At 42.4% G+C, this 144,179-nt stretch overlaps 1 protein-coding gene and 1 long non-coding RNA gene across 5 annotated transcripts; one reads left to right on the top strand and one right to left on the bottom strand.

Annotated features, from left to right (window-relative positions):
- Nucleotides 1–44,861: 44,861 nt before the first annotated feature.
- Nucleotides 44,862–105,138, bottom strand: NUDT14 (nudix hydrolase 14). Of its 3 annotated transcripts, none has more exons than XM_065063290.1 (5): nt 104,708–105,138; nt 75,957–76,000; nt 62,726–62,790; nt 57,926–58,163; nt 44,862–46,623 (listed from the first exon to the last, which is right to left on the bottom strand). In XM_065063290.1, the coding sequence occupies exons 1-5, from the start codon at nt 104,786–104,788 to the stop codon at nt 46,383–46,385; spliced, it is 669 nt and encodes a 222-aa protein (XP_064919362.1). In that variant the 5' UTR covers nt 104,789–105,138; the 3' UTR covers nt 44,862–46,382. The 3 variants fall into 3 exon arrangements, with proteins under 3 accessions (XP_064919362.1, XP_064919364.1, XP_064919363.1); XM_065063292.1 differs by lacking the exon at nt 104,708–105,138 and adding an exon at nt 100,244–100,449; XM_065063291.1 differs by lacking the exon at nt 104,708–105,138 and adding an exon at nt 90,194–90,351.
- On the top strand, nt 100,745–133,098 carry LOC135579522 (uncharacterized). Of its 2 annotated transcripts, none has more exons than XR_010472724.1 (3): nt 100,745–101,154; nt 131,150–131,552; nt 132,661–133,098. It is a non-coding gene; the product is annotated as an uncharacterized LOC135579522 (long non-coding RNA). The 2 variants fall into 2 exon arrangements; XR_010472725.1 differs by lacking the exon at nt 100,745–101,154 and adding an exon at nt 116,042–116,161.
- The last annotated feature ends 11,081 nt before the right edge of the window (nt 133,099–144,179 follow it).

Raw genomic sequence — 144,179 nt, 5'->3', positions numbered from 1 at the left:
GATATCTATAGATTATCTAGTTTATTGCATTTCACGAGGAAGGACAAACAGTGCCTGCTTCTTGCATAACAGATGGGTATCTGACCTCTTCTTAAAAGCATTCCCAGATCGAAATTTCTTAGCTGTGATAACCTATTCTAGTGGTTAACCTTCAGAGGATGTATGCTACTGCATTGCTGCACTCTGATTCTGCTTTTTGACCTGTTTGTAATGGATGTGGAGCACAGCACATTCCCTTTCTCTCTGCTGCTACCCTTTACGTATTGGAAGAATACTGTTGTGCCTCCTTCTGATGTCTCTTCTTTACAATGAGGGGGCGGGGAAAGCATTTTTCAGGTGTTGTATGGTCATAGGCCATATTTCATAGACCCTTGATCATTCCTGGGATCCCACTATAGTCTCTCTTTCCTTGGTCCTTAATTTTCTTAAAATCTAATGCCCCAAATTGCACACAGAGTTCCAGTGAGATCTTAGCAGCACTGGATGAAGTGAGAGGAACACATTACAGACCAGGCAGAAGTCACTTCTGGTTATGTGTACAAGCATGATGCTTGCTTTAATACTCTTCCACCTCCACATTCCCTTCTGTTTCCTTTCTTGCAACAGTATGATGTTGTTGACTTCAGTTTGGTTTACTATCCACTGAACAGCTTTTTAGCCTTGGAACTTTAGATCATGTTTTCTAGTTATGAGAACACCATGCAAGTGTCCAAATCCCTAATAAAGGATAGGGTTTATCGAATCTACTAGTTCTTGCATACCCTGCTGCCCCAGTGATCGGAAAAACATCTGGGTGATTTAACAAATTTGTGTTAGCCATTACTCACTTCCTTGTTATTTTCCAGGTGTTTATAGAACATTTCTATAATTGTTCCAGTTCTCTCTGGGAATTCAAATCAGGTTGCCTTTTGCTTTATTCTTCAGCTACTCCCTTTTTCAAAAAGCTGTTGTGTCCCTTCTCCAGTCTTCTGACAACTTACTGGTTCTCTGTGGGGTCCCAGAAAGCTGTTAACAGCTGTAAGATTGCTCAACAAGCAGTCTAAGCACATAACGTTTAATCTAGGTAAGTATTCTTCTCTTATTCTTTCTTCTTTCTAGACTGAGGCCTTTCTCTGTCATCTATGGCACTAATTGTGTTAACTGTTTCGCTGTGAGTGGTCTTTTTACTGAAAGCTGAAGTGAAAAAGCTAAGTACTTCCACTGTGTTCACATCATGCATTGCTAGCTTTCCTTGCATGTCTGGTAGTTCTTTCATGGCCATCATGTCACTGCTGATGTATTTTGTGTTTTCTTGATGCACTGTTGGCCCTATTGGTTGCATTTCTTTTTGCATCTTGATTTTTCTGGTTTGGTCCCTACATTTTCAGCTTATGCATTTACATTCACATGCAAGTGAATCTAACTTCCATTTTCTGAATGCGCCATTTCTTGCATTACAGGACGATGAACTGATCATGATTTAAGCAGATCATCTGTCTTTTACAATAGTTGCTTTCCCTTCTCCTCTGGCATTATTTGAACTGATGCCTCTACCATTGTTTTTTTTAAGGTGCTGTAAACTTTTCCTGAATTCTTTTTTCTCTGAGACTTGTTTCTCATGATTATCAGTTCTATGAGGTTTTTGAAATATGGTTTCTGGAAGTCCATTGTATTTATTTTGCTGTTCTCCTTCCTTCCTTTCCTATGACTCGTGAACTGTGTTGTTCATGGTCATTCTCACCCAAGCTGCATTCCTCTTGCATGTTATAAGCGATTCCTTCTCTTTGGTTAGGGTCAAATTTTGTTCTCATTTTGATTGTGTATCAAGGTTTTAATCTCTTATTTATTCCCTATGCTGTTTGCATTATTTAATTGGATGATCCATTATCCTCTTCAGCACCCCTCCAATTATTTTCTTATGAGTAACGGTATTTCCCCTAGTTTATAACACCTCTGCCCAAGTACTTGATGCTTTTATTTACCTGTTCACTTTTGAAACTAATCCTTGCAGATCCCAGTTGCAATAATTCAGCAGATCAGGGCACAGAGATGCTCTTTCTGCCTTGTGAGTTGAATGCTAGTTTTGATCACCAGTTCTTTTTGTTGGAACATCCATCCAGGCTCAGACAAGTCAAAACCTTCCTGGTGATGCTACCTGCACAGCCATGCATTCATTTCCAGGAAAAGAGTTATAAGCAGCTGATGCCACTCATGACCAAAATAGCTAGTGCTTTATTCCTGGAAGGAATTTTCCCTTCCTCCTTTCATACATGAACTGTTCTGGTCAATGCTAAGGAAACCTGCTCTGGATATGTCGATTCTAGCCAACTGGCAACACATCAGATCTCTAATTCCCATGGAAAATTCATAGAGAAATTATCCAGGATGCAGTTGGAAGTTTATCTAATTGAAACCCAGTCTAGATTCAGACTAAGCCATTGATATCTTGGATAATCTGTCAGAAGAGGGAAGCCTGACATCCTGCTGCTGTGTCTGGACCACTCGGCAGAGCAGGAGTCATTGTTGACCAGGAGGTGCTGTTGTCCTGCTAAGAGGAGGCAGCAGAATTCAGGAAAATGCAATAAAATACTCATGTCTGTGGAAAGGACGTATTCAATGGGTAGGGAGGAAAGCAGACATCTATCTACGCAATGAATTGTTAAGGTGCAACATAGTGAGATAACAGATATATGTATATAGATGTAATGGCACATTTCTCTTCATACAAAGAAATTCTTTTTATGTTAGCCATGTGATTGGCCTTGACCAGCTCACAGCTTGTTAAACTTAAATGTGAGTATGGTGGAGAGTATGGTAGATGACAATGAAAAAATATGAGATATTTAAAGCTATTATTCCATCTTTTTTGTCTGAAAGCATCCTACTCACCATCAGTGGAGCAGGGTTCATGCATTCCTCACTGACATCAGGCTTTGGCACAGCAGCATCCTCAGCCGATACTGCCCAGTATTTCTGGTCACCTGGAAAACCTACCCAACGCTGAAGGAGGAAGAATTGCTTTTTATTAGAGCCCTCTGTCATGTAGGGACTGCTGTTACACAAGGTGCTTGGATGTAAAGCAGTCAGGCCTAAGGAAATGGCACTACTGAACACTGGTGTGAGCTTCATGCCAGTCCAGCCTCAGCATCGGAGATGCACAAGATGCACAAGAGAAGGTCTTCCAGCAAAAAGGTCCAATAGCGCACTTGTACAGTGACACCTTTTTTTTTTTTCCTTTTTCTTAAGGTGGCCAATAACTACAACATTCTTATATATTTTTCCAGTTAGTAATGCATTTATTTGAATTGCTACTTGATGCATAATTTGATCTGATGTGCATATTCATGCAATCTTTCTTCTCCATCACTGGCACCTCCAGCCCCTTGCATTTTGATAATTTTTTAGAAAGAGATTCGATTTTATTTATCTCTTTGAACTTCTGTGTAGCTGAAGTTATCGGAAAAGTGATCATTCACATCAGAACTCTGGAACTGTAATACTTGAGTCCCTGTCTCCTTTAACACTCGGATCTCGGTCAGTCTTTGACTTTTCTTTCAGCCAGTGTCTTCCAGCACTTTCCGTAAGAAGGTGATGTGCAGGAGCAGGGCTCTAGCTTGCAGAAGACAGCTCAATTCATTTGAGATAAGTGAGTCAGAGCCAGGACCATGCCATCCATCGTGCAGGAGCAGAGTCACATTCACAATTCATCTGTTTATGCCCTGATTAACCATTCAAATAAAATTTTTATCACTCCTAGTTAAAAGCAGGCATGAGTGAGAGCTTCCTCTTCTGAACAAGAGAACTTGCTCCGAAACAGAATTCCTTCTTCCTGGAGCCAGGCAAAATAACCAAGAGGGGCAACAGATGATTCATCTGCCAGCATTCTCCATCAAAAACTGTAGCTAAAACAAGATTACTAAGAAGAAGAGTGCTATTAAAGGAGGAAACTGCTGCTGTAATTTTGTTAAGGAACATGAGATTATTTAAAAGCCTTTTTAAAAGTGTGTTTGTTCCGGGAGAGGAGGGGTGAGGGAGGATTTTAGAGGAAGGGAGAAGGGAGACACATTATTAGTCATTCTTGCCTGTAAAGATTCATGCTGTTTCCTTTGCCCTAGCCAGCAAGGGTAGCGATTTCAGGAGCCATTGTAAGTCATTACTCTAGCCCTAATGAATGGGACACAACCTGCACTGTAGCTTTGTGGAGGCTGAAAACACGGAAAAAAAAATCAAAAAAGATTGTGGGGCGTAGAGTATTTTGTGCACTATACTGCACATAATTGCAGGTTAAGATTTTTTTCCAGCCTGTGTTTATGTTCCTGGTGATGATGATCCCCAGCGTATTCACACAGCAGCAGCCTCACGTTGTTCAGTATTGCGTTATAAACCCTCAAAGCCATGAACGAGCAAGACTAAAACCTGTGCCTCGTTTCACTCACCGACAACCAGTTTTGCACCTAAGCACTCAGCAGCAATGAAGCAGGTAGTGAAACAGGCTGCCACCGCTTTCAACAGGCTCCACTGTATCTTGTTCACGGTGAATAACACAGCAAATAGATGTTAGTGCAGTGACCCCGTAGGAAGGAGCGCAGGGACGTACAGGGCAGAATCCCAGAGCTGGGAGGAGTGGGGATTTGGGTGAGTCTGCTGGGATGATCTGGTGCTGGCTATAGACCTTAGCCAGGGTCTGCTCTTGGATTGGGTCAACCCCCAGCGCTCCTGGGCCAGCACACCCGTCCCTTTGGATCAAGGGCAGAGCCCTCGCCTGGAAACCTGGAGATCCCATTCTGCTTCCAAAAGTAGCTTCTTCACATATCAGCTGGGTGAATTGCAGGAATTATTGAGAGAGGTAGAAAGAGGATTTATGCCCTGCAGACACAGATCGCTGGCCAGCAGTTATACGTCGCCACTCCAAATGTGATTCTGCATAGAAAAAGCTGAGGGACCAAAGGGATCCATTAAACCAGATGCTTCAGTTGTACAAAAAGCATTTTGTGTACAGTGTCAACTTGCAGTCAGAGCTGTGCATTTTGATCAGGCCTTTCAAGGTCAGACAGAAACTTTGTGGTGACCTGGTCTGACCTCAACTGGCTTTCAGACTTTTGCTCCATTTGCTGTTATTAACGGAGAGGTTCTGCAGCAGAGCTCCCCACGTTCAGTTTAGGAAGGGCCACTCGCTGGGCAGGATTTGGCACCAGGGGCTGTGTAACAAACTGAGAAAACACCCATGAGCAGCAGAGAAAAAGCTCTGAGACATGCCATAGGTTGTTCTATGCATTTATCCCAAAGAAAGAGTGCTCCGGAGTGGAGCTGATACCCGTTCCTTAACTGTGTGTACAAGTTGCACTGCTATTGTAAATTAATGGTACGCTTTAAATGCAGAGCTCCACTAAGCAGAATGTTATAAATCTTCAGCTTTGTAGTGTGGTGGGATGGGGGGTCTGGGGGAACTGCAGCAGTCAGGACTTCAAAAAAATAAATGTTACACTAAGGAGCTTGGAAGTTGAGAGAGTAATGAACAGTAATGAACAATTTTGAATGAAAAGATTGAATTTGTGATGCAAAAGAAAATGTTCAAGATATGTCTTGTTTTTTGTAGTTAATCCCTTCTAAATACTTAAGGGGGAAAAAAAAAAGAAAAAGAGAAGGAATGGAGATGTTGCTTTGTTTAAAAATAGGATCGGAGGTTCTACTAAACACGTGAAGAAACCCCACAGTTTGTTAGACCCTGGGATCTCTCACCTCAAACAGGCTCACCCTGCATGGTGCAGTCCTGGAAGAGCCAAAAATGAATTTGCAGTTTGACAATGTCCATCTGGGATCTGGTAGCCTCCGAATTTGGTTTTAGCCCTCAAAGTGTGTGTCCAAAGCGTATATCGCACACAAGCCGTGATGTATGTATGCAAGGAAACAGGGAATCAGACCTGCTGTTGCTTTAATGTGCAAACTGACCCCAGTCTGGAGAGGGACCCCACAGCTCCTGTGTCAGACCCACTGTACGGCTGGCACGTCCTCCCCTCACTGCCGTGCCCTGTGAAACCTCCTTCCACAGGCCAGTAACTTGCCCAGGGCCTCTGAAACCCTGGATCCATCCAGCATGGACCAAAACACACGGAGCTGGCTGCACGCCCGAGCGCAGGGTTTTGTGGGTGTATTGTGTCCTTGCATACATTTCCAGGCAAAACATATTACACCTAGCTTCGGATGCCAAACTTTTCCAATTATGAGAGAACAGTAATTCACCAAGGAGTAAGTATTCCTTCAATTTCCTTTGCTTGGAAATGATACTGAGAATCTGTTCTGAATGGAGGCAGATGAAAAATGCTACATGTTAATGCATATTCTGAGTTAGCTGTCTTTGTTAAATTAGAATGAATGCTGCTCATTTCCCATCTGGTCCTCTTTGACATTACTTCCAGAATATATTCACAGCTCTTATTTGTACAGTACAAATGGCTGGCTGTAGTACCAACTTTACCTTTTATAGGCTGCTAAAATGTTGGTGCCAGATCGCAAAATAACATTCTACTTCTAGGAAGCATCTGTGGACATAACTTGCTCCAACAGCTTTCTTTTTTTCTTCCTCTTATTTTCTTTAAATGTAACGGTATATGTGAAGTGAGTTTGTTGTCAAACCAAGTGAAACTTGACGGTTTGACAGCCCTGGAGCCTGCAATCTTCCTTGCGCAGTGGGGACGCAGCAGGCAGATCAAGAAACGTGCTATCAGCCCTCTCATCTCTCCTGCACAGCCTTCCCTGAGGGCTGAAAGAGCAGATATTTCTCCATCTGCAGCTGCTCGTTGGTGCCTTTGCTGGCTGCTGTGCCGGGGGATTTTGTGCTCTGGATCACTTCGTGCTCCGGGTTGCTCTGAAAAATACCAATGCAACAGAAACTGAACAGCTCTCAGCCAGCGCCGAATTCGGTGCTGCCGAACTGAGCTGCTTTTCTGATTATTCCTAAATCTTCCCATCCGTGAGTGTTTGTTACTGATGGTTTCCTTAGCAGGCTCCCATTTGAGCAACCTCCGTCCCTGCCCTCTGATGCGTTTCAGACCTACCTCGGTAAACAGGGTGTTGTGATCCGAAACGCCCACGTTTGTCTGCCCGGAGTGACCAGGAGCTGCAGCGCCGCACTGGGAATTCTCACCATGGCAACTACCAGCATTGACAGAATTTGGTACTTATTAAATAGACTGTTTGTTTACCTCTCGGGCTGCGAGAGTAAACTACAACCTGCGGTGCAACACCGTCAGCTGAACAATGTTAGGCTGCCGCTAGTATCTTCATGTGTAAAATGGATAATTACTGTTCTGTAAAGGAAACAGATACAGAAAGCCTGCATGGGGTAGGAGTGTTGAAGATGTAGGGTGACACGCTATTATTATCAGAAGATCAGCAAACATGCTTGTCAGATGCTGCTTGGTAGACTTGATGGATCCAGCAGAAAGTGAATCCTGCTGGTCACGTCTCCTCAACAGATGATCTAAGTGACCATGCTCATAGAGATCAGTTCACAGGCTTAGCAAGCAGCAAATGCATGAGGGGGGGGGGGGGGGGGAATATATAATTATTGGTACCCCAGCAGAAAACAAACAAGCTTGCAGATAGAAGCTCAGCACTGAGCTTCTCAGGCATCAAATGTAAGGAAGTCATTTTTAAGATGTTTGTAAATGCCCAAAATATAAGATACCATAACACTGCAAAAGTGATTTTTCAAAAAACACCTATCATCATCTGTGCAGCTGTTTCAGTTCAGCAATGTGGCTTCTGGCAGCCTCCATGCAACCCCATGCTTCCAGTGGGCCATCACCTGGGGCAGGGCTGCTGTAAGATACATTCAGCAAAGGATACAGTTGATAAACATAGGATGTATGAGGAAGCACTCAAGGCTGAATTTGTGATGCAGAAATCTCTTCTGCCCACTCCAGAGCTGCACAGCCTCCTTAGTGGTTCCTCCATTGGGTGATGGCTTTCAAGGCCAGCACAGGGGTGCTGCTGGACACCCACTACTGCCTTGGTGGGAGCAAGTCAATGCCAAGCCTTGGCACAAGAACTTTGAGCTGTGGTGTCCAGTGGGTGCTGTGCACTGGGTGAAAACTACCCATGCATGCACCCTGGCAGCAAAGCCCTGGGGCAGCCCTGTGAAATCAGCTAATGAGTCCCCAGAGCAGCCAAATCCCTGGAGAAGGATCATGTGCAGGTATGGCCAGAGCACAAACTGGGAGAACTGTAGAATCATAGAACGTCCTGAGTTGGAAGGGACCCACGAAGATCATTGAGTCGAACTTCTGTCCTGGCATGGGACAACTCCTAAATTCACACCGTGCCTCTGAGGGTGTTGTCCAATTGTGCCTTGAACACTGTCAGGCTTGGGGCCGTGACACCTCCCTGAGGAGCCTGTTCCAGTGTCCAGCAGCCTCTGGGTGAAGAACGTTTTCCTAATGTCCAACCTAAACCTCCCCTGGCACATCTTCTGGCCATTCCCTCGCGTTCTATCGTTGGTCACCAGAGAGAAGAATTTGGCGCCTGCCCTTCCTCCTCTCCTTGTGAGGAAACTGTAACCACGATGAGGTCTCCTCTTAGTCTCCTCTTCTCCAAGCTGAACAAACCAAGTAACTTTAGCCACTCCTCATATGGCTTCTGCTCCAAACCCTTCACCAATTTCGTGGCCATCCTCTGGACATTGAGCATTGAGCATCAAGCACTCCATGGCACACAGCTGCACTTCCTGTTCAGCGCCCGAATGTGTTGCCCACTCCCACATGTCACCTACAAGTGTGCAATCTGGGTGGAAATTCCTGCTCTTCTCTGCCTACCTGCTGCCTGAGCACCACTGAGGTTTAGGATGTTGTAGGTAATGAAAGGCCCAATCCAGGCAGCAAAAACAACACTTGGCTGTAAGAGACTGTAAAAAGGAAAGAGAAGCCATTCTGCATAACCCACATCTGGCATCCCTGTTGAAAGGGGACGGGGCTGGTGCTCAGCTCCCTACCCTGGACAGGGAGAGGAAGGGAGGTGGGCTGGGGTCATTTTTCCTACCCTCACCTAATCAGAGTACTTCTGTAAGACGGGACAGGTTCAGCCCCACTCCCTTCACCTTTTAGGGGAGCACCATAGCTGTCTGGTCACAGATGAGATGCTTAGGACTTCCTGCGGACAGGTACTTGTAGGAAAAGAGGGTGAAGGAGGGAAATAACTCTGTGGCAAAAGTGAGCCTGGAAACCAGACTCCATAGCTTTGCTGACTCAAAAAAAACCCTGGGACTCCGCAGGCTTTTATTAACACTTAACCTCAGATCTTAGCTTGAATTAACCTCTCTCCCTCCCTGAGGCAGTAATTCTTGCTCTTTGTTTCTTTTTTTCTAACCTTATCACTTCGCTAAGAATCTTCTCTTCTATGCAGCTGCTAACCCTTTTCACTTACCTTAAGTAATTAACAAAATGAAACTCAAGAAATTATGCTCAAATATCTCTAGACTGGAACTGCTGCTTCTCTTTCAAACCCAAAGAAGGTCTTTTAGACCTGAAAATCTGCCTATTTTCTCCAACCATGTGAGCTTGTCTGATGAGGGATGTTATATCTCCATACAACCCTGGTCTTGCGTAAAAGCAGGGAGAGGAAAGTCATGTGCTCTTGTCCCTCTTCTCCCAACTCTTTCAGCATCTATTTAATTTTAAATGCAGAGTGCTTTCTTTAGGGGTGCCCTGAGCATGAGGCTGGGGAGCTGTTTCCGCTCCTCATCTCCTGGCTAATGAAAGCCTCGGTTATTTTTGATTCAGCATCAGTGGGAGGAGGGATGGAGAATGTCTCTGTATCCCAGCCAGGCGTGGGTGCCCCCCTGGAGGACATCCAGTAGGTTTGGCTCCTCATCTGAATGTACCTGTGGTGGGAACCAGGGGGTCTGGTCCCCACAGCTGGGGTCCTCCCTGGTCACAGCAGCAAGGAGATACCCCAGAAGGCAATAGGGAATAAATCGCTGCAGCAGCAATGGTTTCAGCCAGTGGGATCTGGGGAGGGCTTATGCAGGCTGGGCCACCGTGGCTTGGCTGCCACCACCCAGGGCACAGCTCTGAGCACGGCTGATGTCACCCAGACCCACACCTTGATGTGGGGGGTAGCATTGTGGTTCACTTGGATATCGCAGTCTCTCATGACTTCAGTATCTTCCAGTTCTGGATGCTTGACTGTATTTAGATGGCCAAGATTTCATTTTCCGAGGTGCTGGACTCTCCTCTGCAGGGCAGAGCACAGCAGAAGTGTGGAATTAGAGCCTCCAGTTTGGTTAGAGAATGGAGACAGCAGCACACCCGGAGGGGAGAGTTTATTGCTTTTCCTTTGAAAGGACAAGGATGGAGTTCAGTGAAGGTATGAGGATTAAGCAAATGCTAATGGGGAGCTCATAAATGGGTGGTCAGATTAGAGAGAGAGCTGCAGGCTGGTACGTGTGGGGACAAGCAGAGTTGTGGGGCAGCTACTGGTCGCAGGGCTCTCGCTTTGGCTGCTCCTGCCTCTCAGAGACATCCTACTGTGCCTTGTTGGTTGTGTTGCTCTTGTTCCAGCCTTACCACTTGCTATGACTAGGCACATTTCACATTTCCAAGTATTTTTCTACTGGCTGTCATATGAGTGGGAGTATGACCTAAAATGTCACCTTGACTATTTCAGGGTGACCATATTAAAGACCTTAAACAGCTAACATTTCTTCAGAGTCAGACATTTGGTGGTGCTTGAAGATACAAAGGTGTTGAAAGATGGTTTCCTGCCATTCAGTTCTGCAAGGAGAGAGACAGTGGCATGTGTCAGGCTCTGATGGGTTGGCAAATTGCCCCCTCGCCCCAAGGACCTTTCCATCAGCCTTATGTGGGACTTCCTCACTACAGGATAAAATCATGGTCCCTTTAAAATCACCATGAGTTCCCATGGACACTTAGAAAGTGTTATCTTTGCTCAAGAAGTAAGCAATATAAAGAATTAATTACATAAAAAGAAAAAATATTTGTATGTGGATTTTGTACATGAATTAGCTAGGTAAGAGGGATTATTTTTTTTTTATCAGATTATTTCTTTCTGCTTTCCTACTTCTATGATTTCTGATAAGCTGTAGTTCCCCAACTGCACTCCAAAACTTTAAGGAGAGTAGTTGTGGACAGTGTGAAGTTGAACACAAGAAGAAAACTGGCCCGTTTTTCTCAGTTAATAAGGAGGTCCCAATGTCTTTTGCTGAGCTCAAACCATCACTGAACACCAGCAGTTTTTCTCTGGTTACTGTGTTAGAATGACACTGGTGGACCTGTTCAAAACAGGGACTTCTGTGCATCTGTACATGCAGGATTTGCCTGTGGGGATGGCAGGACCTGACTCGGTGCACATGAACCCTGCTATGCTCTTCTCCCCAGCCACAGAACTGGGCTGAGAGTGATGTGGGGGTCTCAAGTCCTGAGCCAGGGGACTGCCTGCACATCCTTCTGCTCATTTTATATATGCCCCTTCCCACTGTGAAGCTGCACATCCAGGATTTGGGGCTGAATCAAAACTGGGCTTCAGGGGAAGTTGAACCTGAACCCCCAGATTTACCCTGGTTCAAATACCTGGGAGATAGCTGCTATGAATCAGACAATAAATCCCTTTGTTTCCCATTTCTGACTCGTCCTCTTTTGCTGCCTCATGTTTCCAGCAACGAATGAGTCCAACTGCCAGTTCAGAGAATTATTTTTGTGGCAGAGCATGCCTGATGGAAGAGACGCCCATTGCTATCCATTTCCATTAGCAGCCTGTCAATAGAAATTAAATTACATGAATAAGGCGCTATCAGTGCCAACATCACTGCAGGAAAACATTAATTAATCCTCATTTACATTAGTCAGTGCTACCATCAAATAGGCTCTTCTGTTGCTACAAAAGACATTTCCACGAATGATTGTTGCTGTCTGATAAACAGATTCACAGAACCTCACTGACTCACTTATTGGGCACTTGCCATCGCATTCAGGGTCTGAACGAAGCAAATGCTTTGTGGGATTCTATTCAAAGCCCAGGTTGAATGTTAGACCTCTGAGTCCTATTCAAACCAATCCAGACACTGAGGAGATGGGCTTTGGGCTTTAAAGAAAAGAAATCCCCAATTAACTTACAATGGTCAAAGCAAATGTGCCCATCACCATTATATCTAAACTTCATGAACGGTCTAATAATCTTTCAGAGGGCGCTATACAACAGGAGGAAAACTGAGGGGACTGATCCTTCCCTTCGGGCTCTAGAAGGAAGGTTCAAAAGCTAAACTCTTTCTTGCATGAACATTTAACTAAGACATGCCCTATTTAAATCACAAGGTGTCTTTACTTTGGGATTTTTGAGCCTTGCTGAAATCCAGATTTGCAAACAGGTTCTGTCTTTGCTGCAGACTGAATGAAGCTCCTACATCCAAACACCGCTGCTCTTTGAGGGGCTCCAAGCTCCAGCCTGGCTCACCTCAGGGGCCCGATCCTTGGCTGCCTGCCCTCCCGCTGGGAGAAGGAAAGCAAGGAGCAGTGGAGTGGCCTCAGGAGAGACATCTCTCGTGCTCAGATTGTGAGGAGTAAAGAAAGCACACTGTATGGCCGCATCCACAGCTGGAGCTTGTCCAGTGCAGTGGAGGTGACAATAGTGTCACCATAAAGGGTCCTTATGACCCGAGAGGCTTCCCTGATGCTCCCACACTCTCACCATCCTGTCCATCCATTAAGAACAACTGGCTTCACCTCCAAACACCACAGACGTGGGTCTGTAGCATAAGCAATGCAACCCTGTTCCAGCTGGCCTCAGTTTCCCTCCAGGGCACTTCCTGGGAAGGAAGGGTCTGCAAACTGAGACGGGTCAGAAAGCAGTTTGGAGACGTCAGGTGACTGCTTTGGGGTGGTAAGCCCCATTCCTGGACCTGGATACTGGATGGAGCAACATTTATGCTGTTTCCAAGTCCTCCCATGGATGTGAAGGAAGCACTGTGACCTGACCATCAGTCCCAGATGAGACACATTGTTGCTCCAGGAGCTGCATGGATTTTGGATTGGGCTGAGCAACACACCAGGCAGAGCAGGTCACTGTGGGTGTCTCTGCCTATGGTGGAAGCCAGATACGAAGGCAGCAATCCTGGTGGCAAAAAACAGAAGCGTAAAGAAGGAGGAATGGGGGAAAGGCAAAGAAAACATCTGAATGTCTCTAAATCACGGCAACAATCAACTTTCTAAATAAGGTGCATTTCATGGCTGGGTTTGCTGGCCACTGAGATGTGCGCATGTCCCAGTACCACAAATATTTTATTCTTCTACTTTGCTACAGGAGCCAAATTGGTCTAATGGGAGGTGGGAAGGGGTGGAAATGGAAAATGCGATCACCAGCAGCTTTTGCCAAGAGATACGAAATGCCATTAGTGGTTCTTCTCCGTGGCAGACTGCTGGGTCATGGGCGCTGCTCCTCCTCCCTGGGCGCTCAGGAGGGAGCTTCGTCCAGCCACCGGCACCACTGGGGAGATGTTTGGAGGCACAGAGCTGCAAATTCTTATCTCTGCTGGAGACCTGTGTGCTTGTGCTCTGGTCTTCCTTCTACCCATGTGGAAAAGTAGTACTGGTACGGGTCTGTACACTGAAAAGTGCTATTTTGAGCCAGTAAAGGACGATAGAAATACAGCAGAAAAATCAGCCTAAAATCTCTGGATTTTTGTAGGTTTTGAAATCCTGTTCTATGCTTTGGATTTATAGTGTCTGGCACAAACTGCTGGTTACTGTAATAAGTCTCTAAATCTACTGCAAGTGCCCTTCCACCTCTTTCCTTCTCTTCACAAGGCATGTGTTCAGCTGCCAAATGACTATATGGGGATGTATTAAGCACTCAACGGCAGAGTCTGGATAAAAAAGCTTAGCTGGGATAAAGATAAGGCAGCATCCACACAATCAGTGCGTGCATGGGAGAGAGCAGGAATCATGGCATGCACCTCACGAACACTGTGCACGGAAGCAAAATATACCTCATAACCCTCCTGATGTTTAAAGTGAGGAAGTGTAGATGTAAACAGCATTGATTTATTGGTCCTGCTCCAGCATGAACTGTCCTGGAAGTACAGGGATGGGCAGTGGTTTCCACCCCAGATAGGAGGTGCTGCGATGGGGCTTTGAAGCTCTGCTGGTCCACATAGGTGTGCAGATCATTGATCTCCTGCTCCATCTCTCTCTACATCTATCGATCTATAGGGAGAGAGCATTTCGGTGCACGCTCATCCAAAGCTGATGCCCGGAGATAAGTGGTGAGCAGGCCTCAGTGAGAGCTTGAGCTAAATCTGATTCACAGAAATCGTTTGAAATGTGTTACTCAGTCATCTGCTACCTTGTGCTGCATGCCAACACTAATATAATGAACCGCTGATCGTTCACTTAATAGCTACACTGTGGCTGAAAAGCTGGGGACTCCTACATCATGTAAATTTGCCTAGATTTCATACGCCTACTGGTGACCTCCAATCCCTTTTAAAATGGTTTATTATAGTTTCTCTGAATAGAATGGATTTATTCTGTTTTTTCAGTGAGGTAAATGAAATGGGAGTCAGGTCCCTAATGTTATGTTAAGCTGTGTTGAACTACCCATGGCAGAAAATCTCAATTAAGGTAAAATGATAGGTATTTAAGATTTTAAAATGCTTATCTCTAGCTTTCTTTCCATGTGCTGCTTTTTCTTTTCTGTCCCAGTAAATCTTTACCCGCTTTTCCAGATCTTGAACCTTTCTGCCTCAAAGCCATGGGCGAGGATGCAAGGGCTGTTACTGCAGGGGATTCTCACCAGGCAGGACAAGTAAAATTAGGAGTAATCAGATAAAAATAATGTGTCACCATGAAAGACTGATAGTACTGAAAGTGGAGAAGAAATTGTGGATAGCCTTACCTTGGAGGTTTTAAAAAACAGTGATATAAAAAGCCAGCTGCAGTACATGCTAAGATATCAAAGCCAAAAATCACCTTCAAACTACTCATCGCCTTAGAAAATGCCCATTTAATTGAAAACATTCTCCTTAACTAAACTCAGAGGCTGGTGTCATTCAAGATCTTGTGCCATCTGACCAAAGGCTTTATTTGTTATGCAGCTGGAGTATCTCCCACACAGCCAGTATCCCTGCGCCATGGTAGACAACCTGATGTCCATGTCACTTGTGTTCCCTGATTTCCCCCACAGTCTGGGCCTGGACAGCTGAGCAGGACATGAGGGGCAAACCCTGCCTGGTGGAAATGGCAGATGTGATTTTCCCTTGGCAAATTACTTGCATGCATTGGGTTTTTTTAGTGTATTCCTTATTTTCTAGATGCCCAGCATGGGACACTCATTTATTTTACCATGTTACATTGCCACCACTCTTTATAGCACCTGAGTGTCTACCACATGAAGTGGAGAGCCAAGGTGTCCCTGGGTATCAACGATCTTTGCATTATTTGTTCTCTGCTCGTGACACTCCTGTCCCTCCATGGGTCTGCTGAGGGTATGTATACACATGCACTGGAAGAGGGAGGAGAGGGGACAGGTGGAAGATATCCATTGACTTGGCTGTGCTTCAGAAGAGATGTAAGGGCACAAGGACTGGATTAACAATTGACTTCAGATTTCCGGATTTCTCAGTGTTCACAGCTGGTGCAAAGTCTTTATGTTCAAACCACAAAGTCTGCTTGATGCTCTAAAACATGGAGTATTCAGAAAAATCTCAAGATGAGCTCTCCTAGTAATTGGGAAGTTGGCAATCCTAACCTTAATCTCCTAGTTTTTCCTTTTTCCAGCTTTCAAAATGAGGTAATGCCACTAGGCCTCTCAGGAGGTCATGCTGGTGGACTCCTCAATGCCAGCAAAATCTCAGCTACTGCAAAGAGCAGTTGTTAGCAATGGGGCAAGAAAATTGAGGTGATTATGTAGTTAAATACATCCTTAATCCTGCTCTTTTATCTGTACAGTAGCTGGTTTTCCAGACCTATTTATATTCTCAAAGATGAACAGTTCCTTACCTGTCCATAGTAAAGAAAAGAAAACAAAAAGATCACTCTCAGAGATTGCAGTTTCATGGCTTGATCATAGGATGGATGTTCAATGATTCAGTTAAAGTAACTTGAAGGATTTGGTAGCTTCAATGTGAGTTACACCTCAAATTAGACACAGCAACATGGTGGGGTGAAAAGTTGGTATAGAAAGGAGATGGAGAACTCCTGGGATGGTGAGATATTGAGTTTCTCTGGTTTAGCACACTTCTTATTTGTGTTGCTGTAATCCTTGGAGGCCCAGCTGTGATTTAGCACCCCATTTTGTAAAGTTCTTGTTGGTTCTCCACCTTCATTGTACATTTGATTTGAGATAACAGGTAATTGCATGGGAAATAGAAATTGGGCAAGAGACCAGGATGGGGTTTTTCTCTCAAAGGCTACCCAGAAAAAGTGAGACATTTCTATGGATAAGTGCATGCCAGACATCCCATTAGGATCATGTTTAATCAGTCAACAGCGATGACCCTTCTAAAAATTGCCATTTGCCTTAGATAAGACATATCTCTCTGATAACCTCAGTATTTGCCTTATTCAAGATATTTCTCATAATGGGTACAATGAACTAGAAGCTATTTGTTTAAGCAAAATTATTTGTGTTGGGAAGGCTGGCACTGTGACTCCCATACCTGCAGGTGCTCTCAGGTAGCTGATGGTCACAATGATGTCCTGTTTCAAAGGAGCCAGTGCCTGTAGGACTGTGATGAGCTGTCCTGGTCCCCTGCCCATGGAACAGTAAGCATGGCTCCTCACTGCTTTTCCCACCCTCCGCTCCCACGAAGTTCACCCAGATGTCTTCAACAGCCCAACTTGCCATGGAGAGGCTGAGCAAAGCTGCTGATACTTTTTTTTGTCAATGTTTTTGGTGTCTTTTTTTCAATTTTCATCCAAGGTCTTTCCTGGTTTTCAGGTGCCTTAGTGGCTGTGGCCCAGGAGAAGGTGGTGGGCAGGGAAGGGCAGTGGGCGAGGATGTGGCTGGGTCCATCATTTGGGAGATATGGAGATGGAGCAGAGCAAACATGTCTGGGAAGGACAAGGTCGTGTCCCCAGACCACATCTTTTTTACCTAGTAAAGCCAGATGCTGAATGTAGGAGACATTTCCATGTAAGCCAAGAAATGGTGAAAACACTACAGAAGGGAAATTGAAGAGCAAATCTTCCCAAAGCAAGATAAGCTTTCACTCTCAAGAAAATTTCTGCAAAAGAATCAGGAGAGATTTTAACATTTTCACTGCAGTTTATAAATACATCTATCTGCATATATGTGTGTGTGTCTGTGTCAAATCCCCCAGCCCAGGCATGGCATGCTGACCACTCAATTGAATCTGCAAAGAACATTATACAGACCTACAGACCCAGGAATGACAAAGATTTTACAAGGGGCATATACACATACAGGACCCTGAAGCCTAATAAGGAAACTCTTTACCATTTGTTTAAAGACTACATAATTTATGTTTTTCATCATCTCACAGAGGAGAGAAGGTTGCTTACTTTGATTTGTTGATGCAGCAATTTTAAACATACTGTACGGTATGTGGAGAATATCTGGAAAAAAACATATGTATTGATCGTAGTGTAACCAACCCAAAAAACATGGCACGTAAAGAAGAAATCTATGTGTAAAGGATAGAGAGTGTACCATCACTGCTCATGTTATGCACCAGCACCCTTTATGCAATGTTTGTGATTGAAGCCACCTTGCAGGAATAATTACAGGAAAAGCAAAAAGAAAGGTTAAAAATGCCAGATTTGGGGTCTGCTTTGGAGGGAGAGGTGCCCATGGCGTCACCACAGGCTGCCCTGCTCCCAAAAGCCATGGGTCAAGATTTGAGCTCTCAGGGGCAGGTAGCTGTAAAACCAGAGGAACAACAGTGAGGCGACTCCACGGAAAATCTGCAGTGATAAATTGTTTGCTCTTAATATAAGCAGGTTCATAAACCAGTCTGATCCCTGAAGCTTGAGAGAGACCAGATACCAGAAAGCACATTTTCAGCTGCAGAGCTGGCAGAAATCATACCTGGGATCCTGACCCAGGTATAGCGTTACATCGTGCCTCGAACAGGTTTGATTACTTGCGATGTCCTCACTAGGTTACCCAGTGCCGTCACGTATGGTGAGGCTCTCGGAGCTAAACCGGATTTTGATATTGTCATTGCAGGCAGAGCATTGTGTCTCGGGTGCGCACGGTCTGTCTGGTGGCACTTCAGGAGCATGGGGCACTGTTTGCTGGGCTGAAAATTGAAACATGGCCCATCACTGCTACCTGCAGCATGGAGGTGGGCACCCCAAACAAATCCCTGCGATGTAGCTCTCCTCGGGGATTCTTCTCCTGGGGTCCCCGGCCAAAAAGTCCCCTCTGGGTTGCAGAGCGGGTACAGCAGCAAAGATGACAACCATGGCTTGGCTGAAGGGACCAAGCCAAAATGGGGGTGACCCCGTGATTTCCCTCTGTGCACATCTTGTCACCCCCTCCACCCCTTAGTCCCTACAGCGAGGAGTTTAAAGTCCCTCCTTTTGCTCTGGTCTCCTCGCATCTTCTCGTGTTTTCATTTGCAGTACACAAGCGCGCTGATGATTGTAAGTGGGGACAGCAGACCTTCAATTCTTCAAACTTTTTACAAGAAAAGAGTGCACTTTGCCTAATATGGGCTGCTCCCTGGGCTCTTTGCTTACATCTATAATTTTAAACAGAAGGAGTGGGTTTTGCTGGTGGCTTTTATTCCCTCCTTGCTCTCATTTGTTTTACTGTAAGGAAAATGTGGCCACGTAGTCTTAATTATTTGTGCAAAGGATTCGCCTTTAGGGAACATATGAGAAGCAAAAATCTAAGTTTTATAGCACATTTTCATAGACTTGATATGCAAATGAGAGATATACACTGAAAAAGCCAGATTCTGCTTTCAGTTCCTGAGCCAGATTGAAGTAGGTGGGCTAACCAAAAGAAAGATCTAATTCAAACCTCTTGCTTTGTTTATAGCAACTGCCTTTTCCATTCTGAATGCGCTTAACAGAAATTGTTACTTTTTTTGGGGGGGGTGGGGTGGTGGGTAATGCTTCTCTTTCATGTTTACATCCTCATGCAGCTGGGAATTTATTGGCAATATCTCTTATCAGAGCTTCTTGCATTGTGCCAAACATTTATTGAGGCATTTTTGTAGAGACAGTGAAAATAACTTCATAGTGCAGGGACTCTTCCCTGTATTGTAGCTTAACTTTTTATTAGAGGTCATGAAACCAAGATGTCAAGAAACAAAGTGGCAAACAGCTAGAGTGGACAAGGAAAATCCTCTCCTTATCTCTCCTTCCCCTTTTCCAACTGAGATATCTTTTGACAAAATGGAGTTTTAGTTGCAATGAAGCATTTTGGCTTTCCTAGGGAAAACCTGGATTTCTTTTATGGAATAGATAAAGGTTTTTGTATGTGAAAATTAGTTTCTGCTCACAAAAGTATCTCTTCAGAAAAGTTTCAGCTACATTAACTAATAGCAGTGTGGCCTCTGTTTCTATCTACTAGTAGGATATATGCCAGTCAGTACTTGAAATCAAATAAACAGTTATTTATACAAAGTATTTTCAGCCTCTGAATTCTGAGGTTCAGATGATTCAGCCCGAATTTCCTTTGTGCGTGCACTAATCCTTATTTTCCTGTTTGGGAGCTGCAGTTGGTTTACCTTCAATGTCCATTTTGCACTGAAGATCTAATCGGTTGCCGAGTGTGAGGAACATAAAAATGCAAACACTGCAGCATCTCACCCCTCTGTTCTCTGGGTTTGCACTGTAATACCCAGGCTGTCATTATTAATACATATATGACCTGCTGTTATAATAAACAGCAACAGATAAAGGACAATCAGTGCGAGGGAGGGGAGGCTGTCACTATATTGTCTGTTTCAGAGACTTTGAAGGCCTGAAGGTGATGCCAGCATGGCGGTCCAGGTACCAACGCTGTACGGGGTGGTGTGGCACCCCATCCAGATACACCAGTCCAGGCCAGTGACCCATCTCCAGGCTCATTAGTTCCAGCTGTGCTGAGTTTCAGCCAAACCAACCCTTCATACCCCTTTCTCCCAGCCACTTGCTCCTGCCTGCTCCATCCTCCATCCTCTTGGCCATGCCTGCGGGAGGATACCGGGGTCTGGTGAGGACAGCGGCAGAGATCAGATTTGGCTGTAGGGGAAACATGATCTATTTTTTTTTCTCTTTCTCTATGTTTCTTTCCAGCTAGATCAGTTTCCTGGGCTGGCTGATGGAGACGCCACATGGATGGGTATGTGGTGAGAAGGTTTCTCCAGCGCTGGTGAGGGACAAGGTGGGAAGAGCTGCAGGGATGGCGAGAGCCAACCATGCTCTTGTAGGAGACCCCTCACCCCCACATCTCAGCCCAGGTGGCCGGAGCAGCCTCTGGTGAAACCAACTGCCTTCAACAGGCTCTTGATTAAGCCATTATGTTTGTGACTAATTTCTTAAATATCTGCTTTCCTTCTTGTGTTCTCTCAAGAGCCTGCCGCTCCGCAGTTGACTCACACGCGAGCAGGTGCTGCTGGCACAGACGGCGCGTGCTGGTTCCTCTACCCCTGCCCCGGGGCTGAGCCCCTGCGCCGCCCCCCAGATCCCACATCCCCCACACCATGGACATATTCTGCCCAGACCTGTCCTGCTGCTGGTGGGGTCAGAGAAATGATGCCGTGAAGTAGCTCACAACATCCAAAGACCCAGTTAGGTGAAAAGAAAAAAGGAATTTTATTGTTTGCTTTGCCTCTTGGTGAGGAAGAAAGGGTTTTGCAGTGCACAAGGGAAGGCTGGAATCAGAAAACAAAGCATTTTCAACTGCGAAACCATCTCATCATTTCTGTGATACATCTATATTTCTAAAGAAATCACTGTTTACAGTGCTGAGTAGTGCATGGAGCAGGTTATGGTATTGTGGCCAGGCGATCAGGGTAGGCCTGTGAACAAGCTGGTCAGCTGCCTGGTGGGAATGAGAACTGGATTTAACTGCAGCTGTTACACCACTGACAAATGAACCTGCCCTCCTAACCGAGTCAGGCTTAAGGGAATGACAGGAGGGCCCAAGCTCACACCACGCTGAAATGAAATAATCACCAGAGCACTTGTTTGAAAATCGCAGCCCTTGCATTGCTTGAGACTGAAGTAGCTGGGCAGCCTCAGAGCTGCGTGTATAGCTCCCTGTGCCCTGAGACAAGGCACAGACACCAGAACTGGACCTCACTTTACATGTAGGGAGAGGTCATGGGGGATGTCAAGGGAAGGGGTTGCATTACCTTGAGTCAGGCATGGGCAAGAGGATTCAGGCTGCAGTGTTGCCACAGGGTGTATCCTCTGTCTTCTGGCAAAGCCCTGCCATGATTAAGGCATGATCTGGGGTGCTGTGGGAGAGGGGGGGCAGGCAACCGTGTGTCACACACCCTCTTTGCAGTGAAGTTCCCTTGGTGGCCCACAGGTCGCATCCTGGTGCAGCAACTCCACCTGTCCAGAGAATACAAGGAAGGGTTGTGCAAGCACCGAATGCTGCCCAAACAGCTTCCCAATTGCTCCACATGGATGCTGGTTTTGGCCCACTGGGACCAAAACAGCACAACTCAACTGTTTTGGAGCTACAGCTGCTCCTGAGCTCCTGTGAGCAGTTTGCCAGCCTTGCTGTGCCCCATCCACTGCCAGAGGCCCCTGCACAACATCAGCACGGGCCATGCAAACCAGCCATCCCTGCAGCGGCAAAAAAAACACCTCGTAGAGCTCTGCAGCAGGAGGTGAAAGGGTGGCGCTTACCTATCTGCGAGGACCTCACACCATGTTATTAACATTTGGTGGCAAGAAAAACATCACCGAGAAAGATTTTCCTCCCCAGCGTGGGGGCACGGCTGTGCTCTGCACAGGACTGTGCTGAGCCAGCTGGTGGATCTATACAATTTCCAGACCCCTTCCTTGCTCGTCCTTATCCTGGGAGAGCAAATGCAGCACCACTGAGCTCATTCCTGCTTTTCCTTCCATATTAGGCAGACCCCTAAGTGTCGTGCCCTTCGCAGAGCTAACATGATCTCCATATAGCAGCAGATGGCACTCGACGGCTTGTGTTGTGTCCACAACTCCTTGTGTACGTTTCACCCTCTCTGGACTTCCATTCCCTCCCCCCAACATTGTGTCCCATTGTATCATCTCTTTGGGGTGCAACTGCTGGAAGATGCTCTTTCTCCTGTTTAAAGATATCCAGCTGCTGCCAGTGGATGTGGGTCCCTAATGAACAGGTACCACTTGGATCAAGCTACTGATGCTGCAGAGAAACGTTCCCCCGAGAAGCGACAGAGATGTCTCTGCCTTGGCCAGTGGCCTTCCTGTGGCCTGTGTCAAACCATAAAAAAGACAGCCAAATAACTGAAAAATGACATATATTCTTTGTTCGCCTTGGCCTCTGCTGATGCCTCCTCATCTCCTCCCGCACCATTGGGATGCAGGGGAGTGAGATCATCCGCACTCTCCCTTGCAGTGGGTCAGTGCTCTCTGGCCCACCTGGTGCTTGTGTTGTTAAATATAACTAGAATGAGTGGCACCGACAAACACATCTCATTGTCATGCGGCAGATTTTTGCAGTAGATGTCTCGTGCCGATTTACCACAATAGTCATCTAAAAGTTGTGTGCACAGGATAAAAGCTTTAATGACACCTTACAGACACTTGTCTGTAACAAGTGAAGTTTGTACAGAAACTTGTCCTGGAACCAGTTGGATTTTGAGCCATTACAAGTGTTTGAAATATACACTCAACACATTTATCTTAGCTTATGGCTTCAGCACTGAGTGTGTTCTGCAGTCTGTAACCATGGAGCAAGGGGGTTTTGCCTCTGCCTGGCAGAAGAAATGGCCTAGTGATGGAGTTTGTGTGATTAATGTAACCAAACGTTAAGCGTGCGCATGAAATGGAACAAGTCATTGCTGGTGCAACCCCCTCAGTCTGGCAATCAGTCTGGGTCAAGAGTTGTGAATTTATTTTCTGGTACGCAGATAGATAAAACCCGCTTTAATGCACAGAGAAGTGACTTAAACTCAAGTATGCAAAAACAAGGGCTTGATTTCACGTGGCTGATTCTCACAAATGAATCCATCATTTTGGCACTTGGTATAAACCAGGAGATGGGAAACAATGGGCTTGCTTGATAACAAAGAGTAGATTACATGGTCACCTTCTTGGGCTGAAATATACCCTTTGCCTCTGTGAATTATCTTTATTTCCCAGCTGCTCAGGAGGGATCCTCACGCATGGATCATGGCAAAGACCATCTGGCATAGCTCCCCATTCCTCCTTTGCAGACCCTGACAGCCCCACACCATCCTCTGATTTTGATTTCTCATCTCAGAGGGTATTTGGCCTCATTGCCCATTTCTGCCTGGGCAGATGGTTTCTCTGCTACCTGCCCAAACTCCCTGTCTTCCACAGTTATCAGGGAATGGTGGTGGCACTCTGAGGTCTTTCAGCTTAGTGAGAAGGTCATTTCACATCTCCTCCTCAATGCCTGCAAGGCTAACTTCAATGTGGTTGCTGTGCAAGGAGAAATAAGCTGAGTTTTAAGACAGTGTTCAGACATTTACGCTTTCCCCTCACATCACAGAGTAGCCTTAGCAGCCAACGGGAGAAGGTGTGCACTTAGCTCATAAAAATAAACAGTGTTCTCTGCTGCATTCCTGGACGTAATGTTTGCAGATCTGATACTCACTTGTGCTGCTCCAGCAAGCATTAGTTGGCTCAAATACTAAATATTTACATAGCCTGTGTCACGTGCAGGCTGTGAGGAGGGAAAGCATCATCGCTCCCACTTACAGGGGAGTTAAGTGACTTGTCCATGGCTGCTCTGGAAAGGCCCTAGCAGGACCTAGAAGCCAGCAGAGCCTCAGGGCACAGGGTTGCTCTCTTTTCCTGGGACACTGGAAGCCATCCTTTTGGGGAAAAGTGTCCTTTACCAGTGTGAAAGGAGGAAGAGGGAATTCAGCACTGGGCAAACCTTTGTGTGTCCTGTGGGAGATCAGGCCCTTTTGTACACTGAGGTGGCATCACCAAGACTGGGCGGCTGGACCTGTTGCATGGTTTAATTTCACATGAGAAATTATGCCAGAGGCTTCAAAGAAGCAGCTTCCCCCTAATTCCAGAAAACACCCAAACTTCTGAGAGAACTCATCTCTTCCAGCCTGCACAGCAAACAAATTGTTGCTCTTTCTGTTGACAACAAAGCCATAAATTACCCTGTTATATAAAAGGGAACAGCAGCCAAAGGAGCTGTGCTCTGGCCAGCTAGCAAGCATTTGGTTTTAGCAGGGAAGGGCAAAATCCTTGTGTTTAAGTGAGATGCCCCCTGTTTACCCAGGTTGTTGCCCAGCAGCCTGCTGCATTTCTATATGTTTCCAATGCAAAGGTCACATAGATGGCTTGGGAATAACGTGCTCCCCTTGCTGCATGTCATGCGGATGGAGCTGGAAGTCTCTCAGGACTGGTTGTCTGCTGCATGTTTATTTTATTCAGTGGTATCATGTCAGTGTGTCTGCCTAAATATAGCTTCTGTGAAGAGCATTTCTAAGTTTCCTGTTACAGTTTCACTCACAGTTACCTTACAGTAAATGGAGGAAAATCAATGTAATCTCCATTACGCACTGCAATTAAATGTGCCTTGCTGGAAATTCTGCCTGGATTGATTCTCCTCTCAGGGAAACCTCCCATTCTCTCTGCCTCTCTCCCTCCCTCTGCCTGCTTTTTTTTTGGAATAAACCAGAATTTTATGATTTAAAAACCGCTCTCTCTTCTTTGTCTGATGTGCCCTGCAAATGAGACTCTCATGGGAACTGACAGTGCGGCAACCATGGAGTCCCTGGACAGAGTTGCAACTGCAAAGCCTGGATTAATTGATGGTGTGGCATTTGGACATGGCCATTTCAGCAGCTTCTACAGAGTAAATTGAGCAGAAGACTTAAATTCAAGGCAATCTCTGAATAGCAAACATTAGCCTAGAGCTTGCTTCTTTTGTCTTTTGCAGACTAGATGATCCTACAAGTAGCAAGAAAATGATTGATTTTAAAATGTATTCCCTTTGCTGTGGCATTTAAATACAGCTCTTTTACCTGTCCCTGCTGCCTTTCAGTGACATGTATCTACAGATACACAGAAAAAAAATACTATTACTAAATCCCTGCAGTGTCAGTGTCAGCCGGTCACCAGTAAACAATCACAGTTATAAAATGATCCAGCAGATGTTATGCTAGAGATGAGTAGTCTGAAATAGAAAGTCTAAAAATACATCTGCAGGGTGAAATCACACCCTCTTTTTTATGCTGTGCTCTGCCATTTTTGGCTGACAATTGGCTCCTTGGTTCCAAATGTAGGTAGTCCCACAGCCACCAGTACGCACTGGGATGAGGAGGGATGGGGGGACGTTTTCATGTGGGGCCCTGCCTGCAGTGACCACCCAAGGAACAGTCATCACCCCAAACAGGTTCATTTGAAATTATCATCATCATCATTGTTATTATCATCCCTTCAAATATCTCTGTAATCCAACACCAGGGGCTTTGCCAGTTCCAATAGACTTTCAGAAATGGTGCATATTGAGATATATTTTTAAAGACTTGGACCTGAGGTAGGATTTAATACCCTGAGGGGTTGTGTGGGTATGTGCAAAAACCAAGGCATCAAAGCCTTGGCTGCTGTAGGAAAGTGGAGTGGGTTACGGCAGAGACAGATCAAGTCACAAAAAGGGATGACAGCACCATGCTGCCCATGGCAAGGTGAAGCTGGAGCTGGGGGTCCTGCACTCCTGTCATGGGTTCCCAGTCCATGAGTCCAGCAGAGATGTTTCATCAGGAGATTTTGTTTTTATCTTACTTACTGCCCTAAGATTCTGAGCTGGAATAAGAGCACAAAGCCCTCAGGGGTTAAGCAGCTGCTTTACATAACAATATCTATCAAAGCTTGGAGATAAATGTAGAGTAATTTTGTGCTTTATTAAAGGGAGGGACCTACAAGACGCATCAGCAACATCCTCTCTGCAGAGAAGGGTGATGCAGACAGGAGGACCCCAAAGAAGGACCCTATAGAACTGTCACCATCGGGTCCTTGTGGGCTCATTCCTACAAGTGAGCAGCAGATGACAACAGTCGTTTTGGCCTGTGGTTGTACTATCTTGGGCTGTGATCCTATCAGACCTCATGAGCCAAACAAGATGAGGCCACGGCAGCAGCTGGCTGGGAGATTTCCAGGAAAAAGTAGCAAACAAGCAGCCATTACAAATCTGCCTTTACAAATCTGACCCTCTGCTCAGCACAGGTCCTGTGCAAGAAGATTTGGACATGAGGCAGGATGGGGCATTAAAGCCCCAAATTTGGGGTCAGTTCAGAGACCCCAGTCCCAGCCCGGGTCTGTGACATGGCCTGAACAGGAGGTACCATTTCCCAGCTCTTCTGGGCACGCAACAGAGTTTCTCTGGCTGTTTAAAGGGTGAGAAGTAGAAAAGCTGCTGGGAGAGAGTAATATGTTCCGCTCTCACCTCTGAAGGCAACTGACCATCCGTTTCAATAAGAAACAGCAACATCTGGAGAAGCCCTGGCAGCTTCCATCAGTGCCAGCCTCTGGGGCAGGAGCAATGACCCAGAGGACACAGGCAGCTGGCACAGGAGATGTCCCAGTGCCCAGGGATGGGGCTGGCTGCCCCTCCGGCCTTCTTGGCAGGACTGGTGTGCAATGGGACCAAGCCTCCAGCCATACTGGTGCATGCCAGTGCTGCACATTCATCGGTTGTGTATCCACAGGGCAGCTGCCCTGTGTGCTACATCTTCTCTGGAGCAGACATCTCTGCTGGGGGAGGTGTGGGAGGGAACTGCCTGGTTCCCTGGTCTGCAAACATTTCCTTGTCTCCATGGACAGGAGACATGCAAGAGATGGGACATAAGGGAATGGGATGAAGCTGCGTCAGGGGAAATTCAGATTGGATATGAGGAAAAGGTTCTTCATTCAAGAATCATAGAATGTTCTGAGTTGGAAGGAACCCACAAGGATCATTGAGTCCAACTCCTGTCCCTGCACATGACAACCCCACAATTCACACCATGTGTCTGAGAGCATTGTCCAGTCTCTTCTAGAACACTGTCAGGTTTGAGGCTGTGACACCTCCCTGGGGGACTGTTCCAGTATCCAGCACCCTCTGGGTGAAAAACTTTTTCCTAATATCCAACCTAAACCTCCCCTGGCACATCTTCCTGCCATTCCCTTGGGTTCTACTACTGATCTCTGAAACAGGCTCCCCAGGGAAATTGTCACAGTACCAAGGCTGTCAAAGTTCAAGGAGCATCTGAGCGATGCTCTTACCCATACAGTTTAGTGTTAGGTAGCCCTGTGAGGACCTGGGAGTCAGAATTGATGATCCTTATAGATCCCTTCCAACTCAAGCTATTCTGTGATTCTATATATTTTGACGGCTCTGGGCACATTTGTCCATAGGAGATAGTCACAGTTGTTCCTCCCCATCTGTAGTGGTGCAAAACCAACCCTCATGTCCCCAAGCTTGGGATGAGATGGGGTCAGAGACTTAGCAGCTCCCTGGGGGCATTGCTCCAGCAAGTGCTAATTTCTTGTTTCACAGCTTTAATTTGATCCCATCACAGGTTCCCCCGCTTCTCCACTGCCTTTGCCTCCTTGTGTCAGCTCAGTTTCAGAGACTGAACCATGGAACCAAAGACACACAGGTAGATTTGTAACGGAAATTAAAGGAGATGTCTCCTAAAACACGTTGCCTGAAATGGTCCCAGCGTGGGCCCAGCACAGGTGATGGCCCTTGGATGCTGCCTGGCACAGGCATTACATGAGTTGTCCCCTGCCCGAAGGACAGTGCTACCAGGCACTTGCACTGTCTGCATCCTCCATCCAACACCTTCCCAAGCAGGGGCACACGGTGCTGGCTAGGGTGCTCATATTCCTCAGTGAAAGAAAATAAGAAAACCAGAGCAAGTTTTAAGGGATTCCCAGCCTATGTTTATTTTCTTCTGAGATGGCTCGCACATCTCTAATTTTTAACTGGTTAATTCTTGCTCCCTGTGTTGTTTTTTAAATTTTACAGAGACTTGAAGCAGAACTCATTTACTCTAGAAAGAATGCTTCTTGCTTCAGCTTCCCGACATGGGTTAAAATCAATAACCCTGAAGTTTAAAATAAACACTTTAGTTTATCAAAGCAATTTTCTTGGCATTCCAGCCTGCTGTCAGTTTTTTCAATGTTATTTGCAATGCATTAGGTGTAGTAAAAGGGTGTTTCACAATCCCATCTGCTTTCAAAGACCTTTCTACAAAACTCTCCAATGAGGATATAATTCATTTGACGACCTTGGTCAAAAACAAACACAGGCCCCAAGGTGCAGCATGTGCAAAGGGGCTGATACACTCACAGGTTTTGTTATAAAAAAGGTTTTAGGTGTCACTGTCTTGCTGAAGCTGGCTGGCCTTGTGTACGCCCAGCAGCATTGCTGCTGGCTGGGAAGCAAGCTATTTCTTTGGCTCATTTGGATAACATGAAATACATTTATACTTTTAAATAAACCTCGTAGCCTGGCAAATTTCTGTGCCCATGAGCTGATGATTGCAAATACATTATGCCATTATCTCATCAGCTGAATAAATGAATGTGCAAAGTTGCTCAACTTCAGGACTTGAAAAGGATGATCAGACAGTTTTGTGAGAGAGAAGAGTTTGGAGAAGGCAAGGTGGGTGAATTCATTTTCCATAAAAGAAACATGCTTGCAGGTATGTCCCCCAATGAGAGGCCAATTGGGTTTTATGTGTATGGTTCCCTTCCCTGGTGCAGACCTTCCCAAATGGTGCAAAACAGGGTTTAGGTTGCTGATTCAGAGCTGCTGCAGACTCAGCCACTTACACGGAGTTTCGAGCCATACATGGATCACACTTTGAAATTTCCCCCCACTTCTGAAAACCAGGTCAGCTCCTGGGTGCTGACCGTGGCATTAAAAGTCTAATATTAGGCACTTGGCAGCAGCAAGCACCCCTGTAAATGCTCAGCTCCTCTGCCAAGCTTCTGTAGGCTGGAGTGGAAATTTGCATCAGAGAGGCTTTACTGTCTACACTCTGAGCTGGGAATAAGAAAACAAGCAGCTCAAAGATCATGTGGATAGAGCTACCTCTGAGAGGGCAACACACACAATACAGACAGAATTAGTTATTTTGGTTTTCAGCATAGTTTTAGGGCCAAACCTGTGATGTTCCCCCATCTTTCCGCCCCCCTCACATCAGCTCCTGGCAGCTGCCGGCTGCCACCACACTGACCACCCTTGGGAGCCCATGGAGTGGTCCCTGCTTGGTGCCAGCACCAGAAGTTACACCATGAGATGCTATTGGCCCTGTTGGCTCATTTCACATCTGCTGTATATTGGGAGGGGAGAGGAGTACTGCAGAAAACACAACTTCTTATGGGAAGGAGGTGGGAGCAGGAATGGGTGGCAGAGACTTAGAGGAAGGAGGGGACGGCTACTTGCCACCCCATAGCCAGGGTTTCACATACATAACTGATACTCTGAGAAGACCTCTGGGTTATCTGAGGATGCAGATCAGCTAAGTACTTGTTTGCGAAGGACAGTTCTTTTACAGTGGTGTGAGTTATCTGAGATGCAGGCTATATGCATGAAAATACAATACTTTGAACTTCTCAATTCAAAGCACTGTGATGTGATAGTGAGATACATATTATAGGGTCTTAAATCATGTCTACAGCACTTCTTACTAATTCACATAGTCCTGTCTCAGCATGCACCCAGATCAGGGTCAGACCTGGAAGAGATTCTTTGGGGATGGACTATTCAAGTTCTCCAAATTCCTGCTTGGTCTGTGGGACAGGATATTGCTCAATGCTACCTTAATTTTCCAAGCCTTCCATCTTGGAGCAAGCCTGTGCCACTTGCAGAGAAGATCCTGCAGATGTTTGGGGCACTCCTCCAACCACTCCTCACAAAGGGTTATAGACACAGGGCAGCTGCCAGAGAGTCAAATCCTGGCCCTGCCAATGGATTGATTTGCGCAAGTCAGGGTTTCACCAGGCATGTTCCTGCTCTATTTCATACCCTTTTTCGTTGTTCCTTAGAAGCTAAAGCCCAACTGAACAGACCAGCCAGGTACCACTCAGAGAAATGCAGATGTTTTCCAGTGTGCAGATGTTTGACATGTCTCTTCATCCCAGGTCTTTTCTGCTCATTTGGTGGGCATGACCTCAATAGCCAACTGCAGCACCAACTTCACCACTCTGACAGAGGATCCAGGGACAGCAGGTAAGGAAGGTGCTGTAGGCAATAATAACTATCTATGGAGAGAAGTTAAACAACCGTCCCGACCCCACGTGTATACATCAATACAGACCCATGCACAGGGATTCCTTTCAGCAGCTGCGTTTTCTAGGGTGTATTGCTAACAAAGAGAAAAGCACTCAAATCTCAATATTGTGACTTACAGGTAAAAATCTCTACATCTCTCCAAGCCTCTCAGATAAAACCCTAAATGCATGAAGCTCAATACTGCTAATGAGCTGCTCTTTTTAAAATGAGTCCTACCTAAACAAGACCTATTAGGTGTGCTGAAGATGACTTTAGATAGGGGAGTTAATTAGTTTGCAACCCACAGCTGCGAATATCAAACGCTGTGAAAAGCTTGTTGTTTCGACCAACTGTGCAACTCTGCAGAGGAAATAATGGTCGTGCATTGAAACTGGGAATTACTGGGTAGCCTCAAGCCAGGGCTGCTGATAAGCAGCAGTAGGGTGGTAAGGGAGGCAGACAACAACTCGAGGAGCCGCGGGGCAGGGCCTCACCGGGGGCAGCCACCGACAGATGCTGGAGCCTGCCTTGACCAGAAAAAGGTCCTGCGGGGAGCCTGGAGACATGTATGGCTCTGGAGGGAGGGAAGAGCAATTCCTCTGCACATTTCAATCTCCATGTCCTTTTTTTGGTTGGGTCTGTGTTCATAAGTCATGGAAACTCTGCAACTGCTCCTTTTCCTCAACAGCAGATCTGGAGTTCAGTGTTGACAGTTCTTTGTAAGCCAGACGCGTCGCTTCAGGAGCTGTGCCAAAACAACCAAGGCAAAGAAAAGTGATGCTTGTCTTCCTTTGTAGTGTAAGTCAACATAGACCCTTCTCTGACAACAATGGAGCTGTATTTATTTGCATCCAAACTGGTTTGCGAATAAAACCATATCATTTCCATCAGGACAGCAAGCAGCTGAAAGCTTTGCTCTCAAAGAGCTCCTAAGTGTGGATGCCTCATATTTCCAAGCAAATGTATGAAACCTGAAAGAATTAAGCCACAGTTCTTCATTATTACAGTGCAGGACGCCCACATTTCTTGTGGGAGTGGCAGGAAAGGGATATACCTGGAGATGGTCAGAAATGCAACCTAATGATGATGGTTGCTAAGGTTGCCGCAGCTGAAGGTGTGTTGACCAGCCTGCACCAAGCTCAAGGTCCCCAGGCTGATGCCACTGACCCCACAGGCATCTCTGTGCTGGGCTTGGTGGAGCCACCAGTCCCACGGTTGCCCCAGCCTGGGCACCTCCATCTTACAGGAGCCACACTTCCACATGAAGATGCAGGAAAGGATTTTTTTATGGATATTTATGGAGTTATGAGCCTTTCTGTGGCTCTCCATGGTGTTGGGGTGCTTCATCTTGCTGTGGTACAAGTCCATCTGCTCCTGAGCACTGCAGGATGATGATAACAGGGAGCTGTGCGCCACTGAGTGCTTTCCTTCCACCCCAGCCTGAGCAGACCTGATCCTTTAGGATCCAGTGTCTTCTTTTATGATGATTTTCATCAATGCTGAAAAGTGGCTATACAATAAATTTAGTGTAAATACATCCCTTCAGAAAGGTATCGGCAGGCAACTTACTGGGGAAAACACCTTCCCAGAAAAGAGCCCTTTAAACACAGCTTGGTTTAACTTTGCCTGCTCTCAGTGTGGCAGCAAAGCTCCCACTGATGGTGGTGAGCAAAATTAAGAGCTTTTGGCTCATGCATCTATAATTAGACTGAGCAGAAGGCAAAATATTCCATTATGACAACTTCAGAGTAGAAAGAAATAGATCTGAGCAGATGTTGATTTGCAGGATAAACAAATTAATTCCATTCAATTTAGTCCCCTTTGCTGTTTGAGTAATTTGTTGCTCGATTTGAAGTGTCAAATACAGCGCCCATGTTGCATGCATGACAGAAAAATACATGCCAGAATAGACACATAAATCTGTAGGTAGAAAATATATCCAGTATCCTTGTAGGTCTACTGTATTTCCATATCATTCTGCAGCCTTCAGGACCTTGGCTTTCACCCAGGGCTGGTGTTCTGCAAAGAAAAACTCCATTTTCAAAGCTTTAGCAGCTTGCAAGTGAAATGATTGCCTTTGATGCCAAAATCTCTCAGGATTACAGTGCTGTGTTAGATTGTACTAAATAAGCAGATTGAGCTTCCTGATCTCCAAATTTTTGGGTGAAAACAGCATGCCTTATAAAAAGCTATTTGGTGGTATGATGTTGGGCTGGAGTTGGACTGACCTGCACACACAGGGCTGGGCGCTGAGCACGTCCCTGCACATCCATCTGTTAGCACAGTCCCTGGGGCTGGGATTTTCCTTCAAGGACTGGAAAGTCCAAACCCGTGAAGTGTGTTAATGCAAATTGCTTGGAAATAAGTTCAGTTGAAAACAAACAACCAAAGAAGCAAATAAATATGGGGTCCCTCCTGAAGTTGCATGCTCTTTCTGTAAAAGTTGAGTTTGGGTTTAAAGGACTTTACTTCCTTTAGAGCTCTCTGGGAAGTCTGTGGCTCCTATGACTTCCAAGTTTAGACTGAAACATAATTCAGCCTTTTTAATGACTGAATGGCATTTGAGTCTTCTTAGTCCAAAGGAACAGATAAGCAGCTTTCTGAGTGCTAAAACTCAGGCTGGTTTTATAGGTGCATTAGTGCAATAGTCCTGTACTTAATAGTGTGTTTTGTAGCCTGATAGGAATCCTAGTGTACATGCAGACTTACAGGAATCATTTAATATTTTTATTGTTTGGCATTTACATTTCTTTAAATTGTAAGCTAAGACTTTATTAGAAGCTGAGATGCATGATCTTTGTTGTGAATATGCTGGTAGACTAAACAGCAGCAGCTAAATGTTTTTTGGCAAAGAGGAGGTGAGCACATTCAAGAAGTCAGTGCACAAACACAGATCCCACGGCAGAGTGTAGATGGCTGGATCAAAGAAATGGGTAGAGAGAAACACAGATCCTTGCCTTCCTACTGCAACATGGTTCCTGAAGTCCCAGTTCTTTGCTGACCATTTTTTACTTTTTGGATTTAACACATGCAAATGATGAAAATTACAGAAATTTTAGAAGAACTAATTTGATCTGGACCAACCACGATCTGCATGCAAATGGTTGGCAGGTGGGTTGAGCGTTGCATCAGTTTAATGACCTGGAATACCCTTGATCGGCTTCCAGGGACTCAGGCCTAGGTCTCTACATTTCTTTAAAAAGTCCCCCAAGCCCCCAAAATTTTTATTCCACAAAAAAGGTCTAAATATATTAGCTGAGCGAAATTTTTTTCATCATTTTCCCTCATTTTTATATCAAGGGTAAGCACTCCATGTTAATTCTGCACTACAATATGCACATTAGGGGTGTGCTTTATGAAGCCAGTGAGGCAAAACCAGCTCTGCAAGCGTCAGTCCTGCAAAGCCAAAGCTCCACGCTCAGCTCCAACCTGCGAGACCATCTCTGGTCTTTTCCAGAAATGGGACCTTTGCAAGGGAACAGCTTTGCTACATGAAAACGAGTCACTTCATTTAACATTAAACTAATTGCATTGCAAATTTAGGTCTCCTCTCTCTCCACGCCGGGCAGCCCTGGGTGAGTGCCTGGGTGTGGATGGCAGAGGAGACGCTGGCAGAAATGTGTCACCCCACGAGGGGCAGAGCTGGGGACTTGGTCCGTGGGATGCTCATGTCTCAGCCCTGTGGGCTCGTCCTCTCCAACAGCATCGGTAAACCATCCTGGAGCAGCTACCCCAGCCAAGAGGTGGAGGTGTCGGGAGGAGTGCAGTGGCCAGAGCCCCCCCACTCAGAGGCAGGCTGCATAAGCACAGTTTCTCTGGAAAAGCAGCTAAAAATAGCCATGGGAGATGTGCCACTGGCTGCACGCTGCCACTGCCAGGCTTGATTTATATCGCAGCAGTGCTGGGACTTGGGCCTGGTCCATGTCCAGTGTTTGCCCAGGGACAAGGGCTGGGGACTGGGGGGTGCAGGGCAGGGCACCCCGAGCCAGACACTGCCACTGGGCTGGGGCCAAACGTAGTGCCCTGCGCTCTGCACCCCTTCCCTCCAAGCCCCGGTCCTCACTGGGTCTCAGCCCCACTCCATGGGACCCCCAACCCCTGACCCACGGCCAGAGCTGCTCAGGACACTCATTAGGTCTGAGGAGGTGACGACGAGGATCGAGGTGGTCTCAGTTTCTTTATCCCTTGTAAGAGGGTTTGCACTATAAGATGATACCTTACTCCAGAGCAGCCTGGTCAAGTGGAAATCAACACTAGCTAAGTAAACGCTGATCATCCTGCTTAGAGACTTGAATTAAAAAGCTTTGCCAATCAGCCTTGATTGACAGAAAAAGGACAGGGCATTACTATCAGTCATGCAGCTTTAGAAGGCAAGACCTTCATCTCCTTTTTTTTTTTTTTGCTTCTTTTCATGTTTGCTGACACCTCCCCTATTAATTGAACCAGGAACAGACCTTTTTAATTACCTGCAGAATATCTACATATTCCTTTTGCCAATGAGAAAAAACAAATCTACACATTGGTCTCCATCTAGGAGGTAAGTCCTGTGCCAGAGAGAGCTGTCGCTCTGCTGTGATCAATAAACCCATTAGCCTTCACTCAGTGCCTTGGCTCTGTGAGAGCCCCTGGAATCAGATCTTATTATTTTGATGTATTGGTGATATTTTGACTGTGCTCATCTGAGAGACTGGGATCAGATCATATGGGATGAGCAATAGAAGAAAGAAAATAGAAGAGAAAAAAATATAAAAACAAACAAAGGCGTTAGAGGTACAAGAAAGACATTTGAAAAGATGAAGCTGGCAGCGTGGCTGGAAAGGTACAGCAGAAGAGAACATCGGGTATGGAGCTGGTACCCGGCTTGGCTGTCTCCCATGCATTGCTTCAGCTTTCTGCAGCCCAGAAGCTGCTCGGTGTGACACTGCAAACCAGAGCTGCTGCAGATGGAACAGCATGCACCCCGACAGCATCAGCCGGTTGGGCATGCAAAGGGTTGTGGCTGCTTTGGAGGGCAAACATTAGGGTGTGCAATTTTCATACACACCCAGCATTGGCCTAACTCTGCTCCCTTTTTGCACTGGGGCCTGTTACAAGCCCCCTGCCCTGCTCTTTAAAGATATTTCATAAATATCAAACAGGGTCGGATGCTGCTCACCACAGGAAATGAAGTTTTCTGAGGCACTTCCATGACTATGCACAAATCCCGAATGTGACCTCAGCCGCTCTGCCTGGTCCTGAGGTGCCCTGATGCTGGTCCCCTGACTTCCCTGAGCATGACAGGAAGAGACAGGACAGATCCTGACACCAGTCTCAAAGCCCGGGGAGACATGTTGGTCTCTTCTTCCAAGTAGCAAGTGACAGGACAAGAGGAAATTATCTCAAGTTGCACCAGGGGAGGCTTAGATTGGATATTAGGAAAAAATTCTTCACAAAAATAGTTTGGCATTGAAACAGGCTGCCCAGGGATGTGGTGGAGTCACCATCCCTGGAGGTCTTTAAGATGAGGTTCTTAGGGACATGGTGTAGTGCTACGGTTAGGTTAGGTTGTGGTTGGACTTGATGATCCTGACAGTCTCTTTGAACTGAAATGATTCTATGATTCTATGTCCCCCTCCATCTCCTGTTGCCTCTGGAAGGTCCCAGCTCTGGGGACTTCCTATAGCCCTCACATGCTTGGGGCTCCCCTGCGCTGCCACAAACCTGCAGACCTGCTGGAGCGGGAGCAAAGGTGCTGTGAACCTGCCCTGAAACCAGCACGGAGCGGCGGGGCTGGCAGGGAGGACCAGCAGCTGACGGATCGCTGTAACTCGGCTGGTGTATCGATTGTGATGATTGCTGTAACTCAGGCCCTCGCATCCCTCCTGCACTGGCAGCTCCAGGGTCAGCAGCGCTCGGGCTGTGGTACGAACCCTGCCAGGACAGTGAGCTTTGCCTTAACGTCTGCTGAAAGCTGGAGGCCTTGGAGGGGCAAAACCTAAGTTAAATCTCTGTGGGGATACGTGGGGAGTGAAATCCCGCAATTTCATATTGAATAGGAAAGAGGAGCTGGAGAGAGTGTGGCACAGGTTTGCAACACCCTGGTTTTGTTTTCCCGATTGTATTGCTAAAGTAGCACCCCAAAACCTCAGGGTGGGTGTGGGGGGAACCTGAAGGACGAAGCGAAGGAGGTTACGAAAGGAGCGGGGCAGGTTATCAGTGCAAGTGCATTCCTGCGGGGCCGGGCAGCCGGGGGCCCTTTCACAAACCCTGGGGACCTGTTTGCACAGCACCCGCTGTTTGTCCCAAGAACATTTCTTAAATTGTTTCTAGCACTCTCAAGTGCGTGATTGTGCCATGTCCAGTTATTTTAGCAAGTGCTGCACGAGCAAACGCGTTACCTGAACACTGCATCCCCACAAACACACAGTAGGGCTGCTGGAGGGATCTACATAGTGGGCAGGAGCTGGAGGTATGCTTTATCCACCACCACCTCTGTTGGCCAGGCTCATCAGAAACCTGATCATAGAATCAGAGAAGTATGGAATGGTTTGGGTTGGAAGGGACCTTTAAGCTCATCCAGTCCAACCCCTGCCATGAGCAGGGACATCTTCACCCAGATCAGGTTGCTCAGAGCCCCGTCCAGCTTGGCTTTGAATATCTCCAGGGATGGGGCATCCACCACCTCTCTGGGCAACCTGGGCCAGTGTTTTACCATACTCATCGTAAAAAAATTCTTTGTCATGTCTGGCCTGGTTAGTGACTCTGGCCCTGAAACCCATCCCCATCACCTGGCTTGTAGGAGCAGCTGGAGCAGCTTCAGCCCTGGAGGGGACCGGCTGGCTGGAGGACACCATTTCCCCCATGGCCCCAGCTCTTGCCCGCAGCTCCCTGGGAGGCTTTGGAGGTGGCGGTTGGGCTGTGTCACAAAGAGAACCAAGGTATGCCCACCAGCCCCCACCGGAGGCTTTGGAAAGGGCTGGGGACAGGTGCTGTGCCAGGCACCCTGATGCAGTGGGGTGAGGCCCATCACCTGTGTTTCCACTGCACCTGTAGCCAGGTGGGGTGTTGTCCTCCTATGCCTATTTTCAGGAGTATTAATTAACAGTTTGCTGTTTTGTTTTTTTTTTCCAAGCCCCTCTCCACAGCTCCAGGGAAACAGGGTTAAAACCAGGCTGTGCTCACATTGTGATGGACACACACTCAGCTGGCATCGTTTGGAGTGGTCACGCTCTCGAACAGGTGGCCTCGACCCCAGGAGGTCCCCTCGGGGCTCATGTGGTTCCTCATCCATCCCCGGCTGGTCCAATGTGACTGAGTCAGGGCTGGCTCCTGCCTGCCACAAGCACATCTGTAGCGATCACAGCAACATTATGCTGTTGTAAAATGATAAAATCATGTTAATTTTACTACTGAATGTCCTATGCATCACACCAATACCCTGAACACTGAACCACAGCTGGGTACAAGAAGAGCCCAGGGATTTTTCTGTAAAAGAGGTTTTGGGGCATGGGGGTGGCCATTAACTGGCAATAGTTGACAGCTGTTCCCACATCGCTCATTTCCAGCCCATTTTCACAGTAACCAAGTGTCCAAAATGGGTTTCTCAGAGTACCACTGCTTTTGAATGTTTTATTAGAGACAAAAGCCAGCACAGGATATTGAGTACTCCAGCAGCAAAACAATACAGTGCGTGGCTGGCAGGGTTTAACATGCATCTGATTGTATTTCCAATTACGAGAAAAGCACTGAAGCCAGTCCTAAGGCAGGCCAGAGAGCTCCAAGCACCACAAATCTGGGCCATTTAGCTATGTCATGACTTCTCCTCCCTTGTGATTCATGCAGAGAGCAATTAAAGCTCTTGTAAAAATGTGTTCCTAATGAAAGAGCGAGACTGGCTCTGAAGGATTAGACAAATTGAGGAGTAACTTGGGGAGTAGTGCAGGATTTGTATGACCACCCCTTTTTTTGTTCATATCAAGTAGAATCCTGTGTGAACGAGTGGGAATGAAAACTGCTGTTGGAAACCTGCTCTAAAGTCCATGGCATCCTTTTTCAAATTAAATTTGGTTCCAAATTGCGGCTGGGGCTTTTGGAGCTCCACCTTACTGCTGCACTGGTAAGGATGTAGCATCCCACAAAGCAGAGTGAGCAAAATCCTTTTTGGGGAGGCTGATCCCACACAGGGGCTGGATTGCAAGTCACCAGTACCTGCCAGCAGGGCCACTCGCGGCATCCCTGGGACTGCAGACATGGGGACCGTGCTGCACCGTGTCCCCACGCAGCCAGCAGCCTTGCCCCGCATGTTACCTCCACCCCAGCGCAGTCACCGAGACCAAAGCTGCAAATCCCTCCTGTGTGCACAGGCCTTATTCTGATCCCTCTGAAGCTGCTACATGCTTCAGGCGGTGGCTCCCAACAGCTTCAAACAACCGCATTAATCTGCGACAGCCTCCCCTGCCAAAGCGCGCAGGGCGGCGAGGGCACGGGGAGCACAGCGGGAGCCGCGCAGCCAGACTTTTATGGCCACAAAGGCCAAGTCGCACCTGCTAACGGTTGTGAATAGACTTGCAGACAGCACCAGGTGTGCCATTTCAACAGATTTCACAACTGGGTGTGCCTTTCATCTATGTATAGAGCCCCGGCGAGGGGGTGAAGTGTGCTCGGCAATTGCCCTAATTTAGCAAAAATCCTATTTGTCCAGTGGGTCGCCCTGCGAGGTCGTCACGTGTATTTCAGGAGCAATTATATCAGTTGCCCTTGGCCTGGCCCTGGCCGTGGCCCTGCGGGGAGTCGGGGAACATGGCTTTTATGGTTGGAGGGGAGGGATGGTAATGAGGGAGTGGGCAAAAAGGCAAGCGGCCGCCTGCCAGGGGACAGGGCTGCCAGTGGCGTGAGGAGCATCCCCACCAGCCCGGGGACCCTGCACCCCATCCCTGCACCTGCCCCAACCTACCCCACAGCGTAATTCAGCTCATCTATTTAGTGTCAGCCTTTTAGAGAAGGCGTTTTAATCATATCACCACTCAGTGCTTTAATTTCATGAGATCTGGGAGTAGCTTGTAGATACTTTACAAATAGGGCAATAGAAAACAAAAATAAGCAAGATCCATGTACTCACAAGGTGCTGGTGACATTTCTTCTGCCACCTAATAGTGATCCTGACAGCGACGTTACATTCAAGATCTTATAATTTCAGGCTTTGCTAGAAGCCTGAGTCATAATTTCAGGTTCATTAGATTATCTCTGTATCCCAAATCCACATCATAAAGATGAGACGTCCTAAGATTTGATTTTTAAATGTGGGTCACTCGATTGTACTTATTAAAAGAAAGATGCTGATCTCATGGGGGTGGTTGGATGAGATCAGATAAGAGTTTTGCTGTCTGGAGTCAGTATTCATCAGCAGCAAATAGGGACCCTGTACTATTATGAACTGTCTGCTTTCTCTGGACATAGGCACGTCTCAGGGATGCAACTAAAACAGATGTGATTTCAAGCTTCCATTAGAAGCACTCTTTTTCTGCCTGGGCTTGGCTGATATATATCAGATTTGCTCTAATTGTGATCTTTAAAATGAGCCCTAATGAGAGAAGTGGCATCTGAATTGCTCCAGTGTTATTTTCATAAATATAAATTATCTACTGTTTTGGAAAAGAAAAAAAAAAAAGTTCAAGCCCTTTCTTCCACATTTTCAAACCTTCCAGACCTCAGACACATCTAACTTGCAAGCCCTCCACCCTGCTGAGTGATGGGGAACAGCCTTCTGCTGACCAACAGCAGTGCTTTGGGCCAGATTTTGGCAAGTCTGGCACTGCCCTTGGCACTCCCCCAAGCCACACGCTCTCAGCGAGGGACAGTACGTTAGAGAGACGGCCACAGTGCCTTGGAATGGGCAAAATATGCGTGAGTTTCAAACTGTCCAGCTCCAAGATTTGCAGACAAGGCACGACTGGCTGGCACCAGCTGTGCGATGCTCACAGAGATTTTAGCACCTTCCTTCTCACCCTGTCCTGGGTACAGCTGTGTGCTCTCCCTGGCAGACTGTAGTTGGTGACACACACAGAATCACAGAATGTCAGGGATTGGAAGGGACCTCGAAAGCTCATCCAGTCCAATTCCACTGCCGGAGCAGGAACACCCAGATGAGGTTACACATGAAGGTGTCCAGGCGGGTTTTGAATGTCTGCAGAGAAGGAGACTCCACAACCTCCCTGGGCAGCCTGTTCCAGTGTTCTGGCAAGGTTTTGGTTGTGAAGGAGTTACAGGGATGTCTTCTGTAGAGAAACTGCACCCTACACCTGTGTTAGCTGACAAAGTGATGCATAGACAGAGATGCAGCATTTTTTCAAAAAGAACATTTTTTGGCAACTTTGCACTTTAAAAGCTCCCAGAAGGAATGTGTGGTCACTGTCCAGGTGGCAATGCCATCTCTGTCACAAGCCTCCTTGCAATGGCCTCATCAGCTGCATCGGATCCCACTTCCGAGCATGTGCTTTTGCTCTGGAGAACATGTGAAGGAGCAATTCCCACTGGCAACAGAGCCGCGTCTTGTCCACGTCCAGCGTGCTCTGTTCTTCATCACCAGCTCCCCGGGGAGTGTCTGGGGCGGTCACATCCCGTACCACAGCCACAGTGAACACATGGAGGCACATCAGTGGTGCTTCTCATTTGGGAATGTCTAGGCCCTGGTGAAATCACTACCTGAAATGCAAGAGTGACAGGAAAGCTTGGTAAAAGTCATCCTTGCAACCACTGGAGTCACCACCAGCTGCTTTGCTGAGGAGACTGTCTGGGGCATGAAGTTGCTACTACTAGCCCAGGGGACACAGCTCTGCACTCTGGAAAGCTGTGGACCCCTGTGGTCCAAGGCAGTTGGACTCCAGCTGCCACTACACGGCAAGGGATTGTGTACCCAGCTCCAGGCACAAAGAAGGGAGTGCTGTTCAGGGGAAGCTGCTTTCCCACCCGAGCCTGTCACACCACAGAGCAACAAGCAATGTGCAGAGTTGTGGAGGGGATGAGTTATTCTCCTTGCCCCAACGGAGGAGCGCGGACAGGTGAGGGAGCCTTGGTTACGGAGTCAATGAAAGCCGAGTCCACCGCATCAGGCCTTCCGCACAATGCTCCCCAACTCTGGGGCTGCTGAGCTGCCAGCACCCTGTGCCCACGTTCCTCTACAAACCGTTTCACGGACACTCACTGGCAATGAAACGTTTATTGGAACTGTTGCACGGGGTCTGGGGGATGATGTTGCTGCTCTTGCTTTCCCTTTCCTTTCTGTCTCCTGCAGCAGCCTCTTCAGCCTCCTCACAGGTGCCGACACTGACCTCTGCCTACTCCATGGTCACAAATGTGTCTGCGTTGCCTTGCTGCACTGCCAAGACCAGCTCAATGGAGAGGGAGGTCTCAATGGCAGTGGTCATCCTGAGCTTGCAGAAGCGTGGGGATGGCAGCACCGTGAGCTTGTACGTGGCTGACTGAAGCACGGCAACGCAGGCTGCTGTCATCAGCTCCTGGAGCCAGAAGGTGGTTTTCTCAATGTCAAGGTATGGGCCGGTGCAGAGGGTCTGCAGGAGGCTGGCTTCCTGATGGCCCATCAGCTCGTCCTCAGGGTGGTGGATGAAGCAGAGCATGTCTCCCAGCTTCCGCTCCCTTATGCACATGCACTCCAGTTCCACACGCAGGCGGGAGTATTTCAGCAGAATCTCGGCTTCGGGGACCAGCTCGAGATGGAAAGAGTGTCCGGGGGGCGGCTTCAGGGGCACAACCAGGCGATAGACAAATTCTTCTCCAAGAGCACTCTGGCTTTCCAGGAAGCCACCCAGTCCAAAAGCGGGCTGCAGGCGCGGCATGAAGTCATTGCCAGAGAAGACTCGGCAGACACAGAGAAGGTCATTCACCAGGTCTTCCACCACGCTGCATGTTTCTTTCCTGTTTGGCAGTGGCCACAAGGGGTACTCCTCTGGAAATCTGTCCATATAGAAGGGGTCTTCTTTCTCTTCCACTTCCTCTTCCAGGCTCCCACAGCTGCCACGCTTGCTGCTGCTGGCTGGCTGATGGCTCCTTTTCCTGAGCCACCAGCAGAGCCCAAAGAGCAGCACCAGGCCTCCAGCAACAGCCCAGAACTGCCAGTGCTGCAAGGCAGCGAGGAAGAGGGATGCCCAGGCAGAGACGCTCTTCTCCTGCTTCCTCAGCTCCTGGTCCCTCAGCTCCTGGTCCCTCTGCTCTATCTCCTGCCACAGCCGAGCCATGTCCCGGTTCAACATTTCTTCACGCTGCTTCATGCGCTCGCGCGTCTCCTCATCCAGTTCATAGCCAACCAACTGCACATTCTGGATTAGAATTTGCAAAAGGTTGATGATAATGTCCTTGAAAGCCATGGCCTGCAGGAGAAGAGAGAGAAGGGGCTCAGCGGGGCTGGATGGGAGGCAGGGAGCTGGCAGCAGGGGGAACGGAGCCGGGGGCCGCAGGGAGCTGCGGGCAGGCAGGAGCGGGGCCGAGGCGGCTGGGAGGCAGCAAGGGCTGCGCCAGCCCCGGCGGTGGCAGCTCCGTGCCCTGCCTGAGGTGCTCCCGCGAGCGGCCGGGCCCTCCATGCAGGGCGAGAACCCACCCCCGGGGGCCGCATTTCTGGCCCGGCCCCGTCCAGCCCGGCCTCCCCCCGCCTGCGCACTCACCGCTGGCCCAGGCCGGACTGGGGCAGCGCTGCTGCTGGCGCCCCTGATAACCGCCCCGTGGGGACTCGTCCCCTGTGATGTCACAGGCGCCAGAGCGTGTCACAGGCATGTCAGCCCAACACCCGGCCCTTCGGCCCACGGCACAGCTGCCCTGGTGTCCTGGCGAAGGCTGGGCCAGGGTTAACGTTATTCAGAGCACCTTGTGTGGTGCTTTACGTTGGGTTGTTATCCTCTGCCTGCCAATGGCTATCTCATAATAACAGGATATCTCTGGTTTGAAGGGGCCCACGAGGACTATGTAGGCCAAACCCTGATGCACCAGGCCGGTGCAATCAAGTGAAATCACAGATTCACAGAATCTTTTAAGTTGGGAAAGAACCTAAAGATCATTGTCTCCAACTGCAAATCTCACACTGGCAACTCCACCAATAAACTGTGCCTCTAACAGCAACATCTACACACTTTTTTACATAGCTCCAGTCATGGTGTCTCAAGCATTTCCCTGGGTAGCTTGTTCCAATAGTTGAGAACCCTTTCAATGGAGAAAGTTTTCCTAATATCCAAGCTAATCCTGCCCTGATGCAACCTAAGGCCATTTCCTCTTGTCCTGTCTTTTGTTACCTGGGCAAAGAGACCAACAACCATCTCTCCACAACATCCTTTCAGGTAGATGTAGATAACAATATGGTCTCTATTCTGCAGGGGCAACAAACACAGTTCACAGTTCATGGAATCACAGGATGTCAGGGATTGGAAGGAACCTTGAAAGCTCATCCAGTCCAATCCCCCCACCGGAGCAGGAACAGGGGAAGGTGTCCAAGCAGGTTTTGAATGTCTGCAGAGAAGGAGACTCCACAACCTCCCTGGGCAGCCTGGGCCAGGCTCTGTCACCCTCACTGAGAAGTTTCTTCTCATATTTAAGTGGAACCTCTTGTGTTCCAGTTTGAACCCATTGCCCCTTGTCCTACCACTGGTTGTCACCGAGAAGAGACTGGCTCCATCCTCGTGACACTCATCCTTTATATATTTATAAACATTAATGAGGTCACCCCTCAGTCTCCTCCAAGCTAAAGAGACCCAGCTCCCTCAGCCTTTCCTCATACGGGAGATGCTTCACTCCCTTCATCATCTTTGTGTCACGTTTCATGGTGGCACAACAGACACAACGGTGGCTAACCTGCCTCCTCCAGGTGTGTTCTGATGAGTCCAAACCAAACACAGGTGCTGAGATTTGAAGGCATTTCTGGATGTACCAATGTGTGAAATGTGTATTAAGTCTGACAAATCACCTCCAGAACGCTTGCCATCCACATGTGTGGGTCAAAGCCTCGGGCTCTCATCAAGGGCGTTAACGCCATGTCAGTGCCTTGGGAAGCACCAACTCCAGGTCCTGGATGCGAAAGTGGAGGGAATGTCTGACAGGGTAAAGCTGTCAGCATCGCATGATGGGCCTCATTACAAGTGGAGTTTTGTCCATTTGTAATTCTGGGGCTAACAGTATAAATACATAAATGCTGCTTTGAAAAGTTTCAAACTCTGACCCCCCTCCCTCCACTAGGCCAATTTATTTTTCCAAATTACTGCATTATGCAGCAAAACCAGCTTTTGACATGAATACACACATGCTTATTAGCTTGACACTAAATAAGTCAACAAGCTTCTGTGTAAGAATTTTGATGGAATCAAATAGATACTTTGGTAACTACAGCCTGTATTATACACGTTGCCACAGTTCGTAAAGGCCTCAGCAGCAATCAGGACACATTGTACGAGACACCGTAAAGACACAGAGCAGCAGATACCCTGCCCTGAAACACCTTCCAGTGTAAATACATCAGACAGACAGAATTTATTTGCTTTTCACGATAACTCAGTTCAGGCACAGATCAAAACAAAGGTGTCTGCACTTTCACAAAAGGTGTCTGACTCGCACAGATGAAGGCTGCTTTTTTGACAGTGGTTTTCCAAGGATCTTTCCTCCCTGCCAGTAGGTGAACCAGCAAGTATTAATTTTTCAAGCATTTAAAAAAAATATTTATTTATACACCTATTTTAAATCAGCCACTGGATACCATCATGCATCTATACTGCATTTATTCCAGTTGTTATATGAAAGTTTGCATATTCGCAGCACTCATCTTCTAAACACATTTAGTACCTCAGTAATCCTAGAAGCACATATAATGTAGACATGTTAATTAACTTGGTGAATAACATAAACCACTGCAAAATTAAATTGCTAGACTTGATTCTCCTTCATTCATGCTCTTAACAGTGTCACAGGACAAACAGCCCACGTCTAAACTATGCAGATCAAACAAATAATATACATTTGAATTAGACCACCTTATTAAATCAAATTACGTTGCTTAGTATGCCTGTGCAGGTTGTACGAGGTTCAATGTAAACTGCACAAATGATGATAAAACCTCTCCATAAAGCACTTCTGGTCATTAGATTTGCAGGAGTGTTATCTGAGGGGTAAGTCCCATTCTTCCCGTTTGGGCAATAAGGAAACTGAAACCTCAGAACATCTCAGAGACACCACTTGTATTAGTCACCTCAGATTCAAATTAAGAGAATTTGTCCTCTCAAGTCTCATTCTAGAGGACAAAGTTTGATCTAATTAATCAAGTATTACTCATAAAACAAACAAAGAAGCATATGTTCCAGTAGCAGCACCTATCATTCATCCCTCTAACACCATCACTGCTGCTCAGCATTGTGGTGGGAACAAACAGAAGCATAATCTTACAGCTGGTCTATTGTCAAAATGACACATCAGTAGGAGGATTTACAGACATGTTTGCTGATGAAATAAAGGTCTGCATGTTCAGAAATGCAAACGTTTCCTCTGTACAGGAGTTACACACCACAGAGAAAGCTGCTCCCTGAGAGCTGTGCAGAACTCAGAAACCTCATTAGGATATCTGTGACTATTAAGGTTTGCTGCCTCCCCCTCAAAAAAATACCAGAAACTGCAGTGAATACACAGCTGCCAGTACATACAGACCACAGTGACAGGCTGGTACAGCAGCTGCACTGAGGTCCTGAGCAACTCTTCAGAGCAGTGGAAGAGCAGTGCCATGAAACAGGAGAACTGGACACATTTACTTAGCCTTGGTGCAAAAATCAACGTTCGCCTCTCAGAGGCAAATCCTGGCCTCAGTGGAGCCAGTAAGTATATGCTAGTGATGGAAATCAGGTCAGGATTTTAATTCAGATTTTACTTCCACATTTATTTCAAGAAAGATTTGGTCAGCAAATAGTTGAGTTGACCAATACAGGCAGGTTTGCAGTTTTCTGTATCCACAGAACCATTGGGAAAGCTTTTCTTAAAATCATGGTGCTTTATTTTTTTGGTAGCTTGGGCGCTATGTTGTTTTGGAACCACATGAAGCTGAAGATGACACCCATCGTCTTCGGGAGAGTCTCGTCATAAGCAAACTTCATGGAGTCTTCTAAAGGTACTTCTACAACTTCAATCAGCTCTCCTTCTCCAGGCTGGCCACCTCCTTCACCAGTTCTCATCTGGTCTGTTACTTCTGCATAAAATAATGTCTGCCTAGAACCTGTCACACCAACTCCAGACCTGGAAAAAAGCAGAGATTAAACTTTGTTTTAGATAAAATAAAGTAGCTAGGAATTATGAATGGAAATCGGGGTCCTTCACTGGTGTCACTAAGCAACATCAAAATGCATGTCCTTGCTCTCTGCTAATGTCATTTAGAACCAATAAATGCAATTTCATTAATACAGAAATTGATAAATATATTCTGCAGCTTTGGAAAAATGTGAATTCGGGAGAAAATAAAAAGTGAATTGGTGAACTGTTGTTCTACATGTACTGAAGTCAACAGAAGTATTTTCAACTGCCATTAGTGAGAGCTGGACTGCACCATGACTCACAGAGATTTACAAACAGAGTGAAGCTGCACAGTGTATCTTTATGCTATCATGCTGCATTTGTTGGCCTGTTTTTACACAAATATTTAGATTTTTTTGCTATTAAGAAGATTATGTCCATTCACAGCTGGAGTCCTCTAGTCATGGACAGGAACAGAAAGGCAGCCTGAGGGTTTTCCTCTATCCTTCCTGAACTTTAGCCTTGACCCAAATGGACCACTGCAAGCACAAATGTATCTGAAGTAATTCAGCCTCACAGTGTATTATACTTCTTATTTGTTAATCCTCTGTTTCCTTAGAACTATTTAATTTAGGTATTATTAAATAAGGGATAAGTACATAATCCACTCATGTTGTCCTTCCAAGAAAATATTCACATCCTAATCGCAACTTCTTTATTTTACATGATTACAAGCAACTTTTCACAATTAATCTGCATCTGAAGTTCGCTGGAACTATGAATGAGGCATTAGAGCAAGCTAAAAAATTAGCTTCTTTTTTATTATACATGCAGAGGATTCTAAGATTCGTAGCAGTGTTATGATCTTAGAGCGTATATCCATACTTACCAAACCATTAGTCAACTAAGTCTTTCAGTTAATCCACAATAAATCACACCCCACAGCAGGAATTAATCATTTGTGTCTCAGTTTCCTAAGAACACTGGCAATTATTTTGTTTGGAGAATTAATAGTGATTATTGAAGTTGGTTTCTTACATCAATCGACATTCTTTTTTAAAACACAGAATAGGAACGAACTAGTGAATTATTTTCCTAAAATTACCACTGACCTATTTTGTGACTTTGGATGAGAGGTTTCACCCCTCCAGAATAAGTCCTGTATATCTAAGAGAAACGTAACCATCTTCAGGACTTCCAGGAACTTGGAAGGCTCCTATGGAATTTCTTTTATTCTGGACTCACAACTTTATCTCAGTGTCAGCAGCGGGTTTTTTGATACACACTTTAACCAACAAAATGTGACCTACTAAGATGTAGCAAGAGGCCAGACTGACAGTTTTCCCTCTCTCTTCCACTTCCACCAAGGTCCATGATCTCCTTCCCCAGTCAATCTGACCTGGTATTTACTTTCTCCGAGGACCTCTTTTCTGCAGCCACCGTCCTTGGTATTTGTATACCATCAGGGAATCACAGAATGCTTGGGATTGGAAGGGACCTCTGGAGATCATCTAGTCCAACCCACTTGCTAAAGCAGGTACACCTAGAGTAGATGACCATCTATTCTGATGACCATCAGAAACGGTTTGTCTATGACAGAGCCACCCAGGGCTGACAATCATCCACAACCTCTATGTGCCACTGGCACTAGAGCAAGTGTCTTCTCAGGACTCCCTGTACCACCGTCTCTTGTCCCTTCCCCAATGGGAAGGTGCCCAGCAGAGTGATGCCGTTCTCCAGCCGTGCTGCTGTCCGTCTCTTCCCAACTGCAGGTCTGGCCAGCAGACAGCACAACACAAATGTGGACTTGGAAAGCAGCAGGAGTTGCAGACTTGGCCCACCATACTGGCTTAATCATTCTGATCTCATTATAAAGGTAAGGTAGATTCATTGTTCATCAAGTTGCTATCAGCAACCATCTCACCCCTGTTGGAACAACATTTTTTTATGCTCATGTGCTACCCTTTCTGCCATGAGGATGATGCACACTTTACTAGATTCCCTTTGTGTTAAAATACAATATATTTTTCTTGGTATTATCAAGCAATAATATACAATGTTAAAAAGCAACATTGGAAATGCAATACTATGAGCAACCAGATCTATTTCAGAGCCCATCACCGCTGGCTACTTAAGCTCTGGCCACTGAGTGACTCGTCTCCCTCAGCTTAGTCCCCTGGGTGTCACCCACCCTCACCATCAGAGCTCCAGGAGCCTCACTGAGAGAACGTATTTGTGATGGAATAGTAGGTGGTTTGTGCATTTTTTGTTCCCTCTTTTCCTTCTTCTTTTCTTGCGTGAGGAGGTAGTAAGGATTTTTTTTAAAAAACAACTAGAGATCGAGCTCTGTTTTTCTCTTTATACAGTGATTACTTGTTCTTCAATAGTTTCTGCAAGAATTGCAATTTTAATAATTAAATAAACATAGGAAGCCTGGGGTTCAGATATAGGTTTTTTTTGGTAACTGATAGTAAAAATAAAAAATGCATGTTAATTTATACTGTAAAGTTTGCAAGACAAAGAATACGGTTTGCAAGTCTCCACAGGTACTATAAAAAAAAATCAAAACAGCACTATGCATAATATATTTAATGTTATGTTATTTCTGATGAGGGTCAAGTCCAAGCTTCACCTGTGGTACCCCACCTGGAGAATGAAAATGCCCTTAAACTGAGTATACCCATGTTGACCTGAAATTATGTAAACGTTATATATAAACCAGAGAAACTTTATTTAAGATGTCCTTCTGTAAGAACACTCTGGCTTGAATATTTCCAGCGTAATCTCCTCCTATACCACTTGTGACCATAAATCGGTGTTTCTTTCCTTGTGAACTAAATACTTCAAGAGTGGCTACTACACTGAATATACTTTAAAAGAGGAAAGCACCACACATCAATGTCTTTCCTCCGTTACATGTCCAAAGTTATGGCACTTATTCACATACACTGGCCTATCATCATTTGCCACAGAAACCAATGAAAAAATTGCAACAATATGTAGTCAAGGGAGGACATACCCACATGTTCATTCTTTCTAATTTGATTGCCTAACTTGTATTGCTCTGGTGCAACTTTGCAATGAGTTGTTAATTAAAAACTAATAAAAACTTTCAAATGAGTGATAAATAAAATTGAAGAGTGCTGGTATTAATACTTATGTTATTATATTCTACCCTTCCTCCCCAAAACCAGCAAACTTAATGTTTCTAAGACTACTTAGAATCCCCTCACTATTTAGACAGGTGACTTTGGAGACTATTGCTTGACATTGTTTTTGTACATATTCATGGCTTTTATTGTCTACTACATATCTGTTTCAATAGTTCCAGAAAGAGGTTGAAAGATACAGGACTATACTTTAATTAATTTACCTTTTTTTAGTTGATATTGCTTTCTCTAAATGCTCTGGCATACTGTGCAGGTTAATCATTTTTCCATGGAACCACATGGAATGCCCTTTACTAAATTTTCTCCAATATTGCCTACTGCTGTCTTCCACAATGTTTCCAGACTCTTAGATATTAGACTCCCTGTCCTTAGAACACTGTCAAAAAATCAATGCTATTGACATCTCATATGTCTTAGTACCTTTGACTTTTGTAAAAATCAAAAGTTAGTCGGTTTGTTGCTTTGAAGCCGTTCTCAGTTTCCATCTGGTTGAAGTAATGAAGTATCTTAACACATATTCTTGGAAAATATGTGTGCATTTCAGTGATTTTGGGTATTGGGGCTGGAGGAGAAAGAGATGAGAGAGTGAGGTGGGTCTGTTACAGAGGCAACAGGCTGCAATTATATTTTCAGGTCTATTTGTCACTAGGAACCACCTACGCTTTTGCACACTTATTTGCATTTTCTGAGTATGTTTAAGGAATTTTGATGTGCCTTTATTCACAGTTATATTCCTTTTTCTGCCACCTTTTTCCTCTATTCCAAGTCTGTGACATACACTTTTCCTTGCCCTAGTATTTCACATTATGAATAAAACGCTTTTGGCATAGTCTGAAATGAGTCACCTATTAACAGATTACAGCTCTATTCATTAGCTTTGCATCTGTGGAAATCACAGGGGTCAGCACACCCGAACTGCCAGTGATGAGTTTCACCCTGGGAAAACCACCTTCCTGATAAAGGTGTCTCCCCAGTGCAAGAGAGGTTTGGTTTGGGGGAGGGCGAGCAGGGTCTGAACTCGCAGCACCAGCCCTGGTGAGACTTCGGGCTTCACTCCCGCTCCGCAGGTTCTGCACCATGTTGTCCAGACCAGGCACGTCATGGCTCATACTGACCCAGACCTACTAAGCCTGGCTTGACCTAGCTGATTGTTCCAGATGTATTTCGATGTGTCTGTGTGGTGCTTGACTCTTATTTACCACTGTGGGGCAAATGCAAATGATCTATACAAAACACAGCTCTGTTTTTCTCCTCTCGTTATCATGAGCATCAGTTTCTCATAACCAGTTTATAGTTGTTCCAATTAACAGATACTTGGCAGACAAATAGTCTTTGTCAAATCATTAGGGCTTAAGCTCACAAACCCTGTAACTTCAACAGAGACAGATTTTTAAAACCAAAAGTCAATCAGCGCTAAACTTTTAGCTTCAGAGACAATTAGAAACCTCCATTACCTCTGACAACAGCAAGTCTAAGCATGTAAGCATGCAAAGCAAGGATACCGAAGTGGTATGGTTTTCATCACAATAGTAACTTAAAGTTTAACACATCAAGACAAGATCGTACGCTGCATTCCCATATTTCATTTAAAAAAGAAACCCACTCAAACGCTGTGATTAAATCATGCTGTGGCTTTCAAAGCTGTGGGCAACACACTTGTAGGCGACAGCCCGGCAGAGCAGCCGTTTCTGCAGAACGGCTGCAAAGTGCTTCTCCTCACCCCTGCCCAGGCTGGAAATAGAGGATTTTCCACCTACTTCCTCCTCAGACCAGGGAAAACAAAAGAGACAGATTGTCACTCCAATCTGGTTTTAAAACACAGCAATAGTAGCTGTCACAAAACCTCTGTCTAGCTCTTCCCTTTTAATAAATGCATGAGGAAGTACGTGGCATATGCAGCAGCACTTACAAAATGGGACCTCTCACTTGTCATATCTAATTTCGTAAGAATAAAGTCATATTACGTATGTATTTTTATCATAAGTGGGTAACAGCACCTTATTGCTTGAAAGAAAAAAAGCTGCTTAGTGCCTAAAAGCCACAAGTGAGGTTGAGTCCATCCCCCACGCTTGCCCATGCCCAGTAACAGTGAGTTTCCTCTTCAAGTGCAGTGTGCACACACATGTGCAGGTACACACGTGCACACCTGTAAGCAGGGCCGAAATTCAAAGCATGTACTCAAGATCAGCTTTCCTTCCTTCTCAAGTCTGAGTGCTCATCTGTGCCAACCAATTATTACATTCACAATTATTACATTCATCAATACTGCATTTTTAATTTGAAGGAACAAACATGTACAAGAAAATAAACAATATCTTATATTCCACGCCTCTGTTGCAAAGTGAGGAACAAATAAATTGACTTATCATTGTGAAGAATTATTAGTTTAACTCAGATTTCTAACAGACAGAAGTTAAAAGCTAAATGTCTCATAATTTCTTAATATTTAACAACTATGAAATCTATAAACAATCAACATTTACCTGTTCCTATTAACAGAGAAATATATTTTTTAGTTTTAGTCTGACACAGTTTACGTGAGATTTCCTAAATGCAATCTATCCTTTTCTGAGATGTAAACCATATGGGTGCAGAATTTGAGTGTAGAGTGAATACATAATTCATGTTTACAAATAAATGCAACACAAATCTCTTATTTATGCTGAAATCAGGATCTATTTAGGCATGCGACATGTAAACTGATGAACAGTGGCATGCAGCTCCTATTGTCACTCCTTAGGACCTTTGTACACTTCGGACATTATAAGCAGCAGGTGCAGGAGAAAAGCAGAGAAGTAATTAACATAAAATTATTTTACATTATGCCATCACCCAACAGGTGTACTAGCAGGTGATCTTTCTAATTATAATGCACTCCAACATTTCCAAGGCTATTATTCTTTCTACATAATAACCTGGGAATACAAACCATTTTTACCTCATTGCATGGGGGCTAATAGCCATAGCACAGTAATTGGAACATCCAATATTAATTCTATGAATACTCTTCTTTGTTGTATACTTTTGGAGAAAAATCAAATGTAGGAAGATTAAAGTAAGTACCTATGTTAATACAGTTAGGCCCTTAAACTAATCCATCTGATCTTTTTGTAGCAGGGCTGAGAATCTGCAGCTCCTATTGTATCCAATTCATAGCCCAGAGTTTATTACAACCTCTGGGAGAAAATAAAGAGGGAATGAAGGGAAAAGAAAGCATAATCAGAAGCTCTGCTTCAACTTTATCCTGATGCTCTAAAGTGTTCTTTAAGTCTAAAAAACTTTATAAATATTCCTCAAGAAGACCAAACATTTCAAGAACTAAAAGAAAATACTGTCAGCTGCAATGGCAATAATAACATATTTAACAGCAACATATTTTCCTGCCCCTGTACTGTAAAGAAACAAGTCTCATGAAAGATAGCTGGAAGTACTTCATCCTAAGAAGCTAACTCACAGCTGAATTTCACATGGGATCCAAACTGAAAACTGCTCGGATATTGTGACAGAGAGAAAATTCGTTATATCTGATATATGAGTGAGTCTAAAGTTGCTCATTTACAAAATTTTGCATTTACAGAAAAAAAAAATCCCTGGAGAGAAGCTCACAGATTTGTTTTAGAGCTTTCGAAAAAGAACGATTTAACCGACGATCATTTTCATGAAGCTTCAGTTTACAGTTATGCTACTATAGTATTAACTTCATTTTATTATTGATCTAAATGGTTCCTATCCACCCATTCCATCTACCATCTATGTCATTTTTTACTGAAGTCATACATGTAGCTGATGAGAGCTCAATTCACCAGTAGGCAGCAAATCTTTTAGGAAACCTCCAAAAATGGGTTATTTGCTGCCAGAATAGAAACCAAACTTTTGGTAATACCAGAACAAGGTTACGTATTGTGTGCTAAGAACAAAAGCAGCAATTTGTGTAGCCACGAGGAGAAGAGGAAAAACACCACAGAGATTACAGAGATTTTTTTCAGGATGATTCCTGCCTCCATCTACAAAGCAAAATGAACCATTTGCATTGAAAATCACCTTCTGGCTGGCATTTTTCTGTAATAGGAACAGATATTTCTAATTCTTCAATGTGTGATTCCTCTGACCTCCTCCAATCAAGTCCCTCTTAATATGTTTGTATATCTCATTATCCGTCCCCAGTCCAGTCTCCTTCATTCACCCACGCTGCACTGGCCTCCTGTTGCTGGAACAACTCGTTCCTAAGACTCTTGCTCAACCAGTGCAAATTCCCTGACTCCTGGCTTCTTTCCTGGTTTCTCATTGACTCCACAGCTACTCTGTGGATCATTCAGGTTAATTAAGCCTGAGATCTGATAATTCAGTGCCTGACTTCTCTCTGGTGAGTATCATGTCACAGGAGATGTGACAAAACTTAAAAATGGGGCTCCACAACTTATACATATGTGATTTTGAAATATCTGTAGTAGTATTGTAGTTATCTGGTTAACTGAGAAACATTAAAAAAGAAGAAAATCCCCCAAACAACTGCTGCAAGGCCTAATAATGAGGAAGAAAAAAGGCAAAAATACTGTCTTCAGATTACCTCCAATCTTTACTACATCCACTGCTTAAGAATGACGTTCTGTTTGAACACATCAGTACTTTCCTCATTTTGTTAAAGAGATTTCTTCATAACCACCATGAATGCACTTTCCCTAAGGCCATTTAGTCCCCAGTCCATGTTTTTTCTCTGCATTGTTCCTCCATCGCTTCTTCCCCCTTTTCTACTTGAGGATCTTCTATTCCATTTCTCTCCCTGCTCTAAGTTCTCCCTACACGTTGGCCATGATGTCCCCTTCTCGACCCATTAGCCACAGAACTGCACTGACCTCCCCAGCCAAATCTGTTTCTCCCTTTATATTTGATGTGTCTTCTGCTTTCCATGTCCTTCTGTCAGGTCTAGCTCAAGTCCTGCTTTTATTCCAGTCAAGCAATTTCCTTCTCATGACCAAGATTCCAGAAAGTGGTGTCATTAGGAACACAAGACAACTCCCTTCCTTTCAGACCAAAAGGTAATGACCCACAAACCCTTGTTTGTTCAACTGCCTTTTCACTGTGCACACAACTCTGAGTTCTTATCTACAAAAAAATAGTAGACTTAACTCTTATTAGTTATCTGAATATGTTAATGTGATTTTATTTAGATCAAGAAAGGAACAACAGCTAACAGATTTGTCAGGAATATATCAAGTGCAGTCAAACTATAATAGGATAACAGGTCTTGTGGATAGGGGCAGCAACACAACCAATATAACTTCACTTTATCAGGGCTTTGAACGCTATTTAATGTGACAGTTTCATTAAGAAGATAGAAGATCACGATATAGTTATAAATTGAAGCAACTGTGAAATAGGTGCAAAACAAGTATCAAAATGGTACTCATGGAATGGATATCACTGTCAAATTGGAAACACAAACTAAACTGGGGACTATCCTCCATTCAATACAATTCAATGTTTTGTTTTACAACTTACATGTTGAAATATAGACTGCAGGTAGCACAGCTGAGGTAGATTATTTATAAGAAGCTACAGATGAATATTAGAATTCAAAATCATCCCAACAACTTGGAGAAATGATCTGAAAAAACAGAGTGCAATTCAGTAAAGCCAGGTTCAAGGCTCTGTGTTCAGGTAGGAAAATGAACAGCACAAATACAGACAGAAGGTGAATGACAGTGCAGTATTGCTGCAGAAAAGAGTTTTGAGATAGGGAAGGCATTGCGGACCACAAATCATCAATGTAGTGCCGCTGCAAAAAAGGTGAACATCCAACTGCAGCATATAAACAAAATCACCTGTGCGAGCAGGGAAGGAATGATCAGACAGCTAGAAATCTAAAGAGAAAGCTTAAATCAACTAAGTTTTGCAGAGGCAAAAATAAAATAAAGGGGAGACGTGGTCAAACAAATATGTGAAATGTGCAGAAGTACTTCACGTCCACTGGGAACAGGGGAGTAAGTCCCAGACTAGAAAAGAAAAAGGAAAGTTGAGGTACAACATGAGGAAAAAACTTGCTAATGGTACAGATCGTTAGACACTTCTGACAGAATGCCCGGAGGGGCTATGGAATGATCAGATTTTAGAGAAAGGACAGATGCACATTTTTCAGAAGTGATTTAAACCTGTCTGAGTGTGATCTTTGAAAATGGAGCAGTCTAGGTGAGATCCTCCCCAAACTTCATCCAATTCTGTTTTCTAAGGCTTCTCTCTGATCTGATGCACTGGATCAATTAATAATGTGGAACAACTATTACATGGATCACTGCGATGACAGATAATAATAGAAGCGTGTGATGTATTGTAATTATTAATGGGATGCATCTGCACTAATGTAATGCTTTATGTCAATGCTTTGTATTGACAGTCACAGCATGAAATCGCGTAAACCATTTAGAAAAACCTGTCAAACTTAGAAAAAGCCCAACAATTCTTATATGTAACATAACCATTACAGAAAAAAATGTCCTTAGCAGACCATAGGGGAACAAGTTACCTCCTGCCTGCATCAGATCCTCTAGGATCAGACTATGCCAGTCTTTGGCTAAAGGAAGAACAGGACACTCCTAGCAGGAAGATCATAACATTTGGAACAAAATTCTAACACAGAGCACAGGAGGTCCAACAAAAGAAACTGTGAAATACCATCTTGGAGGCTTCAGCCTCTCACATTAATCTAAAAACGTAAATACTATACAGGCCCTTCTGACTTCAGCATGTATCTCCATGGGTAGAAAGCTGTGCCCACATAGACAAAGCAGGATTGGGGGATTAACATATTAAGTGCCCTATGCATGGGTCTCAACAGAGAGAACTCCAATTGTAAACTCTCTTTGCAAGTCAGTGCAATTAAAAAAAAAAGGCAACTGAAAGAACAACCACCTGTAAGACACAAAGACATTTATTAACCAAAAAATAGACGGTGTTTTAGCCAGATATAAATCCTTAACGTTGAGTCAAGTTTCTACACTGAAGTTACAAACTTCTACAGCTACAGAAATTATATTCCACTTTTCCTATTTTGTGTTTATATGCACATACATACGTACATCTACATATGTATACATCTGCATGCTGTGGCCTGTCAAGTGTCACCCAGCCTATGAAATTCTATAGACCTTTTTTTGCTCATAAATCCAGCAGGCACTTTTTCTTTCAGTAGAACAATCCAGTTTGAAGGAGTTGTAAGAGACAGCTCCTGTGATTCACCCCTCCCCTCCACAGAAGCACTGCTTGTTAATCCAGCAGGAAATAACATTTGCCAGGATTGACAGCTGTGGATTTGTATTCAATTCCCAAATTAAAAACCAATGACAGGGCCTAGTTCAATGGAGATGTCAAGCAAAATAAAGAAAGTAAAAAACCCGCTTTCTCTGTAAAATACAAACATACATACATTTTGGATAACAATAGTAAAAGCTGGGGAGGAGATACAATGGGATTAAAACTCTGTGCAGTTTCTCCTGAGGGATTGTATTTTCCCTCCAACAACTATTTTTCCCCTTACGTATTGTTTTTCTCTTATTCCTAGCATATGTATTAAAATATACCAAAATCTTCTCCAATAACTAATTAGAACCCTATAAAAATATAACGTAAAATTTTTCACAGTCAAATCAGCAAAATCTTCATATATAATATTATTCCAAGTCAAAGAAGCCTTAATTATGGCCCAAATATTATCTAATATCTAGATCAAATGGTGCAAGTTCTCATGCTTCTACAAAGTTATGTTAATGGTAAATCAGAGTTGATCTTGGGTAGCTTCTGTTGTTAATCAGAATAATAAAGATTGGAGTTGGGAAACATCTGATAAAGACCGGCAACAAATGATGCAACAAACTGTTAAGAGCCCAATGCAACTTTTCACAGTTGTAATAGTTTCTGGAACAAATCACAACAGTATCATTCTTACTTGGAATTCAATCCCATAATTCTGAATTTATAATTCCTTAAGTCTCTGTAAATACTCCCCTCACTTGCAGAAAATTACACCTTTCACAGGTTTTCAGATGTCCGTGTTCCTCCAACACGCAACTTAAACAAGGGAACATTAATGTACATTCAAGCCACTTCAGAAATGTGCGAAACAACAAAAAGCAGTTGCTGTTTACCTGTAAGAAGTGATCCTCCGTAGCTCTGTAACGGGAACACGGTAGCCACACTCCTCCAAGATTTCTTCGCATGCGATTTCTTCTAAAGAAAGGTCTGGTTTGTCTACGATGCCAGCGCAGAGTTCGTAGGTCACTCCTACCGCTGCAGGTAAGGGATCCTCCAGGCGAGAGAAGCTCTCCTTGTCCTGATCCCGAAAGACTTCGGGATGATGCCTTTCTACTTCACACATGTAAACAGCTTAAAAATCAAAAACAAAACCAGGAGAGTTTCATTGTGGTTTTTGTTTAATTTCATTTTAATTAATTTTATTCATATCAAATAGAAAAAGAAAAGACAGTACAAATTTTGCCTGGGAATTTATAACCATCAGAGCACTTGAGAGTAGCAACGCATTCAGTTGTGTTTTCTGTTAAAATTATGACACACCGAAATAGGAATTTTAGAGAACAAATGTTCTCTTGCCATGTCTGTGAAATTCTTCTTCAAACTCTATTTGTGCTTCCCTCATTTGGAATGAGTTCATACACACCTTAAAAATATATATATATATAAATATATATATATATGTGGAAGCCAGTTCATCCAAGAAATCTAAGTCCCAGAAGGTCCAAACAGCTTTCATTTGCTGGGCAATGTGGATATCAGGATTTAATTTAAACTATGAAATCTGGGTTGCACATTATGTACCATGTGCACAATGATGAGTCTTTCAGCCTGTCAACTCAGCTGTTACTCAGAAAGGGTATGAAAAGCATGTATGTTGGTTTGGGAAAAAAAAAAATCTCCTCTTTTGAACATGTAGTTCCTTGTGCAGATTCCTGTATGGAGTCTGAAAAAGACTTCTTGAATTAATCTACAAACAGCTGCCACTGTAATGCACTCCTAAAGAAAGCGCAAATGCCAGATTTTAGTCCTTATTTAAGCAAAACCTCTCACTGATGTCAACAGAAATTTTGCCTGAGTGAGAACCACAGGACTGGACATTAACACACAGAGAATCGCTACTGACAATTCCAATCATTCTAACTTTAGTTTAAAGGTATAATCCCACGTTTCTTCTTTGAAATTCCCTTACATCTATCACTTTGCTTTTTATTAAAGGTTGACACGAGGGCATTATAAAACATCCTGAATAAAAGTATTTATAAATTTGAAATTACATTTATTTCATAAAAATCTTTTACATACAGATTTAATACACACACAAAATAGTTTTAAAATGAGCTTATCTTTTGTTTGCCATTCCAAATCTTAAAGACTGGTATATAAAAGAGCTCAAGTTTAATGGACTTTTTGTTCTTCCAGTTATTTGATTAAGCTTACTCTTCCTTAAAACTGTGATACACAACAAGGTCCCTAAAGAAATGTTGTCTCATAAAAGTACCACAGTGACTTCTCAAGCACTTGGTCTCTGGAGAAGAGTCTATTCCCCAGAAGTTTGTGCCTAGACTCCTTCTCTAACACATCTTACCTCAGAAGTGCAGAACAGTAAGATCAGTACCTGAAAGGGAGATGTTGAGATCACTCTAAAAAGAAAGACGAAATGCAGAAGTTTGCCCCCAAATTTATTTTTCTCCAGAATTTAGAACTTTCAAAGCTGCTTGCAGTAGGTACACCTAAGCCTTTGAGACTCAAATATTTAAGGAAAGAAGCTTTCATTTCTTAGTTGAAAAGCACGAGCAGAGCTCAGTTTTCTTTCTAAAACGCAGAAAGAAGGCAGCAAAAAAATATTCCACGCAGAGTCTGAAGGACAGATCCTTGAAGGGTGTCTCTTGTCATTATTCCAAGAACTTCTAAAAGCTATGACAATTATCATAAATGACATCTACCCCCAAATCTCTCTGAGATGAGCCAAATGCTCTTAAGATTTTGCTTTTTCTGTATTGATTTACCCATACTGCTAAATACAAAAAGAACACAACACGCATCCTAGTAAAGGATTTGGGCACCAAAACAGGGCGCAGGTAAGAGTGTGGATACAGAGATATGAAACTGTGATTAAAATATAATAACTCTCTCTGTTACAAGCCTGCTGAATCCCTGAAACCCATCCTGTCATTGCGGCAGGCACCTGCTCTTCTCCTTCTCCCTCGGCACAACTGGGCTCCGCGTAGCTCAAAACCTACATTCCCAAGAGGACTCAATCCAGTGGTCTTCATCAGCGCAAAGCCAACACTCCAGGCACACTAACAGCTTTGCTCTGCAGATAAGGAAGAAAAGAGGCAGTACCAGCCATTTCTGTAAAAGTCCAAAAATTGGAGCATTCACCAAGGCTTCACTGTATGAATTGATTATCAACAGGTTCAGAAAGGTTCAAGCTCAATTTATCTCTCATAGATAAGCAAAGCCTAGAAAACCAAGCTGCCTGCTACTATCAGGGAACAGAAGAGCACCCACACCTCTCCTGAAGGTGCAAATTTGACTGCACAGGTGATGCACCAGAAGAGATAAAGTACCGGATGGAAAAGCTGCCTGTGGTCTATTGGCTCAGGCATGCTCTTGGAGGGAAACCTGTGGCTCTCCTCTTCCTCATCACGGGTCATCAGCTTATTGCAAATGCACAAAGAGTTCGGAGAGCAGCAACTAGAAGCAAGAACTTGGCTCCCAGCACCATCACCCACCTATCTGGCTACTCTCGTCTTTTGACATTTTATGCTACTTTGGTCAGAACGGACACATGCAATGAACAGCAGCACAGTGAGGACTCTAGTGCTAATTAAACATCTTGACTAATTACTCCAGAGCCACTCAGCTGTAAGAAGTCTCAGAGTAGAAACTCCCGTAGAATTGATGTACTTGCCTTCCTTTCTGCAAAGCTGGGACAAAGGATAGATGGCTCAACAAAACTCACCAAACTCATCAAATAATATCTTAATTGTGATTCAAAGTGGCCTTGTTTTCTGTCCCTAAAGAGAAGATACACCAGTATGGACAGAGAGGTTAGTGGGGATTGGCTGACTGGGGAACACGCTTTTCTTTGAACTTCTGATTTCTCTTTGGTTGCACCATTGTTTCGTATCTCCTGCAACAGAATATGGTTTATGATTCAGATCTCTCATACTGTTTATTTTAAGTCAATGCAAAAATAAACACCATATGCACTGAAAAGTCATTATAATTACAGTGAAAAAAACAGGGCACATGTTCATAGGTACTAACCCTAGACTTTCCCAAGAACACATTTTTTTATTATATTTGAAGAATGTGGTCAATTTACTACCAAAATGAGCATTACTCAAGACCTTAGTCAATCAGTCACGGGTGAGGAACTAATATGGAAACTGTTGAGATATATGTGTAACTTTCTTCTCTCTGCTCTTTCCAAATGATTCCTTCAAGCCCAGAGTACACTGAAAAATATGGTCCTGTCTGCCTCAGCCCGGCTGTGCGCTCCTGCCGCCCCTCCAGCCAGCATGAACTCTTTCAGGCCAGTCAGATAAGCTGCTTAATCCTCAAAATTATCTGTTTGCAGCCATGTAAGACCTCTGCTGTGGCTGCGCAAGGGCTGGTGCTGCCAAAGGGAAGGTGGGAATGGACATACAAGGAGGGATGACCAACTTTAGAAGCAGCACAGACTTCAGAGGGAAAACCTTTTGCTCTGTGGAACAGGCACCAGGGCAGACAGTAACCATGGAATGGAAATATAACTATAGTGACGTGAGTAATGTCAGGGCACGGCCGCGATCACTGAACCACTGTGGGATGTCTGACTGACAGCTGTCCCCAAGGGCAGGTTTCTGAGCAGCTTCAGCCTCTGGAACACTTTAACTCCAAGAACAGGCCAGATTTGACACTTCCATATGGATGATGTAATGCACATGTCGATGTTCAGTACCTATATATATATATATATGTACATATATGAAAGCTTCTGCCTAAGATGGCTTCAAAGACAGCAACAGCTACATAAGCCATTTCATTCGTCTGGCAAATAAAAGACATCGTATTATTGATAAACAAATTAAAAAAACACTTTCTATTTATAATAGTTGATATAGTGCTTCATGAGAAGTACGTGCTGTCAGTATAACAGTGCTGCACAACACTGAAGGGCCTGTCAATCACTGTCAGTGAGAAAGGACAGCATGACACCACCCGAGAAAGTTTCTCATAAAGTCTACCATGAACAGTCTTGAAATGGTCTCTTAGCAACAGTCAGTGAAATATCTTGTGATTTTTTTCAATTAACACGCAGAGAATATGCATTATTTTTTTAACTTCCAGAAAGTAAATATTGCTTTGAACTGATCCAAAAACTGAGAAAAATAAGTAGTATATTAACCTAAATTCACAATAACAACTGGTAAAATGAAGTTGTCCATGTATTGATGAAAAAGCATACAGTCCTGAATTTCCCTCATTTTAAATTCCCAAGTATACAACGCACAAAAACACATTAAAAAACAAACAAACAAACAAAAACCCACCAAACAAACAACAACTGAGCTTCTGCACAGAAGGTGCCTACTAAATACTAGATAGGTCAAGAAGGAACTCCAAATGAAACCGATCTGTCGCATGATCGTTGTAGAGCTGTTCGTAATTCCATCCAAAAGAGCACAATGACTGGTCCAAAAGCAGAATGTGAGGCTACCCTGATCATTTGTTTCATCTAATGGAAATCTCCCCGGTTAGAAATTCTGACCAGATTAAAAGGGTGGGCTATCATACAAAGAAAGAGAATATCGAACAAAGATTTTAGCACCACAGATGCACCAACTTTTAACTGCTAAACCCTTAAAAGCTTGCTTCACTAGAGAGCAAAAGTAACTCTAAAAAAAAAGAGGATTACCGATTACCTGGGCGGAACTGCTTCACCACAACAAAGCACTGCCGAGAAGTATTAAAGATCAGGATTGACACGCTGAGGAAGAAGATAAAAAACAAAAGATCAATGCTTTATGAAGGATTAATGCAGAACTATTAAACTTACGTCTTGTGAATTTAACGACATAAATACAAAGAGGATTTATTATTAAAGCCACAATACAACAAGATCCTTGTCCAAAAATCCATCAAGAAGGATAGATAATAGGTTGTGTTCCCAAAGTCCATGAGAATTTATCCCAAATTAAGTCACTTTTGTCACCTCCATGCAGATAAAGGAAGCCACCCACCAACTCCTCCTCCCCAACAGAAAGAAAAAAAAGTCCAACTCCTGGAACATTGGTACCAGAAAGTAATAACACGAAAAAAATCCTTAAAAATAAAAACATCTTCTTCCTTTTTATCAGTCCCAGATTAGGACAGTCTAACTCTTAAGCATGGTCTAGTCTCATTCAGAGCCAGAGACTTCTGCATAAGCACCGAGCACCTTCTGTCTGTGGCTACTTGCTGAGCTTGGGCCTTAAAACAGACACTATCCAATCCCAATTTTGTACAAATTTTAACCAGAAGCTGTTTTAACTGCTACCACTTTCAGTGGCTTCGAAGTCACATTTTAATCTTTCCCCTGTCCTCTTTGATTGTTTGAAACACATGTCACAGGGAAACCTGACAGGCTGTGTACTCGGAGATGTTCTACAGGTGTGGAATGCTGATGTTCCTTGCTGTGTTTTTCACCGAAATTACTCTTGGATTTTACTAGTTAAAAAAACAACCAACCAACCAACAAAAAACCAAACCAAACACACACAACCAAACACAGACAAAAGTCTCTCTTCCTAGGACGTAGGTCATGAAAACCTGCAAAAACAAATGTATATTTTGTTCATTACCATGGCAGCATTCTCTCATTTGTTATGCCTCACTGTATGCAACTGGAAAGTTAATTCATTATTCTATGAATTCCACAATAGTTTAGAGTTAACAATGGCATGTTTGCAGTTGAGTAAAACTTCCAACTTCCCTTGTAAAAGAGCTGTATATTTATTTTCACTATTTGATTTAATAATGAACTCCTGGGCTGCCAAAGAAACTGCTATTTGATGATTATTAAAAATAATGTTAATGTTTATTATAATAACATATAAAAACCAAAACAGAAGTCCAGATGTTATCGTTTATATTCATGGTTGCTCTTCTCACAGACCCGTAGTGCATATCGATGGCTTCCTGCCCCAGAACATGGCATTTGCAGGGAATTTTAAGCAAAGTGTTTTGCCTTCAGTGAGTCTCAGGAGAATGTTCACTCAGTTTACAGGCACAGGGGTTCTTTCTGACCTAACACCAGAAATATCTTGGAGTTCTGGTGCAGGCTGCTGGAAGAAGTTAAACCATAGCCTACCATGGTTTAAAATTTGCTTAAGTATTATTCTTTGATCTTATTTTTTCCCTTTGCCTGGCTGTTCCTCTACCCAAAGTGGTACTGTCTAAGGTTAGACATCGCACTAAATAAAAGGGGAAAAAGAATCACTGAACCTTTGGGTTTTGACCATAGGCCTAAGGATGCAGACTGCCTGAAATTGGAGACAGCAGCAGTCTAAAGCTGAGCTTAGAGAGAATTTCTAAAGCAAACGGTTGCCCTTTACCTTTCTTTACACTCACCACCCCAGGCCCAATCTTTCGCTTGGCTTGCCTTCTTCAGCACATCTCATTAAATAACTCATACCAACTCATTAAAAATGGCTCAGCTATTAGACATTTTTTCCTAAGCGTCAATCACTTGAGATTTTTATGGAACAGATGGGAAAATTAAAAACAATCTGTCAGAATTAAGGAACAAGATCAAATTAAGCTGGAAAGGAGTAGCAGCAAGTTATTGCAATTGTCTGCTTCTCACACCATCTTGAGATGAGAGGGTACAGAAATGGCACAAAGCTGTAGAACTTTCTATTTAATTACTTCTAATTTTCTGACAGACTACAAAAAAATTTTGAACATAAATTTACATCTTTTAACAAACCACAACACATAAGTTCTAATATCTCTTGTCAGAGCTGGAGAGTCACAGAGGAGAAAATTCAGAATTACACCTTCTTAGGAGGTGTCTAACATGAAGAATGCCATTTGGTGTTCCCTATTCCACAAGAAACATCACATGAAATATTTCCACAGGCTAGTAGATTTATAACTTTTGAAAACCTATTTGAGGCTTCATTCAGGACATTTATTTGATTTGCAATAATGATAGAACCACAGAATCATTTGGTTGGAAGAAACCTTTAAGATCATTGAGTCCAATGCGTAACCTAACACTGCCAAGACTACCACTAAACCCTAAGAACCTCATCTACACATCTTTTAAAGACCTCCAGGGATGGTGACTCCACCACTGCCCTGGGCAGCCTGTTCCAATGCCTGACAGCCCTTTCCAAGAAGAATTTTTTCCTAATATCCAATCTAAACCTCCCCTGGCACAACTTGAGGCCGTTTCCTCTTGCCCTATCACTTGCTACTTGGGAGAAGAGACCAACACCCTCCATGCTACAACCTCCTTTCAGGTAGGTGTAGAGAGCAATAAGGTCTCCCCTCAGCCTCAGCATACTGTTCTTTCTATAAATATAAGAACAATTAGGGTAGCCTTAAAATATTTTAAGCAAGATATGTACCTAAAATGTCATCAAGACAAATCTACAAAGACCAACTAACCTGAACTTGAGCTTTTATTGTACTCAAGTTTGCAGGTAGTATGAGCCTGGCCTTGGTATCTAACACAATATTTTCTGAAAGGGATTCCAACTGTTCAGTCAAGGATCTCATGTAGCATTTAACCATTTAAACTTCAAAGAAAACCCTGACTGAAATAGGTAAGTATTAGGATTCCCTAATGGATATTTGGCTTCCCTAAAATGTCTAAGTCAATGTGCAGAAATACATACAGCTGACGCATGGGCATCTGCAACACAGGAGTCCAGAATCTTAATTTTTCCTCCATACACAAATTCTGATCAGAATTGAACACGGGAAGACAAGGCACCTAAAAAAAAGACTGATGCTAACACTGAAAGCCAGCGCTTCCCAGCTATTAACCTCAGTCACTTCCACCTGCTTTTAAGGGCTAAAAATTATCTCAGCATTAGTTGAAAGTGTACAATATCTTTTGTGCTGCTTACAAATGAAAATCTCAGTTCCATAGTGAAAACTTTAGGAAACAATGTTATTTAATTAAAAAACAAACTAAACCATGCAAAACCACACAAAACCAACCAACCCAAACCAACAATTCTATGAGAGTCTGTGGTATTTCAGTTACCGCTCTCAAAGGAGACAATGAAAAAAGAATGGCAGATTCAAAAAAAAAAGAAGGACAAAGTTGGAATACAGGAATAGAAGTAATTTACTTCATCAGTCCCCTTGACTCTCAACAGATATTTTGGGATTAAAAATCCCTTTGATACAATCAGAAGAAAATAATCAAATGTAGTGTGAAACTACAGAAATATTTAAGAAATATGCATTCATCTCAGCTGGAGAGCATGTGAATATAAAACTCACATGTAATATTTTTGCCTGTGTGGTTCATAAGGGAGAAACTGGCAAGACTTGTGAATGATACTAGAAGGCAAACTAGCTAGGAAAAAAATAAGTAATTTAGATGTCCTATAATTATTTCAGCTTTAAATTATAAATGTTTTTCTTTTTGAAGTTATATGAATTTGGCTTTCTTTGTTCATATAGTATTGACAAATTGATCTTTCATGTTGTTTTCTGTGTCAAGACTATAAATCTTTTAAAAATATTATGTTTGAGAAACACCCTGGATGAGGATTAAAGCACATTAGTGAACAAGTGTCCTTTTCTTGCTCAAATGAGAAATGCTGTGCTGTCAATTTTAAAGTGATAATCAAAAAAACCCTCAAACTTTTCTGAGAGCTAACAACCAAAAGTAATTCTTTGGGAAGATTCATCCTTCAGGAGGGCCTACTTCATTCTAAGTTATTTCAGAACTTCTTTTGGTGATCATAAGAAAGAATTGCATGCAGGCCCTGTGTTACGTCTGTAATGAAATTAACCATTCATTTCACAGTTGGACACATCCCTGAAAACTTCTAACGTGGTATATGAAGTGCTGTCTTCTTCCTTTTATCAGAGCAGCACCTTGTATTTTAAACCAGAGAAAACAGTCCCTTCATTTTCAGCACAGACATGTAATAAAGCTGTACCCTTTGATTATTCTCCAGTGCAATTCCTTCAGTTTCCCAGAGCTTTAACTATACTGCAGATAGTCCTGAGATTAAATGTGTGTGCTTGCACAATCTTTACTGGTTCATTTAAGTCTTCCTTCAAAGCATTTTACATTTTTCAAAGGCCAACACCAATCCAATTGGCTGCTTAAAATGCAGCCTATTACAAAAGCAAAGCTATAATCTCCTGACAAAAACATTCAGCCTTTCATACTAATCACAGATAAAGTGGATTTGGCAAAAGATAATTAGAGATGTCTAGAAGACTTCTGTATTCTGATGAAATTTGAATGCTTTCTCCAATATAACTTACATATTTAATACTAAGTAAAACCAGACTAAAGCGGTGAGGCACACATGCTTAAGAAAATAAATGTTACTTTGGAAAAAATCAAAAGGAAGATTGATGTCAGTAAACCGAACTGCAGCAGGAAGTTGTTCACGACACCATAAAGCAGGAAGCGTATGTTTGGTTAATCATCGGACCAGTGGCAGAATGAACTAAGAAGTGCTCACAAATCCATATACGTGCACTTTCAAAATATAATCTCTATCTACTTGCAAAGTACTAATTTGTACCCAACCAGAGAATATGATGCAGGACAACTTGTTTGGAATAAACAATCCTCCCAGCACCCTGTTTTCATATAACAATGAAAAAAATAGAGAGTAAATTCAACTGCAAAATAAATGAGACATCAAAGCATGTTGCTCTCAATAACATTCTTTAAGTGTCATATCTTGGCCCGTATCCCAGGATACCCATGGAAATGACACGTTGCATCTCAATGGGATTCTTTCAACAAAATATTTTAATAAATAAATTCAGGTTTTATTCTAACTTATTTGATTAAATAAAGCTCTGTGGGCATTATGTGCAACAGATGTCAGAGCCTGATGGGCTTTTGTTCCAATTCCTAATTATTTGTGAAACTGCCATTTATAAATGCTATCACATAATAAGACCAATAAATTATCCATCTCAAAGGCATAAGCATGACTCCATTCTGAAATGGCAAATATCAAAGTTTTAAAACAATATCAGGTTTCAAGAAAAGCTCACAAAATAAAAAGCTCAAGTGTTCTGCCCTGGCTAAAGGAAAGGACAAACCAGCAACTTAATTTCTTAACCCACCAAAACCCAAATATGAAGTAACACAGACTTTGTCAGATATAAATGTATAGTCTCACCACCACTGGAGAGAAAATGCATAGATTAAGAAAGTCAGTTGTTCACAAATTACCTAATTTAGCTATTTTGGAAAAAAAAAAAAATAGTTTCAATAATTTCCTCTTTTCCAGGAGATATTTTCAGATAAAATTCTAAAAATAGAGGCACTCAGATTATGGAACATTTCCTGACTTTCAAAAGATTATTTTTACCAACCCCAAATGCAGGCCATGACTGAGCTACTGTCTCTAGACCATGTAAAACTTCAGCTTGTTCAGACAGAACAGGTTTAATTCAAAACTACCTGGAAGCAGAGGGAAGACTCTCCTTGATTTGAGCGACTATAAGAGAATAAAAATACCCATTTATTTGGCATATCTTTGTAAATACTAAAAAATGAAATTCCTAAAGTTGTGAAAACAAGATGCCTCTAATCTGGCTACCAGAAATCTGTATTTAGAAATTTATGGCTAATCAGCCAAAACTCATGTTTTAAGAATTTTTATGGATTCTGCTCTTAAAATAAGGCAAACATTTAAATTCCCAATGAAGCAATGCCCTCAATAAAGATTTTATTGCCATTTTACCCTATTTCACTGACAGAGCAGAGTTTATATGCTGTATGGTGCTTTCATACCACATATTTTATAAGGTTGTTTTGATTTTTTTTTAATGAGAATCTGAAAATTTGGCTTTAGATTTTGTGTATTTTTCTGATAACTTTACAGCATCAAATACATTTATTTTTGCCTCATTGCTATGATTTTAATTAGATTGGATCCTTGGGTAACAACATAATAAGACATCTTAAAAGACAGTAAATACGCCCGCAGAACTCCTGGCACATAAGCAGAAGATCTGTCAAGTCTTTGCTTAAAAAAAAAAAAAAAAGAAAAAAAGAAAAACAAAAACCCACAAGCATCAAGTGCATTTTATTTGCAAATATAATGTGCAAACAAATCACAGAATCACAGAATCGACTGGGTTGGAAAAGACCTCAGAGATCATCAAGTCCAACCCTTGGTCCAACTCCAGTCCGTTTACTAGATCATGGCACTAAGTGCCATGTCCAATCTCAGTTTAAAAACCTCCAGGGACAGTGAGTCCACCACCTCCCTGGGCAGCCATTCCAATGCCTGACCACTCTCTCTGTAAAGAATTTCTTTCTAATATCCAGCCTAAATTTCCCCTGGCAGAGTTTAAGCCCGTGCCCCCTTGTCCTATTGCTGACTGCCTGGGAGAAGAGACTGATCCCCACCTGGCTATAACTTCCCTTCAGGTAGTTATAGAGAGTGATGAGCTCACCTCTATATAACATAATTCCTTGGGTTGAAGGAAACTAATAGGCTACTATGTTGTTTTTTTTTTCTAATAGCAGGAAAAATATCATTACCCCAATAGCGTCCTTGATAGACAGATATCAAGTCTAGACCTGAGCATTTCCATGACAGTGATTACAAAACATGGCTTTCTGATTGTCTTATTGCCTATCGGTAAAAATGGTTTCTTAGTGTTTAATTTAAAAAATACTTTCCACATGAGACATTATTTCTTGTTCTGTCATTGATTACTGGATGAAATTAAAATTACTCCAGCCTGCTTTGTAACCACCCTTTATACTTTTGTGATTAGTAATTTTTCTCTTCAGTTGTGTTGTCCTTTGCATGAACATGCCCAGCCATCATTACCTTCTCTCAGCTATTATTTACCTAACTTTTCATCGTTTTTGTTGTTTGTTGAACTACATCCAGTTTAGTTTAAACAGTGCATTATCTTCTGCACTATCTTTGAAGCTAATCATGAAAATTCCACACCATTGACACCCTGGAGGAGACATTACAAAGAGAGACAAGGTTTACAGCACAACAGCACATCACTGCACATAAAAGGCACATGCCACCCAAGAAAGGTTGTTTTTTTTTAACCTACAAAGATATCTAAAAGCTGTATTTTACTCATTTTAACGCTACTGTGATAGTTCTTGCACAAAGGAAGCATCTGAGTTAAATTTCATGGTGTCTTATGATACACCAGGACATAAACCAGAAAAACACATACAGGATTAAGTTTCCATAAAGCTCAAATGATCCGCCATATGAAACAGGAGAAGGAATTTAATCCACTCCTATAATGTCGTCAGGGCCCATGACTTCCACCCTGTCCCCATAGCTGCTACTACAGCCGCAGAGCCCCAATAGCGGCCGCCCCTCTGGTCACTGGTGTGGCCCCACTGATCCATCACCTGGCTGGGGATGCTGCAGATTCCTCGTTCCCCAATTTTGGGGGTGCACAGAAGCCAGCACTCAGCCAGGTAACTTGTGAGCACAGAGTGACTGGTTGGGTATATTCATCTTCCCTTTCTAACATTGGTTCATGTTTAACTTGCCTGAAGAACCTCTGTTTACCCCCAGTGCTGGTACCTGCAGGAGACCACTCGCCAAGGGGCAGGTTCCCTTCACCCTGCAAACTGGAAAACTACAATTTTCAATTGTCTTCATCAAAGTATAAAGCCTCTCTTCTGAGCAAACAATTAAATTAAATTAGCAATTAATTTGCTTTCAATGTGAAATAAATTAAGCTCTTTACTTAAAAGAAGCCAATCCCTACAAGGCAGGAGTATTATTTCTTCCTCTTTTTAGAGAGATAAGAAAAGACTTACATTTTTTTTCCATTAAGAATTTTTAAGTCAGGAACTATTTCTGAGACACTGTGACATGTTTTTGTAGTTGAAAACATGTCATAACAAAGGTACAATAAACAAGTAGATCTGTGAGGTTTTTGGTCCTAATGCCTTTTCCTTGTCACATGATATTTTCAGGACCAAGAGGAACTCAGATAACAACCCTGCATGCAATTCAGCCTCCTCAAATTTGTTTTTATTTCAAAGGCAGTGTACTTTATAGTGAATTGTTCATACTTTTAAACACAGAAGTAGCCCTTATTTTGCTTTATATCGACTCACAACACGATCTGAAAGCTGTCCTTCTATTTGTCGACTAGCGAAAGGTACATTTATGTTCCTGTTCTCAAACGTTATTACTCAAAGCACAAAAGTGAGCACATGACTGTACACTGACCTTCATCTGTTCCCAAATTATGTCTTTTTAAATCCTTGAGTCTGTTTAAGAGGAGCTGCTGAAACCTGAAACAACCTTGGCCTCTTGCTTTATAAAGTAGATGAATGTAAAACTTAAGTATTACATTTCAGGCTCTTATTATACTAAATACAGAAAAATTAGGAGAGAGAATATAAGTGGAAAGTGAGCCTGTTTGTGTTTTTTTTTTAATTTGGTTACAGGCAATGATTACTGTGTAATATTTGGTATGTTTCCATTTCTAACAGAAAGTCACCATAAATTTGTAGAAGGAAAACGTCCTCCTGGTCAGGTTTTCTGCGTTAAAAGCACTGACCTTACAACAAAATTAACAGCTCCTCCCCCCACAAATCACACACAGCACCACAAATTGCTGACTAGTTCTGACAGACTCAAGCCCAAGAAGCACCTTGCAATACACATTACATTTGAATTTTCATCAATTGCACTCGGCTTGATTTTCATAAGGGTATATTTAATAATGAACATACACATCAGCTGAGCGTTCAGAGGAAAAATAGACTTAATGAGAAAAGCAAACAATGCATAAAATAACTGCAGAAAGCATATTTTGCTGTGTGTCACTAACACAACATGCCAGAATTCTCTTAACACTTAGGGAGCACCACTTCAATAAACTCAGTCAATAATTACAATTGAAAAGAGGTAATTAAGGATTTTTATTTTGCTTCATTTTTAGTAATCTTCACTGTTGTTCTTAATGATATAATAAAAACCTTGCAACGAGCTCTGCTAATGTCATCTGCATAGAATCATAGAATCATTTTGGTTGGAAGAGGCTCTCGGGATTAAGTCCAACTATACCCTAACTCTAGCACTAAACCATGTCCCAAAAAACCTACTCTAAATGCCTTTTAAACCCCTCCAGGGATGGTGTCTCCACCACTGCCCTGGGCAGCCTGTCCCAATGCCTGACAACCCTTTCTGTGAAGGATTTTTTCCTAATATCCAATCTAAACCTCCCCTGGTTCAACTTGAGACCATTTCCTCTTGTCCTGTCACTTGCTACTTGGGAGAAGAGACCAACACCCTCCATGTTTCAAAGAAAGATCAACTTAAACATAACTCAGCAGGACAAGCACAATAATATATATAAGTTGAGAGATTTCTTGACAAGCTTACAATGTTTTGACAGTTGTCAGATGAGAACTCTATCATTCATTAAGTATTTAATCTACTTATAAAATCATAGAAAGCTTCAGGACTTTTGGAGATCATCTGATCCAGCCTCCTGCTCAAAACAGGACTAACTTTTAAGTTAGGTCTGATTACCTGTCCAGGCAAGATTTGAATTCCCCCAAGGATGGAGGTTCCTCAGCCTCTGGGCAAAGCATTCTGTGACTTAACTAATTCCCATGGGTTTGTCTTTGTGTCGTGCTGCTTCTTTCTGTTACAATTTAAACCTAAATATGGTAGGAAATAATGCTGCTGCTTCTGCCTGTACTGAAAACTTTTGACTTTTGACAACACAGGTTTTGAAGGTTTGCCTTGGTACCAGTTTATTGTGTGGTTGGTAATAATTTTGCAAAAAGTACTTCTTTTTTCCTTTAACTCGCAAGCAATTATATGTTCAGCAGAAATTACAAACTGAATAAAGCAAAGGTGACTGCAAGACTAATACCATAGTTCTAAGTGCTCTTGACCCTAAGAAAGCTCAGGAGCCACATACTGTCGACTCAAGTTCGAATCTGCATTAACTAAGGAAAAAAAAGCCACATATCTAATAAAAAAATCTGCTATTTCAGATCGTGCTAGTGTCACCCCAGCTTGCCTATGGTTAAATGATCTTGTCTTACTGCAATATATTGTAAGATTTTAAAAGAAGGTGATTGACACTTATGGTAAATGAAATGACTACTGCAGTCCTCATGGTTTTGTCTTTGTATAATTTAATCAGCTCTTCATCTCAACAGTTGAAAAGGATAAATTTATACAAATATAACTTAATATCTCTTGCTAAATATTTTCCTGTATTAAGCCTATATTCTGAATATTTATTGAATATTGACTTATTCTATGATTCTCTGTTGATCTCATTTGAAATGAGAGAGAACATGGGCCCCAAAGGCACCCAGCACACAAGCTCTCAGTTCACTGGCACACAGCAAGGAAGTCATTCTTAGGCAAGTGTTTACTTACGCTGACAAAAGAGGACGACAGATAAAGACAAGAGTTAGGCTCAGTGTCTGTTTTTATATTATTAGCACAGTATTTTTTCTATATTCCGTATCATCAGATTCATTTTACATAGCAATTATATGTAAATATATAATGTATACACATGTATACTCTGCAGAACTGGCATTCCAACGTGTATGTTCAATTTAGGTAAAAAGCCTTTTTTTTAAAAAAATTGGAGCATCTAACATTGTTACAGAATTTTCAGAAGTAAAATAAGTTTTGAGTGCTTTTGAAAAAGGGGCCTGGGATCTTAATTACACAAAACACTTTACTGAAGAAGACACAAGCAATAGGAAATAGTGACCAATAAAACCTGTCTCCCTGAAACCCCTCCTCTTCTTCACGATTTTATCCTTCATTAGGTGCAATGAACCTCTAAAGAGCTGCATATGTATGAAGTCATCTATACTCTTCAGCAACTAGACAATGTGACATTTCCATATAACTAGCACCACAGTTGTCCTATAAAAATACCGTAAAACGCAGGGCTCTGATGCATTACAAGGACTTTTGAACCTGACTTATCTATCTGATAATAATTGGCTTCATATTCACAAATGGAATTTATGTAAAACCATGGGTTTCCTATATAGAAAGTTCACATTATTACCTTTGGTGTCAGAAGTTGCACTGAATTTACTTGTGAAAGAGCGTCAGACATTCTGCAGTTCCACAGTAGTCACTAATAAGTGAGGATGGCAGCTGTTGTACATCTGAAGCTAACAAGTGTTATGTGACCAGAGATGACTGGCATGACATGTGGCTGTAGCCTTTTTATACAGTTATGTTCTCAACTATTTTAAAAATGTCCACAAAAGTCCTTCTGAAACACTGTTCTCAAGAAGTTCATGGAAAACTGATCCTTTAATATATACCCCACTCAGTCAGTTGCCTATATTCACACATTATCACAAAGTGATAATCTAAAATTTAAACAAAAATACAAATTCTTCATCTGGAAGTCATGCTCTCAGCACTGTGACTTGAGGCTGGATTCACTTGCTTGAAAGTACAGTGCATATATTGAATTTCCAGCAATCAATTATCATTTCAGCCTTTGTATCTGTGATCATAAATCCAGGCGCATGCCCATATGGACAGACAAAGTGCAAGGACAGAACTGTCTTTCAGGCAAATTCCAAAAGCAAGTGTGAAGTTCAGTATTGAAATATCACTCCCTTTTCTGTCCTCCTTCTCAAGCAGAACAGACATTTTTAATCTACCTAATATTTTCCCAGTCTTCCTGGAACTTTTACCTTCACAATCTTTATATTGATAAAAAGTGTTGCTGTCACTTTACGGCCAACCCAGGTACCTACACACAAAAAAACCTCACTGTAAGGAGTTAGAAGTGTTCAGAGAAAAATTTCCAAAAATGCAACTGAATTTACCTACCTGTTTCACACATAAGATGAATACTTCTTTCAACATGGTTTGGTTTTGATTGTAAGTCACAATTTCTTTTGCCATTAGTGTTTTCCTACCTTTTTTACATTCAGTATATTTAGAAAAGCTTTTTCTAGGGAAAAGTTGTTACTATTGCTTTTTATTTTGTAGTACCTACATTTTCAGTGACTAGATATTTATACTTTAAAAAAAGACATAGTAATATTTTAGTATTTAATAACTCTGAGACTAGATCTGTTTCAAATATACCCTATTTGTTGTCATTTTCCATGAACTGATCTTTGAAGTCAGGAGTTAACTGCTTTTCACCCGTGATAGGAGAAATACAATTGTAAAGACAGAACAAAGTTGCTGGCCATGCATTTCATCCCATTTTGAGGTAATGAACAGAGGGCCTGAAAGGTTTGTAAAGTTATTTGAATTAGGCTTTGTCTTAAACATTCTTCTATAGCAGTGACGGAGAGGATTAAAATAAAAAAGCTGGCATAATACTAGGATTTTCTCAAACACAAAAAAGAACCTCTACCTTATTCCAAGTAACTGCTGGTGGAAAAATATTTAATAAACAGTATAACAATAATAACTATAACTTTACGTTGCTTTTTAACAGTCTTTATGTTAGGACAATCCCTGGGACTGTATATTCACAGGTGAGAGAATATTGTCACACGCTTGGGAATAGACCATTTAACGGCACAAATAACAAGGTTACGTATGCGGGAGACAGAGTCCTTCCTTCAGGTGATACATTCACACTCCAAAAAGAAAATTTCATACAATCCAGATTTTCATTTTCAACTTCTATGTGATCATAAAAATCCACAATACATCATATGACAAAACTCTAATATTTGCAAAGTCAAGCACCCACAAATCTTAGTGATAATAAGTGATAATAAACCATGAGATTTAAAAATTCCTGCTAATTCTCTCTAAAAGAGTAGAGAACTATCTGCAAGTATTACACAAGAGGTGAGAATTTTGAGGAAAAAGAAGTGACTACACATCAACAAAATTTGACAAATGGAAGAGAATACACTATGAAACACAACATAAAGACAAAAGAAAATAACGTGATTAATTCTGTTACCTGTCATGTGTCCTCATAAAATCCCAGAACTTCTTAGTGCCATTCTGGGGGAAAAAAAAAACAAAACACATCAATAAAACCAATTCCAGCTGGAAACTGACTATAATCAAGCAACAAAATATTAACAGGCATTTATTTGAAAACTTGGTATAGCTGGTTTTATTTATGAGACAATTATTCTGGATTTTGATAGACAGATGCTGACAACTGTCTTAGGACAGTTCAAAATCTTAGATCCACAATACTACGCTGACAACTAATTTAAGACTATGTTAATCTTTGGGCCCAGTTTTGGCCACAGTATCAACTTCAGATGCCCAGTCTAATAATTCAGGTGCTGGGAAGCCATAAGCAGCTAAGTTTTAACCAGTAAAATAACCCATAGATCTAAGTTCTTACATATTCAGCAATGATCTCCTCTTAGGAGGACAGTTCAGGGCTCACCCTCCTTTGGGATCCAGGAATAAGACATCCTTCCCTCTAACCCCCTACAAAGCCGAAAATAGTAGTTTTGCCCACAATATGCCTAACATGAAGCGATCACTCTTTGTTCGACACAACAGCTGCTACTCTGCACTGCTTGTGGTGGTGAGGACATGGTCTAACCGTAGGCTCAAAGCCACAGTGCTCACCCAAGAACTGGGAGACATAAAGTGGATTATTTTCTCAAGTTGCGCCAATTTCTGTCCTCTCTTAAAAAGATGAACACCCACTACAGCACAGCTGAAACCAATGCCTGAAAACAAGCATCCTTCCAGTTATAATAAATACATACATACTTGCTTACATTTATACTCCGTCTTCTATAATCACCTACACCAATTAATGCCCACCATTTAACAGAGACATGTATGTATTTCTTTTCCCTGTTTATTAGAACGTGATGGTATTTTCCAGCTGAAATATAACACAAGAAATTCCACTCCTCGATCAGTTTTAAGTCTATATAAGGAATCAGAATGCAGCCAGAGGAAATTCTTTTGGTTGATACCTGTTATTAGCAAGGCAAAAGCTAGACTTGCTGAAAACCTACATACATAAAACACAATGTGAAAAGCAGCACAAGCTCTCTGTTATAACATATGGTTAAATGGATGATCAAACCATGAGCAACTGGTTAATGATTTAAAGCAGGTAAATGTGAGCAATGAAAGAAGAATCAAGTTCAGTTGGTGGGTAAAGGTGCCAACCAATATAGACAGGCCCTTCAGCTCTATTACAGATGTCATGGCTACCAAGTACACAACAGCTGGTGGGGATTAGATAACAAGCACTCTGGTTCAGAGATTAAGCTCCTGAGCTTTATGCGTTTACCAAGCTTTTTGGACGAGTGACTGTTTGCTTGCTAGCTGGGTTTTCCTTCATTCCCACAACTCTAATTATAAACAGTTGTTCACCTCAAAAGAAACTCTAGTCTCCTCTTCCATTGGTGTCTGCACATACCTTCTGTTAGCACGGACAGGAATCAAACACACGCATTGGAAGAGAAGCCCTGTCATTATTTAAATGCAATATAATGTTGAAAGAGAAATAAAGACAGCAAATTCCTAGTATGAACTGAAATACTAAAGCTTCTGTTTATCAAGCTATGCATATATCCAGTCTGTTCTACCTGGTGAGAAATAGAGAAACAAGTTCGAAAGAACTATGACACAACACAGTGTTGCAACACTTGAACTTAACAGGATAGGCTATATTGATTGGTAAGATCATTTAAGGTATTAAATGTGTAAGGTCCACTCAATCTTTTGTAGGACTATTTCTACCTGTAAGACATGTATTTCTGGGATTTCCTCTTGTCTGCAGATTGCTGTGCAATTTTCTACTTGACATAAGTGAGCTGGGAAAGTGTGGACCAAGGGTAATTTCTTCTGCAAGTACCTTCATGTTGCTTCTCCAGTTTCAACCTTCCCCTGACCCACATGGTAAGATGTGCTACCATCATCCTCTCCCTTTGTATTGTAGTGACCACCTGTGAGAAATGCAGGTGTCCAGCTGATGGAGAAGACAAAAAAGCCTGAACTAAAGCTCTCCTTGCATTAATTTAGGCTACTAGTCCTGTGATACTACTCCCTAATGTATGATCCTAGCAACAGTCTTCCTGGCTCTTTCCTCCTGCCATCCTTTTGCAAATTATAGAACCTGATTGCTTTGGAGCACTTATGATAGGGTTTCAAATAGCTGAGGAAAATTACACCCTAGAGAATGATCCTCATCCAGACGGGATCCATCAGATTTGAATGACCTCTTTCTCAAGGATGAGCCCCATTAGTATTAGCAGAATCTGCCTCACAGACGCACACATAATTTTTAACATAAACTAAAAGAAGGAAATGGTGCCCAAACATAAATTGATTAGAAAATAAAACATATATTTTGTGTTTTCTAAGTGACTGGATAGTACATAGCACTTTCTCAAGAATGTGATTTGATTAGTTTAAGACCCAAATTCAAAACCAGACAGAGGCTAAATTGATTTGAGTCTGTCCATTGAAGATGTAGGTTATCATCATACACTCTGACTGGACAACGTTTTTTAACCTATTTTCTGCCTATATTTGAATAAAAAAATATTTCACATGATCAACCTGCACCTGTCCAAATAAATCGATAAACAAATGAAACATTCCAACATCTCATTGTTTACAGTGGCAGAAACTCAAATGAGCCCCATTCATGCCCTATTGTCCAAGTCAAACGTAATTTGAACCCAACCGTACGGCGTTGAGTTTCTATTGTACCGAATGTGCGGTTCTTTCCTAACAGACTAGTATGAAGGTTGCTAATTATTAATAGCATGTAAACAGTTACCAATGGTTCTTATGCTGCTTTACATACTTTACAGAACATTAATTCCAACCAGTTTCTAACCAACTATATCAAGCTGTATGTAATATGTCTTCAAGACAAAAATATTAATTGCTGAAAGCAATGAAGAATCATATTATTAAAAGCCATGTATCCGTGATTACTTGTTAAACTGTTCCATTCCATATATCCTGGCCTTTGACAATGCTCTCCTATCACCACAAACAGCTGGAAAGAATTAAAGGTATCAATGGTCAACAATACTCTCAAAACAGAGAAGTATCTTTATGAAATACAAAAGCTCTCTCCAACCCTTGACACTCTTCATTTTGATAAACATACATATATCTTCATTATACTAGAATAGACCATTCTCCAATATCTAATAAGGAACAACCAAAGTATCTGTCAATGAAGCGAGAGAAGTAAGTATAATCGGTCACAGGGAGATTTAGACATCAATAATGGGTCCTGTGATGTTTTATAAGGACAAATATGTCAAAGCGTTTTATTTTCATTTCTATCTGTTCAGAATAGCAATTCTGACACTGCAACTACATTGTACAACACATATTTGATTTGGTAAATCTTTAATCACAAAGTAATCACACTAGTTCTGTGCTCAGTGCTCAGGTTCTGTGATGTTGCAATGCTGAACTAGTGCATATAGCACATGTAAATGAATAAAGCTGTATTTCAGGAGAGGCAGCACGTGAGACAACTTCATTTCATATTACACAGAAGACAGATTACTTACATAAGTACAAATTGCTTAAGAAAGCCGTATGAGGTCAGATGAGATGCCCATCTTGCCTAGTATCCTGTCTCTAACAGCGAAAGGAAATGTAACAACAGAGGAAGCACACAGACATGCTACCCTGGAATACTCTTCCAAGCCTTTGACAAAAGGCAGCCAAAGGGTGTCAAAAAGACAGTCTCTCAAAAAGGCATGCAGATTAAACACAGTCCTCCCCCCATTCTGAAAAGCGAACACCAATGGCCATTTCTGTGCTATTTGAACGTGTGTCACAAGTCCTGTTCATCTTGCCTACAAGACCGACTTGATAATGGCATTGACAATACAGGATTACAACAATATGCTACCTGCTTGACAGTCTGCACATGGAGAACTCCTCTTTTGGTTCAAGTGATTCCAGGACAACCATGCACTGCAAAGAGCTCTCTGCTAGACAAGTGTTGACAGTGGATGCAAGTTCAGCAGATGTGTCTCCTGCCAGCAGAGAGCTGTTTATGATGCCACCCACACCTGATCTCCACATTCTCTGTCCTCCTTCCATCCTTGAAATCATTTTCCTAAGACTCTTCCTGCACCTACTCATTGCCATAATTACAGACAGGAGCCTGCTCACACTATCTGTTGAGGACAAGTTGGACTCTTCTGCAGCCTATAATCAAAATACCATTGAATTTCCTACCTACACTCTCTGTCTCTGCCTAAAATGCCTTACGAATCACTGCACCAGAGCTGTCCTCTGCTTTTCTCCACTGCTTTAGGCATTATAACATCTGAGCGACATGGTCAAATTGCTTTCAGGATACCTCTGCAAAGATTAACTTTTGTTTACTAGAGAAACTTGCCTGAGACTTAGCCCAGGCTAGCCAATAATGACAAAAAGGACACGTTCTGCTAGCGATGTAGGAAGAAACATTCACCGTCACTGATCTTATGGTGATATTGGATGTGCTCCACATGTGACAGAACCTGGACATGCTCTAAAGCAAGTCACCTGGGAGATTCCCTCTGCTTTTCATTGGGGCAGCTTGAATGCCTTCCTGCCCCTTTCCTCTGAGGGCAGCACCTATACACGGTCTGTCACCTGGGAAGCTCTTGAACCAGCTCACACATCAGGTAAATGTGTCTCCAGATGTATCAATACTCACTGTGACACTGATACCATCCTGGGCCTTCAAAAAACCCCCAGAGGCTGTGGTCTCTACTGAAGTGTACAGGCCCACTGGGACCCACAATTTATTTGTAGATGCAGCTTAATCAAATGGAGGGAATAATACTTAAACACGATTTTAGAGAGACAGATGTAGGCCTTTCCTCAAAGACCATCACCAAGGACTGTCCCAAAGAATGGGATCTGTTTATAAACAGTGCAAGTGAATTAGAACTATGGTGCCCCAGTTATAAATAAGAGCTGTACCTTCCTAATGCTACTGAGTTTTGAGATGAGGAAAAGGACAGTGGAGCAGCAGGCAATCCCATGCAGCTGAACGCAACCTAGGGACAGAGCCTCGCTGACATGGCAGAAGTCTATAAAATCATGAATGACATGGAGATGGCAAATATGAAACAATTATTCACTATTTCTCATAATACAGAAGCACTATCTCACAGCTGGCTACCTGAGGAGAGAGGCTAAGGCTTATCTGGGCACTGAACTGACTCCTTTCAAGGAACCAGAGCTGAAGTCCAGCAGCAGCACAGGGAAGTTTGCCTTCCTTGTTCTAGGTATAAATAATTAATTGATAGCTTCTGAAACACATACATGCACCCTGTATTACATACATGCTTTATACTCATGTAATTAAAAGTTTATACTTCTTAGCTTTTATTAATTTTGTATATATTCTTATTTTTATATATTATTATATTTTAAAATATATTATATTCTGAAGAGTAAACTGAAAATATCTTAGCGTAACAGGTGCAAGAACTTTCACAAAGCTTCTTTAAATGCTTCCTTTCACTCTATGTAATAATTGTTATACAATATCATACAAGGGTGCGTAAAATGAATCCTCAACCTGAAGGTTTACAGTCACAGATTTCTTGTAGTTACTCCGTTGGGAGTTCAGACCATTCAAAAAATCAAAATTTATGATGAGTTTACACTGATTTCAATGACAGCCAAACTTCTTGTTATGAGCACTGGACAGGTAACACATGACTGATACAGAAATGATACTTATCCAAAATCTAGTTAAAGCTTCTCCTATTTTATTTCCTTTATTTAAGTATGTAATAATTTTAAAAGCTACTGAAATGAAGACACTGGCCACTGGTGGACAGCAGGATGACCATGAGCCAGCACTGGGCCCTTGTGGCCAGGAAGGCCAATGGCATCCTGGGGTGTATTAGAAGGGGGGTGGTCAGTAGGTCAGAGAGGTTCTCCTTCCCCTCTACTCTACCCTGGTGAGACCACATCTGGAATGTTGTGTCCAGTTCTGGGCCCCTCAGTTCCAGCAGGACAGGGAACTGCTGGAGAGAGTCCAGCGCAGAGCCACAAAGACGATGAAGGGAGTGGAGCATCTCCCCTGTGAGGAAAGGCTGAGGGAGCTGGGGCTCTTTAGCTTGGACCTCATTCATGTTTATGAATATGTAACGGGTGAGTGTCATGAGGATGGAGCCAGGCTCTTCTCGGTGACAACCAATGACAGGACAAGGGGCAATGGGTGCACACTGTAACATGAGAGGTTCCACTTAAATAGGAGAAGAAACTTCTTCTCAGTGAGGGTGACAGAGCCTGGAACAGGCTGCCCAAGGAGGTTGTAGAGTCTCCTACTCTGGAGACATTCAAAACTCGCCTGGACACCTTCCTGTGTAACCTCATCTGGGTGTTCCTGCTCCAGCAGAGGGATTGGACTGGATGATCTTTTGAGGTCCCTTCCAATCCTTGACATTTTGTGATTCTCTGATTCACTGTCATCTCCCATGTTTATCCACAGAAAACTTCTGCTTGGACAGATGAGGTTGCCAAGAACTGTGAAGTCACCAAAATCACTTCAGTAAAAAGGATTCATACCTTGTATTACGAATTTTTGAGGAGACTGGTAACAGGCTAAGCAGGCAGATCACTGAAACTGTTGGGAAAATATGTCCAAAATAAGCAAACTTATGCCACTACAGGAGAGGGGGAAAAAATCCGTCCATGACAATGATTAACTTCTTACTGTTTACATTACAGGAGAGACAACATCACGTTTGGCGACCCATTGTGATAGGCACTAAACATATGTAGTGGGAACAGTTCCTGTTCAATGATCTTACAGTTCAGTTGGAGCCCAGACAAAAGTTGGTGTAAACAAATGGGCAGTTAAGGAAAAAAGACCAATACATTATGGTATAGATAAGCTACATGCACAAGTCATGAGGGTTAAAATGACAAACAACAGTCATGATCCCCCAGCCTCTACCAGTTGGGCTGGTTTTAAAGCAGTCACCCAAGAAGCAGATGTTCCATGTTCGTGAAAAAAATCAAACTCGAGAAGATGAAGCAATTATAACATAAAAATAATTGTCCTCATTCCTCCACTTACTTACACTCCTAAGACACAAAAGCAGTTCATGGCCTTAAGTAAAGGGATTATGACCATTCGTCATGCAATAAAAGAAAACGCTATAGGTAAAGAAAAACAGATAGAGAATTAATTGACGAATAACGGACTTAAATCAGAGTCAGCAAAGCCAAGCAAGTGTGCAGTCCCTGTTTAATGATTTACATGTAACTAAGCAATAAAACTCCCTAAGGGAATCAGATTTTGCTTTTTTCTGTTCTTGGAAATTTTTTGAAAGTTATTAGGCTATTTTTTTTCTTTAAAAATGTGTAAAACTTGCTTATTGCACTCAATATCACATTAAACCAATCTTCTATAAATTCATCTATGCAGTTTAACGTCAATGTGCACAGCAGTGCCTCTACCTGGAAATTCACTTTGCATTCTCTTGCTGAGGTGTCTGCTTGTCATCCAGAACCGCATGGCAGGACAACACCAAATTTGTCACTTTATTAGACGGGTTTTCATCACGTTAATCTAGATTAACAGGACACTCAGGGAACTGACTCAGTAAGACACAGGAAAATCTGCACCAACACAGCCAGCTCCTGCAGCCTCCTGATGCCTTTATTTCGTTAAGTGGTCTTAGCTTAATGCTTTTCAGTTATATTCACCTTTTAATGACCAATAAAAGCTGCCAAGAGGTAAATTCACAACAAAAAGCAACTCAGTAATTCATTACATTTTGGTTTATAAAATATATGCTCCTACAATGGGAAAATAGGACCTGAAGATGTGCCTTAGATGCTGCTTCTGCTTGAATCCCAGTTCTTAGGCTAAACAGAGCAGACTTCCCTGTGCTAAACCCAGAAGAAAGAATATACTGAATGCTAAAAGCTAAGCCCTTGTCCCTCTGGAAAGGAACCTTTCCTTCCTTTCTCCACTTGCTACATAGAAGAGCTCCTACCAGTTGAGACTTCCTTGTTACATTCCTTTTTTCAGCTTAATGGAATTTGATGTCACATCTGTAGCAGTTTTCAGTGGAATCATATGAGGATTTATAGTCTAATACAAAACATTTATTGCCAGCTGAATTATTAATGCTATAACTCTTTGTAATATATAATCAATACATAAAGTTTCCAGTGTCCAGACCGATGTGCTTACAGAAGCTGAACCTCCAAGACAAACTCGAGACTAAATACTTTATGCTTTTCACTTTCCTATCATACAGTTAGTGACAAAATTACCTTGCACTGTGAGAATATTTTTCATAGTACTTTCAGCACTATGCCATGAAGAAAAATTATGCTAATCAATTAAAAAAAAAATCTTCGACCCCAAAAAATCGATAGTTTGCCATTTATTTAAAGTAATAAAGCATTAGTAGTCAACATGATACTGTGAAACCTGTATGAAGAACAGAAATCAAAGCTAAATCAAGTCTGGACTTGTGAAGTTTTCCAAATAAGAATAAAATAAAATACCTGCTCAGTACGCTTTAAAAGTTTCATTGCTTCCTGTTGAATATTTTTATTGCATTAATAAGTGAGTGGGGTGGGGTTTGGCTTATAGAAGCTTGAGAGCTGCCACGCTGGATCTAAAAATCTTCTTCATCCACAAAAAAACAATGCAAAGGAACAATAAAATATTCAAGGACAATTAACGTCCCATTTTTTCATCTAGAAGAAAAACCCTGTCCTGAACAGGCTATTTTGCATATGAAATCTGTTTGAAATAATGACTCAGCACAGGCTTTTTGTCTACTTTAAAGGTATGATTTGTGATAAGCAGGGAGAAAGCTGGCTTCTTTTCATATAATTACAGATTTCGTAGAAAGTATTGCCTATCTTTCAAAACGAAAGTGAGCGCTTTCAGCTGGCATAAAGCCATGCAATTCAATTAAAAAAATAAGAAAATCAATAAAATCATTTTAATTTGCATTAGTTCAGTGCCTGACCCTCTTTTTTTTTTTTTTTTTTTCCCCTTTTGAATGTATACAGCAGTATTAGGGAACTGTCTTATGCTTGGCTATCGTATTACACAACTACTAATTTAAATGCAAAGTGTTGCTGTTAGGCTTGCTCAGTCCCAGGGTGCAGCCCCGTAACCGTGTAAATCAGTCAATTGGAACCCAGGCTGCCCCTTTTCCTACCCCAGATCCACATCTCTGCTCTGCCCCTACCCCACCATTGGTATTTGTGCAACCACACAGCAAGCTGGTCCTGGGAACTGATCTGCCTAATAAAAAGTGCTCCATAATAAAACCTGATAAAAAAATATATATATTTTTAATAGTTAACGGATGTAATGCTATTATATACACGCCAAGCCTTCACCAATGACTACTAATGAGAATAGTCTTGGTCTACTCAAAATTACTCCAGGAGGGTAGAGATGTATCTGATGAGGAATGTTCTAGAGAAAGACACACGCACACAAAAAAGCCCAAACGACAATTTCAGTCCCACACCCACTAACGCACTCCGTCAGACTGCACATGCTGGACTAAATGAAGCCTCATCTTCAAAAGCAATTTGCAGAATTACTTGCTGATGCTGAAGAACTACTTCAAAAGAGTTTAAGTGTTATGGAATTTTACTGTTTTTTAAACAAGCCGCTGTTTAAGCTCAAGAGGAAGGGGGAGAGTGTTTGTTTTTTAAACAAAGCTTGTAAGTTTTCATTGCTAAACTATCCAGAATGTTAATTTTAAAAGCATCATAATTACAAATAATTTTGCAGTTTTTAACTTATCCATATTTAAACATTTCAGTTCAAAATGACTATTTTTAGCACTTTTGTGGAATCTTCACCCAAAAAAACTCAAACTGATGACTTTTCAACATTAAGAATGAACATTCCATCTGAAGCATAAATACTACTGCTGCTAATTGGCTTTAATTGACAATATTAACAGTTTCAGAAGTAAGACTAAGTTGGCAAAGTTCATGGGGACAAATCATCCTATACACTAAAAAACATGCCAGCTCCAGCTGACACAGCAGTTCTGGGCAGGGCAAAGTTGCTGTGGTCTCCACTACACTCATTTTGTATTTAAGAATCTTCAAGAAGCAACAGGGGTGCTCAGCTCAATGTGAGAGCAAACTCTTTGAGGCATGGACTTCTTATCTGAAATTAGCTGGAAGACATAAAGGTACTTCTTGAAGAAATCATAATGTATACTAATGGAGACCACACCAGAGATACCTCAAGAGACATAAAACCCAAGGTCATAGACTGTAATTTTTACAACCCATATCAATTTTCTCTTCAAAGTGAGGGTTATTCTGGTAGGAGTTCGTAATGAAACTGCAAACAGATGGTTATGGCAATAGAGTTTACTGTTCAAAGGTGCAATTTTTTCACACGTTAGGAGGTAAAATAAACAATGGAGAAGGCATTAATTTATTCAACTGTTAATGCAACACTGGGCCAAGCCACTTTGTTCATTTTATGTACATCAACTGCCAGAACAATTACAACTAAGATACTTGATGTGTAAGTAAACTTTCTCCTATAATCCTCTGGAAGTTTACTTTACAGGTCACAGTTTGGTTTTTGTGTGTACTTTTCAACAATGGAGTTGTTGCAGTTTAGCTTGGCATTCAGCTATCAGTAAGATCACTTACCTTTGAATGAAATTTATAAAACATGAGAATTAAGCATATATAAGTACACTAAATTAAGTCAAATCTCCTTTCTCTCCTTGTTTTTCTGTTTCTAATATACACTGTTATTAAGAACAATTGCATATCCATATCAAACACACTTGATTCCAAGGTAAATACACAGTAGCATACTGAAATCTATACTACAAAGAATAAAGATGCAGTGCTTGTGTTAAGAAACACGATATGCACAAAGGTCAAATTTATGACTTTTCTTACATCATTTTACTCCGAGGTCAGCACATAATTTAAGGTTATAAACTGAGACACACATGGGACTTTCCTAGTACCAGGAGGTTAACTCCAATCCTGTTGAAAGGAACCAATTGCTAATAGGTGGAGGTATCAGACTCTAGTGTTATTGCATACAAATGACAAAATTTAAACCAAACATTCAACTGGTCTGTGTTTTACTTAAATTTCTGTCATATTATTGAATTTTGACGCATGTATTTTCCCATTTTCACTAAACTGTGTTTTCCCTTTGAAGTCTGTGTCACATTTCCATATTTTGCAGGGATAAAAGGAACATACACTTTCCATATTTACAAATTTACTAACACTACTTTTTCCACAGAGTTATAGTAAAGCGTGAAATCTGAAACTTTCACTGGACACAGTTAAGGAATGTCTTCCTAATAATGAAAGATGATTCAACAGAGACAATATCATTTGCAAACTGCATTCAGCTGATATGACAGCAAAATACTTTTCTGTAAATAAATACTGTACTTTCAAATAGACGTATTACACATCTCACATAGCCACTTATGTCCGTAATTTCCCTGCTTAAGCCTGGTGTCCGGTATTCAAACAGCAGAAACATTTCTGTAGTCACACACTGAGCCACACTAAAGATGTCCCCTGGTTAAACCAACTCAGCACAAAAAAACCTTCTCCATCGCCAGTCGTGTTGCCACTGCACAAAGGTACGCGCCACACAAAAGAGGGACAACTGCACCGTAATTTCACATCTCACATTCTACAGTTCTGATGTGCCAAATAATTAAGGACACGCTAGACTCGATGATGTTCAGTGGGATTAATACACCTATCTTTGAAGAGGACACGCTAGACTCGATGATGTTCAGTGGGATTAATACACCTATCTTTGAAGAGGACACGCTAGACTCGATGATGTTCAGTGGGATTAATACACCTATCTTTGAAGAGGATCAGAAGCTAGAAGCAATTGAGACAATTGTCTTGGGAAAATCATGATCAGAAATTGTAATGTTTTGTATTGTGAATTCTGTATCAGGACAAACAAAAGCACATCCCTGCAGAAAAGAAGCATGGATTTTTATTTATTTATGTATTAATTCACTGTACACATTACACATCCAGTGAACATCAAGGGAAAATAAAAGTAAAATTCCCTGAACAACCTGGGAGGCTGAGAAACACAGGTCCAGGAGGCACATCTGCTCGCTCCAGCTCCGAGAATAAAAGCCAGGGAAATACCTCAACCAGAGAGCTTCTGAGAACTCCTAGGTGTTCTGTGCTTTATTTATTTTTCTGGAGTTTTCCTTACTTGTATAAATTGTTACATATTCATGGAGTTAGAAACATACAAACAAACACGGCCTTTGTAGTTCAGTAATAAATGAATCTGGGGAGCAGGAGACATGAGTTCATATCCCCGCTTTAATTTATAATAATTCACAGACAACTCCAAAAGACGAGATTTAAGAAAGTACTTTGCAGCATTCAATAACCTTCACTTTTAAGGCACTCAGTGCAAAGATGGAAGATCTGAATTTAGACTTTACTCCGAACCACTATCATTTGAGGCAAATGCCAAAACCCCCAAATAATGTCTAAACACCTATACTGCATAATGCCATATTCTGTGGTGAGATTATACTGCAGTATTTGTTCTAAGATTATAAAATTACTTCTGCTCTGCTACCTGACGGAGCCTCAGAGAAATTCAATGAGTGATTCCTGAAAATTCCTAAGCAAAATAGCACTTAGACTCCTAGGTCACTTAAGACAACATTTTCCAAACAGCTACATTTTACTGAGACAGAGCTAAGTAAAAGAAAAATAAGCTTTAATTTGAAATTTTAAAGAGACAAAACCAATTTAAAATGTCTCCAGGAAACCTGTTTTAACCTTTTCTGGCCCAATGGCAGCTGCTTCTTTTCACCACAGAGTTACCAAGGTAAAGGGCCTGACTGGAATTTCAGACTAGTGATATTTAATGACAGGCAGGGGAAATAATTCTGCGCTTGTCATAACATACCTATATCAATTATGTCTGCAGTAGCTGTTTCAAGGTAGAGGGAGATTCAGTATAAAGTACCCATTGCGAGTCCCAGACCCCACAGTAGATGAGAAATGTCACTTGATATTCTTGAACTCATCCTGTGTGCTCATTAGTCAAAATATCCTTTCAATCCCTTAGGCAGGGGACTCTCCAAATGATGCTGGACAAATACAGCTTTGATCCAAATCATAATCCCACAACTTGTGATTCTCTTGACCACTCACTGGTATAGCATCCCAAAGAATTTGGGACTGCTGAAGGCAACCTTGTGTAGAATCTCTGACCCAGGGAGACATCCACCCCACACACTTCGCCAGGATTTAGGGTTCTCACCTCAACTCACCTCTGCAGGCACAGCAGGGAGAGAAGCAAACACAAGTACAGCAAGTAGAAGGAGAAAATTAATCTTAAAATCATCATACCCAAGGCAACCACTACGCCTACAGGCATCATTTCTTCTCCTTTGCTACCCTAGGTCATGACCCTCATCCAAAAGAGGAAGGAAAGAGACTGTCCTTTCATCATTAATTTCACTATGCCATTCAGGAAAACAACACTGACAACAGCACAAAACCACAGTTTAAGTTGCCACTGGTATTTCAGCCAATGCAAATCACGACCATCAATTGCCTAATATTTCTCATTACCTCTTCACTCTAACAAATTCAACTGCACTTATCCCTCTTCCACCACAGCTGATGAATGCTGTTCTAATTTCAGAAACAAAAACTACCAACTATGTCACCTGAAGCAGAACAGTGATAAGAAAAAGCCTGTGTAGAGATTGTTGCATCATTAAAATTGGATTTAAAAAAATACAACACAACACAGAAAACAATCTATCATGCGTAACTTCAAAGTTACTTGTTTTTGCAAATGCACCTGGGAAGAAACACCTAAGATCACGTAAGTTAGATTTTTAAAAGAAACTAATAAATCTATTCATTTATTTATAACTTACAAGGGACAAAATATTTCTGATGCAGAAGTCAAATCAATGCAGGAACACTATAGCTCAATGAACTGTACACTTTGCATCACACACCAGTCTGGTACATACCAACAAAGAACCGGCATTAACAAGATAAACCAAGGTTAGCAAGCAGCACTTGGGAGATCCTTAGTTTCAACAAAGTTGGGAACAAAGCCAGGTGCAGCACCGAGGTGTCTCCATGGTGAGGTAAGAGCACGGAAGGACGCCTCCTGCACACCGAGTCTCACAGGAACTCAAGGTTATCACTTACTGCAGGTGTTTTCCTAGGCAAGGTCCCGGGATTTTTAGGATGTCTCCTCAGCAGTACTGAATACCGTGAGCATGTTAAAAACTATTCACTGCCTTTTCTGTTGGCTACTTCAACAGAATACCAAGACATCCCAAGCTCCAAGAATTTATCCTGAGCATGCAACAGCATGAACGCAGCACAGACAGAAGAGCCTAAAACCTTAGAGGAAGAATGAAGTTCACAAATTCGCTCCACAGATTCAGCAGGGCTGGTCTGAGAATGAACAATTAACTTCCACAAGTACAACAAACAATTATACACCTTCCCTTGCGAGATTAAGACACACTTTTCTGACCAGAAATGTATACAAAACACTGCAGAAAGTTATTTCTTTTTCCTTTCATCCTCTCCCCAAGGCACAAGTGTTAGGTGTGGTTTGTCATCGCCCTGAACGCCGTGCTGGACGACATGCCACCGCTCTGGCGGGAGGGCTGCAGAAGAATGCACAGACAAAGGGGAGGGAAGACACAATGCCAACTGGCATTCATCTGAGAAATACTTCAAAAGCAAATAATCCAACAGTTTTTCCGTTCAGTGAAATAGTTTCCCTAAGTAACCTGTTTTCAGCGCCTGGGTGTAATTAAATCTCTACTCTCCCACCCCCTCCAACATAATTCTTGCACGTAAATCTTGGCATTTTATATTATTACTTTTACAAATTAATCTTTATGGAGTGTACCGTGATGCTCTCAGGAGGCTCGTACGTTCCTGCGAGTCTTGTGAGAGCTCTGCCAAGAGGTTTTAACTCCTAAACAGATCAAAGAGAAAGTAACAAAATAAAAAGAAATAGGTTTCTCCAGACTGACGGGTCAACCATCTCTCCTCAATAAGAAAAAACGATGGTTTAAATACACAATCAGGGCAATAAACAGGTTTCAAATTTAGAGGAACTATCCCATCAAGTACTATAGTAGCAATTTCTGTACTAATGATTACTGACTGGTTTCACTGAATAGGAGGCCAGTAATCTCACATTAACTTATCAGAGTGGTACAGACCAGACAAGTTACAGATCAAATGTTAGGCCATACAAAAAGCAGCTCTATGGAGTATCAGTCTAAAGAGCAACACAAGCATTGCAGACAAAGTACGCAGAATGCAGAATGCAGAAACTGCCTGCCTATGTCCAATAATTTAAAGTGTCAGAAATGTTACAATGCTGAAAGCAGAGTGCTAAGTGCAGACCTATGTAGGAAATTCTAAGATTTGCCAAAAGACTTGATAGACAATTTGTCTTCTAATCCTGCTACTTAAAAATCTCATCAAGCTTAAGTGACCAAATAATAACAAAGGTATGCCTTAAAGCCAAAGCAAAACGGAATTAAGCCAACAGTGACAGTTTATTTCAGCATTTGAAGATATGAATATATACAAGAGCTATATAGGTTCACATCCTAAATAAAGTTTTAAATTATTTACAATGTTATACTCAATATACAAATTAACCTGTTTCCCCTATTTTTACCACATCTTGACTTTCTGCTCTGTTTGTCAGAACATGTATTTCTGCTCAAAAGGCACTGAACTGCTGCAACTCCAATCACCTTACTTTCTAAGAAAAAGAATCTTAGTGAAAAATAATCCGTTAGCGAAATTGCTTTAGTCTTTGCCTGAAGTATGATTAAGAAGTACAAGTGAAGACATGGCCTCACCAATGAGAGGAACAAAGATATCACTGCAGTCAGCAAGGCTGGGATATCAGATTTTAAAAATACGTGATAAGGATCTTAGTGTCTGGCCTTTCATAGTCCAGACCTATTTACAGTCTAAAACCTTTTTATGCAGCAAACCAAAATGCTACATCTATTCCAAGTCCACAGATGACTATTATAGCTAATTAAGACATCAGCTAAAATAACAAATATCATTGCAAATAATCCTTAAAATAATAACACCGAGTTATCAAATTCCGTATAGCTGATTGCATAATCCATATTCCTACTAATTTCAATGATCTTGTACATCATGAAATTCTTACAGAATCACTCTGATTTTATGCTTTTGATGATATATACCTTCTCTAAGCATATCATGTGCAGAAAATGCAGTAACTACAGTCATCACATGTTAGGTTCTTGGGAAAAACAAATTTCTACATTTAAGAACCAGATCTAGAGTGGGAATCGTGCACAGGTGTAGCTGTTTAACTCCAGAAAGAACTCGCAAATTGAAACTGAAAGTAGAGCATGGAACACTCCTAAAATCTTAGGATGGAGAGTGAATAATGCACGGTGTTCCTTCATCAGCTTGCTGAGGAATTCTTCCAGTCTTTTAAAACAATTGTTTGTATTTGCTTACTAAATACGCACCTTGATCATTTGCAGCATGACATACCAGAACAAGCATTTGGCTTAAAAGAATGAAGCTCAACGTGTCAGTGAAAATGCTGTTTTCTAGGCACATTCTTTTTCACAATAAGAAACACACAATTACTAGATGATAGACAAATGTACTTTGCACACACTGAACACGTAGAACAAATCTTATACACTGCAACACAGAGAAAATAAGTATTTCAGAAATACATAAGAATTTGAAGAACTAGGTAATTAAAAATACCAGAAGAAATAATCCCTAAATACAGGGCAAATAAAATTAAAAAGCACAGTAGCCATCACCTGTATTTTAACGCTTGTGTACTTTTCCCTCTGTGCATTAAGAAAGAAAACCATCTTGGAAAAAAAAGATCTTGTATAATGCACACCCACACAGAGGGTCACAAGAGCTATGAAAGAGATACTTAACACAGGTTCCTGAGTAGATGACAAGCCATTAAACTTTCACCTCTAGGTAGTTATGATGATCTGATGTCTTTTATGATATCTCCCCTTTTTTAATTAAAATCTACAACGTGTTTAACAAGCAATTCTTCCATCAATCTTTGATGTGTTTTACTTATAAAGCAATGACAGTTTTCAGTTCAGTCTCCTTAAAGTTCCAGAGAAACCATTTTCCACTCACTTGCTTTGAAAGCCATTAAAACAACTTGATGAAGAACAGCAGCAGGGGGCTAATAGAAGCCAAGGCTTAGTAACAATCTTTAGACTTTTCTCCTAAGACTTTCTCACAGACGCTCCTCACAAAGATCCTCAGAGCTTTTCATCCTCTCCTTTCTCCCCATCCCCCTAAAAATCAGTTCAAAGTGACAGATGCAACTAACTCTGGGTTTTGCTGTTTTCTTAATTTCACTTCTTGGTTTTGGTAGACTTAATGGACATTTGATTCCCAGAGTGATGGTCATCTCCTCATCATCTTCCTGTTGGGAGAAAATAATACATAGAAAGATTCAAGAAGAAACTGGGAAACATCTTCTAACCTGTAATCTATTTTAAAGAGAGTACTGGTACAGAGAAATGTACCTGTTGCTTAGAAGTCATATACAATGAGCATTCAATTAATTGAATTAAGTAGTGATTAACTGATTAGTGATTTATATACAGTTCTGTGTTTTGCTGCAGTATTTCTGAAACCTTCATAATGACAGTGACCCTGTAACAGAATATAAACTAACGAACTATGCAAGCCAACTGCAAATAATCTTCAGTCACTCTTTAAAAATGGGAACTGTCTGTAACACATAGTGAGTTCTCCAGCTACGGTTTCTTGAAGATGTAGACATCAAAGTTTCATGGAAAACAGAACTATTAGGAGAGTACTTATGCTGATCAGAATCAGTCACACATACCTTTTTATTTATGGTTGGCTATGCTCACCACCATTTTCTTTCTTTATTATTATGGCCACTTGAAGTACAGCCTTGGTTGATCACTCATTTTGGGGAACTTCTGGAACTTCAGAGCTCTACGGATTCTTTAATTGTTGTATTCAGGTGATGCTGCTGTGGTCACAAAACCACACATGGCATTTCTGCAACATGAACAGCTACTTCCATGAAGCTGGGCTATGGAACACAGCTATTCATCCCAGGCTCCAGTTAGAATACCTTGTTCTTTTGAAAACTAGAGCCACAGTATAGTACACACGATTAGGAGCAAAGAGGGACTAAAGGAGGCCAGATACACGTCTCCTCATCTTGAGAAGAGGGGCAGCACATGTGAGAGATCTGAGGTCAGGCAAGACAGATGGCGGGCATTCCCATTACCGCTAAGTCACCTCTTGTCCTTACACCATTGAGCTTTATGTTTTCCAGTTGGTGACTCTCACAATGTGTGTTTCTGCTTTATTTTAGCAAGCTCATATTTGTAAAACAAACTGGAAGAATACATTGTGGAATAAACTTCTAGATGACTGAAAACAAATCATATTGATACTTTCTCAGAGCAATGTCAACAATCATACTTTCTGCAAATCCTCCTGCTGAAGTAATAACTATCAAAATGTTAATGAGAGATTTTTTAATGAAACTTTCTTTAAAAATTAAAAAAAAACACCCACAGAAGAAATTCTAAGTCAGTGAACTGACATACAGTCATATCAGTAACCACTAAAAAAGCTTCTGTTGTCTTTCTGAGAGAATTATATCATAAATATTGGAAAAGAATCCATCACTAATATAAACTAAAAGAAGTCTGAGAAGTACAGAAACAATATGCTAAGGAACAGAAACAGTTACGTATAATTTTCTACAAGCACACCATCACTTTACAGAATTGAAAAAAAGTAAGGCTGGAAGGACCTCACAAGATCAGTCAGTACAACTCTCTTTTAATGGTGGCAGGATCAAACATATGTTATATGAGTGCTATATAATACATGCCAGATACAGAACATGCATCTCAGCACTATCCAGTCAGAGCCTCCATTCAGGCTGTTCCATGATTCAAACTATTCTACCATTTGTGCAATTTGGGCTTTAAAATAAATACTTGTGATAGTATATATGTAGTAACACTGTAAGATTGTTATGCTAGAAGTACAAGACCTAGAGTTCATCATGAATGCTACTGCAGAATAACCATTTAATTAAACTTACCATTATCAATACTTCTTTCTGCATTAGTTTTCAAGTATTAATGCTTACTTCTCCACAAGGGTAAACTTTTTTTCTATTTTCAGGGAAAGAACGTCTCTCACCTTTAGGAGTTTAGCCTCATTTCCCTATAATGTATTCATCACCGCTCAGCACATCTGTCCCAGCAAATCCCATTTCCTGTTCTATTCATGAGGCTCAGCAACCTGGAGCTTTAGTGATTGCCGCCACACTTTTCCCATGGCCTTCTCACCTCTCACCCCCCCACGCACCCCGCTCCCATTGTTTATCATCTGTTCTCCCCTGCTGCAAACTGCTGTCAGATGTTCACTTAGCCCTAATCTTACTCGCTGCCTTTGATATTCTTTCTAATCCAACAACCTGTCAACTGGGGCATCAGCCCATGTCCAGACCAGCTGCTCTGTCACAGGCCCTGAGATTCCCTCTCAGCTCCAAGAGGTATTTAAAGGATTTTGACACAGCAACCGCGACGTGAAACAAATAATTAATGCTGTTTTGATCAGTGTTCGGGGCTTTAGTGTGACATGAGCTGACCACTAAGAAAAACTGAGCTTTACTTTGTTTAAACTTCAATAAACTTTAGTGTTACTGCATGAACAAGATTTTTATCAATGTCTGAAGGACAGTACCAAAAAGCTGAGTTCTTTAACTTGCTTTAGTTAAAAACTATCGAGAATAACTAATCTGGATGGAAGCCAGAGGGGCAGTTAACTTTATATGCCTGCTAAGTAAAGCAGACATGATGTTTTTTTGCAACATCAACTTGTATAGAGTTTTCAAAGCACAGGAGCTGACCTTTTATGAGTTACAGCTGAAAATACAAGTGTATTTTAAATATGGCAGCAGTTGAGGTAAAAATGTGATTTAAAACACACTTGCATTTTCAGAAATATAAGTATGGTTTCATCCCATATAAACCATCAAAGCCAGACATTTTCAAGAATATTCCCATTTACAGAAAATGTCTAATTTGCATAATATTCAGATTTGCTATAAACACTTAAAATGTTACAACGTTCATCTGCTTTAAAACATACCAAATACACATAATGTCATAGCTGAAATTATGATTCAGAAGACAGACTTTTGCACAGGGAAAAAGAAGTTTCTGCTATTTAAGCAAACATATGTATTTTGATCCAAACTGAAAAACAAATAAAGCATTTAGTTGTTGAAGAACATGAATACTACTTTATTTCTCAGATCTAACTGCAATTACTACACAAGAGACAGTACCAAACAAGTCAAAAAAGCCTATTTTATATCCCATAGTAGCCTTATTTCACACCAAAAAAATATAATAAAATCTTAGTGATGGATTTTATAACATGTTTCATCCACTTAGAACTAAACCACTTTTGTTCCTAGGGCTTGTCTATACCAGGACATAAAGAAAATGAATCTGAAGTAAGTACCTTGTTGAACTTGAATTCTGCTAGTTAAACTCCATTAAACCCCTGTGTGGATGCAGTCATTCAGTTTAGTTTACTGCTCCCTTAGGGCACGCGCTGGAAAGTTAACATGGATTAAGGTAGGGTTTGAATTCAAAGTGCAATCGTTCTTTGAAAATGGTTTAACGTAAACAGAACCAGACTCTTTGTTGTAGAATGAGACATGGAGTTAATCAGGAAAGTCCTGTGTAGACAAGCCCTTGCAGATGAGGCTAACGGAGCGGGATTGTTGAAGCCAATGGTTTTCAACCGCTCCATCTGCAGACCTGGAAACATCTTCCAGTGAAGCTGCAGACCTTGGTAGCACATTAAAATCTGCTGATAATTGATGTGCATTCTTAGTTGGCTCACCTGGATGACCTACCAGCAGCCCAATGGCCCTCAATGAGCGACGTATCAGAACTTGAAAAACACTGGTTTAAGCTAAACACAACTTACATACCTCCTCCTAATAGTGAGTCTTAACTCCGTAGCTATTGCACAGTAACTGAAGCAGTCTACCTATTGATGACATTAAATGAGATTTTAATATTAATTTATGCAAGTGTAGACACATTTCAGCCCCATGCAAGGATGCCACAAAAGATGCTTGACAGAGCGTTATTCTTTCCAATAAGTGACATTTGCTGTCATAAATTTGTTAAAACCCAATATGACTGACCTAAACATGTGAAGTTTTGTCACTGCCAACTACTTTTCATGTATTTACTTCAAAGAACACTACATTCACTTATCAAAGCATGCTGGATAAAGAAATTAAGACTAATACAACATAATATTCACTGAAACAAGAACAAGTACTAGTGTTCTTTTCAACTACGTCTCCTATTAACTAATTCTTCTCATTTCCTCCTTCGGTAATTCAAAAACGTCTCATACAAAAATAACTTGTACAAATTTCCAGAGTTGACTTCAAGGTATATGGCAGAGCCAGAAGCAGATACACCTAGATGCACTATTTCTTTTCTTAAACCTGTGCTCTAATTGCAAAGAACACTGTTTCACTCAAAGGAAATTATATTTCCCCAGTATTTAAATCCCTAATGCTATCATCACAAAAACTTCATGTTTCTTTTCTTTCACCCATATGAAAGAATTATACTGCAGTTCAACCATAATTCCCAGTTAACACAGCAGCAGTCAGATCAAAAAGCTGTCTCCTCCAGGATCCTGCCTCTGACAGAAGCCAAAATGCCTAAGGAAGAATATACTGCTAAAATACTTTCAGCCTCCTGCAATTTGCAGCTCAGGGACTTCCTGAGCTAGAAGCGTTATGTTTGCATTTAAGATTAATGTTATATACTGACATAACAGACTTGACAAGCTGAAGGATATGAGACAAATTTTGGAGTGAAAATGGCATCTCCTTGTATTGCACTACTGCTTTGACAAAATGAACTGCAAATAAATGTATTACTCGGTAGCATATTTCTTACTACTGCAGCCTTTTGAAGATTCAACAGAAGACTTACTTGTTTGAACAGGTAACTTAAAAATCTGTTTACTCCCTCAACAGCATATTTTTTAACTGTCAAAATAGAAAAGAATCTTTTATGTTTATAAAAAAGCAGACGGAAGTTCCAGATAATATTTCAGGCAGCTGGGCATATTCATGTTGCCATTACCATATAAAAAAATAAATCAGATTATAAAATCAGACTGTTAATATCATTGTAACACTGCACCGCTTCGCTTTTTTCATCGTCAAAGTTTTCATTATATTAATGCTAAACGCCTCACTTCTCTCTGCATGTATACATAGAATCAGGGTTTTAATCTTCATGGCATCTCCAAGACAGTTAAACTGCAAAGGCACAGAAACAGAGTGGTTGCTTATGGTCACAAAAGCAAGCAGCAGCAAATCGTAGAAATAAGAAAGTGTTTGTTCACTAATGAATTGTGCACTACTTCTGAGGTACATTTTCTACCCATTATAAAGTTCATGATGTGTTAAAATCTACAATAGTCTTGAAAAATACTTTAGAATCGCTGTAAAACTCAGAGAGATTATAAATGAATTCCCTTAACACTGAATGAAAACATCATGCATTAAAATGAAATTGAAGGGAGCATTTTTCACATTTAACTTCAAAATGAATGATTCCAAACATTAAATGAATGGGGAAATGTGACGCTCAGGCACTGGACTACTCTGAAGTACAGAAAGAACATGAAGCTCACGTAAGGACAAATACTTCCAGTTTACCACTACCGACTGTATGGTTCACAGAGTTTTTGAGGTTTATTCCACATCATTGAAACAGATGCCCATTCACCATTCCATAGATTTGAAATACAAACTCACATACATACTGGGAAAATTACTGACAGTTGATGTTAGCATAGGAGCAAACTTCTGAAAGTTCTTGGGCTGAACGCACATATATGTTTATACAATGCAAGGAAACAGTGGCAAGAGCTCCCTTGCCAAAGCAACCTTCAAAAACAAAGCTACAGGAGTCCGGGCTAGATCCACAAAGGCTTTGAAATGTGAGCTCTGGGCAACTGTTTCTGTAACAGCTCAAGATATTCCCCCAACTAGACGCTTCCCCCAGCTGATGCTCTGCCTCCTGTTGAAGGATACTCTTCCCAGCACAGAAGTCACAAAAAAAAAGAAAAATGCAAAGGTACTTAGTTCTGTGCAAAGCTCAGTAATATACATTAAAGCGCTGATGGAGGTCAGTTTGAACTGGAACATCAGAGGTAAGAGCTGGAGCAAAACTACTCTGCTTTACACTGATTCTCAGAGACTAATAACCGCTAGCACAGGGACAAACAGTTGCATGCAGTAACTTCTGAAATTACTATGGCAAGATTCACTAGAGCTCTGTCTGTCAAAACCCTGTGTTAGGGTCCAAATCCAACATGCAGAACCACTGAAATCCCTGCTCAGGTGCTGATGAAGACGACTATGTTGAAACCAGATTCCCATTTGGATACTTAATGCTGCCTCAAATCCCAACTGTTACTACTCAGAGTCTACTTCATAACTTAAGCAGAATTCTTAAACTTGGTATGTGGTCTGTCTGAAATATAGGCCAGTGCCAGGCTAACACACAAAAAACAGAGCTGGAGATTTACACACCAATGTGCTCTCAGCAGTGAGCACACTCTCCTGTGATGTGGGAAGCAACATTAATTGAAGCAAGATCTTGCAGACTGACTCTACCACATCCCAGGGAAATGCCCGAGCCCTTGGGCATTGAGTTAATCTCTCATTAGCCATCTCTCTGGTCTCTCGAATAAATTATTTATGAAAAGCAGAAGAACTTTAACAGGAAAAAGTGAAAAGAGATTTACCATGGAGTTCTGGTAAAGAAGCCATTCTTTGGGAGGTGATATATGGCGTTTTTTGGTTTTATTTGTTTGTTTTAAAGCTACTTTAGACAACAAACCAATCTGCACTTTGAGAACAAGTACACATTAAAACTAGCCAGATGCTATCCTATATGTGAAATAAATGAATTATCTTCTTTTAGTACCAAGCAGAACAAAAATATGTAAACAGGGTTCCTACTGACAAAATGAAGAGGATATTCATCAGGCTACACGAGGTACTTTGTCCATCCCTCACCCTCAGGCCACCCCACTTAAAATAACGCAGCTTACTTGACTGAGGGCCCCATCTTGAGGAAAGGGTTGACAGCTGAAGATCCCGAGTAGAAAGTGAGAAATATTTTGAGGAGCTGTTAGATGTCTATTTTAAAGAACATGTTTTTAAACTGTACCTTACCCCTCCCTGTTGGCCCTAACCAAATCTGCCTACAGTTTGCTGAATTCCATTACTTCTTTACTGCACTTCCATTTCTACCTTTGCACCACACAAAGACAGAACAAATCATTTTAAAAAGTGGTTGGTACAGTGATTTGTTCGGAGAGCCAGGCTACTCCCACAGCTTGGATGCCCAACACCAAGCTGCATGTTGCCTCAATTCTCATGGTTCAAAACCTAGAATTCTTTCAGAAGGGTGTACGCCTACTTTTATGCTCTATAGGAAACATTCAGAGCTCCTAACTTTCATTTAAAACATGAGTGGGTGTAGGAAGAGGAAGATGAAACACCTCATATGGAAAGATCTCATGACCCCCCCCCCCCATTAAAAGCACAGATCCACTGTGGGCATAAATTGCTGTAACTTCAGGAACTCCTATGACTAAAGACAACCCTCACTACTACTCAGCTCAATAGCCAGAAACCTACATCTTTCTCACGGTCTTTTGGAAGAATATTTCTATATGTAAGCAAATATAACAGGTTCAATCCAAAGGATGACTCAAGCTCTTAGAACACAGGGAAACTTAGGACTCAAGCACAAAGCTAGAAAGACATTGCTGGAGTTTTCTCTAACATGACAGTAGCCACTTGAATTGATGCCAGTATCTAGAACTCTGTTCCTGCGTGCGCCCACAACTCCCTGTCTGAACATCCAGATACCCACGGAAGATACTCAGCTGGCCAAAACATGAATCCAATCTTTGGGCCTACGATTTTGCAAGTGTTAAGCGCCTCTGATGAACAGGTAGGAGACGATCTGAGTCTTTGGCTCCACTTTTGATCGGGTGTACCCACAATCTTATCCGCCTGCGTAGCCTGTGTGGGCTCTCAACAGTATTTACTCAGCATTACTGAATGGATGTCTTGCAGATTTCTGGTGGTCTGGAAAACCGCAAGAACAACAGTGGTTTACAACTCAGTGGGGTGCGGGTTGAATGGATAAAATCAGACTAGCAGGGTAAACCGTGATACAAATCACCTACCTCTAAATTTATGTTAAACCGCTGAAGACTTGAATGTTTTAGCTATAGCGATGGGATCAAGATTTCATCCACATAAGTAGCATAATTTTTAGATGAAATGTCTTAGAATCAACGCTGTAATGTGCATGTTCATGATGAAATGTCTAGGAATCAATGCTGTGACATAAGTGCTCATGAATGCTTAGAAATAATCTTAAAACCACATGTTGTATGTAAAATTTCTTTCAATTTCCTATTTGTACAGGAAAGTACTAGCTGAAAAAACAAAACGAAACAAAACAAACCAAACTAATAAAATAAAAGCTCTCATTCTATATACATCTTTGGACAGAGGATTTATGTTGAAGTATCAATGTCTGGTTTAGGAACGTATCTGTTTGAAAATAGATTTCGAAATTTCAGTCTTCAATGCCCAAATCTCCTCCACTCATATAAACACAAAAATATGTCTCAATTAATCTTCTTCAGTCTGCAATAAATCATAGGGGACATGCTATTGCATCACAAAAAGTACCCGTAAGATCATCCCAAGCCTTCCAATTATAGCATGATGCCGCATATTGCATAAAGTATCCAAACTAGTTTCTGTTTTCACAGTGCAGCGAATGCCATTATTTAAATTTTCCTCATTTAGATGATTCTGTTTCTCAGAAAGACTTTTTTATTAGCTTTGGGTTAACTTCTGCAAGCACGTGCAGCGAATTTGTGGAACAGGGAAACTAGTTTTACTCCAGATACATCTCCAATTACGAATGGAGAAGAAAAAAGTTTCTATTCTTTTTCCATCTAGGGAATAAAATTAAAAAAAAAAAAATGGCCAAGGGGAAAACCTACTCAGCATAAAATGGTTAAGATCAAGGGCTAGATTTCGGAAATAATTTTCAGTTTTCGATGAGTGGTGGAATTTTCAGGAGTTCTTAAGCAGGTCAGGCACCAAACTCCCTTAGATTTTAGACAGTTAACTGTTTAGGTATGTAACGAGGTTTTCAGCAGGCCGAAATGTCTTTGAAACAAGTAGTCAAATGACTAAGAATATTTAGTATTTCCTCTGGTTAGTAAGTCTGCTTTTAAATGCAAAAGGTGTAGACAGTCGTGCGCTCATTGAGCTCTCAGTAGGCTGGCCCCAAGCCAGCTCTTGTGCACATTCATTTTAAGACAGTGATGTGGCCAAGGGAAACAATCTCTGCCCTCAACCAGCCCCCAAACACTCATCCCTAACCACCACATTACCACCTCCTCTCTGCCAGCACAAGCATTTGAATGGAATCAGAGACCTTGTTTGGGTTAAAACCAGCTTATTTTTTTGGCCAGATTAGGTTTGACCTGGACTACATCCCTGATTCCAGCTACTGTTGCTGCACAAACAGTCGTGTATGGAGGGGAAGTAGCAAGACGTGCAGAAAGGGCAAGTCGTCTTCTTTTGGTGGCAATGCTGGTCTCTGTGAAATCACAGCATGTGACCAAACACATCCTTGTTGCTTCTTTACCATACTCATCGCATTTAAGGCACTTTTATTCAATTAAATGTAATTTTGTGATACTGTTTTGTACATTTTAATTAAATGCCATTTTCATGTAAATAGAGCATGACTCAGAAATGAAAATGAAATTAAGAAGTAGGATTTGTCGCTTATAAACTATGCCAGCAAAAACTCAGAACATGAAGGAACATTCTTCAAGTTTTCTTCTATCTAAAAAGAAATAATTCAGTGTGAAGCTTTCAGCTGTTTGCGAATCAAGATGTTTACTTATCCCAACCAACGAGAAAATACATTTCTTTAGAAAAATCATGTACAAAATGTATTAAAAAAGGTAAAGAAAAAAAAAGATCAGTTCATCTGCTTTGATGCAAGCTATTTGAACCCTTACTTTTATTTTTGTGCTATTTGAACCCTTACTTTTATTTTTCTGCATCTTATCTCACTCTTGGACTTAAACACACCTCCTCCATATACATTCCCTCTTCTGCCTTTTAAACTGATGAGTTTCAAAGCAAAGCAAAGAAGGTATAAGAGTGAGAAGATGTGGTGTGCAGCCTGCACTTCTAGGGCTGTCCAAATTCTTCTGCATTTCCACTTCTACCCCTCTACCCAGGTAAGAGGGGTCCAAGCCTGACAATGTTCAAGAAGAGACTGGACAAGGCCCTCAGACACATGGTGTGAACTGTGGGGTTGTCACGTGCAGGGACAGGAGTTGATCTCAATCCTTGTGTGTCCCTTCTGAATCAGGACATTCTATGATTTAACTTTTCACACTGCGCATTCACAGAATCACAGAATGTCAGGGATTGGAAGGGACCTCGAAAGATCATCCAGTCCAATCCCTGCACCAGAGCAGGAACACTTAGACGAGGTTACACAGGAATGTGGCCAGGCAAGTTTTGAATGTCTCCAGAGAAGGAGACTCCACAGCCTCCCCGGGCAGCCTGTTCCAGTGTTCTGTCACCCTCACTGCGAAGAAGTTTCTTCTCATATTTAAGTGGAACCTCCTGTGTTCCAGTTTGCACCCATTACCCCTTATCCTATCATTGGTTGTCACTGAGAAGAGCCTGGCTCCATCCTCATGGCACTCACCCTTTATATATTTATAAACATTCCTGCCACTGTTGGAAAGACCAGTTCTCAGGGATCCTCTGAAAGGTGACTCACATTGATATAAATGCGATAAGGAAAGGGATTTCCTTCCCTGCTTCCCACCTGCACTGACGCTGGCATGACTTGGCAATGGAAGTAACAACCTGCCCGCCAGCAATGGGCTCTATCTGCTAATTATCAGCAGCAAAGCAAGGCCCAAATCAAGAGGTGCCCTGCTCAAGGACGAACCAAAAAGAACGGGGTTAAGACAGAATGGGGTTAAGACAGCCCCAAAGCGGGTGAGGCAGCAGGCACCCGGGGGCACGGAGCGCCCATGCAGGGGCTGGTGGCACACCCTGAGGCAGTGCCCTGCACAGGCACCGGCGTCTCGGGCCACCTTCAGTGTCCCCCTGGACCACCCTTCCCCGCCGGGCAGGGGCAGCGCAGCCGCCCCAGGGGCGGTTCCGGGCCGTGCGGGGCGGGAGGGCGCCATGAGCCGCAGGCTCCTCCGGAGACACCGCCGCAGTCCCAAAATGGCGGAGGGGGAGGGGAGGGTTGCAGGACAGCAGAGGAGCCCCCGGGCCAGCCGGCCCTTTTCCTTCGGCCTCCCGCCCCTCCGCGCTACGACGAGCGGGGTGGGGCCCCGCCGGCCGGCCGCGGCGGAGTGACGAGCTAGCGCGGCCATGAGGGAAGGGTCTGGGCGGCAGCGAGGGGCGAGCCGCCGGCGGCCGGCGCCACTCACCTGCCGGTAGCAGAGGCGGAAAGGCCGCACGTAGAGGGAGGAGGTGCAGGGCTGGAGCACCAGCTCCTCGATGGCCTCCATCGCTGCCGGGGGCAGCGCCCGCCGAGAGCTGGAGGAGGAGGAAGGGGAGAGGCGCGCGCAGCCGCCGGTGACCGGGCCGAGGGCGGCGGCCAGGGCCGAGCTCAGCGGCCAGGGCCGAGCTCAGCCGGGCAGGGCCGAGCTCAGCCGGGCAGGACCCGGCCGGGCCGGGCAGGGCCAGGCCCCCGGCGCGGTGCTCAGCCCCTGGCGGGCCGGCCGGCAGAGCCGTGACAGGCGTCCTCCTGCCCCCTTCCCTCTGAGAAGAGCCGAAATCCTGGGTTTCACTCCCAAAATGGGGATGTGGCAGCAGCAGCACAGAGGGACCTTGTCACCTTTGCTCTGCAAAAACACCCAAGTGCTGAATTTTCATAGGATCATTTCAGTTGGAAGAAACCCTCAGGATCATCGAGTGCAACCATAACCTCACTCTAGCACTAAACCGTGTCCCTAAGAACCTCATCTAAACGCCTTTTAAACTCCTTCAGGGATGGTGACTCCACCACTGCCCTGGGCGGCCTGTTCCAATGCCTGACAACCCTTTCTGTGAATTTTGGTACAGGTTGTCCTGATCCTCCGTGTACATAAGGATTTGCAGGATTGCTGTTAAAAGCACGTTCTATTCCGTGTGCCTGCAGGGTATTTTCATGTCAAAATGGGAGTTTTATGAGTCGTGTGGAAAATGCAGGTGCAAATAGAGGTTCACTGGTAACTTGCAACCCGTCATTCGGTGCTTCCCAAACTTTACGGGTCGCATCCAGTCATGGACACACATCCAGCCTGTGACGGAAGAATAAATGCAGCTTCATTATACTAATCTGGCTGTTTTCAATGGCAAAGTTACAAAATAATTACTCTCTCTCCTTTTACTATTTTTTTTTATAACCAAATCACTGTTCTTTTTAACAATTTCCTGATTTCCATAGGAGTTTGATCACCATTATCCAACATTAGGTTAGATTCCCTTTGATGTTTTAATATTCCTGATAATGATTTTCTAGATTCATGAGCAACGGAGCTCACAGTTTGTCGTGGTTGTTATCTCTGGTTTGTGTTCACTTTCTGTGCAGATGTTCCAGTGTACAGATATTTTAGTTTCTATGTAAATCAAATTATTTTGTCAATATATCGACCACACAGAATAATCTGAACTTTATCGCATCTGTTTCTTTTTTTTAATTCTAATCTACTTCCACTACATTACTCAGAAAGTTTTTTATCATGCTATGTGGTAACAAAAATCTTACCAATGTAGCTAAAAAGAACAGATTCAGCAATTACAAAACTTAATAAGAAGTGAATGAGGCAGCACTTACATTGCAGAACTCCTACTAGCAGTTCTAATAACGCAAGTGACAAAAAAGGAGACTGAAAAGTGTGTTTTTAAAGAATATATTTGCAAAGCTTTCGTAATGAATAGGCAACTAAGTAGCTTTGAAAATATTTGTGTAACTCTGTTTGCGTAATTGGGTATGTCGCTATATCTCTGTTTTTTTTTTCAGAATGGTGTCGAGGGACCTTAATCTATATTTTTCTATTAAATTATTTCAGTCTTGCAAGTCCAATTTAAGTATAAACGCAGTTTCCATGCACAGCAAGTTTACAGAATCTGTGTTTGCTTATACAAAAAGTTACTGGCTACCCAGGTCAGTTCAGCCAGTTAGATTGCCCTCTTCAATAAACATTCTGACACCACTTTTAGGTTTTGAGTGTGTGTGTGTTTTGGGGAACGTGCCATAGCATGTGATGGATTGCTTATTTCATTCTTGGTCTTAGTGGGGAAGCTTTTGGGGTTGTGATGTGTCACAGATCTGGTCTCGCTGATGTACCTGTGACAGTTCAGCACAGTGTTGCAGAAAAACACATTTCAGGGTGCTGTAGTGTTGCAACTGAAAGTTGTAGACTACTTTATCAGAAAATACTGTGTGAATACACTAGGTGACCTAAGGATTTAACAGGCTGGGACTGAGGAGCTGCTTTAGTGTTACCATTTTACAGGTGAAATCTGAGTTGAGAAAATAAACAGGAAAAATGTGCCCTGCATACTGAGACTACTGTTGAGCAGCTGGACCTGAGTTTCGTTATGATTCTTTGTTAAGGCCTGGATGCTCTGCGCAGCAAGTGGCTTTACCTTTGCAACTCCAGGAACTCTCCTGGGAAGGAAATGCCACACAGCTCCTGCTTGTTCCAGTGGACAATAATGTAGTGACTAACTTCACAGAATCACAGAATGTTAGGGATTGGAAGGGATTTTGAAAGATCATCTAGTCCAGTCCCCCCGCTGGAGCAGGAACACCCAGATGAGGTTACACAGGAAGGTGTCCAGGCGGGTTTTGTATGTCTCCAGAGGAGACTACACAGCCTCCCTGGGCAGCCTGTTCCAGTGTTCTGTCACCATCATTGTGAAAAAGTTTCTTCTCATATTTAAGTGGAACCTCTTGGGTTCCAGTTTGCACCCATTACCCCTTGTCCTATCATTGGTTGTCACCGAGAAGAGCCTGGCTCCGTCTTCCCGACACTCACCCTATATATATTTATAAACATGAATGAGGTCACCCCTCAGTCTCCTCCAAGCTAAAGAGCCCCAGCTCCCTCAGCCTTTCCTCACAGGGGAGATGCTCCACTCCATCATCTCCGTTGCTCTGTGCTGGACTCTATCCAGCAGTTTCCTGTCCTTCTGGAACTGAGGGGCCCAGATGTGGACACAATATTCCAGATGTGGTCTCACCAGGGCAGAGTAGAGGGGAAGGAGAACCTCTCTTGACCTACTAACTTTTGGATGGGTGAGACGCACTCCTTCTTTCCTCTTCCCTTGTATGGCTTTTGTAGCTGGTCTGTGCTGACTGATGCAGTGACTCTGACCTGACACTAAATGCACTGGCTTCATGGCAAGAAGTGTGAGTCAGGTTCTCTAGGCAAGCGGCAATGTCGTGCCACAATGGGCCAGCCCCAATAGGCTTGCCTCTGTGCTGCCAGTTATTTCGCTTCCACTGCTGTAACCACCCCCACAGGGCATTTGCCACCATCCATGAGTCTGTGTAGAGATGAACTGCTGGCCACTTTTCTCTTTCTGCAGCAACTGTTTGTAAAGCCTGATGGGGTTCCAGCCAGTCCTGATGTGGTACATGCTGACGCAGCCCAGCGAGTAGGACACAATAGAGACTTTCTCTCCTTTCTCTTCAAACTCTGGATCCTGGGAGCAGAAGAGTGTGTATAGACATTTCATCTCCTGCTGCAGCCCTTTCACCATTTCATCTCTGTAAAGAGGACTTGTATAATACATTATATCCATCACGCTGCTGTTCAGCATATTCCTTAAACCTTGTACTTTATCTGGAGTAATGGAGTCCACAAGTGTCTCTATCGAGGGAAAGTTTTGATCTCCATTCAACTGGGAGAAATGCAATGTGCATTGCAAGATTGGAAAAATGCTTTTCTTCTACTTTTCTTGCAGTATCTCGCATCATAGCTGTATTTTTGATGATCCTTCCTTGGTCCATTTTCTGCCCAATACCATGCACAACAAACACAATGTGACTAATTTGTGGTGGCTTGTCTTCTAACGTAGCTTCTTCTACATATCCTCTATGTAGCCTTGTCCCACTACTTGAAGCTTTGGAAAACCCCTACTTTCGTGTAACAGTTCTTGCAATTTCAGCTGTCGTTGCATCACTGTAAAGATAAACTTCATCCGCACTGTGCCAGTCCACATGATTGTGACTCAGCTTTAGACTATGAATAGCCTCCTTCCCATCAACAGGTTTTGATACTTCCATATCAAAGCTCTCTTGTGGCTGCTGGCCTTTGAAGCGATGTGGGGGACTACAGTGGGTCTGTGGATTCCCTGATGGAGGGTATGGGAACAGAGATTAGCCTTGAAGATATTAAGGTCTACCCATGGCGGAGGTGGGAGCTGGTGTGGTTCCAGCAGCTGCAGGGCAGGCACCCGCAGGTCCTGGGCGCAGCTTCGCAGTAAACAGGAACTGGATTCAGGGATGCAGGGTCTGGAACCAGGCCTTGGATCGCAGAGTCAACAGGCAGGGTCCTCTTCAGATGTCGGCCATGGTCGAAGAGAGTGAGACCCTCGTGATTTCCCACTTTTATAGGGTTGTCATGGAGGCACCCCGAAGTTAGTTTAGGTGGACAACAGGGCTCAAAACTAACTTTTATTCAGTAAAGAAAGTGCAGCAGATTAACTGGTGGAAAATGGGGTTTTAGCTCTCCATAGTGACTTAAATACAGGTTCACGTATCAGTCGAGGTAATTATTGATGTGTAGCAACTAATAACACTGGAGATCCACAGTGTGCATACACGTGGCTCACCAAAAACAGTGCCAGAGCCATCCCTGAGATCAGGAAAAGTATACACTTGCCTGAATCTGGCAAGGGGTTATTAAAGAAAATACACGTGCTTATATTGAAGCACGGAGTAAGCACTTGCTCTCCTGTGAGGAACTATTTCAGAAAATACACGTGCTTATGGTGAAGCACAGAGTAAGCAGTTGCAATCCTGCGAGGAATTAAAGAAAATACACGTGCTTATATAGAAGCACGGAGTAAGCACTTACCTACACGTGGAGATGAGGCAAGTGGCGTCCCTGTCCTGGGAGGGCTCTTGGCAGCAGCGTCTGGCTTGTGCTCCAAGAGGTCCACGCAACAGGCGGAGCCTCGACAAGAATCCCATTTTATGTAGCCTGATCAGATCTGACTGTAGGCATTCCAGAAGCTTCTCTGCACCCCTACTCTGGCTTAACAACCCTGGCCAGTGGGCTCTGGGATCAAACAAAAGAAGCTGTTAACCTCAAGCAGGAGAAGGAGGGGGAGATGTGTCGGCACCTTCCATATCGAAGGAAGGGGGGGGGGGAGAAAGGGGGTTGCATCTGCCACAAGGGTGTATGAGGTGGATGGGATGGAATACTTGGTCAGTTTTAGTCACCTGTTCTGTCTACTCCTCCTTGCAAATACACCCCTCTCACTTACAGGACTTTTATCAGAATCCTTGATTGCTATAGTAATAAATCTAAACATGGGCTGCTTCTGCATTACATTGGTCATCTTACCAGCTTCGGATCGCAGTGTCTCGAAAAACATGCAGCTAAATTCAGAAAAGTACAGTTACTTAGAAGGTACTTACAGGAACTTAGCTGAAAGGAAAATTCACTAAAAGAGAACTGGTCTTGTTTTTAACAAAACCAGGACACTGCAGGGTAAGGCTCTTTGTTTAACAGGCTTCTCTTTCCTTCAAAGCAGTGTTTGCTCTGTCTTACTTTGTGAGTAACTTTTATTACGAGCGAAATACCCAACCAATTTTTTTGTTGTTGTTGTTTTAAAGAAATCCCCTTGAGCTTGAAGTTTCTGTCGGCAACGGTCCTTCCCTTCCCCTTGAACCCAGGCAGACACACGCTCCTTGGGCATGCACTCGGCAGAGGCTCAGGTTCCATCCTCATTAGCGGTTTGTTTTATTGCTGTTTGCTTTGGGACACGATGGAGGCCGTTTCCCGTGCAGGCCTGGCGCTGTTGCCCATCTCCTGCCCACAGGAGCCAGCGCAGCTGCTGGGCTGTGGGTGTGTGGGGAGCGGGGACAGCCCTTCGCCACCCGCCCCGGCCCATCTGTTCAGGCAGCAGCCCCACTGTTTACCATGGGTGGACACCCAGGAATGTCCCTTGCTGTACTTCCCTCTTCCTGCTGGGGCTTAGCAAAGTGCCCGAGCTGCAGGGTTTGTTCATGCACAGTTAGGCAGCACATTCTCCACAGCGATCTTTGTGCATGCCAGCATGTGCTTTTAAATTCAGTCAATCCTTACCAGGCTCACTTTGCTCTGTGACATGCCATTGCTCATGGGCAAAAATCATCCAGACCTGAGCCTTCCTTATCTCCAGGGGGGTCCTGAATATATTGCAGAGTATCATTGCTTTCTTATTTGAGTATTGCCGTTACTAAGATACTGTGAATACAAAAGCCTCAGCATCTAGAGGCACGCTGACTTGCAATTCCCAGCTTTCATTTTTAAGAAATTGTTTCTAACCCTCATGGTTACAAGAAAAAAAAAAAAAACAACAACAGGAAATGTAAATGACGGCAAACCTAAGATTTGTGAGCTGTGAAGCCCAGGTCCTGTGCCAAGGTGATGCTACATATTTGGTAGAGAGGCTTTGATGCTGGGATGACAGCCAACCTGAATGCCCAGCTCCAGACAGAAGGAGGCTGAAGCCAATGGGCACCAGCTGACCCAGGATCTACCTGTGTCCCTGGTTCAGCCCCATCCAGCAGCAGACAGCTGGGACACCAGCAGAGCAGTTTCCTTCTGCCTGGAAATTGCTCCCAGAACTTTCCTCCTAAGCTCCCAAGGCCACGTGCAGTTTTTGTTAAGGCCACATAAGGATACCAGGAAGGTTGGACACCTTTGCTGTATAGGCGAAAGATGGATGAAAATGTCCAACACCCAGTATATTTTGTAATCTCATGATGGGAATTCTTAGGGTTTTCAGCATGAAAGCTTGTTCTCTTCATGTGGGCCATCCTTGCATTGCCACAGAGACGTTAGTTTTGAGTGCCTTTCTGGGGATCAGATGCAGGTTCTTTCCGTAGTGAAGTGGCTGTTGTGAAGTTTGCCTTCTAAAGTTTACCCCTTAGGCTCCTGCGGAAAAGCAAGCCTGAAGCTGCCAATATCTAGCTTTTAATTGTTATTTAGTTCTGGGGCATAACCACCCTGGTTACATTCATGAAAGTCAGAAATCGTGCTTATGCAATTCTGGCATTGTAAATAGAGCCCTAGAGAAATTTGTTTTTACTTTAGTAGTAACTTTCTTGAGACATTACTTCTTTTTGTTTTAAATAATTCACATTTCTATTACAAAATATAAAATTAGAGGTCTGCACTGCAGTACATAACATTATGTTCCACCAATTTTATTCATCAGTTGGTTCAGAGCTGCTTTAATCACATGAATAGCCTCAGTCTGAAGAACTCGGCGTAATTATTCGTGTATGGGTTTGCAGAATTTGGTTTGTAGGGACTGACAGCATGAGCAAGATGGGAGTGGTGTGTGGTATTGCTGATGTGCACCGCTCCAAGTTAGAGTTTTCCTTAGATGTTTTCATTAACTCCTCCTTCTTTTCAGAAAATCAAAGCGTGTCTCTTTTAATGAGAAAGGACCATCTTGGTCTTTACTTTGCACAGCCAAATACTGTCTTGTGGCTGTAGTGGAAAACTCACCTGTGTCCAGTAGAATAGTGTGATTTCCAAGAAGAGCTGAAATTTGTATCTGTCTGCCTTGTGAAATGAAGGACCGATACACAGCTCTCTTTTAGGTGCATATAATCATTAAAATCTTTGAACTAAATACTGTAAGAAAAAAATAATTGAAATATATTCAGTATAGATATGTATATCATGACATGTAAAATCAATCTCTAAAACAGTGGAGCAAAAAAGCTCTTCAACATAAATATGCAACTAATATGTCAATTAGACAGTTCATAAGATATTCATAATATAACATGACAAGTTGCAATATGGTATAAAGTAGAGAGACGGAGGTGAGAACTTGGAAAGTAAATTCTGATTTCTAGCTTTTCAGCTGGGGCAAGAACAAACGTATCGTCTGTGAACAAATAAGAAACAATATGCATGCAAAATTTAGATACTTTTAAATTATTTTAATTACCATCCAACAAATGTTGCCTACAGCTAACAGAGTGAAAATGATTAGAGTGAAGACTTTGATTTTTCAATAAGCTCCTCTCTAATGAGAGAAAAGAAATAAAATGATAACACCTTGTTGTTTGTATTACAGTACCATGTACAGCTACAATCTGGGTCTCATTATGCTAGAAGCTGTTCAAATACAGGTAGAAAAATGGTGTTTTTTTCCAAAAGAGCTGCAAACTAACTCATACAAAGGAACAAACAAGACTAATGTACAGTAATAAGGAACAGCTGAAGGAGAGTAAAGGAATAAGAAGAATCTGCTTTCATTTGCCCCATATGTATGCAATAAAGCTGCAAGGAGAAAATCATTTTGATTTCTCAGGGAACCTTGGTGTTCCAATAGTTTTAAATTGTCTGTAAAAAGAGCTGGAGCCTGAGTTGCTGGATGCTTGAATGTTGGCCACGGCTCTAGCCATGACAGGGATATCTCTGAGCTCGCCCGTCACCATGTCACTGTGCTGTGCCTGGTAGCCTGCCCTGACTGCAGCATTACAAGCCCAAGGGTCCTTAATCTTCAGGCACTTTGCCTAGCAAGTTTTGTTGAAGCTGTGGGAGCTGGAAGCCCCCGGTCCTCAGGATACTACCAGCTGGGCTGCTCAGAAGCCAGGGCTGGCATAGCTCCAGGGGAAGCTTGCCTGTTTTCCAAAGGAATTTAATTGAATACTTGTCCGTATGAAATGTTTCTGTTCGGTAAATTGAGACATTCCAAAGAAAAAAATAGTCAGGGGGCTTTTTCTCCACCAGATGTAGGGAGCAGGTACCTGGCTTCTATTTTGATTTATATTAATATAAATACATGTATATGTGGTTTATGAAATTGAAAGCTAAGGAGAGATAACTCGCCATTTTTCTGCCTCTTCTTCACTAGGCATACTATATTATTTTCATATTTATTTGTATTGCAGCAGTACTTAGGAATCCAGAACTTTCTTGTGCTCATTGGTATCAAAACACAGAGCAAAACAGGCTAAATGCTTTTGTGAGATTCTTGTGGTCAGAACTGGATTGGAGGAGAACTCTGAGGAAGGGCAGGGTAAGCTCTTACCAACTTAATACAAGGGGGTGTAACTTTTCATCAAAGAGCATGTGTGATTGAAGGACAGAATGGAGAACGGCGGCTGGGGGTGCTTTGGCTTTGAAGGACGTGGGCTGGAGATACAGGGCAGCAGGATCTCAGTATAGGAGAGCTGAAGTCAGGAAGCAGTATAGGAGTTGGAGTGATTGAGTTGAGGTGATTTAGCAAGTAACAGCAAGCAGCTGAGCTGATCTGTTTATGAGAGCTCACTGCAAAGTTAGAGTTTGGGTCTTTAGGAGGTTGGGTCTCCATGAGAATCGTGTGTCTGAAAAATAAATTCCTAGGCATCTTACACTGGACTCTCAAAACTGTTAGCCTTGACATTTCCTAACTTTTGAGTGCTTGACTTTGAAACTTTTGTCAATTTCTTTTAATAAAATGTACTGAATATTTAGACATTTTCAGTTATTGGTGATAGTTTAGGGAAAACAACAAAAAACACAAAAAACCCACAATCAAACGCAAAGATCAACCCTTTCCCCACTTTCCTATATGTGAACCATCTTGCTGGATTTATTATTTTGTACTGTGTTCTTGGAGGCTGCAGAAAAGGTTTCCAGAGCATTTTAATTGGAGATTTGGGCATTAGTATGCTCACAGTGAAACTGAGCCCCAGGATATCCACCCCTGATCTTTCTCAATCTCCTGGAGCAGCCTATCTTCACTTCACTTCTGCAATGCTCCCTCTCTTATTGCCTCTCCCTTGTCTGCAGGAACTTCATTAGAAAGCCTGTAGAATGGGAAAGACAGATGTACTTCATGTCTATAGGCATCAAGACCAAAGGAAAGACACTATTTGGCTGCGTGCTTGGCTACATGTGTAAGGATGTTGCACCTCAGCTGAACAAGACTGGCAAGGCGTGGGGCTTGAGGTGTGCAAGGGGTATCGCTGCTTTTAAATTGTTATGGAGCTATTCACTGCATTGCTGTTTTGCCGAGACTAGACCTGAGATTCTCATAACTAAGCAGGGTGTATGGAGAAAATGCTCTCCTACAGCAAGATCAGGAACTATATATTGCATTAACCATAGCGCTCTGCAATAACTACTACAGTTTTCTACTTGGTATTTTAAAGATATACAACCCATGTATACATCTGTATAGAGATTGTCATGATTTAGAGCCAGTCTTTGGCAAAAACAATAGAACAGACTTACAAACAGGTGGTTCTCATCACTGGATGCATAATACTGTATGTGTGCATTTTATCTTTTTGCCTAACTCCCTAATTCTCTAGAGAATGCAGTTCTTTCTGGACATAGATCTGGATGTGCTTCCTTCACTGAAGCATCCCGCTTAATTCCTGTTTAAATATCTCTAAGCAATCAGGTAAACCAATAGCACACAATCTGCCATTGCTAAGGACAGCATTGCTTTTTGTGTATGTAAGAAAGGAAGATATATTTAGAGTGAATGTGGATGTTCTGTTCTTCATTCATGTGTGACCAAATTCTAATCTCTCTCAGTCTGCTGTAAATCCAGAATAACCAACCGAAGTCAGTGCAGTTCCTGAGGATTTGTGCTACTGTAAATGAGAACGGAACTGAAAATTTTTTCTCCCTCTCTCTTGTAATAGTGAGAAGAAAAGCTGTAATATCAACCTGGCCTTACTTCTCTACTTTGCTCATATTGTCATAAAATGGACATCATTTAAACCTTCTTTATTTTTGTAATATTTGGAATATAACAGAAGGAGAGCCTTGGTGGTTTCTTATTTTACAGGAATATAAACATTAAAAGTAATTTTTCTTTTACACATGAGTTAGGAAGCATGATTTACTTGAAAGGGCTCTATTATATACTCAGTACTGTATTTGTTTATCTAATTGAATAGAAGAGCATTTACTGCAGTTTCAAAGTTAAGCCAATAAACATTTGTCTTTGTATTGTGGCAGCGATGTTTGACAATTGGATTGGGCAACACCCATTTTAACTTAGGTTTATTTTATAGTATTGATGAAGTAAAAATGCGAGTACATTTTCACTCCCTTGCTTACGCTGTTGCCACAAGTTTGGTATTTGGCAAAAGATGCCAAAAGCCTTACAAGTTGCCTGTGTTACTTGCATCGCAGCTCGCCTCACAGCTTTACCTTTTGCTTCACATATCCCTGGGTACATTCTATGTGCAAGAAGGCATGGAGAAATGAGCAGCAGGATTTTAAATGGACCTACATGTATAATTTCTGTTAAGAGGGAAGCAGTGGAAAACAGACTGAATCTTTTTCTCATGGGCCATGCTCACACCAAAACATCTGTCCATCCACTTTGCCTACTTCAAATCCAGGAACACCACATTTATAGGAGTGCTTAAAAAGTCTGTATTTTCACTGTCAGTTAGATGATGCTATTGGCATTCTTAGACATAAAAATATTTAAGATTGCTGTATGTTTTTTTAGACTCTATAAAAGGCATTCTGGATTGTGCTGCCTGTATCAAATAGCTCCTGGAACATCCCTCTTAATCAGTTCCTTTTGGGAGCAGGATCGTGGTGCTCGTTCTGAAGCTGCGCCAGTGCCTGCCATGCGTGGGGACTACAGATGAGAGCTTTGTTACAGGAGCATGAGATCAATTCACCATTCCGGACCATGTAGTAAGTGCATTCCTGACTGAACATTACATCGTTTTTGTTTTCCTGGGACAGGATTGCGCTTTGTCTCCTCACTGAAAGAGCTATGTTCATGAGCTGCAGGAAGTACTGCTAAACATCCATAACGTTACTTTAACAGCTGCTGGTAGATCTTTGAATGCCCAATGGTCAGGGGACAGTTTGCAAGAGATTTGGTGCCTCTTTGCTGTGATTGTTTTCTTCAGCATGCTTCAGGATCTAAACTACTGTAAAAAGAAAAGAAAAAAAAGGACAGTTAAGGTTGTGAAGAAAATTTTTAAAACATGTACCAGAAATAAATTAATTCTGTACTGTCTGCAAGCAGACAGATATTCTGAGAAGCAATATGAAGGCTGGTAGTATTTGAATTAAAGGAAAAAGAGCTGCAAAGCAGTCATGCAGCTTAGATATAGTCAATGCAGTATGGGGAATCTGCAAGTTTGTGTTGCTTTCCATCATTGATAAGTTTGTTTTTGCCAGTGGCTCAAGAGAAACCCAGTTTTCTCTCCTGTTGATTTGTGCTCCCTCTGTTTTGTACAGACAACTCCCTTTACTTCCTTTGGCAGTGCACACAGCTGACTCAGTAACAGAGCTAAACAGAAAAAAAGATTTCCAATCTGTAGAAATTGAATGTATGTTTCTCCACTTCTTTTCTGCGCTTCCCAAGCAGGGACAACAGACTGCTAAAAGAAAACTGTTTAAAAAATCTGGGTGGAAGAAAAACATTTTCTCACAACAAGAAAAAAAGAGAGAAGAACATGACTAAGGAGTGATGAGATGTTTGATTTGAACTGTTTTGATCTAAATGAAACTTGTGTTAGAGTTGATGAGCTTAGTGTACAGTGATGTCTTCAAGAATCTGTCCTTCTGGGTGCCAGTGGGTTACTCCTCTGCCCCAGCTTGGCTTCTCTTACACTTCTCTGTGGGTGATATTTAGCAGGATTTCACAGCATCACAGAATCACAGAATGTTAGGGATTGGAAGGGACCTCAAAAGATCATCCAGTCCAATTCCCCTGCTCCTCCAAGCTAAAGAGCCCCAGCTCCCTCAGCCTTTCCCCATAAGGGAGATGCTCCACTCCCTTAATCATCTTTGTTGCCCTACACTGGACTCTCTCCAGCAGTTCCCTGTCCTTCTGGAACTGAGGGGCCCAGAACTGGACGCAATATTCCAGATGCGGCCTCACCAGGGCAGAGTAGAGGGGAAGGAGAACTACTCTCGACCTACTGACCACCCCCCTTCTAATACACCCCAGAATGCCATTGGCCTTCCTGGCCACAAGGGCACAGTGCTGGCTCATGGTCATCCTGCTGTCCACCAGGACCCTCAGGTCCCTTTCCCCTACACTGTTCTCCAACAGGTCATTCCCCAACTTATACTGGAACCTGGAGTTGTTCTTGCCCAGATGTAAGACTCTACACTTTCCTTGTTATATTTCATTAAATTTTTCCCCGCCCATCTTTCCAGCCTGTCCAGGTCTCTGGATGGCAGCACAGCCTTCCTGCATGTCAGCCACTCCTCCCAGATTGGTGTCATCAGCAAACTTGCTAGTAGTACACTCTATTCCCTCATCCAAATAATTGATGAATATATTGAATAATACATGCCCCAGTACTGACCCCTGAGGCACTGCACTAGACACAGGCCTCCAGCTGGACTCCACCCCACTGACCACGACTCTCTGGCTTCTTTCCTTCAGCCAGTTCGCAGTCCATCTCACTACCCGATCATCCAGACCGCACTCCCTCAGTTTAGCTGCAAGGATTGTTCTCCAGAATAAATCATTGTTTGTGTCACCAGGAGTGCTGCATGTCCAGTTCCATTCCAGTTTATGGGACAAAATCTCTGCTGACAGAGTGTTGCTGGTTTGGTAGAGGAAAATTAATCTTACCTCCTCTTGGATATCACCTCCGAAATTATAAGAAAAAACCCAAGTTGGTTTACATTATTTGGAAGGAAAAGTACATATTAAATGACATCTTGTATCTTGAAACCAGCTGAATTCCCAATGACAGCAGTGAACAGGGGATGTGGTTTCAGGGAGCTGGATATCCCATGGGTCACAGAGGTGATGTGAGCCAAAAGCACTTGAAAGCACCTTCACTCTTCTTCCTTCCAACACAGGAAAACACCCATAACCGTAACAACCTTCTCGGAGTGTGAACTCTGCCAAATGAGTAGCACAGAGCTGGTAGCAACTGATGGCTAAAACAGGTGGAGAGCTGATGTCAGGATGGACAGTCCCCACAGAGGGGAACTACCCTAAGAGACAGCATGGGTAAAACAGAGGGCTCATCAAAGAAGTGCTCATCTGGTGGCTGCAGATGCTGCATGCAGCACCTTGCAGCACCTTGCAGCACACCTCAGTGCCTGGCAGCTCAAGGTTGTTGAGGCTCTTAGTAATACACATGCAAGACCATACATGGTACCGTTTGCTTTTATACTAGTAATTAGTGGGCTAGTAGAATAAACAAAGTTTTTATGAAAAAGAGGACTGATCTATTAATGGATGACTCTGGGACAAAGGTTGAATCCCATGCTATCACCGGTCAATATCCCCCTCAAGGTATACAGTTTCCAGTATATGTTTCGCCAGATAATACTACAAGATCCTTAAACAGACCATTTAATTTTGTGCATCAGCTACATTGCACAGGTAGCCTGGGCCTCAAAGACAGCTCCATGCTGTCAGTAATACCTCCTGTATTCTCCTCCAGTGCAGGTAGGCAAAAGAGCCTGTTTTTTTTCCCAACAGTGAGATGCTGTATTGCATTGCGATAGCAAGAATTAGCGGTACGAAGCCACAGTGAGGCAAGTTTAAATGAGAAATAAGTGTTTCTGACAGTGGAGGTCATTCACCACTAGAATATAAGTTTGAAGGGAAACCATCTCCTGGTAGCTGATAGTTAATACGATCTTTTTTTTAAAAAAATGACAGATTCCACCAAGTTTCAGTTGTTACAGGCTCTGTGACACAAGGCAGGTAGGAATTTATCTGGGGAGAAGTGTGTGACAGAGAACACTTTGGTTCCAGTCCACCATGCCCTCCTGTCTTGTCATCCCTGGTGTCTCGCTTGCATTCCCATTAGGGTCTCAGGAGGACAACCTGCAGTGCTGGCATCCTTTGAACTGGCAGCTTGGTGACAACAGGGCTGCTCCCTTGGTATGTGAGGTGATGTGGGGGAAAGAGGACTTAGATTTCATGTTTCTGCCTCTTTGCCCTTCCTCTTACCCCTTTCTCCCTTGGTTTTGGGGAGTTAAATGCTGCTTGGAGAAAATGGTAGGAGATTTGACGTTAAAGGAGATGAATCCCAGAACAGCAGTCTTCAGGCTGTTATTTCTACCTGGTCACAGATAATAAAATAAGTCTCTGCTCTAATCAGGTGCTACATCCAGACAGGACAAGATGCCTGAAGCCCTCAAGTGTTGTTAGTATCTGCTGTCAGCCAACAACATAAAAATTGTAGTACTTGAGCCCCAAAGTCCTGGAGGTTGGCCATGATGTAATGAGGATTCAAAATAAATAAGCATTTCAGTTTCCTTGCACCGTGAGTCTTTAAGGCTTTTGTGTTTTTCTGCACAAACTTGGAGGCTTGAAATGAATTATTTAGGGGAATGATGAGCCTTTCTTATGGTTATGATTTCTTGTCTTGATATACTTTGACGTCTAGTACTGTAAGATAAAGAAACGTATCAGAAGACTTGTAATAAAATCCTTAAAACTGGCAACGGTGGATGCTGTCGTACCACAGAATGGGACTGTTGTGAGACTGAGGGTGAAGTCTTGACTTCAGTTGCAGTAGTAATTTTAACAAGCGCCTACATGTGTTTAATAAAACCAGATTTCCACCTTTCCAACTGCAGTTTTAGTCATAGCGGCATATTTTGCAGTTCCCACTCAAGCCAAGCTGTGTGTGACAGCAATGGCAATGTTGTTGTAGCAGGCAGAGTCACATCAAACACCGTCACAATCGATCTCACGCTTCTCGGCCGGCAAACTGAGCAAGAAAGTGTTAAATCTCCTCCAGCAACTCTGTAAGGCAAGATACTCTAGTCATCTTTACCTCCTAAATCACTTGCAAACCAAGTAGTAAATCCTCCAAATTAGGTCATCTGTTTGCTTCATTCTGAAAGATTTTTATTAAAATGAAAAGTGTTGTCTGTTTTTTCTCCCAGACAGAAAACAAACATTGGCATCTAGAGTGGTGGAAGACGAATACTTGGTTCTGGGCAACTTGATTAAAGTGTATTCCTTGTAATGAGCGGTGCCTCCCTTATCCTGCCATTGTGTTCAGACAAAAAAAAAAAAAAAAAGGGAAAAAAAAGAAAAAAAAGGAGGGCCTGCCCTTTCCCATTGTATAGTCACATTTTCCAAGTTCAGCCAAAATGGGTTTTATAAAAAGCTTTAAAAAAAAAAAAATGAACTTTGTCTTTTAGAAAACTACTGAGGCAACTCTTAAGTGAAAGCAATCTTGTGCGTTTTCTGTATTGGAAAACTGTTGAAGTTGATGCTCTGTCTAACCTGCCAGAGAAGGAAGATAATACCGACAAAAATGGTCATGGGATAAATGTTATCTGAGCTTTGCTTAAAGGTTTGCTACTAAAACTGACGCTAAATTTTACTTAAAACACTGGGGAAGGTGGCAGAGGAATAAGTGATTAGCAGCAGAAGACAATATGTTTGTACTGTTACATTTTTATCACCAATACCACCATCTACATTTATCTAGCAGTGCATATCAAACTAGCAATCAATCCACTAATGTATTAACAGACATTATTAGTTGAAATAGTCCAGTTCAGCCAGCTTTGATGGGAGAATCCCAGAGTCTCTGCATCATGTTTGCCATTACTCAGAGACAGTTGCTTGTAGGCATTCACCTGTGTGCAAATGGGGCATGAAAAATTGAAATGGTGCATCGTATGCTTACATTTTGGAAACATTTGAAAGAAGCTGTAGTTAGTAGACAGATACAGGTATCCCTCCCCGCAAAAAAAGAGAAACCAAAGAAAACCTGTGTCTTAGACTAAGATATGTCCTCAGTTCTGTTTTGTGGCCCTTCTGTTTGTTTTAAAGACTCAGCATAGATTTTCCTTGGTGTCTTTATATGCTGAGTTTTACTGTAGTGGTTGCACCACCACTAGGCTTGGTAAACAAGGATGTGCCCAGGGAAAAACAGACATGGTTTAGAAGATCTGTGTTGCCAGCCAAAATCTGGTTAGGTTAGTGTGGGCTTCCAGCAGCCAAAATAAAATATTTGTGCAGGGCCAAGAATTTTGAGATAGAGAAGGCTGGAGGAATTCTAAATATGCTACAGAAGTGGAAGCAACAGAACTTGGCAAAATCCTTGATCTAGTTAGAGAAACAAAACGTCTCGCTGGCCAAACAACAGGGTGGTGTTGAAAGAGAGAGTGAAATGGCAAAACCCTTGGGCAGAGACAACAGAGGATATCCAGGAAGGGGTGTTTGAGACCTGGGTCTGGATGGAGATTAAAAGTTAGCTCTGATGAAATACCCATTCACTCAGATTTTTGGTTCAGTGTAAATATAAATTCCTGACCTAAAATTCCTCTTTAGTATGATCAAGGGATTTCTACTGACCAAAAATTCCTGAGGTATCTGACAAAAACACGACATTCTTGAGATATACAGAGATAAATATAACATGTATACCTCAATCCATACTTACATATATGTGTATTAAATAGAGATGGTTTTGACATAGTAGTTTAAATAACAGAGACAAATATTTTATACTAGAATAGTGTTAAACAATTACAGTGAAGAATCTAATTTACTTGTGCTTAAATTTAGTTCTGTATTGACACATTTGGTTTAAGTTTTCTTCTTTTCCTTTGTTGTTTTAGGGATAATTGCATTCACTGTAGCTGCTTCACTAATAGGAAGAAATTTATCTGTGGAACCTGCACCAGAGAAGCCTAACATATAGATGCTTGTGCCTGACTGGCAAGAGAATTACCAAAGTGATGTGGGTATTTTTGTAGTCCCCAATTGTACACCAATGTGTATTGATTGAGAGGAAAACAGTGCACATACCAATTTCGCAGCACAAAAGAGAGATGCACTCAGCCAACATGGCATTTTTGCTGTATGATTTTCTTTGTTTTTAGCACCAAGTTCAATATAAAGGGCAGATACTTTCAGTTAATTAAGAGTACACATTTTATCCCGAAACACATCAATAGATAGGCGTGTAAAAGGTAGAGATTTTATCTCACTCAAAGAGAACATGGGTTTGGTTGACTCTTACTCTTTGAATTTGTGTTTGTGGCTTATTACCATTGTAATCAACAAAATATAAATCTCCTTCTAAGCACTTGCTTGAACCTGACAGCTCTGAGGGAGTATTTTACAGCAGGACCCTTCCATCCGAGTCCCTGGGCTGCTCAGGGTCTTTCTTCTTCTTGCCTTTGAGTAATCAGAGCTTGCAGATCTAGCACTGGGGTGCATCAGCGAAAAATAACCCCACATTGTCGCTCTGCTGGTGTCTGGCACCCAGAGCCTGGGCTGCTGCAGCAGAAGATGCACGTGCCCTGCAGGGCCTGGAGCCCGCGAAGGGCGGAGATACAGCTCATGCCAAAATATGCAAAGAATTGAAATTAAGATGCTTCTAACCCTATACAACATACATTAAAAAAAAAAAAAAAAAAGCCTAGATCTCTCATCAAAGTAAAATATAATTAGACATATTATTGCATGCCTTCTTAATTGGAACAGCTTGTGACAGAGAAGTATTTGGGAGGATTTCAACCTGACAACAAAGCGCAAGCGTTGTGTGTGCTCCGCTGGGGTGGAAATGCTGCCCAGCAAAGCCCTGTGCATGCGGAGCAGCTGAACGGCCAAGGGTCAGCGGGACTTGCCCCGGTGCACAAAGTCATACGTGTGCAGAAAAGCTCAGAGCTTTTGCTGTAGTCGTGGTAAGACACTGTTAAAATTCCTCTAGGATCCTAAGTGAGGTTAGGGCACTTCCTTGTGAGCTGTTGTGAGCAGGTAAAGTCATGTAGGTGAAATATTTTCTCCAGACGTACAAAGGTGTGATCAAATCTTATCTCCAGGATTATAAAGGAGTGATCAGAATTTTGCCTCGTCTTTCAGTTATTGTCCCAAACTCAAAGCCAGTGTTGTCAATAAAAGAACAAGCATGCAGTCAGTCTAGAAAACTTTATTGCTGTGATACCCAGCCATGAGAGTGAGACACTAGCAACTCCGTGGGAGGAATTTCCACAGACAGAGCAGTAGAGAAAGAGCAGCAACGTGGGCAGGATTCAGGCACAGTCAGAGGGGGATTGACACCGACGGGTAGGAGATGTCTTCATTTTTCTGGTGCGACGGCTCTGCACTGCTGTGGCCAGAGGAATAATACCCTGGGGGGCTACTTACCCAGACAGTCTGGCTACGGGCCAGGTGTTAATTTCTCTGGGTTCCTGTGTGGGAGCAGGGAAAGTGAAGAAAAGTGTTAAAAATGAAAATATGAATGATGAAGGTGTTAACGTTGCCTGCCATAGGGTTTCTTCTTAGGCAGTACACTGCTTGCACAGCCCCAGAGTAAATGTAGAAACAAGTTTGTTATATTTTTACTACTACGAATTTTCATATGCTTAATAAGAATATTTTTTTTTTTTTTCTCCCACACTTTCTTGGTGGAATGGGGGTGTACCTGGAAAGATCTATTTTAACACCGTACATTGAGAAGAGCTGTTGCCTGACATTCAATAGTTAAGTTATGAATTATCAGACACGGGAATAATAAAAACTTACTTGCTTTTATATTGTAGCTAAAAAATTATTAAAGTATAGAATTGCATGTGCCGACATTAGACCTCCACCTACAGAGAGATTTAAAACTGTCTGGGGAAAAAGGAAAGTTGAAAGATAGCTTAAATATAATAATTCAGAAATTGAGCTGCTTTGTTATATCAAAGATGGTCAGAGTAAAAGGGATATTTCATACCCTATGTGTTATACTGGATCTAAGAACCTTATCCCAAGACATTTCCTCTTGCATATAACCAAGAAGCTGAAAATTGCTAAGAAGAGGTAGCATATCAGAGAGGTGCATTTCCATATTTTCTGTTGAACTGAACTCAGTGAATTTACAACCTTGAGGATTCCCTCTTCCCTCTCGGTACCACCTTGAGGATTCCTTTACCCTCTCGGTACCTCTGCGCTGCTCGGGGTGACCCCTTCTGCTTGTTCGCTGCAAACAGAAAAGACCAGAGTACTCAGTAATAGAGTTGGCAGGGGTTAAAAGCTTTCTTCTTTTAATTGTATGCATATTGTCATCACCCAGGTACATGAAATTACCCTGTGGAATTGCAAATATGAACTTTTTACCGTCTTATCTAATTGTTAAAGAATACAGAGACATGTTGAGTTGGGTTTCTAGCCCCTGCCATGTAAGCTGCTGCAGCGAAGGCACACCCTTACACCCACACACCATCCTGATTCAAGTCAGTAGGAAGCCTCTATTTTTGCATAATCAGTTCATAACCAGCATAGAAGGCTTAAGGAAATGTATTAGCTGAAGCTTGCAGGATTACATCTGCCCAACCAGGCTTATTAGTTCTTTTGTAGCGACGGCTTTGCTAGTGCAAAGTCAATATTTGATCTTGCAGGGGTTATATTAGATAATTTTGATTCTCTGTCCAATTACAGACCCTTATCATTTTGTCAAACATTCTTCAATAAAAGGAAAGACTTTTATGATAAAAAAATGCAATAGCGTTCATTGGAAATGACCCTGGAGATCAGACAGAACATTAGATCAAGGACAGTGAATTGGGTTTCAGTAGGGCCACATTCATTACCATAGACATGTTGATCCTGATGAGAAATTGCAATTTGACTGATGTTAGTATTGCTATCCTCTGAAAACTGAAGACCTAGAAAACACAGAATGTCATCTCTGAGATCTGAGATGTACCAAGAAGACTTTAAGGCTCAGCTTTCTGGAGTCAGTTTTCATTTACACAGGAATCAAGATTTCCATATTTCCAATGCCCTGCTATTCTCCTACTGTATTCTTTACCAGATGTTCATTGCTGAAGCACACGCTTCAGAAAACATGTGATTTTTAGGGTTCAGTAGGTTTTTTGTAACTTGCTGTTTTGATACACATTGCCCTTCTCAATATCAATATTTAAACACCGCGAGTCTGGCTGCCGGTGGACAAGAAGCTCATTTTGTCCTTCCAATCACTTGCCATTTGAAGAGGTCACAGACTGCTGCAGGACAAGCTCCTGAGGCACTCACCTTCCCCATATGGACAAGGAGACGTTCCAACCATGTAGAGTGATCCCCATGCTGTTTCCTGGAGGGATCATTTGTGTCCTGATCGTCTGCAAAACACACTGAGATCCACTGAAGCCACTTCAGTTGATTAAAAAAAGGTGTTAAACTCTCAGATTCTTCTATCTGAAGGTTTGTTTCCTGGACAATTTTGAATTTTCATTCCTCCATTGGATGGAGAGTGCTCCCAGAGACAACAACCTGGCATGTTGAGAGAGGGTTTGCCTCTTGGAAGTGAAGGTGCGTTCTCCAGCATCTCAGTCCCTTTGGGGCATTACTCCTTGGGGGCCTTGAGGGATTGATTTAGTGTATTACTTAACCCTGAGTTAGTCTTAACAACAATCAAAGTAGAAACATGAAAGCTTGATGTAATAGGGGATGTAATAGAAGTGTATAACTCATGGATTATGTGTAAATGGGGAAAAAAGTGACAGCTCCACAAAGAAGCAGGGCAAAGGAGATCTCCATGTCATGACCAGCTTCATCTACACTGACAAATGTTATCTGGCTATAGGGATATGTCCATATGGAAATGGGCACTCTCAGGCAGAGCTGTAAAAGAGAGGTGCCCAGTCAGATATGTGGAGAACGGGACATCACATACGTTCGGGTTCCTCTGAAAATGGGTAACATGAGGTATTTACAGTTCATATCAGAGGCTGGGGTTTTACCAGAGCATGATGGAAATGGACGTGTTTTAAATGGTCAAATCCCCTATGCCACACGCAAAGAAATAATGCTTTCAAATTAAAATAGCAAATAATATCTTGGAACTTAGATCACAGTATCACAGTATCACAGTATGTTTGGGATTGGAAGGGACCTCAAAAGATCATCTAGTCCAATCCCCCTGCTGGATCTACATAAATAAGTCCTCTAGCTAATAGTAAATGACTATTTATAATTGCCTGTTGGGATGCCTGACATCAGATGGTACTAGTAACATGAGAACGGTATCTGACAGGTTGGGAAAAACACATGGCAGGAGATGGAAATATTGATTTGTAGGCAAAATTTGGAAGGAGGGGGAGGGAGAGGATGGCCAAGAATGTGCTTTACTTTTTAAGAAAGTGACATTCCTACCACCAAAACAAAAACCTGAGAAAGAAAGCACATTCCAATATGATATAATCACATTCCTTCTATATGGACAAACATGCGGCACTGTAACTGCTGTTTCCTGCGTTTGTGATTTCGCTCAACGAGTGTTTCAGCGAGAGATGTTTTCAAATAGGAAGAGAAATTCCGTTTCAGTGTCCTTAGGAGCCTCTTGGCAAAGTCAAACCTTCTCTCTGAGGCCAAGACTGGCTTAAATAACAATATCTGTGTTGGATAACACACCAGCTTGTACATTTATGATGTAGGTAGAAAATAGGTTTTCCTCTCTTCAGTGACACTTTATAGAGAATATCCGTATGTTCTGAGTACCAGTGCTGATTTCTGTCAGATGCTTTAGGCTGAACAATAGACCCAGCATGAGATTTTAGTTTGTTCTGTACTGAAACAGAGTCTGCAAAATGTCTTGGTTTCCAGGTTTGTAAGTGTCCTGTGAGGCTGAAGAGAATTTGTGTTAAGGTAACTCACTGAGCCCAGCAAACCACTGCAGTACCTGACCAGGGATGTGGTGATTCTCCATCATCAGGCAACTGGAGCAAGCCATAGTTTCTAGCCCACCAACAACCACAAATTGAGACCACGTCATTGTGCAGGAGCTTCTGCATTAGTTTCTCTACCTTGGGTTACACCAAAGGCCAGACTATCAGATCACGAGATCGTGACAGCCTCTCTGACTTTGAAACTCATGGACTGTGAATCCATGAGTCGCAATCATTGTCAGGATTTATAGTTCTGCTGCTAGAGAAGGCATTCAGGCCTGGGGAGCTGTGAATGCACGGGCTGCCGTGGCCAGAGTTCAGTATGGGGAGCTCTGCTGCGCTGGAGCTTTGCCTGTGCGGTACCGGTTCAGATATAGTGAAAGGGAAGAGGAGATGGATTCAGGTTCACGTGGAAGTGGCTGGCAGGCCAGCAAGCTTATGTTCCAACAGCAATGCAGGCAGAGTCTCACTGTGACTGCAGTGCAAGTGACTTGCTTTTTTTCTCCTTTCTGCTGAATTCCACTCTGGTATAACTCAGTGTTTTTTCCACAATGTTGGTGCTGTTGTGCCTGGAGGGAGAACAAATTCACGCCTGATGAATTAAGGAAAGAGAAGCCCGATATTCCTGTGTTTTTCAGAATATAGACTGCAAAAACATGAGTCTGTGTATGTTGTTGACAGAGTGTACTATTCTGAATCCTGTTATTGTGAATAACACAGTGTGTTATTCAGAAACCTTGAATTTTTATCATCTACTAAGTGATGAACTCCTGCGAGATTTCCTTAATTATTTCCCCATATCCCTGCCTTCTATCACTAGCATCCTAAAATCAGCATTCAGGCACTGCCACTAACCTCCTGTGTGATTTCTGACAATCTAATTCTTTCAATTTCTGTTATCCTTGCCATACCATGTCTCTATCACTGATTTCAAATACAAGTCTGGAGAAGCAGGGTCTGCTTGTGTAAGTAAGAAGAGATCATGTTCTCAGTCAGGGTTACAGTGAAAAGAAGAATAAGAAATAATAGTAAAAAAAGACATTGATCTAGTCCTTGCCTCAGGCTGATAACTTGATCCTCATACCAAAGAGGTCCATTTTGCACAAGTTATGCAAAATTAAGGCATGTTTACCCACACCAGGGTCATTTTAAAATTTCACTTGCTTTCAAGTGAACTTTTTGGGTGAGGAACCGCCCACCACAGCAGGAGCCTGATGGTTGAGCAGAGAGAATTGCCATGACAAAACTGTGTCCCTCGTAGCCTTTTCCAAACCATTCCCCTGCTGATTGCAATTTAACTCCACATCCTATTCTGTTTTTATTCAGTGTGTGATCCTCCTCCGCCCTGATGTCCCCAGACTGACAGCTGTTTCTTCTGTCCTTGAAGCACCAAGGGAAACGTATGACTGGCTTGTAACTCCTCCTTTCCTCAAAGCAAATGGCAAGGTTATATGGCACTTGCATCTTTCCTTTGTTATCCTTTTGTTTGAAGATATAGGACTTGCACCTGACTGAATGTGCAGAAGTGTTCAGTTAACCGAAGACATTTTATTTTAGCAGCTGTTTAATGAAGAGGAAACCAATAGACAGTTTTCTCTTCCTGCAGGCGAAGAAAGCATTGACAAATGCTGTATTTAGTTGTGAACTAGGAAACCTGGAAAAGGATTTCATCCAACTTATCAGGAAAATAATCCCCCTTAATTTCTAATAGCGTAAACTTTGAGGAATGTGAGCAGCTCACGCTGCACTGGAAACTGTTGTTCCTAAAAGCATTTGTGTTTAAAAGTGGAAAAAAAAAAAAAAAAAAAAGGTAAAAAAAGACATTTTAGGCAAGCAAGTCTTCTACTAGGTCATATTAATAATTTGGGATACACTTGCTGAGATAGGAAGGCAAGGCAGTATTTTTCTCTTGTTCCGCTCAGTGCTGACCCTGGGGCAGTGATGGCTGAACAGGACTGTGCATGAGGGATGGCCTGTTCAATGGAGCTCCATCTCCAGGACTGTTTATTGCTGCTGATGATTCATAAGGCACTTGAGAAGACAACTGGTTCTTCATATCCCAAAATAAGTTTCCAAGGCTGGATAGTATAGCTGTGGACTGAGCTAATTAAAGGTAATTTTCTGTCTGTGACAGGAAAAAGCTGATAACATCAGACCCTAATGGAGAGAAATGAGAGAATTTCCCTGAGCTACGTGCTTTGCTACTGAGAAAGCAGAGCTTGGCAGGTGGAGGAAGATGGAACTGATTTCCAGTTTAGCCTTCTATTAATGTTTTCTGATTTTAAATTTAGTGGAATAGTTCACTTTTCTGTGATCCTTGTGGACTGCTAAAAGGAATTCTGTGAAAAAAAATCTACATATACACGTCAGAAGTCTCTCCTATCCAAAAGAACATGAGAGTCCCAGTATGAATTCCACAGTAACTGCCCTTCCTACAAAACGAGGCTCAACATCCTCACTCCGTCAAAACTGAACACTGTGGCTTAGATCCAGGTCTGGCTGGGTCTGGCTTTTCAGGTACAGATGGGTAAGAGAGAACAGAAGACACAAGTTGTTCTTCCTCTCTGAAGCTGGCTGAGCAATTAGACTCTTGGCAGAGAAAGGGCGAGAGATGCAGCATGAGTCCTTTCCTCCCTGCTCTGCGTGGGCTTGAGCTATAGTCTGTAAGATTTTATCCACTTCGTTCTTACGGCACATGGGGAGTGCTCTGGCATCAGGCCATCGAGGCATATTGATAGCATCCCATGACATCTCTTTAGAGAAATGAAGGAAAGTAGAATACATGTCCTCCTGCCCTGGGCACTAGGGACCATCTGAGAGATGGATGCTGATTCATTCCACTCAAAAAAAGGTACACAGAGCGCACAGCATGAATTGCCTTCTGCCTCTTTTTATTGATTATAATTTAAAGTATATCACGTAGACAGCTGGCTTGAACTCGGCAAATGGAGATTTAGGCAGATAAAGTTGAGCAAAAAGCATTCAGGTCAAAGAATCAAGATGGGGACAAGAGGTGATTCTTCTTGGGGCACATTTCATCCGATGCCTGATACAGTGTCAGTGGCTCAGGTTTAATCCTTGGGAGCATCCCACACTGCCAGCCTCTATAAAGGTTGAGGGGCCATTGAGCAAAGACTTAATACATGCTGATGAGTTAATTTGGGGTTTGGTTATACTGACATGAATCTAGAGCAGCTCTTCCAAAGCCAACAGTTGCCCAGTCTATGCTGCTGACACACAGAAACTAGTGATTGAAACACCGTGAATGTGGGAGCTTCAATTAGCAGTTCCAAAAATGATGAAATCCCGTGAGGTAGTGTGTTAGCTGAATGCAAGCAGAAGGAAAGCCAAAATATAAGTATGATTCTGTAACAAATCAATGAGAAAAACAGACTGGGGAGGGAATTTTGCCCAGCAGGGTCTCCCCAGCAGGAAGGGAATCTTTATTTGGAGAAACACGACTTCATTGTGTCGATTGTAGCAGTTTTTCTTATCTTGTGCTCTCACATAAAAAGAAAAGAGGCGTCTGCAAGAAGTCCTAATGTGCTGGTGCTAATTTAGGTGTGACTGGGTGTAGAAGCACAATCATTTTAGAGCTGAGGTAAAGTACTGCTGGCAATGTAGCAGTGCATATCTCAGGGCCTCAGTCTGCTCAGACCGGCTTCCTGCCACTATCCGCCATTATGTATCAGCAGGAAATTACACTTTTATGAGTGATTTACCTTTAAACAAACACTACTACACAAACAATATGGTATTGAATTTGGTGGTTTGCCTTTTAAGTATTACAGTGAAAGACTGTAACAGCTGTCTAAGCTGATAACTACTACCTAGGATAAGAATATTGTTGACTGAGTTATTAGTCAATTGTTTAACTAAATCTAGCTGCATCTCTCTCTTTTAACTGTGTGACATTTACAGTTTCTTTAAACAATATAGTTCCTTGAAACATGCATATTAGTGGTTCCTTGGGTGGAAACTTTATGGATAAAGAATTGTTTTGGAGATCAGATCACACTTTTAATTTAAATTTTTGTTTTGTTTTTTTTTTTAATTTATTTTTCTTAGGTGATTCCTGGAGGGAGTAGTCTCCTAGAGGTCAATTTTCATGCAGCTTTCTAAGTTCAGCAGATGACCCAGAACCACAACTTGTGGCTAAAGGTGACTAAACTGCACAGCTGGATGAATTTTGGCAGAGAAGGATTGAGACAGCATAATGAATCTGCTGCACATCTACTGCTGTGACTTTTGTGAGAAGATTTATCTTAAGATGGAAGCTCGTTTTGCAAGGTGCTGAATGTCTGGAGCCTTCGAGGAGACTCATTGCAAAATCAGACACCGCATGTGTGGAGGAGGTTGACCTTGCAAAATTCTTATTCTGTTTTTGAACAATTAGGACTAACTTCAAGCCCAGTTGAGACTTCCAGACTTTGAGGCTCCAGAGTCTGGACTGGATCCAAGGCCCAGTGAAGTAAGCTGGAGATTTTCCATTGACTTCATGATGCTTTGGACCAGGCACTTTGAAAGGCTATTCCCATGAACTCAAATGCCTAAAGCCAAACACAGCTTTACACAATTGAAAATCACCTGCTTTGTATGTTTTCAAAGGCTGCTCCACCACTCAGCAGTAACAATATAGAATTGGGTTGAAAGGGTGCAAATAGATGTTGATGTGGATGGGGTCTTCAAAAAGCTCATGGCAATGCTCCAAAGCTGCAGCACTGAAAATAAGAATTTTTAATGCGGACTTTTTAAATGATCATTTCTGAATTAGATTTTAAGGGGAAAAAAAATACATTAATATTGCAGAACTAGATATCTCTTCTTGTTTCAACAATGCTCTCTGCACTCTTTGAAAAGAGAAATATCTTAATGCGTCTAGGCATTCCTTTTGTTGAGTCTGTTCTACTATAATTTTAAAGCCATTTTCTTGATATCAACTCTGGTGATACTCTGGAATAGATCTATACCAACAGCTCATTTTCATCAAATCATGCCTGGAATGGTTTTCCCATTGCATAAAAATTCAGTGCAATGCTTCAGAGACAAGCCATTCTCTGCAGGTTTACATCTGGCAATGGTCTAGTTCTAAATAGCCCGCCTCGTCCCTGAATTAATGTACAATCTACAAGTAAAGGCAATCTCATTTCTTTTGTCCCACCATTAGTTTTTTGAAAACACAGTTCCTCTTTGCTTATAGGTGCTCTTTGTAACAAAAACCCGAGCTTTTTATGTCAAGCTAATATCACTGTCTTTATATTTTTTTTCTTTCAAACAAGGTCAGTTTTGAAAATTCTTTGACATCTGTGCATAAAATATGTGGGTCCTGATGTGAATGGCCAAAAGCTCAGAGCAGTAGGCCCTTCTTTTTCATATTATGTGGATGAAAAGGAAGAAAAGAAAGCTTATGAAGGCTTTATATAACCTTATAAGCCTCCTGATCTACTTCTACTGCTTATTTCCTGCCCATGTCCAAGTTTTCAAAGGCTCCTTTCTTTGTTAGACGGCTAATTATTTTGGCTAGTAGGCCAAAGCATAGATGCATATTGGATTAACAATGCCCATTAACTCTCCCTCAGCAGGTGGAAGATTTGATTCTGATCTCCTTGATGCTGGTGTAAAGGAAGATTCACATCCTGGAACCAAATGGATATGACACGGTACAAAGGAGGATGAGATCAGAAGCAAGATCTATTACCGCTATGAGAAGCTCCCTGCTGATGTAGCCATCCTCAGAAAAAACATAGAGACTTAGAGTTGACTTTTCAGCTCCTCATGTATTTGGGGGCACAAGAGCTATTAGTCACAGAGAAAATAAATGCTCTCATTTCAAGCTGGTTCCCATTTTTGTTTTGTTTTGAGTCCATACCGAAGTGGGAAGAAGTGCAGGTGACAATGACTTTGAGGTGAAAATGGCAGAACAGTCTTGCGTACAATTAAAATGGGGCACTTCTGTGTAAAATAGGTTGTCAAAAGCACTGCCTCTTGATGCAGAACAATAAAATAATCTTTTCAAACAGCTTAATGGCCAGGATGAATGAAAGAATCTGTGTATGCTTTACAAATGGCCTGATTACTGCCAGCTCACATGCTTACTCCGCAGTTGTAGTACATTAGAATTTGAAGTAGGATGTTGTTAGCAACTCTTTGCGTGGGGTGGAATTTGAATCAAAAGCTATAAATGACCTGTGACAGCAAAAATGAAAGTGCAATTGCTTTCTCACATGACCTGTTTCTTTTAGTGTCATTAAGCTTAATCAATTATTAACCTTTGGTTTAACAGTGCTTGTTATTTCATAGCAAATCAAGTAGAAAAAAATGTTGTCTACCTGAATAATTTCCTAGAAAATGTCTCTGAGGTACATTAATAGTTTGAAAGGTGAGAGGCTAGCCTAAATTTGTGGAAGCAAAAAACATTTGAAGTGCAAAATCACTGAGTGCAGTTGAGGGAACAAGAAATATATGACTATCCATTTGACTTGTGCAAATCCTGTATTCAGATCCAGATTTTAGGAAGATCTGGTGTCTCCTTGCACAAACAGGACAGTGTTCATCTCACTAATAACACATGAGAAATAACAATGAATGATTTCACAGAGCCTTCATCTCATTTAGGTTGTTTTTGCATAACAACTTTCTGTAGTAAATATATACAAACAATGAGTCCTAATCCAAGATTGTCTGGATATGGTTGTGTTTTTTGATCTTCATTGAGATCAAATGAGTTACGTTACTTTACAATGAATTAAGTTCTAACTGGAATGAATTTCCTTTTGGCAACCAATTAGGATGTTTAAAGAATTTACTTTCATTTCTTGATCTCAAAAGTATTTGTGAACAGTTCACATGGACTATGTATTACTGTGCCTAACTGCTATCAGCCTGTATAATTATCTCATTTGCATATGCTAACAAGGTACATTATAGGTGTAGTGTTTTCACATGCCTTTTATCCAATTAGCTCATTGTACCCACCAGTCTTGTGTTCTCCCCCTCTGTCACCAAATTAATAAGAGTTGTGAATTGAAAATGGTTTCATTCATATGGTGTGTCTGTGCAGACAGACTTCACCCAGAAGAAATGTGGCTTCTGCTGTTCACAACCTTTATTTATTCATCACACATGCGGGGAGGGTCTGTAGGGCCCCCAGATAAGCTGGGGAGCTGGATGTGGTGGATACTGATCAAATTAAGAATTTCACAAAAATTTGTGTGCTAAAAAATCAGACTCCCAGAATGACTTCTCAGGAACCACCTTTCATCAGAGGGCACGTAGAATGATTAACCTTTACTTGCTTTCGTTCATTTTGTTTTCAAAAGGAAAAGTTGCACACAGTGAGGATCTCTTTCCTCTTTTATCCTATATCCAAGCGGTCTAATGCAAATTTGGGTTTTTTTAATTACTAGTTCAATCCCATTAAACTGGATTTTTTTTGGGTCATACAGCCATGCTCATTTGCCTTCATGTGCAAAATCATATGCAGCTACATTTATTTTAAAATAAGGATTTGCACATAGATTTGCACCAGGAGGATAAAACTTTTAAGAAGTAAAATTTCTTCCTAAAATATTGGCACAAAATATGTGTGATCCTGCACAAGAGTCATGGTGACATAATTTCCCTGTTAATATTGTTGCAACATGCTGACCAGCTACTTACCTAGTAGCCTGGTTCATGACAGTTTGCTTTACCAATATGCCTCAGAACTCGCACGTTCACATTTTCCTCTGTACCTGCTGTAGACCAGATGGATTTCATCACAGACTACCCAACTTCCACTTCGGGCGAGGCTTATTATCCCCTGTGCTCTCTTGCATCTCACCTTTTTTAAAATCAGGAATATTCCCAAGGAAAACAGCAGTGACCATTTTCTGTGCAAAGGAAGTGTGAATTGCATTGTGGGGTTCTCAGAACTGGCTGCTCCTGACAGTGTATTCAAATGATCTAAACCATCAAGTAGGGGATATGTTGAATAAAAGTCCTATATTTTGAAAAGCCAGTATGGAAACACTTTAGGAACATCTCGTATTTTATTGTCATGTGATTAAAAACTCACTAACCTCATTAACTCCGTGATAGCCTAATTAGTCAATGGAAAAATTAAAAGAAGAATTGGGGCAACAGCAAAACAATAGTATGCAGGCAAGAGGGAAATGAGCTAAAAGAATATGGTTTTCAGTTACTGGGTTTTCTCCTTTTCCCTTCTTTCTCTCTCATCCATGTCACTCCAATGAAAGCAGCTGGTATCTGTAGCCTGTTGTGCAGATGGGTTGAGGGGAGCACATATTCCACTACACGTCTGGCACGCTTCAGAATTGGCTGGTGACTGATTGTGTATTTGCCAGAAGATAGTGGTTGGGGAGACTGGCTGTAGCCATGGGTGTCTGGCAGCACATGGGGTCGAAGGGATTGAAGGTACGAGGAAACATCAGATTAATACATCTCACTGACCACGTAGGCTGCCACTTGGTAGACACAGACTGCAGGGTGAGCAGGTTCCTCATAGGGTCTTGTCAGTTTTATAGGAGTCCTAAGTTCCCATTTTTATTCCAGGGTGTATGCACTGTAGGAACCTTACGATAAACAATGCTTGGCCTAAACAATTTGCAATTTAAATAAGCAGGAGCAGCAAAGGATGGGAGAAGGAAGATTTAATTTCCCATTTTACAAGGAACTGAAACATGGAGAAATAACAGTGTTTGGTGACACATGACAGTTGTGGCTGTGGTGAGAATTAAATTCTGTTATTTCAAGTCCTTGTTGAGGGTCTTTAGCTTCAAAATGATTCTTTACCTGTATGTACAAGGCATACATCTGACTCAAAGCCACTTGACTCTTTCCTTCTCCAGTAAAGCAGCATTCTACTCAACTTGGGCATAGGTCAGATGAAAACCTCAGCGGGATTTTGTGCCTCTCTCCCCAATTTCCACTATAGCATCCCCGTTGCCACCTCTTTGCAACAACAGTTGGGACACAGCCCTTGCTGTTTGCAGGAGCCATAGCATCCCTTTTATTGAGCTGCTCCCTGTCCACCCATCCTGGTGTAGGAGCAGAAGACAAAACGAGGCACAGGTGGGCAGATGGTAGATGATACCAAGAGGATGCTGATGTGGCCAGAGGGGCATTCCTGCACAGAGCCACCTGCTGCTGGGCAGCTTCACCCCTGTCCTTGCCATGCAGGCAGGAGCACGGTGCAGCTGGAGGGTCTCCAGAGCTGCTCGGTCGTTTCTCTGGAATGGTACCAGCGCAAAGCTGCAGCAACACACAGGTAATGCAAGCCCAACGTGAATGACAGGGCTGGACTAGTAAGTTTGCTGCATGCTAAGAGAGACTCCGCTGGAAAATTCACCACCAGCAACACAGTTGCACAGCATTCAGCTTAATGGACAACTTTCCAAAACAAATATATCCATTTAGAATTAAATTCATCACTTTGAGAAGCATGTCAGACTCTGCTGGTATGGGTTGTTTATTCAGAGGTATCAGCTCTCCAGTACTGAGCTCTCTAGCATCAAATCAAATGTCCACATTTCTCATCACAAAATTAAGAGCCTTCTCTAACCTCCACTCAGGAGTTAAACTTGTGGTGATCCACAGAAGAGGCTAAGGCAGAATATCTTCCTCCCTTTAACCCAGCATTTGGTGATCTTATTATATGAGAGATGCACTTCCATTACTATGGCCCTGGTGAGTTCATCTGGTCACTGGTCACTAAACACACCTCAGTTTCCCATCAAACAATCCCAATGGCAGCTTGTGCTCAACTATTAGGCTGTGACACAAGATGTGAGGGCTCCAACAGGACCTCAGCCAGCCTCAAGTTACTGGAAATGAAGGAACTTCTCACCCGGCGTCACACCTCTCCTGCACTGACACTGCTCCCAGATGACCTGGGAACCAAAGGAGGATTTTGAGCACCAGTGCCTAAAGCAGCACAGGCAGGAAGGTATCCGTGCTCTTCATAAAGGACTGAAGTGCACAGATGGTAAAGACTAGCTCTCTAACTCTATCCTGGGCAAAAATGAGGAGACACTGTGGTAGCACATCCTCCAGAGCAAGAGCCAGGACCAACCTCTTGCCCCACGGTGCGAGAAGCAGAGGAATGAACTCAAATGGTAGTGTGAACACAAGTAAAGTGAGTGGCGGTGAATGGAAGAAGTCAAGATTTCTGGTTAATTTGGCTGCCTTTCTCGGCAGTGGGACCAGCTGTGTGCATCAGGCTTGGTACCTTGATCTTTGGTCAGTTCTTATACATAATTAATATGTCATAAATTACCTGTGTATACCCTGATGTTGCAAACCCCCCAGCTGCCACTGGCAGCAGCAGGGGTGGGTTTAAATATATAGTGATTTCATCAGGTGTGATGGCTTCCTGGAGGCCTAGGAAAAACCAGTATCTTCACCAGTTGCTTTTATTAGGCAAAGCTTCCCACAAACAAAGCTGGAGTTAGTGTATGAGGAAAGAAAAGGAAATGAAAAGCTGTAACTGCCTCAACTTGGAAAAACAGATACTCAGACAGTGATCCCCAGGAAAAATATCCTAATTTGGGGGAGCAGAGGGAATTGCTAGGGAGTGTGTGGTGCAGGGAACGTGCCCAGGCCAGTGCTGAGGCCATGGTGAGAGTAGCCAGGCATGTCCCCACGGGGAGGACAGGCGATGCAGAGGTGGAGGCTCCATGCCCAGCCCTGCTTGGCCCATGGACGTCGGATGTGGCCTGTGGGTCTTGGCATCCTGGAAGAACAAGTCTGGCTGATCTGGGCAGTAGCACAGAGGGAAGAGGTGTGTGGGGGGGTTGCTTCAGACTTGCTTTCTCCCTCGCAGAACTAAACTATTCAACCCTATGCGTTCCAGCCCCCCGGGGGAACATGCCACCCAGTTCGAGAATAGGTGCATTAATAAAACCAACAATATCTGCGTCTGCATCTAGATCTAATCTATGGCTGCTAAGTGAGATTTGCTGCTTCCCACCCTCAGCAGCATCTTGGCAGCAGTTTTTGAGCTCAGTTCTCCACCTGCAGTTTGAACATTCCGTACAGTGGTGTTCATTCCATGCCTCTTGCTCCTTCACTGCTCCTGTTGACCGGCATTGGGGAAGTTCAGGTGATCTCTGGCCCTTCAGGGGAGCACTGCCTCTGCTTCCACTGGTTAATTCACCCAGGGTGATTCTGGCTTGCTGGATAGACAAGCCATCGCTGGATTTTCTCAGCTGAGATGCTCTCATTAGCTGCTTCAATAAAAGCTCTCCAGTGGCCATTTAGTCAGCACCAATGTTTCATCCTGAGATTGTGGTCAGGTTCACCATGGCCTCACAGTCTGATCTCTGTGGAGTCCTCCAGAGAGACTGTGGTGGCACACAGGCCCAAGCAGGGACTCTGCTTCCCCAAGATGCCTTCCTGCCACCTCTCTTCCTCTGTTTGGTCTGAGCTCCAGCTTCACACAACAGTGTTTAGTACCTTCAGATTCATTATTTAGCTACGTTTTGGGCAAAACACTCTAAATATTAATGCAAACAAGGCCTGTCTCTTTTAACTGTTTCCCTCTGCTTGCTGATAAAAACAAGAGGAGAGCTCTTCCCTGGGGACAGTCTGCCCATCTGGAGCTTTTAGGGGCTGCTTTTCATCCTTTTCCCTGGCACGAGCTTCTTGCAAGGCTGGGCTGTGTGTTCACAGGTATATGACATTACAGATAATTCCACAACAAGCTGGCATTCATCAAGCATCTTGCATGAAGGCTGTCTTTATAAAGGCAGGTAGGGGCCTGTGCCATAGGAAAAATGACCAGGTTTTCTAATCATTCATATGGAGTTATCTGGACACATGGCTACCTTTCATCACTTATGCTGACGCCAAAAAAGGGATTATAAAGCCAACATGCCTGTTGAAATGTCTGTGTGTACTAAGCTGTCATGGACTTGTTTTGGGTCAAAATAACATGTGTACTCCATTTCTTTGTTTTTAATTTCCCCCCATATTTTTTTAACTGTTCTGATTTTCTTGTGAGATTGTAAATAAAGAAGACACAACTCGTCCACAGAAACTATACTGCCCTGATCCTACACTACTTCTTGAAAGCTGTGCATAATTCAAAACATACAATAATGGTAGAAATAAATACAAATATCTAGGTAATTTTTCTAATGAGAACTAAACACTTCAGGAAATACAAACACAACTACAGCCTCCTTATCATCACTATCTGTGCCACACACATAAAAAGAGGAGAGTAGCCATACCAGGTCATGCCAAGGTCCATCTAGGCTGGCATCCAGTTTTGGACTGTAGTCGTAAGCAGGTGCCTTAGGAAGTGAAAGGAAAGGGCAAACCTATAAGATATGTTCCCCTGATAATCCTCCAGCATCCAACTATTCTCAGTTCAGGGACTCCCTGACCTAGGTGTGGTTTCTGTATGTTTAGTAACCTCGATGCATTTCTCTCCTGTGAACTTGTCCAGTCACTGCTTGAACCCTTATAAACTTTTATCATCCACAACATCCTTTGGAAAGCAATTCCATAGATCTACTATCTATTGCAACTACCACTTCTTGTTTGTTTTGAACCCAGTTCATGTACAGCAAAAAACAATGGACAGTCCATCCCTATCCACCTTTTCTGTGATTATACTAAGCGGTCATGAAATTTAATATTAATGCATTATTCAGATTTGGCTTTACATTATTCATGGAGATATGCTGACATATTCCAGGCTAGCAAATGCTCGTCTTCTGAAGAACTTTCTTGGAAAAGGCACAAAACCCTTAATAGCTAATAAAAGAATGCATTCAAAAGATTTTCTGGCCTATACAAATAACTCTGACCAATTAGAACAGGATGTAGGGTTTGGTTTTCCATTGCATGTCACTAATGGAGTTACACTTGGAGAAACTGTGTGTAAAGCTCTATGGATTGGAAAGGAAGTAATTTCCATTAAAATTCTATGTGAAATATGAAGTATGGTATAGCACTGGACAATGTAGTTTTCAAAGGTATGCTTCAAGAGACAGAAAAGAAATAATATATTTATTTTAAAATGTGATTGTTCTAGGACATAGCATTAGTCCTTACGGTTTTTTCCTGATGGTGGGGAGTGATATGGGTCTGCTTTGCTCCCTGGTGAGTCAATGGTGTGCACCACCCTTAACAGTTATGGCTTTTCATTTATCATTGTGCAGCATTTTGTTCCCATTCTTGTGTGTTTCCCTTCAATGCTGCCATTTGTGTCATTCCAACCGAGGCGTTTTCAAGAAGGATGCTAATAAGCAGCAGTAAAGCAGGGAGGCCTGCGGAGAAGGGAGTCAGCATCTCCTGTGACTCCAGGAGCAGATCTGCAAAGAATGGCGAGGAGGATGCCAAGCCAGCCGGAGCTGGGAGAGTCACTATGGCAAGGGAGGAACAAGAAAGGGAGGAGAAAAGGAGAGAGCTTGCCACTTTTCCCTGCAGGACTCATGGAAAGTGTTGATAATATGTGTTTTATTCATCCCTCGCCTTTGTTCTCTAACCATCTCTTGAGAGACGTTTCAAAGAAAGGAGGTGAGGAAGAGACTAAGAGTCTCCTTTTAGATGGAGGAATGCAGGCTCCACCCTTGCTCCCAGCTCCATCCTTTTTGTGCTGCTGCAGCTGGGGAGTCTCCCTTGAGGCTCTAACTTAAACCTGGGCTTGGTCCTAAGCCAAATGATCCAAGGGTCAGGGGAGCCATTTTCTTCCTTGAGCTCAGGGCCAGCCTTTCATTACAGTGTATGGAGCTGGGGGGGTCAAAATGCTTCTAAAGAGGACACCATTCCCTGCACCATAGGGGAGATGTAAAGATGTTGGAGTGATGGGAAATAACCAGAGAAATGCCAGCTCCTCGTGCACCGCTGCTTTGCAGAATGTCCTGAACATGCACAGGAGGAGCTGCGACCTGGATTTATTTCTGTGCACAAAAGCACAGGGCTATGGCTGGAACAGTCTGCCCTGTTTTCATATCCACACCTCAAAAAAGATGTTGACATGTTGGAAAGGCAGCAGGAAGAGGTACATGAGCACTCAGATCTCAAAAACGTTCTGGTAGGAGACTGAGAATGCAGTGGAATTTGTCTGTTTGAAAGAAGGCTAAGGGATGACTTGCGGTCTACAAGTATGAGCATGGGGAAAATGCAACAGATGTTTCAAGAAGAAAATAAACCCGTAATAAAATCCAGTGGTTGGTTGTTGGTGCTAGACATATCCAGAACAGAAGTCAAGTAAAAAAAATTGAAGGTAATTAACCACTACTTACTAGAGGAAAGTTTGATTCTCAGTTTCTCTTTCAATCAAGGGCAGATGACTTCCCAAAATGTCCTCTGCAACACCTGAATGCGGGGAAGAGTTCATGGGAGATGGTTTTATATCAGGGTTATACAGTGGGTCAGATGCTTATGGTGAAAGCTCCCATGATGAAACTAAAGGTCCAGCAGAGTTGATTTTCCATGCCAATCCCCTTCAGTTCTTACTCCGACAAGCCCTGAGTGACCTTGGGTGCACTGGGAAATCCATACGGTCCGTATTCACATAGTGTTTTTACACCCCAGAGAGGTGAATGAGAGAAATGTTTCCATACAAGGTAATCAGAATTAAATCTCACTGAGATTACAGCATTCAACATCAGTCCCTCAGAAACTGAGATAAAGAACAATAATAATTAAAAAATAGCTCCCCTTTATTTTTTATATAATAGATCTGCTATCAAAAGTAACCAATCTGCTAGCAACCATGTTGAAATATATTGCTATTTTGGGAAAATGTTGTATTGCTTTTGGTGATAGTGGGTACCCTTGTCTAAAACCAGCATGATCTGTCCCATTGGGAAAGGTGAGCGTTAGAATTAGGTTGTGTCCAGTCACCTGAGCACTGTTTGGATTCAGATCCCCAGAAGTTTATACTTTTTTGAAAAAGACTTAATGTGTCTGAGTTCACATGTGTGTGTCTGAGAAGGGAGAAAGAAACTCGCTCTTTGTATTTGACTTAAAATGGTTTCCAGGTGAATGCTGGCACATCCGTTCTGCAGGGACCTCTGCTGGCAAGGGCAGCACCTGTAATCCTCCTTCAACACCACTATGTTAAGAGCACCTGCAAGCATATTTTATTAGCACTTTTATCTGAACACTCAGTGTCGTTAGCGCAGGGCAACACAGTTTAGGTTAGAGAGGTGTCATACCAATGCAAAAAAAAATGCCATGGGGCATATGAAGGTGGTAGTTAAACTGAGATAGTAAAATCTGATTAATAGCAATGATAAAGGAATGTCAACATATGCCAGTCTCGATGATTAAAAAAGAAGGTAGCTGGAAATTAGCAATTGTTACAGGTAGCTTAAGGATATTGTTATTTTTTTTGCCTTTTGAAACATCCCTACGGGCATATGTCTGCCAATGAAATCATTGAGATATTTCTTCAGTGCGTAAGGAGTTGCTGTCATGCAGCAACTCATAAAAATGATGCCCCTTGCTCTTCTGGAGGGATCTATGCTTTCAATGGCAGAGAGTCTGTTGCTATAAATCAGATTAATGCAATTTACTTCGTCACTTGCTTACCCTGACAGAGAATCTGGCCCCAGATCTTTACATTGCAGTTGTTCAAGAGCACCTACCAACACTGGGTTAGTTTTTGGCCCTGAGACAGATCCCTGGTGTTCATTGTTGCAACTTGCCTTCTGATATCTGATTCTTTCTTTTTATGTAACTTGTTTTTCTTTCTGTGATCACCAGGCATTTGCTGCTTCAGAAATGCTTTGCTTGCAGCACTACCTGTAATCAATAACACCATATTTCTGTGCAGAATGCAGAGAGGAGCAGTGTTTCTAGATACTGTCCTCAACTTGAAAATATTAGACTTGTCTGCCTGCTTGTCCTGAGCTCTCCCCTCCTTACTATCTAAATATGCACAGTTAATTCTAACTGTGAACAGGAACTCAGAGACAGTGCATGAACAGAGCAATGAGAGCAAAATTAGCTTACAAATTTATATGCAATGTGTAACCTGAGTTTTGGCTATGATTTGGTGCTGTCTGAGTGTGGCCAGGTGTTGGTGGGAGAGGACAACCATAGGGCAGCAGATAGTGGTATTTCTCCAGACAGCTCTGCTGGCCACCGATCACTAACCACACCCAACTGGTAATGTATAAAGTGTTTGTGAAAAATTACCCATATTCCAACACTTATATCTATAATGCAAGTGACGGCCCTCACCTTTTGGAGACATGAGGATCTGGAAGCAGAAGGCTGCACAAGCCCTTCTTCAGAAGGCTCCCCTTCCCTGAGACAGTTTTTCCCCATCTCTTTGGGGCTGCACCAGCAAATGGAGGCAGGATGCATTCATTCCCTCCCCTGCAGCGGATGAGGCTCATGTGTAATTGTGTTTCCTGACTGAACTGCACAGGGCCAAGTGCTGGAAGGCAACATGAGGGAAGTGGGAGGCCGTATGACTCCACTGTGCTTTGGCCAGGGAGGTGGAAAGCACCAGCAGGCAGCTGTGTTCTCGTGTGCTGGAGGTTTTTCCATGGTGAAGACCTTCAGGAAAACTCAGTTTTGCCCCTCCTTGGCAGAAAGTCCCGCTACCTCCAAACCACTTCATGGGGACTGCCAGGAAGAAGAGACACAAGGAAGCCTGAGCATGACAATTGCCTCATGTGCCTCCCATTTGACAATTCCCTGGACATTCTGGTAAGGGCCAAGCCACCATATGCCCTGTACTACCGCCTTCTCCCCCTTCTAGGTGACTCACAGGATATCATCTGCATCACCGACAGTCTTGGTTAGTTAATGTGGCTCTCCAGAGGCTCGGAGAAGACTCACGGCTCTTCAGGTCTCTTCCTGTGAACTCCCGGGACCTGACAAACTTACCCTCTTGCAGCCAAGGTGCGGGGGAATCCCATAAATCTTCTCCAGCCCTATTGTGTCTTGTTTAGTGCATATTATCACATTTGACATCTCTAGTTATAGTAATCACTTTAAAAAACTTACTTCTGCAATGTCTGTAATTAATCAAATGCCTTTGTTTCATTAGCTGTAGTAATATCTTTGGCTTCATGTTCTTAGATGTTCCTCTTTATAAACCTCTCTCATGATGTCTCCTCCTTAGCAG

Source organism: Columba livia, chromosome 5 (genome assembly GCF_036013475.1).
Source record: "Columba livia isolate bColLiv1 breed racing homer chromosome 5, bColLiv1.pat.W.v2, whole genome shotgun sequence".
NCBI lineage: Eukaryota > Metazoa > Chordata > Aves > Columbiformes > Columbidae > Columba > Columba livia.
Note: the sequence above shows the minus strand (reverse complement) of the source record. Positions and strands in the feature narration are given on the sequence as shown.

Bases quoted from the DNA above. Each gene is read 5' to 3' on its own strand.
- NUDT14 (XM_065063290.1), bottom strand. From the start codon at position 104,788: ATGGAGGCCATCGAGGAGCTGGTGCTCCAGCCCTGCACCTCCTCCCTC. The intron at 76,001-104,707 runs GTGAGTGGCGCC...TTTTTCCCCCAG, and splicing joins TCCGCCTCTGCTACCGGCAG to AATGGCACTAAGAAGTTCTG. The intron at 46,624-57,925 runs GTAAACAGCAAC...GCTTTTTTCCAG, and splicing joins CGGAGGATCACTTCTTACAG to GTCTGGAGTTGGTGTGACAG.